Raw genomic sequence first — 144,179 nt, forward strand, 5'->3', positions numbered from 1 at the left:
GTGAAAGAGCCACAGGTTATTTGTATGCATTCGGCGTATATGAGGGCAAAGATTCCCAGATCCATCCCCCTGAGTGCCCAACCAACATTTGAACAAGTGGGAAAATTGTCTGGGACCTGGCTTATCCACTTTTCCAAAAGGACTCTCACATTTACCTGGACAATTTCTATACCAGTCGGCCCCTTTTCTGACACCTGTACCATGAGAAAACCTTGGCCTGCGGTACCTCTCAAAAAACAGGAAGGACTTCCCACAAACTCTAGTGAATACTGGGCTACAAAGGGGGAATCAGCAAGCCTAAGAAATGACAAAGTGCTGAAACTGAAGTGGAAGGATAAGGGAGATGTTTACATCCTGTCCACCATCCACTATGATTGTATGGAAATTACTACAAGACTTGGCCCCATTAAAAAGCCTGCAGCCTTCCAAAATTATAATCTGGACATGGGGGAGTGGATTTCAACGATCAGATGTTGCAGCCCTACTTAGCAACAAGAAAGTCCCATTTTTTTGGTATAAAAAGTTGCAATCGATTTTATTAATTTGGCTATTTATAATGCATGTCACCTACACCAAATACACACAAAGATCCACCACCTTCCTCAAATTTATAGAAGAAATTGTCACATCCCTTATCTCTCAGCAAGGATCCCCCCAGAAAGCATTTGCTCTGATTCTGTGAGCAGACTTCATGAGTGCCACTTCCCTGAGAGCATTCCACCTACAGAAGCAGGTCAAAGATTATTATTATTATTATTATTATACAGTATTTATAAAGCGCCAATAGTTTGCTCAGCGCTGTACATTACAAAGGGAGACAGAACATGTGACAGAACAATACCAATACAATGCAAAACATGAGGGGATCAAGGGCCCTGCTCTTTCGAGCTTACAATCTAGGAGGGAGGGGGTGGTGGCACAGGAGGAGATAGCTGTGGGGGATGGAGTGGTAGGAAGAGTGGAGGAGGTCGGCAAGTTAGCAGGGGGTGGGGTAGGCTTCACTGAAGAGATGGGTTTTCAGGGTGTGCCTAAAGGAGAGGAGAGTAGGTGATAATCTGATGGGTTGGGGCAGGGAGTTCCAGAGGATGGGTGACACCCTGGAGAAGTCCTGGAGGCGGGCATGGGAGGAGGAGACCAGGGAACTAGAGAGAAGGAGGTCTTGAGAGGAGCGGAGTGTGCGTGTTGGGCGGTACTTGGATATTAGGTCAGAGATGTAGTACGGGGCAGTATGGTGGACAGCTTTGTACGTCAGCGTTAGGATTTTGAATTTGATCCGTTGCGCAATCGGAAGCCAGTGGAGGGATTGGCAGAGGGGGGTGGCGGAGACAGAGCGGTTGGAAAGGTGAATGAGTCTGGCAGCCGTGTTCAGGATGGACTGGAGAGGGGATAGCCAGCGGCGAGGCAGGCCAGTGAGGAGGGAGTTGCAGTAGTCGAGTCGTGATATGATGAGGGAGTGGATGAGCTGTTTAGTGGTTTCTGGGGTAAGGAACGTGCGGATTTTGGCGATGTTGCGGAGGTGGAGTCTGCACGAGTTTGTTAAAGATTGGACTTGGAGCTGGAAGGATAGGTTGGAGTCCAGAATGACACCCAGTACTCTGGCCTGCAGGGCGGGTTTGATGGTAGCGTTGTTGGATGTGACGGAGAAATCAATGGGGGGTGGTGTCCGGGCTGGGGGGAAGACAAGAAACTCGGTTTTGGAGAGGTTCAATTTAAGGAAGTGGAGCGACATCCAGTCTGATATGTCGCTCAATAGGTGTGTGATTCGGGCTGAGACCAAGGGGGTGAGGTGGGGGGTTGAGAGATAGATTTGTGTGTCGTCGGCATAGAGGTGGTAGTTGAAGCCGTGAGAGTGTATGAGTTGGCCAAGGGAGGAGGTATAGATAGAGAAGAGAAGGGGCCTGAGGACAGAGCCTTGAGGGACCCCAACAGAGAGGGGGAGCGAGGGGGAGGTGGTAGCATTATAGGTAACGCTGAAGGAGCGTTGTGACAGGTAGGATGAGAGCCAGGAGAGAGCAGAATCTCTGAGGCCGAGGGAGTGTCGTTTTTTGAGGAGGAGGGGGTGGTCGACTGTGTCGAAGGCCGCAGAGAGGTCAAGGAGTAGGAGCACTGAATAGTGGCCATTAGCTTTGGCGGTTAGCAGGTCGTTGGAGAGTTTGAGTAAGGCAGTTTCGGTGGAGTGTAGGGGACGGAAGCCGGACTGTAGGGGATCGAGGAGGTTGTTGTCGTTGAGGTGAGAGCATAGGCGGGTGTAGACTAGGCGCTCGAGGAGTTTAGATGTAAATGGGAGCAGGGAGATGGGTCTGAGGTTGTTCGGGTCATTGGGGTCCAGGGAGGGCTTTTTAAGTATGGGGGTGATGTGTGCATGTTTCAGAGGGGAGGGGAAAGTGCCTGAGGAGAGGGAGAGATTGAAGATGTGGGTGAGGGAGCGTAGGATGGAGGAGGAGGAAGGTCGTAGGAGTTGTGAGGGGATAGGGTCGAGGGGGCAGGTGGTGAGGCGGGCATCAGAGAGGATCTTGGAGACTTCCTCGATGGTAGTAAGGTCAAAGGTGCGGAGTGTTGGGGGAGCTTCAGTATGAGGAATGTAGGGTGGGGTGGAAGAGGAGGTCAGAGCAGTGGTGGGGCCGTGGGAGAGGGGTGATGAGGGGGTAGCTGAGTGAGGGTGAAGGGGGTTGGAGAGAGTTTGAGCAGCGACGAAGTCCCTGCGGGTTATGTCGAGGGGGAGGGGGGATAAGGGGGTAGCTGTGTGAGAGGGGACGGGTTGAGAGGGCGTGTGAGTTGCGGCAATGTCCTTGCGAATTGTGTCAATTTTGTTTTTGAAGTGATTGGCAATCTCAAGGGCAGTGAGTGAGGTGCTGGGTGGAGGTGGGGGTGGAGAGAGTAGAGAGTTGAAGGCAGAGAAGAGTCGGCGAGGATTGGAGGAGAGGGCCTTGATGAGGGTCAAGAAGTAGGCCTGTTTGGCAGCATGGAGGGAGGAGGTGTAGGTGTGGAAGGCAGATTTGTAGCGGGTGAAGGCTTGTTTGGATTTGGTTTTGCGCCATAGTCGCTCCAGGGCACGACTTTGTCGTTTGAGGGTTTTGGTGTGATCAGTCTGCCAGGGCTGGAGCGGTCGGGGTCTGATGTTGCGTGTGGCTAAAGGCGCTAGTGAGTCAAGGGCTGTTGAGAGCGCATTGTTGTAGGCGGTCAAAGCCAAGTCGGGGCAGGACAGGAGGAGGATGCGGTCGTGGAGTTGATCAGCTGCAGAGTGGAGGGAGGCAGGGTTAAGGTTGCGGAGGTTACGGCTGGTAGTAGTGTGACATTTGGAGGGGTAGGCGTTGGAGGACGAGGAGATAGAGAAGGTGATCAGGTTGTGGTCAGAGAGAGGGAAGGGGGTGTTAGTGAGGTTGTGGGGAGCGCAGCGGTTGGAGAAGACCAGGTCCAGGATATTTCCGTCGGAGTGGGTGGTGGATTGTATGCACTGTGCAAGTGCAAAGGAGGAGGTTAGGTGGAGGAGACGGGCTGTGTCCGGGTTGTCGAGGTTGACAGGGATGTTGAAATCCCCAAGAATTATGGTGGGTAGCTCAGAGGAGAGGAAGAAGGGTAGCCAGGAGGAGAAGTCGTCCAGGAAGCGGGGTATGGATCCAGGAGGCCGGTATATCACAGCAATCTTCAGGGGGGTTGGGGAGAATAGTCGGAGGCAGTGGGCCTCGAAGGAGGAGAAGGATAGGGAGGGGGGGTTTGGGAGGACTCGGAAGGTGCTCTGCGGTGACAGGAGCAGACCAACCCCACCACCTTTACGACCGTTAGGCCTGGGTGAGTGAGTCCAGGTGAGACCTCCGTAGGAGAGTGCAGCAGGGGAGGTAGAGTCAGTGGGCTGGATCCAGGTTTCCGTGATCGCTAGGAGGTTGAGGGAGCGGGAAACAAAGAGGTCGTGGATGGCGGTAAGCTTGTTGCACACCGAACGGGCGTTCAGGAGTGCACATGAAAACGGGGGGGAGATTTTAGGGAGCAGGGGGACAGATATTAAGTTGTGGGGGTTGCAGTAGGATGTGGAGGTGGGAGGGTGTTGAGCGGGTGAGGGAGGTGGAGGGCCAGGATTCGGGGAGATGTCCCCCGCGGCTAGGAGGAGGAGAAGGATGAGAAAGGTGGCATGGGAGCGGGATGTGCAGGAGCGTGAGAAACTCCTAGTGGAGGTGTTGGGGTCAGTGGGAGAGCGGAGTAATAGGAGGAGGTGGTGGGTGCCATAGAGGGGTGAGGGAAGCAGTGAGGACACGATATAGAAATGTTTGGGAGGGGTGGAGGGATATAGTGAATGGATTTTGGGAACGGAGGAGAGGAAAATGAGAAGGAGGAGTGGAAGAGACATTTTGGGGAGGTGAAGAGAGCAGTAGTAGGGAGATGATAGCAGTGAGGGGGAGATGTACAGGTTGTGGGGTGGAGCAGAGGGGTAAAGAAATGAGATTTGGAACAGAGGATAGTAATATGAAAAGGAGAAGAGGGGTGTATTATATAAAGGTACACAGAGTGGGACTCAGGCATGTAAGAGAGGTTTCCCAGGGTGTTTGCTTGCAGTCTTCCAGCATGCAGTAGAGCTTCTTGCTGTTGTTGTGTCTTCCTGCTGCTTGAGTTCTCCTGCTTTAGTTCAACTGCTGCGTTTAACTGCTTCTAATATGCACTCGTTCGAAGCCGCACTCAATCTGAAGCAGCACCCCATCAGAGACTGTGCCCCCCATCAGAGATCTCCCCCATGAGCTGATCTAAATTTATAGGGAGATGCTCAAATGAGCATTCAACTCCACCCCAATTAGAATCTGATAAAGATCACATGAGGAGTGGGGGATGATTCTCTCAGGAAACAGGCACCAGTCGTAAAACGGGTGCAACTGAAGGTGAGAGCTTGTCAACATATACAAAAATATAAATACACCATAAAAGATGTCAGGTATGCAGCAGAGGAAGAGTTAGAAAAGACACAAGTTTTAATTTTTCCAAAAGTCCCTCCCAATCAGGCCTGTGCATCGGAGACCGCTTCCGACGTTTTCATGTCACTAAAATATTAGCCAATATTTCAAACAGCCTGCCATTTTCCTGTTTCAATATCTCTCCTGATCATTTGTCTGCTGCCTCAACCAAATATTCCACTGCTGTCTACCTTAACTGACCCCGGCCTGTTTATCAACTATGCCTCTGCCTGCCGTTTGCATTGTTTATCCACCACGTTTCTGTCTTTCACCTGATCTGACCCTGGCCTGTTAATCGACCATGTTATTTGCCTGCCGCTTGGATTGATCATTTTCCCTGCTGCTGTAGTTGTGGGATTCAAGATAACACAGGGGTCTCACATATGTGAGGGGCTGCAGAGTAGAGTTCTGAGTAGAGAAAACCAGTTTTTGATTTTCTCTGGGTATTGAAATTCCCGGAACAAGGCTGTTTGTCCAGAGGCTTCGAAGAGATTAGGTGGGACGAAGCTTCTACTCCTGTGCTCTGGTCCTACCTGACCGAGGCCCTAAGCCCGATGTTCCTGCCTGCTGCCTGGACCAATGCTTTGACTGTGCTGACCATATCTCTGCTTAATGCCTGTACTGGCCCAGGAACTTTTATGGGCCATGCTCCTGCTTGCTGCCTTGACAAAAACTATGGCTGTGCTGACCATATCTCTGCCTACTACATGTAATGACCCAGGGCATTTTATGTACCATATTCCTGCCTGCTGCCTCAACAAATAACTTGGCTGTGCTGATATATCTCTGCCTGCTGCCTGTAATAACCCAGGACATTTTATTGGCCATGCTTGGCCTTAACCATACTTTGGCTGTGCTGACCATATCTCTGCCTGCTGCCTGTACTGACCCAGGACTTTTCATGGACCTTGTTTCTGCCTGCTACCTGGATGTTAGTCTGCTGCCTGTACTGACCTGAACCAATACTCTCCTCAAACCACAGGTAATCTTTTGTTAACATTTGTTTCTGCACAATGTTGATGTTTGTGTTACACTTGTTGCAATATTAGGCACATAATCTGTACAGACATTGAAAAGGTCTTACACAAGTGGTATTCCCATAATCAGGAGGAGTAGCAGAATGTATTTTGGGGTGTAATTCTTGGTATGTCCATGCTGTTTGTTAGAAATATCTTACAGATTGACAACTTTATGTTAAAAAAAATACATTTTCATGTTCTTTCCACATTTTCTGAAAAGTTGTGGAAAAAAAAAATGCTCAAAAGACTCATTATGCCTTTTAGAAAATTTGTTGTGGTGTTTTCTTTCCAAAATGGGGTAATTTTGTGGGTGTTTCCACTATCTTGCTGTTCCGGGGCCTTCAAAAACGTGATAGGTTGTCAGGAAATTAGATGTATAATTTTTGCCCCTAGAATTCCTAAAGGGGCTACTTGGATGTTGGGCCTCTCTATGTGGCCAGGCTGTGGAAAAGTCTCACAGATGTGGTATCGCCATAATAAGGAGAGGTAGCAAAATGTATTTTGGGGTGTAATTTTTGGTATGTGCATGCTATGTGTGAGAAATGTCCTATAAATGGAAAACTTTGTGTTAAAAAAAAATTATGTTTTCATTTTCTTTCCACATTTTCCAAAAACTTGTAGAAAAAAAATGACATGTTCAAAAGACTCATTATGCCTCACATAAAATATGTTGGAGTGTTTTCTTTCCAAAATGGGGTAATTTTGTGGGTGTTTCCACTATCTTGCTGTTCCGGGGCCTTCAAAAACGTGATAGGTTGTCAGGAAATTAGATGTATAATTTTTTCCCCTAGAATTCCTAAAGGGGCTACTTGGATGTTGGGCCTCTCTATGTGGCCAGGCTGTGGAAAAGTCTCACAGATGTGGTATCGCCATAATAAGGAGAGGTAGCAAAATGTATTTTGGGGTGTAATTTTTGGTATGTGCATGCTATGTGTGAGAAATGTCCTATAAATGGAAAACTTTGTGTTAAAAAAAAATTATGTTTTCATTTTCTTTCCACATTTTTCAAAAACTTGTAGAAAAAAAATGACATGTTCAAAAGACTCATTATGCCTCACATAAAATATGTTGGAGTGTTTTCTTTCCAAAATGGGGTAATTTTGTGGGTGTTTCCACTGTCCTGCTGCTCCAGGGCCTTCAAAAACATGATAGATTGTCAAGAAATTAGATGTGTAATTTTTGCCCCTAGAAGGCCTAAAGGTGCTACTTGGATGTTGGGGCTCTATGTGGCCAGACTGTGGACAAATTCTCACACATGTGCTATCCCCATACTCAGGAGTAGCAGAATGTAGTTTGGGGTGTAGTTTTTGGTACGTACGTGCTATGTGTTGGAAATATCTTAGAAATGGAGAACATTGTGTAAAATAAATATGTTTTCATTTTCTTTCCACATTTTCCGAAAACTTGTGGGAAAAAATGACATGTTCAAAAGACTCATTATGTCTCACAGAATATACGTTGGGGTGTTCGCTTCTCAAAATGGGGTCATTTTGTGGGTAATTCCATTGTTTTTGTGCTCCAAAGCCTTCAAAACTGTAATAGGTAGTCAGGAAATTAAATGTGTAATTTATACCCCTAGGACACCTGACGGTGCTCCTTGCATGTTGGGCCTCTCTAAGTGGCTAGTGTCAGGGATCGCGGCTCCGTAATCCAGGATTGCGGCGCCGTCCCCCGCGCATGCGCATTGGAGGCAGATCACGCCGGGACACAGGCACTAGGTCCCGGCGAGCCGCGGCTGACAGGACGCCGCGCATGCGCAGTAGGAGCCGCGGGCGCGCCTCAGGCGTCCAATGACAGCCGGGGGCGCGTCCTAGCCGGCCAATGACAGTGCAGGGCGCACTATTTAAAGATGCCCTGCACTGTCACAGATTGCCGCAAGGTCTTTCTGTGATTCTGAGTTCCTGCACCCGTCTAGTGACCCTGATTGACCCTGACTAAGCTGCCTGCCCCTGTGATTGACCCGGATTGCCCTGACTACGCTGCCTGCTCCTGTGATTGACCCGGATTGTCCTGACTATTCTGCCTGCTCCTGTGTTTGACCCGGATTGCCCTGACCATTCTACGGACTGACTTACCCTGCTGATCCTGCGTGCGACCCAACTACTCTGTGCCCACCGATTCTGTACCTCGCTTACCCTCACGGGCCCACGATCCGTTACTACCCTGCTGGGGCCGCCATTCCCTTCACACCTGTCCCCGGAGGTCTCCTCAGCCACTGGTGGGCCTGCTCGGAGGTCGTGACCTGGCCCGGGACTGTTTCAAGTCCATCCCCACCATCAGGGGCCCTGGTGAAAGCACAGCCCGGGCTTAGACCCCACACTCTGAGTAGGTCTGTCAGTTGGCAGCCTGAGGCACCACCTGGCGGATCATAACAGCTAGGCTGTGAAAAAGTCTCACACATGTGGTATCCCCGTACTCAAGAGGAGTAGCAGAATGTGTTTTTGGGGTGTAGATGCAAGTATGCATATGTTGTGTGGTAGAAATAACCTGTTAATATGACAATTTTGTGGAACCAAAAAAAAAATCTTAATTTTCAAAAAATGGGTCATTTGGGGGGTATTTGTACTGTCGTGGCTTGTTAGTGTCTCAAGAAATGAGATAGGATATCGGTAATCAGGTGTTATCAATTTTCACTGATTGATACCATAGCTTGTAGACTCTATAACTTTCACACAGACCAAAAAATATAGACAGAATTACGTTTTTTTTTACCAAAGAAATGTAGCAGTGTACATTTTGGCCAAAATGTATGAAGAAAATTACTTATTTGCAAAATTTGCAAAATAGAAAAGAAGAAAAATGTGGGTTTTTTTAAGTTTTTTTTTTATTTATAGCCTCTCAAAAAAAAAAAAAAAACAGTGCTGATTAAATACCACCAAAATAAAGCTCTATTTATGTGAAAAAAAGGACAAAAATTTAATATGCATACAGTGTTGCATGACTGAGAATTGTCAAAGTATGGCAGTGCTGAAAGCTGAAAATTGGTCTGGGCAGGAAGGGGGTATAAGTTCCAGTAGGCAAGTGGTTAAAGGTGTGGAGTCAAGTTGTGGAGTATATGAAGGAATTATATTGTACAGCCAGTGTGTGATGTTATTGCATATCCTTTATATCTAGATGCTCAGGCTTTAGGAGGACTTCAGTCATTGTATATTTTGCACTCTATCTTTCATTATTTGTTGGCTTATACAATGGACTCTCTGATATAATAGAGCAGTAGGATCCTTTCTACTGTAATGATATATACTTTGTCATTTTGTGGCTCCTGCATACAGTATATTTATTTTTGTTTTATTGTAGTGTTGATACCTCTGCTATTCTGGCTTCAAATCCACCCCTTTCCAGATAAGTCATTGAAGGGGACTGGATTGTATGTGTAGCTCTACCCCCTTAGACGGGTTTATAAGCCTTGGAGGATGTTCTTGAGCCCAGTTTGCTGCTTATAATCTGTGCAGCAATTCTTTCTGGTGTGTGCATTTGGATTGGTGGTGGGACACACTGAGGATTTTTGTTGGAGAGTCTGGAAAAGACAGATACATCACTGAGGAGTGTTATTATAATATGAACTGTTCTCACTAGAGATTTTCACATTTATGGACTATTGAAATATTTATACATATTGATTTAATTAGTTTGTACATTGGCACTTGTCATAATTTTAATTTTCGAGCACTGCACTATACTGCATACGATGATTGCTTGTTCATCTGCTGATACTCTTAGATGACTTTTGTTTTAATTTCTGGTCTTTGAGTGTCAGGAGTCAGGACTTAGCATATTATAGAACAGTTATGAAAGTTATTTAGGACATTTATAGAGGTTTAAAAATTAGACCAAAAAGAGGAATAACACAGGGGGAAGAGGGACAGATGGATTTGGTTACAGGAAACACTGTCCCTCCAACAGAATCAACTTCTTGGTGTATGGAGTCACCTCCTGGCCTCATTTCTCTTGGGTATCCCAATGGTGAGATCTGCTACCACAAGGCTGACTCTGTTCCTTCCCACCATGCAGTTTAGGGTGTCTTCACTTACTCCTATAGATTGTTTGTAATATAATGGAAATTATCAATATAGCATTGTTGGTGGGAAACCCACATAATGAACGTGGCAGGTGTGCAGAGCCAGGATCTCACTATAACAGACCCTGAGTGATAGGAGAGACTGTCAAGTAATTAAATTATTGAACACCTCCAGTCCCCGAGAGATACAGTATATGTTTTGGGTGGACTGACAGTATAAAATTCATGGATGGACAGAGAAAAGTGGGCAGTCATGTTGAGGATCCCATCAAAGGCGGTAAGGGCATGACTGACATCACAACTTAACTGAGGGAGTTCTTTGCTTGCAACTGCATCTGTAGTACTTTGACTGATAGATCAGTGGACTCTGGCAGCAACTTCATGTCCTATTTTTTTTAACTTCTGTCTTTTTGGAGGTTCCTTGGATGGGAGAAATGGTACAACTCCATCCCCTACAACTAGGAAACTTCTTGATTTTCTTTGGACACTTTTATGTTTATTCAAAGAGCAGAGGCTACATGGAGTCAAGCCCAACTTGTGGAAGCCAAAGACCCAAGATGATCAGACAAGGACTGGTGGAGTCTGTTCCTGGCCTATCTATAGCCACTTGAAAGGTAGTCTTATGGAATGTTTCTTTAACCACTTACCTACTGGGCACTTTTTTCTTAGTTTCTGTTATAAAATTTTGTAAATAAGCAATTTTTCTCCTTCACTGATGTGCGCTAATGAGGCTGCAGTGATGGGCATTGATAGGCTGCACTTATGGGCACTTATAGGTGGCACTGATGAGGGGGCACTGATGGGCATTGACAGGCATTACTGATGGGCACTGGTAGGCTGCACTGATAGGCGACACTCATTGGCACTGATTGGAACTGTTAGGCGGCAAGATTGGAACTTTTAGGCAGGACTGACTGGCAATGATAGGTAGCACTGACTGGCAACACTGATTGGCAACACTGACTGGCACTGATAGGCAGCAATGAAAGGCAGCTCTGATGGGCACTGATATGTGGCATTGATGGGCACTAATAGACACTGATATGTGCCATTGATGTGCACTGATGGGCACTGGTATGCGGCATTGATGGGCACTGACAGGTGGCATCAGTGCCCTGATGACCAGTGTAGATGTCCCCCCTGATGATCAGTGTAGGTGTCCCCTCTGAGGAATGCCGATTACCGGTTCTCCTCTCCTCACAAGCTGTCAGCGGCAGGAGAGTACTGCCGATAACCGGCATTTCCTATTTACATGTGATCAGCTGTGATTGGACACAGTTGATCACATGACAGAGCCGACTTCGACTCTTTACAGTCATCGGTGATCCACTACACAGTGGACAGAATGGACCACCGATTGCAGCGCCATGTGGCCCCCAGTGCGTGCATGTGCAGTCAGAGTGGGAGGACGTCATATGACGTCCTCCAAGAACAAGGGAACCGCTGCCTGCCCATCATTACCTTATATGGCGGATGGGAGGCGGTTAAAGAGACTCACCAACAAGCACAAAGATCGGGCATTGATGGTGACCAAAGGGAGATTGCCACTAAAGACATTTATGCATGCCACAAACCTGTGCAGATACATGCACTGTCCCTTTTGTATCATCCATGAACAAAATGCTTTATGTTTCCTGGGAGTGACTCATTATGCAGGACCTGTTAGGGGCCGTGGAACCATAACTCAAAGACTTGGTACCACAAACAGCACAAGAGGACTTTGATGGTGCCTGGCGGGTGATGTGTTGCTTTAAGGACACTTTGTGGTGTACCTGAAAGCGCTTCATCCACTAGAGGGAAAGGATGTCCATTAAGGACTGTCACAGATTCCTCCACAGTCTGTTCTAAGGAGGAGGGAAATTTTGCCTTCCATAACATGCCCTTATATGTATGTGTCCTTCAATAAAGCTTTGAGCCTATGAACTCTTTTCCCCTTCCTTATCTCTCCTTCCTATCCTCCTTTACACCCATTGTTTGTTGAATTTAAAATGGTTTTTTTTAGTTTTTTTCCACATAATACACACATTAACACTTGTTAGGCACACGCTTATCCCCTTGAGTACCCTGAGATGTTAACTCCTTCCCAGCCAGTGTCATTAGTACAGTGACAGTGCATAGTATTATCACTGATCACGCCAGCTAGTCAGTTCCCACCCAGTGACAGTGTCAGATTGCCCACAGCACTATCACAGTCCCACTATAAGTTGCTGATCACTGCCATTACTAGTATTAAAAAAAAACATTAAAAAATGAAAATTCTAGCATTCCATAGTTTGTAGACAATATAATTTTCACACAAACCAATCAATATACATCTATTGGGATTTATTTTTTTTACCAAAGGCATGTAGCAGAATACATTTTGCTCTAAATGTATGAAGAAATGAGATCCCACCCCCCCAAAGCCCCCAACCATTGGACCAAGATTCACCCATCTGCCAAATGAGCACACTGAAAGTTCTGATGAATTCTGTGTCGGCCATGAATACAAACCCTATTCCTGCTCAGCATTGCAGTGTCTCTGCAGCCCAGGTGCTCCTTGGGATAACACTGCACTAGCAGTGGAGCTCCTCAGTAAGATGCATGTCCTTCCCAGTGTTTGGCATGTCTCTGCTTCCAGTTTTGCCCAATGAAACTGCTCTGTTGGTTTGCATGTCCCGCTGCTGGGATGAGTGGTGGCTGCCAATGGTACTTATGAGTGGCAATTGGGGGCATTTAGAGGTCCAGAGGATCCTGGAGTGTAGGTAATTGTTATTGGTAAAGTTCTGAATGGTTGTATGTTATTAGATAAGGAGAGTCAGGGACATGATAATAGAGCTACAGTGTGTGACATCATCGAGCATCAGGATGCAGTGACCATCTTGTTGGTTGGACACAACACTTAGAGACTGGTGACATACCAGTTTTATTATCTTTTTATGTAAGTGAATTACTTTGAATAAAAATTGTTACCTGTTTTACTACACTATGAGATGGTTTTTCTCTCCTCTGATTGACTTTTTTTTAGAGTAACCCTGCCCATCTGGTTGGATCGATCTGTAAACCAAAAAAGTGTGATTTTGGGGAGATGTTGGTGGAGAGTCTATCCTTGATGTCCCCTACAGCTTTATACAGCACTGTTTGACCGTACCTTTTCAGGGTGGTCAATATTCTTTAGTAAGAGGCATTGCAATTGGTTTGATGAAAGGTCTTCTTCCTTTATATATCATTCCTTGAGCACCATCATCTACTAACCAGCTCATCAAGACTTTTTTTGGGTGGACTATTTACACTCTTTCAGCTGACTTGCACCATTTGTTCATCTGAGAGATTTTTTAAATTTGTTTGTTATCCATATTGAAATGTTTTAAGGAGGTATCTGCTACTATTAGTGCTGCACTGTCTTTTATATGTTATATTGTAGCCTGAAATCTTGTGCTAGCTACTTTTTTAGAGTTTTGAAGAAGTTTTAGCCGGAGCTCAATTATTATAGGTGTTACAGTATGATAATAAAGGGCGGAGGATCTTAGGTAGAGCTATGGAAAAGAAGGAAGCAGTCTTTCCTGTTTGAAAGTGAAAGCAGTATAGTTACATTTTAATACCTGTGCCGCACCTAAACTTCTATATGTTTTCTGTGTTCTAAGCTGCCTGAATGTCCTACAACAAATCAGTCCCACCTGGAAGGTAAGATTAAATGTTATTCTATATAATAAAGAGACCTATACATGAGGTTAGGGGGCTAATCTAGAGGTGTGATAAGAGTAAACTGTATAGTATGGCATTCTTTAGTTACTCTGGTTACATTTGGGTCTGGGACTGCTAAACTTTGATCCAATTTCTTGATGGTGTGCTACCCCAGTGCCTCCTCTAAGCAAAGCTAATATTATTGTGATATTTATTGCTTGGTAACTTAGGTACTTATAACATATAAAGTGTCCAGTATAAGACCAGAGAAGTGGAAAAAGCTGACTCCTCTCATTCTCTAAGTCCAACTGAATTGTTTGTGAAAATTAGTACATTTCAGGTTTACCAATGAAAAAAAAAAAACATGTTTGTGATGTCTTACTACCATTTTTCTTTAGAAATCAGAGTTTTCCAATCAGCATGGAGCATGAGCTTTGCTAAATGCAGAGCTATAGGTCTGACACATCCATCACATTTATGGACTGTCAACCATTATATTTAACATTTTTGGGGGGGTTTAATTGGCTTAATTGGAAGAATTTAAAAAGACAATACAAACACATTGTTCTTCTTGTGGTGTATTTTGTTATTTTCATTGTTTTAATATGTAATGATACAGAATGGAAAGGAAAAAAGAAAACAAATTGTGTACTCTCAATAGAATACACTAAAAAGTAAAGAGGGGGTTGCATTTATTTATTTTAATCCCATCATACATGATCATGATGATTGTGTTTAAAGGAAAAAAACATAAAAACAAACTCTAAAAAAAAAAATCAATGCAAAATATCAAATTGAAACATTTCTGTGACCTTTATAATATGCTTCTTCATTTTTTTGGTATATTGTGTTATTTTAGGTATTTTACATTATCGATAAAAACAGAGTAAAAATAGCATACTGTAACACAAGGCATATACTTCTGTTTCAGTCTCAGATATGTTCAGTTTGCAATTTGGACTATGCCTAAAAACAAGGGAACATATAAATTAATGTGCTAGTGGTAAACCCCTAAAAGTAAATGAGAAAAATGTGTGCTTTGTCTTGGAATTTTGTTTCGCATATTTTGGTGTACTTTTTGTTATTTGAAGTATTTTTACAAAAAAAAAAAACTAAGCAAATACTGAGACATTTACATTTTTAACATGGAGTGACAAGCCTCAAGGTTTGCATCGGCAGCAGGGGGTTTTACAGATAATGTGGGTAAACTTCACAAGCCAACTTGTATAAACCAAAAGGTGTGAATAGTGCTATGCAAAATGAATAATAAACAATGTAAGATGCAAAAACAAATATTATCATTTGCTATCACTGTGCACCCTCACATATGCATAAAATCCACGCAATACATCCTCTCAGAAGACATATGTGCGTTCTTCAAAATAGTCCCAAAAAAACTTATAGTGTTTATTTCACTGTGCACATACTTAAACCTTTCATTTTGCTCCACCATGCAGAAAAACAATCCATGTGTGGTGCATAGTGCCCCCTTTTAAATAAACAGTCACCAGATAGTTTTGACCCTCTTCTGTAAATGGGTCAAAATGCGCTTTATTTATGTATATCAGCCACAAAGCGCCACCACTTTATCAGGTCTCCAACATTCGAGCCTTCTCTTGTATTATCAACTCAGATGTGTGGGTAAAGAAAGCTGTAAGAGAAATATCATTGTGAACCAAATTATTTTATTCATGCAAAAGTTCCCCCATACATAAATACCTTCAAAAGTGTGCACTCACATTCAACAGTGCCCTGAGTTGTGCACCTCGAACCAGTGTACGCTCCAAAGGCATCATTGGAACTGGTGCAAAAGAGCATCTTCAGGAAGCCAAAGGATGCCATGTTTCCAAATCCTGTTATACCCAGGCCAGGTTAACCCCTTGGTATCCTGTTAAACCACTGGAAATACTTCCACAATTTTCATAAAAAAATATATAAAATAAATGTAAAACATCATGCCTGCCTATATTATGGATAAAATAAATATCAGTGTGCATAACTATAAGCCAAATGCAGTATTAATTTAATCTATGTCCAACTCTTAACCTAGCGACCCATAGTGGGGAAAAAGAAAATGTACATCAAATATAAAAATATGTTAGATTTATTATACTCAAAAAACTACATGATCATATCTATAAGCTTCTTAATTGTTATTTAAAAAGTATTGTATATGGCTTTAATATAAAACAATTTCCCATTTACTATAAAAATTAAGGGGGTCATTTTTATCCTAAACACCATATATAGGGCAAGTACCGGTATTTCCCAGCATATATGATGACTTTTTATACTTAAAAACATACCCCAACAATTGGGGGTCATCTTATACGTGGGGTATAGAATGTCAGCCCGCTGGATGTGCGGTAATACTGTATGGTAGCTTCGGCTACATACAGTATACCACGCTGAGCCAATCACGGCAAGCGATGTATTCTATTAAAATACAGAGTTGTGACATCATCAGCCCACCTCTCTGATGCAGCCAATCCAAGCAGGCTCTGTATTCATTGATAGAATACATCACTTGCCGTGATTGGCTCATATGACATCCTCCCATTAACCGCGTGTGCGAGGCTCAGGGAGCGCGCGGCGATCGGCGGTGCGCTGTGTCCCTCGGACACAGCAGATCACCGATCACGGAAAGAGCCGAAGATGCCTGCTCGGTCATGTGATCAGCTGTTTCCAATCACAGCTGAACACATGTAAACAGGGAAATGCTGGTTATCGGCATTTCTCTCCTCTCGAGCTGTCACGCTGACAGAGGAGAGGAGAGCCGTTAATTGGCTTTCCGCAGAGGGGACATGTACACTGAACATCAGGTCACTGATGATCAGTGTGCCCTGATGATCAGTGTAGCCCCTGCAGTGCCACCTGTTAGTGTCCATCAGTGCCACATCAATGCCACTTATCAGTGCCCATTTGAGCTGCCTTTCAGTGTCACCCATCAGTGCCAGTCAGTGCCACCTATCAATGCCAATCAGTGCCACCTATCAGTGCTGCAAATCAGTGCCACCCATTAGTGCCAGTCAGTGCCGCCTATCAGTGCCATGTATCAGTGCTGCCTTTCAGTGCCCATCAGTGATGCCTGTCAATGCCCATCAGTGCCGCCTATCAGTGCGCAACAGTGCCACCTATCAGTGCCTGTCAGTGCCACCTATCAGTGTCCACCAGTGCAGCCCATCAGTGCTCATCACTGCAGCCTCATTAGCGCACATCAGTGAAGGAGAAAAATCACTTATTTACAAAATTTTAGAACAAAAACTAAGAAAAAAACGTTTTTTTTCAAAATTTTCAGTGGTTTTTTTAAGAAAAAATAAAAAAAACGGGGTGATTAAATAAGACCAAAATAAAGCTCTGTCACAAAAAAATTATAAAAATGTCATATGGGTACAGTGTTGCATGACCACGCAATTGTCATTCAAAGTGTGACAGCTCTGAAAGCTGAAAATTGGCCTGGGCAGGAAGTGGGTATAAGTGCCCTGTAGGCTTGTAATTAAATGGTTTTGCCTCAGAAGGCGGGTAGTCTTATACGACGAGTATAGCCCAAAACCTATGTTTTAACTGGAAAATTAGGGGGTCGTCTTATACACCCAGTCGCCTTATATGCTGGCAAATACGGTATATTAAAACCATTAAATGAATTCCTCAAGGGTTATTGTACTTAATAATTTGCTATAAAGCAAGTCAGGTTTGTGATATGGGGGATGTTTAGCTCAGTGGTAGATGAAATTTTCGTACAGTGAGTCCATGTCACAAAGACATTATAGTTAAGGGCCTGGTAGCCCACTCTTAATAAAGTGTAGAAAACAAAAGCCCTTTCAGGATTCCCACTCAGGGGTTCAACTTAATTCAGCAAATATAAAAAGAAAAATACTGAGCCACCTGGTTCTCTGGTCAGCAGTTCCTCTGCTTGTTTTGGTCTTCCAGACCACTAGCTATTCAGGCTCTCTCTCATGTAGGTGAGAGCACCTTGCTGTTCAGGCCCACGTGGCCTCTTGACAGGGTTTTCCCAGTATTTCCAGCTTGCACCCCAGAGATTTCTGGATTCTCTCCTCCCCCCTGGACTCACTGGCCTCCACAGCTTCCTCAGTCTCCCAGACTCTCAAAGCTTGACAGACTTTCCCAATCCTTGGGCCCAGAATCCCCCTCACATGGGTTGTAGTCTCCACCAGAGACTCACAGCTGTCCTGACAGGGCTCTGTCTTCAAACAGCTCCAACTTCCACCGCCTACTGTTCTAACTTTTAAGGGCTGTATGCACCTGGGTGCAAACCCTGCTGGTTGTCCACAACACTTGGACATTGGGTTGGAGATTCCATCCCAAGACTCTTAGGAATATCCAAACTACAAAGCCCCATCCGTAAATATCAAGATCTGGAGAAAGCTGCAAAAGTAGTTTTTTCCACTATGCACTGTAGCCCTGCAGTCAGCAGACATGCAAATTCTGTGTCTTTTCCCTGTCCATTTACAAGGTGACAGAGCCTCGTACGGTCACAAGGTCCAATTCTATATTTAGGCCTTTTGAGCTAAGAGTGTATAATACATGTATTCACTGTGATTCATTGTGGGAGACACCCCTTTTTAAATTAGATTCCGCAAATGTTTACGTGTTCTATCCATCCCATAAAAAGTAATACATTTCTTCAGGTTCACTTCAGGTTAGTACACAACAGAAACCCCAAACGTTCTACTTTTTATGGGAATGATAGAAGCACATGGATTTCTCATGCAACATTCAGCAACCTTACTACAAGTATTACCCAATTTAAATGAGAAAGTCGACAGAGATGAACCAACAGCTTTGTACTGAGTGTTTCAAGCAGATCAAGGGCCCTGGGATCAGGGGGAAGGGCACGGGGACTAGAGGAAAGGGCCCTGGGATCAGCAAGTCAGGGAAGGGCCCTTCATGGTTTCTTGCACCAGGGTTCAAGTTACACCTCTGACATAGTGTATAAAGATTTTGCTAAGACATTTGATACAGTACCTCTCAAATGCTTAATTAAAATCTTCTGGCACTGATAATATTCGATGTACCTGGATAATAAACTGGTTACAAGAGTGCATCCAGAGGGTGGTGACTAATGGCATATTTTCAGAATGATTTGGAGTTGTCAGTGGGGTGGCCCAGGGCTCTGTCCCAGGACCAACTCTCTTTAACTTGTTCATAAACGACATAGAGGTTGAAATAAATAGTTCAATCTCAGTGCTTGCTGATGATACAAAGCTAAGCAGAGCAATAACTTCACAAGACAGCAATTTGAAGGTGAAGGTTCACACACACTTGTAAAACAACTCCTTCAGTTCAAAATAGAAAGGCTAAACATTTATTATACACATATAAAACAACATTAAAATACATTTTGTTCCATTTTCCAATGAATGGCTGTGCGTGGTGGGGGTGTCAGTACAAGTATAATCATTGGAGGAGAGCAAGCTAAGTTCCCAACACGGCCAGAAAAATAACAACGCTGTGCTCTCATGCCTAGTGTGGTAAGTTTTTTTTGGAAAGCAGAGGGACTGGCAGGAACAACCGGGTTCACACAAAGGAAGCATACATGTACATGGTACAGCAGGCACATATCGGGAATATGCAATGTTGGGGTAACATATCCTTTAAAATAGAGGAGTGGCCAGCTATCTGGCAGATGAGGTTTAATATGGAAAATGTAAATAATTTATTAGTAAGTAATGCACTTTGGAGCTAAAAATATGCATGCACGTTACTCACTAGGGGAGAACCTTTGGGGGAATCAAGGGAGGAAAATGATAGGGGGGGGGTATTTGTAGATAACAGACTCAGCAATTGCAAGCAAGGCTAACAGACGTTTAGCATGCATTAAATTAGTATTTGCTCAAGAGATAAAACTGTAATTCTACCATTTTACACAACCACCTTTCGGCCACATCTAAAGTATGTGGTCCAGATCTGGTCACCAGTCCTCAGGAAGGATGTGTTGGAACTGGAGAGAGTCCAAAAAAGGACAACAAAACTACTAAAGGGGTTAAAGGACCTTAGATATGAGGAACGACTACAAGCATTAAACGTGTGCTTCCTGGAGAAGAGGCACGTAAGAGGGGATATGATCGTAATGGAATAAAACTCATCAATTCAAACTCATCCAAACTCAATCTCAGCCACTGCACACCATACAGCCAAGCAGGTAATAGCAGCTTCCAGTCCACCCCCTCACATGTTTTGCTTTGCCTACAGGACTTGGTGATGTAGTGGGGCAAAACCTGCTGGGGGCATGGACTAGGTGGGGTTAGGCTGAGGCTGCTATTACCTATTACACGCTGGGCTTGCATGATGTGCAGTGACTGAGATTTCTCTCAGATCGTATGGAGTCAAAGTGGACTCCTAGCCTGATCTGCACCCTCAGTGGAATATACAGAATGGGGGACATACACTATATTTCCAAAAGTACTGGGAGGCCTCTCCAAATCATTGGATTCAGGTGTTCCAATCATCTCAATGGCCACAGGTGTATAGAATCAAGCACCTAGGCATGCAGACTGCTTTTACAAACATTTGTGAAAGCTCTCAGGAGCTCAGTGAATTCAAGCATGGTACTGTGATAGGTTGCCACCTGTGCAATAAGTCCATCCATGAAATTTCCTTGCTACTAAATATTCCACAGTCAACTGTTAGTGGTATTATAACAAAGTGTAAGCAACTTGGCACATCAGCAATTTAGCCACGAAGTGGTAGGCCATGTAAAATGATAGAGCGGGGTCAGCGCATGCTTAAGTGCACAGTGCGCAGAAGTTGCCAACTGTCTGCAGAGTCAATAGCTAAAGACCTCCAAACTTCATGTGGCCTTCAGATTAGCACAACAACAGTGCGTAGAGAGCTTCATGGAATGGGTTTCCATGGCCGAGCATCTGCTTCCAAGCCTTACATAACCAAGTGCAATGCAAAGCGCCAGATGCAGTGGTGTAAAGCACGCCACCACTGGACTCTAGAGCAGTGGAGATGTGTTCTCTGGAGTGATGAATCACACTTGGTCTGGCAATCCGATGAACGTGTCTGGGTTTGGCGGTTGCCAGGAGAACGGTACTTGCCTGACTGCATTGTGGAAAGGGGGGGGGGGTAACCGGGACACTGCCAACTATGGACTATATTGAGAATACCTAGGAAAAAGGGGGGGTCAAAAGTTATGTAATAAACTAAATAGTGGCCCCCATATACATAGAGGATATGCCAACTCACATGGAAATAGCCAAGTGGTGTCCTCAGGACCCAAAAAAAACTGAGGGAAGAAGAAGGGAAAACAATGACAGAGGCACAAGATGCCTAAGTCAAGCGGGTCCAAAAGAGGTCAAACTTCAGCTTGTAATAAGAAAAATCTATACATCTTTAATTGCAGTAAAAACACAAATCAATACACATGGTAAAACAAAAACAATGATAAAAGGAGAGAGCCTCACCACTACCAAAGAGAAAAATAGAAGACAAAGTAATGGTTGTCCGGGTTGATGCCACGCCTGCTATATTCCCAGCACCAAGGAAGGGTTATTGAAAACCCAGATGAAATGGGTGTAAGATGTGGAAATAGGAAGGATAGTGCCAGAGAAAGTTGTAGAATAGAAATCTAGGTCATAAAGTGAATATAAATGTAAAACATAGTCCGCTTAATTTCTAAACAATTATCTGGATATCACATGAAAAATTGATGGATATTAAGCATGATACCATCTTGAACTTGCCGGTCCAAGAGACTGCGTATGTGCTGGAGTCACCCGGAAGTGACATTAAGCTTTTCGCCCACCAAGTCACGTGGGCTTCAAGCCATCTATACAGCCATGATTTCTTTTTGAAATCATCCATCTTGAAAATACAAATTGAATCCGGTCTCTATGGGATATATATTGCTGCACCTGGTTTTATATCTCTATCCAGGTTTATATCATCTGCAGCCTTGAGGACGTTCCAGAGAACTTATATTTTGTTTTAATACTATTTTTTGGTCATATGCTTTCTTATTATCATCATGCTTACTATCCATCAATTTTTCATGTGATATCCAGATAATTGCTTAGAAATTAGGCGGACTATGTTTTAAATTTATATTCAATTCATGACCTAGATTTCTATTCTACAGCTTTCTCTGGCACTATCCCTCCTATTCCCACATCTTACACCCATTTCATCTGGGTTTTCAATAACCCTTCCTTGGTGCTGGGACTATAGCATGCGTGGTGCCACCCCGGACAACCATTACATTCTCTTCTATTTTTCTCTTTAGTAGTGGTGAGGCGCTCTCCTTTTATCATTGTTTTTGTTTTACCATGTGTATTGATTCGTGTTTTTACTGCAATTAAAGATGTACACATTTTTCTTATTACAAGCTGAAGTTTGACCTCTTTTGGACCCGCTTGCCTCTGTCATTGTTTTCCCTTCTTCTTCCCTGACTGCATTGTGTAAAGTTTTTTGGAGGGGCGATTATGGTGTGGGGTTGTTTTTCAGGAGTTGGGCTTGGCCCCTTAGTTCCAGTGAAGGGAACGCTTAAGGCGTCAGGACATTTTGGACAATTTTCATGCTCCCAACTTTGTGGGAAGAGTTTGAGGATGGCCCCTTCCTGTTCCAACATGACTGTGCACCAGAGCACAAATCAAAGTCCATAAAGACATGAATGAGTGAGTTTGGAAGGGAGGAACTTGACTGGCCTGTACAGAGTCCTGACCTCAACCCAACTTAACACCTTTGGGATGAATTAGAGAGGAAACTGCGAGCCAGGCCTTCTCGTCCAACATCAGTGTCTGACCTCACAAATGCACTTCTGCAAGAATGGAAGAATAGTCAAATCTTCCCATAGACACACCTCTTAAACCTTGTGGACAACCTTCCCAAAAGAGTTGAAGCTGTTGTAACTGCAAAGGGTGGGCCGACTCAATATTGAACCTTACGGACTAAGACTGGGATGCCATTAAAGTTCATGTGCGTGTAAAGGCAGATGTCCCAATACATTTGGCAATATAGTGTAGATGCCTGAGTGATGACCCTGAAGTTGGTTTAGGTTCATTGTTATACTGTGACTTGAGATGCCAACATCCCAAAAATAATATTTTAAGTGTACATAGTAATATTGGGTGGAAGGGATTTTGTAGGCATAATATATTGAACAGCCCATAGATAAAACTACCACACAATAGAAAACATTGGTATTCACAAGCCATATAGTCATCGCTTACAGCAACCACATTGTGAAACTGTGTGTGATACTTATAACCGCATGTTACTGTCGTACATGACAAATACTGTATCTTACTACATAACAGATGCAATACCCAAGTGCTACATTTTTTTTCGAGACTTGCTCTTCCTCAAAGGCAGCTCAATAGACAAAATAGGAAGGTACAGTAGACGGTATGCACAGTATGTAAAAAAAATTGCCTGCGAATGTGAATGAAAAGCACACCAGTTTGTGTGTTTCTGTACCAGCCGAAAAGGAGAAGGGAGAAGTCCAACTGCAGCTGCAGAGATCCCAGAGGAACATAGTAGTCAAGGGGACCACCCAGGGCACAACCGAATGCTGCCCAACACACAGAGGAACCAGCAGAGGGATATGATCTCAATTTATACATCTTTAAAGGATAAGTTCACCTTTTGGATAGAAATAATAAATGCACATTTTTTTGCATGTAAAAAAGTGCATTTATTATTTTTGTCCAAATGAGCCTGGAAAGCATTGCACTGGTGATCACTAGATCTCTGATGCTATGCAGGTCTCCTGCAGACCTGTCAGAATATCTGCTTTCCATATGGGATGCACGGTCAAGCCGATACGTATACTGACAGGAAGCTTCAATGAACTACCATGGTGCTGTGGAGCATTAGCTGTAGTTCATTGAAAACTACAAACTGACAGCCATTAAGGCTGTCGGGACTTGTAGGCACTCATTCACAGAACTCTGTAAATTAGTGATGTGGCCGTGTTGGAGGAGAAAGTCTGACAGATAGTACGGGGAGAAGTTTCCCTGTACTATCTGTCAGAGGGTGGGGGTGGCGGGAGCAGCTGCAGCTGCAGCTATGGGAACATGTTACATGTTCTGAAGGTGAACTTATCTTTTAAATTGTGACCGTATCATTGAGAGAAAACTATTTAATCTAAGGTCTCTAAAGAAGAAACACAGCCACACAATGGAGTGGAATGGTTCAAGCTTAAACTGCATAAGGGGCTCGTTACTTTACTGGTAAAGATTTGGATTTCCCAGCCACAGTTGGTAGTGTCAGCTGGGAGTGTAGAAGTAAAAAAAAAACATTTAGCCATGTTTCTCAGAGAACACAAAATATAGGGATTTGGTCAATCACCCTGGGATCTTTCAAATCGGTTAGAAAAGACATTTTATGCCACATGCTTACGGCGGCTAGAACTGTCATAGCTCATAACTGGCGTACACCGCTTTGCCCCTTTATAGCAGAATGGGTATGAGAGACGAATGAGATTCAGTCCATGGAGAGAATGATTCATGCCAAATACAAACTCCAGAACAGCCTCCGATGGTGTGGTCACAATGGGAATAGTTCCAAAATTCAGCCAAATTCTATCAATATCTAGAAAACTTGAGCCTGTCCTCTTCATTCTTCTCCTCCAATGCCTCTAGCCCCTTTCCCACCACTGAGTCTTGGGTGCGAGTTTTGGAGATCTACTTACCCTTTCCCCCCCCCTTTTTTTTCTTGTTCTGTCTCCCTCCCCCTTTCTACATTCAATGAGCGACAGAACACCTATATGCATATGTCCACATGCCTTTCAGTTGGTCAATGGCAGCTCCTTCCTTCTTGTTGCTTTTTTTCCATTTGACTTTGTCTATGTTTGCCTACCATCACGCACACGTTATTGCTTCTGCAAGAATTACTCTTGAGTGTTCTTTTCCTCCATTTTGATGATTATTCCTTGCTAGACTGCTAATTATCGCTGATGCCAGGTGCCTTATAGGTTCACTTTCCCTATCAGGATGATGTGCTATGATCTGCTTAAGGCTAGGTTCACACTGCAGTTTGCGTTTGAGCCCTTTCTGCATTGCTGTTTGCTTTTTTACACCTGCGTTTTTGACACTTTTTTGATACGTTTTGCTGGATTATTTTATTTTCTTGTTGCTAGGCAGATTTAAAAAGGAAAACACACAAAAACGCACTACATACTTTTCTGCAGCATTTCCATTGAAGTCTATAGAACCAAAAATGCAACTTTTTGCATTAAAAAAGTCCCTGACCCTTTCCAAAAAACACACCGGGTAAAAAGGCGGAGATGTGAACGTGTCCCATAGGAAATTATGTTAAATGGACTGTAGTGCGTTTCTGAAAAGCGGAAAATGCTTAGGTGTCAACCTAGGGTAAATGCTCTTGGCTTTTGTGTGGACCTTCTGTTTTCTGATTTGTTAAATTACATGCTTTTATACCAATATATCTGTTCTACAGATATGTGCTCCAGGAGATGCGCTGAACCTTCTCTGTCTCCATCGTACATTGTTTATGGATTCTGTGTGCCTTTATATTGTTGACACTATTAATTTTCTACTTTTTTATGACTTTTGTAACAATTTGAAATTTGTAATAAACAAATTATACATAAAATATAGGAATTTGGAAATTTGTAGCGATATAAACGCACGTACAAGTTGAACTAGATGGACCAGTGTCTTTATTTATCCTTACCAACTATGTAACTATGTAAAAAAGTCAACACCTACCTTTTGTACACATTATACAGAGGTCACAGTCCATGTACAAAATTCCCCTTAATTAATGTGCTGTGAGTGACAGTCTCACACATATAGACAAAGAATTATTGAAAAAAATAAAAGCAGAATAAAGACAAAGAGCTAACACTACTGTATGTCTGAGCTTACCTTAATGTATATAAAAAATGAGCAATGACAGCCTTTTGAGATACCATAACTATAAGATATCCATTAGCAAAAAAATCTTAATTTTATTAGTTGCATTTAAAACACCACACTCTAAAAGGTGTGCTACTGCTTACAGTTTCTATATTGCCACCATCACAAATAGATATCTATCCAACACCCCTTAGCAATGTACTTATTACTAAATTTTTACCCACAATCTAAATTAGACTTAAAAACAGTTATTTAAATGACATCATTTACTGTACATAGATTCAAAACCTACAAATACATATTAACAAATCTTGGATGCATTATGTCTATCCCACCTAGCTGTGCGCTCAGTCACCATGGATTCCAAAAAGGTGGTCTATAAGAATGCCCCAGGGTTACCAAAAAAGGACCACAGGGATTCATGGCAAGTCACAGATTTATACTTAACTACAACAATACATGAGATTGTATAAAAAGATTTCTAATTATACATTGTGGGAACTCGCTTCAAATGGTAGAGCTTTTTAAATGCACTCAGCAACTCGCTTTCATTTTTAAGGCCTTTTTAGCCCACTTTTATTTAAAGAAAAAGTTCCATAAAGCTTCCCACGCAGGGGTATCCGCCATCACATACATGAAACAATATTCAGCCTCCTGGCTTGTACACAGTTGTATGTCTGTCTCCTGCAGACTCTTTCCAAAATGGCGTATTGCACACAGCTACTCTGGCTTCCACCTCTCCTTAGTGAAGCCCTCCTGACTCAAAGGCAGAGACCTCCTGTCTGCTGAGGTGGAGCCCAGAACCCTGGTCCCGACTCTAGAAGATTGCCATGCACACCTGACCAATCAGTATCCTGGCCATTCCCAAAACCTGGCCCCAGGATTGGAGATTTCATCCCTCCCAAATCGCTTTGAAATCTTCAGGCTCCAGGTCCCAAAATGTACCTTTACAAACAAATGAGGAAAGTGAAAAGGCACTTTCCTCTGTATCACTTACCCTGGAGCCCCTCAACCGGCCTTGTTGAGAATCCTGGGTGAAATAACCTTTCAACATCGTGACAGATCGCCACATTGTCACAACATCTCCAGTATCATGCTTGTGCATTCAAAAAGAGGGGAAAAAAGGAGGGGTGGGGGGAGCAACTATACTTTATATTAACACATTCAGTTATCTCTGTAGCAATTCCCATATCTTGGGACATATTTTCTTACCTCTAGTCCAGAATTAGGAGGAAAATAACAAGAATATAAATATTAATAGACAAAACTAGACTTTATACATTCAGCCTTAAAGTGATTCTAAAGGCAGAAAGCGGTGCCTGTAGCAAAAAAAATAAAAAATAGCGGAGGGCAGACATGACTAGGTGAATACGGTAGGTCAGACAGTAAAGGGTTAATTAAAGGCGTGAAGGTTGTAAAACATATAGTCTTACCTGATTGGTAGTGCGGGGTGGGTTTTTGGCACCTTTGGGAGTGGTGTAGGGTCGGACAACCCAGTACAGGAGTGGCAGCAGAAGAAGAAACTTCCCTCCCACCCTCACTTGGGGTTGTTTGGGTCTTCTGGTTCCTGCTTTGGGGCGCTTGTTTGTCTTTGGAGGCGGCAAATAATTTGAAGCTAAAATAATGGTTGGGACCCATCAGTGGTATGGTGTTCCCGGGTGCATTCCAGTTAGCAAAGGTATAACTGGAATGTGGAAGTTGTGCACTGCGGATTGTGTGTTTTGTCTCCAAGCCGATGCGTTGCGGTTGGAGGCTTAGTATTAATATTGTGGTTAAGGTTCCGCAGGGGGATAACAGTATTGTTTTGTGCCTTCTAGGACCAACAACTTTTTACTGTTATGTTTCTGTAAAAAACCTTCAGCATACAGCCCCCTGCCCCCCCCCCCTCCCCCATATACTTAACTGAGCCTGATCTCGACCCAGCGCTGTACAAGTGAACAGAGCCTCTCTTGGCTCTCTCTTTCCTCATTAGCTCAGAGACAGTCAGTGAGGAGGGATTGAGGGTGGGGAACCCGAGAAGAGGAGGATCGGGGATGCTCTGTGCAAAACCATTGCATGGAGCAGGCAAGTATTACATATTTGTTATTTTAAAAAAATTATCCTTTACAATCACTTTAAATAATGTACAGTCCAGTTGCAAATTACAGGTGGTACAGTTACTTCTCTTTTCTTGTGGAAATAATAAATTAGGTTACTTATGGCTGGTGTTTATGTACATATACAGTATTGTTCCTCTCTTATGCCTGTAAGATCAAATGCCAATAAAATGTATTAACTATTATGCATGTAGAGAAAGTTGAACATGTCATCTGTCTATTAGTCCCCCAAACATTGCCAAACACTGTAATGCTCAGTTGTTAGGAACATAAACACTTTGGTCAAGACTATGTAATACTCAACATAGCATATAGAATGCAGAGGTCAGGAGTACTTGATGTACTACAAGGCTTACAGAGTGCAGCAATCAGGCGTATGTATCATAGGGTTCCTTACATTACTGGAGCACTCTATCAAGCTGCTGTAAGTGTGTGTGGGGGATGCCCTGGAGTCACTGGTTCATGAGAAAACATTACTCCAGCATCTTTCTTAAGCTTTAAAAAATGTGTAACATCAGTGAGAGGGAACAATGTCCAGCATGTGTAACTGTCAGGTAGGAAAATATCTGGTGTTAGTCGTCAGTACAAACAAATGTCTTGCATCAGTGTCTGTTAGATCAAAAATGCCTAGATGTTGGTTGTCAGACACCATTGGAGAAAAAAAAACACTGAAGGGGAGAACTAGAGCCAGTGGGGGCTTGAGGTTTGAAATATACGTCATCAGGGAATAAGGAGGTACCATGGTAGTCAGTGGGAGCTGGAGGGGGAACTTTCATGGTAATTAGGGGAGTAGTTGCAGGAGTACAGTGGAGGTTAGTGGGAGCTGGAGGGGTATATTGATGATTAGTGGGGGCCAATGAGGTGCACTGATTTTCAGTGGGGGCTAATGGCATACATTGTTGGTCAGTGGGGGCTAGAGGAGTTCATTGGTGCTTAGTGGGCACTTACATGTCTGTGTACCACTGCTCTCTTCTTCTGTCCCCATTTCTCTATTGTCTTTTTTTAAGGATAGTGATCCTATGAAGCCATTGATCATCACATAGTTTTTTGGCTTCTATTTAAATCATAATGATAACAAAAATCATGCTGATGGAAAATTCACATTTGGAGGTTAATTTCCCAAATCTGTGGCTTTTTAAATTGCAAGTGTCTGTATATACATAGTTAGTGAGTCTGTTAGCTCTCATGTGGATGTACTGAGCAGGCTAGATGCAGAAACATGGGATGCATAAAATAACTGTCAAAAGACCTGCATAACAAGGTAATGGACCTTTATAAAGATGGAAAAGGTTATAAAAAGATACCCAAAGCCTTGAATATGCCAGTCAATGCTGTTAAATCACTTATTAAGAAGTGTAAAGTACTGTCCTTGATACCAAGCCAAGTTCAGGTAGACCAAGAAAGATTGCAGCCACAACTGCCAACAGAATTTTTTTGGGATACAAAGAAAAACCCACAGATATCCTCCAGAGAAATACCGGCTGCTCTTGAAAAAGATGACAATACTTGAACAAAAATGACCTGCATAGTCGAGTTGCCAGAAAGAAGCCTTTACTCTGCAGGTCTTTTGACAGTTCTTTTCTGTTGCCCATGGCTCAGTACCTAGCCTATTTAGTGAATCCTTGTGAGAATTAACAAACACAGACATTCATTGCAGTTTAAAAAGCCACAGATGTGGGAATTTAACATTTAATTGCCTTTGCCATTAATTGACAAGGTGTGTGTCTGTACCAAGGCCAAACATTCCACGGTATGTAAACTTTTGATCAGGGCAATTTGGGCATTTTCTGTTATGATTTAAAAGAATGCCAAACAACTATATGATAATACATGGCTTCATATGATCACTATCCTTGAATAAAAGATTTTTTTGTTATGGTCAGTCCTATTTTCAATATACAAATAAATGAGAAAGTGTCTCCTGTGCCACTAAATATACTGATACTATTCAGCAACCAGCACTAAAGGTGCCACAATCTCAACACTAACAGTATTCAGAAAATCAAAGTGTAAAGCAGTGCGGCGATCAAACCAGAAGAAAAATGTTGCATCAAATTACATTTACTTATATTTAACCCTTTCACCTTCCGTATATTATATAGCCCAGACAGCCATAACACATATAGAAAATAATAAATAATAGGCTGGTGGTATCATACACTCAAAAAACTTTCCGTGCACTATAGTGACTTAAAACACAATACAGTGAATAGTGTCCGTGTGCATAAGATATCATGCAGGTTTGAACTGCAGGTGCCAATCCTCAGATAGGTGGAGTGCCCCCTCACCTTCCTGCCCAGGCCCCTAAGGACCAATGAGCCTTTTGGTATATAATGGGTCTTTCCCCTGGAATTGGATGGATCCTTCAGATGGTGGGTCCTTCAGGTAATAATGGTGGGACTCCCCTCCTCTTGTCTCTTATCTTGGATCGTTGGTGGTATCGATAAATACCCCTCCCAAGTGGTCACCAATAAGGCAAAAGAACTTACATAGTGTAAAACAGCTTTAATAGATCAATAATAAAAACAGAGATCTACTCACATGTTCATTCATTACAAACAGCCCTTCACACCACTCAAAGGGTGTACTGCACTCAGGCAAAGGAGCACCAAGATGGCGCCCGCGCCGGGTATGACATCAGAACGTTCGGTCGTATAGGCTCCTCCCACTGACGTATCTATGCGTTATGTCACTTTGAACATGTGACTTCATCAGGATATCCTGAAGTCACTTTCCCACTATATCATGAGGATGTGAAAAGGGGTGAGCTCTGCAACGGAAACCCCTCTCTGCTCTTACTCTTCCTTTCATTCTTTTTTGTGTTTGTGCTGAGTATTGCACTTTTGGTTTTTACGTCAGAGGAACTACTGCTTCTGGTCAAGTTTCTAAATCTGCTTCCCAATGACAGACTATATTAGCAGGACGGATGGAAGTATGTCCCAAATTTCTTCCTCTTTTCCACAACAATGTTTAGACCTTCTGTGCTTGACATGGTTTGACAACTACAGAGTGCTCAGCCACTGTGCTTGGGTTAAAAAGGAAAGAAAGGGAGCTAAGATTCTATGGTGGCTCCTGAACCCCTCCAACACCTGCTAGGCCATAGGTTATTACCTAGGTCACTCTGTATAACAGGGGGAGAACACATATTGTGCCAGTAGTTCTAGGCAATATTAAAGAATGGGAAGGCATTTCTGATGGCTACCCATCAGCATACCATTCAGAGAGGAAAACAGACGTGAAATATAGAAAATGGGAAGAGGTCTGGCGAGCGCACATGCAAGCAGCTAAAGCACTAGAAAAAGGAACCACAATACCTTTCAATAGCAAGCAAAAAGATAAAGATGTAGGGCAGCGCTAAAAAACAAACAAAAAAAAGGAACTTGTAATGGGTAAATATCAATATAAATAACCTCATCAGAGGTGTGTTATATAAGAAATTAAATATACATAAAACTTAAAAACTTATAAAATATATAATCTATAAATTATAAACGTAATTTATTTATATCTTCATAACTTATAAAGCTATACGGTTTTATACATCCATTTATTAGATTCATTTAAATGTTTACAGTATATACGTTTATAATTTATAGATTATATTTTATAAGTTTTATGTATATTTAACTTTTTATATAACACACCTCTGATGAGGTTTTTTTTATATTGATATTTACCCTTTACAAGTTCCTCTGAGACGATATGAACACTTGCATATATTAATAATTTTAATTATTTGATGTGTATGATGTACTATATAGAGGAGGAATGCATAGTTCTCAATTTTGTATATTGATGTTTAATTTGACATAATGCTCCTAGTCCTATGTACATCTATCTTATTTTCTTTAATAACATTGTTCTATGTAAATTCAGTTGTTGATGTTTCCACAGACGCATTTGGGCCCACACGATATTAGTTTGTCTGGCACCAGTAAAATGGTGAACGCGATATTCGTGCATGCGTGAACCTACGTGGGCCTGTGTTGTTTAGAATCTCCAATAAAATGGCGATCTTGGCGCCCGCGCATGCACGGTGTTACACGTACCCGCTACATTTGGGATTTCCACGAGTGCGACGTCCGTGCCAGTGGCGCATATTCAGGCGGGATGCCGCACGCTCATTTGCGTGCGCGCCTGCCTATATATAGACCTATTTAGACATTAGGCGGCCATGGCATCACCCCTACTGTCAAAAGACCTGCATAACAAGGTAATGGACCTTTATAAAGATGGAAAAGGTTATAAAAAGATACCCAAAGCCTTGAATATGCCAGTCAATGCTGTTAAATCACTTATTAAGAAGTGGAAAGTACTGGGATCTCTTGATACCAAGCCAAGTTCAGGTAGACCAAGAAAGATTGCAGCCACAACTGCCAACAGAATTTTTTTGGGATACAAAGAAAAACCCACAGATAACCTCCAGAGAAATACAGGCTCCTCTTGAAAAAGATGACAATACTTGAACAAAAATGACTTGCATAATCGAGTTGCCAGAAAGAAGCCTTTACTCTGCAGGTCTTTTGACAGTTCTTTTCTGTTGCCCATGGCTCAGTACCTAGCCTATTTAGTGAATCCTTGTGAGAATTAACAAACACAGACATTCATTGCAGTTTAAAAAGCCACAGATGTGGGAATTTAACATTTAATTGCCTTTGCCATTAATTGACAAGGTGTGTGTCTGTACCAAGGCCAAACATTCCACGGTATGTAAACTTTTGATCAGGGCAATTTGGGTGTTTTCTGTTATTATTTAAAAGAATGCCAAACAACTATATGATAATACATGGCTTTATATGATCACTATCCTTGAATAAAAGATAGTTTTTTTTGTTATGGTCAGTCATATTTTCAATATAAATGCCACAATTTCATGATTTCTGCCCGGGTATGCAAACTTTTGAGCACAACTGTATATTATATTTCTTCTCCTGGATTCTCTGTTCAGTTTGGTATGATTGTGCTAACCCAATGTAGAAGGAACTGCAGAAAAAAAAACTACTAGTGATCAACAGCAGGCTGGGCTAACTTTCCCACTATATCATGAGGATGTGAAAAGGGGTGAGCTCTGCAATGGAAACCCCTCTCTGCTCTTACTCTTCCTTTCATTCTTTTTTGTGTTTGTGCTGAATATTGCACTTTTGGTTTTTACGTCAGAGGAACTACTGCTTCTGGTCAAGTTTCTAAATCTGCTCGCCAATGACAGACTATATTAGCAGGACAGATGGAAGTATGTCCCACATTTCTTCCTCTTTTCCACAACAATGTTTAGACCTTCTGTGCTTGACATGGTTTGACAACTACAGAATGCTCAGACACTGTGCTTGGGTTAAAAAGGAAAGAAAGGGAGCTAAGATTCTATGGTGGCTCCTGAACCCCTCCAACACCTGCTAGGCCATAGGTTATTACCTAGGTCACTCTGTGTAACAGGGGGAGAAAACGTATTGTGCCAGTAGTTCTAGGCAATGTTAAAGAATGGGAAGGCATTTCTGATGGCTACCCATCAGCATACCATTCAGAGAGGAAAACAGATGTGAAATATAGAAAATGGGTAGAGATCCAGCGAGCGCACATGCAAGCAGCTAAAGCACTAGAAAAAGGAACCACAGTACCTTTCAATAGCAAGCAAAAAGATAAAGATGTAGTGCAGAGCTAAAAAACAAACAAACAAAAAAACTTGTAATGGGTAACTATCAATATAAAAAACCTCATCAGAGGTGTGTTATATAAGAACTTAAATATACATAAAACTTAAAAACTTATAAAATATATAATCTATAAATTATAAACGTAATTTATATATATCGTCATAACTTATATAGCTATACGGTTTTATATATACATTTTATCCATTTATTAGATTCATTTAAACGTTTACAGTATATACGTTTATAATTTATAGATTATATTTTATACGTTTTATGTATATTTAACTTCTTATATAACACACCTCTGATGAGGTTTTTTTATGTTGATATTTACCCTTTACAAGTTCCTCTGAGACAATATGGACACTTGCATATATTAATAATTGTAATTATTTGATGTGTATGATGTACTATATAGAGGAGGAATGCATAGTTCTCAATTTTGTATATTGATGTTTAATTTGACATAATGCTCCTAGTCCTATGTACATCTAGCTTATTTTCTTTTATAACATTGTTCTATGTAAATTCAGTTGTTGATGTTTCCACAGATGCATTTGGGTCCACACAATATTAGTTTGTCTGGCACACCTATTTGCATATATACTGGTCAGTGTATTCAGCGTTACTTACTGCGCTTTTACCTACACCTTAATCATCCTGTTCTTTGACATACCTATGTATGTATACCTTTTATTCATGCTCAATAAACACTTAAACTTACTACACTATGGGTATCCATACATTTGTTGCTCGGATCTGAGCATTTAACCCCAGCCCAGGGCGACCCCAGACGTCCCATTGAGACCAGAGGAAGGAGACGTGAAATATACAAAATAGCAGAAACAGTGCAAGAGTCAGGAGTATAACATACAACATATACAGTGCAAAAATCAGGAGTATAGCTACAGCGGAGAGATCAGGAATATAGTGTATGACACATCACTGAACAATGCAGGGGTTGGGGTAAAATGTACAACATAGCATATATGGTGAAGGGGTCAGGAGTATAACATACAACAAAGTGTATACAGTGTAGGGACAGGCGTTTATTGCACAACATAGCATAGGCAGTGCATGGTTGAGGAGTATAACATACAACATATCAAAAACAGTGTGGGATGAGGAGTATATCATACAACATAGGGCATACAGTGCAAGGGTCAGGTGTATAACGTACAACATAGCATATACAGAGCAGGGGTCAGAAGGATAACATACAACATAGCAATACATTGCAGAAGTTAAGAATGTAATGTACAACATATGGTATACAGTGCAGGGTCAGGACTATAATGTTCAACATGGTGAATGTAATCTGGGGTTTAGGACTATACAAGATACAACACTGTGTACACAATGCAGTGGTCACTCATATTATGATCTTTACTGCTGGTCAGTGGGATAAAATATGCCCTAAAATTTTGCATTAGTGTAAGAAAGTGGAGTAACAGCCCCCCTCCCATCATCATCCTAAAATGGCTATGCTCAGATTTTTATGCCTTGCAAATGGCTCCAATGGCCTGGGTATCTGTGAGGGCACAGTATTGTGCACAGCATGTCATCCCTCTTTCAGTCACCAGTTCTTTTTCGTCTTTTCTCTTTTTAGCCCTACTCTGCCACTAGACCAGGATCTAGCTCACACACAAGCAAAACGTAATGCACTGAACAGGGGCGGACTGACAACTCATGGGGCCTCCGGGCAATAGAGGATCATGGGGCCCCTGTGTCCTTGGCCAAACTTAAAAAAAGTCTATGAAAAAAGGTACCGGGGGCATCTCATGGGGCCCCCTACTGACCCCGGGCCCTCGGGCAATGCCTGAGTTTCGAAATGGTCAGTTCGCCCCTGGCGCTGAATTGAATTGGCCAATAGGGAAGGGCCAAAGTGGGAAGGCAGCCAATCGGCTTGGCTGCGGAGGTAGGATTTGCATATGAATAAACTGTGGACACAATGTAATGAGGAAAGACCACTGGCCAGAGGGAGTGACAGTTGTATCTCTTTACAGTATCTTTTCTGTCATAAAAAGCCGACCTGTCAGTGTTTTTTCAAAAAAAGAACTTTACTTCTGCTTTAATAATGTTATGGGGAAAGAAGTAAAGATTGGTTATATATTTGTCCTAATAACCGTGGTGTTGGTGTTTCCAGGTGCACAGAGCGAAGGCTGTATTCCTGATGTAATTTCACTCACAACAATTAACAAGATGGAGAAGTCCCAGAAAATATTCAGCCACAAGAAAAGTTCTGAGCACCTGGCAGGAGACACCACTGATGGTAATCAAAGATCAATCAATGCTTGTTAATTTACTGTACAGTATATGATATTTTATTCTAAATATAACTAATTATATAAAGTGATAATGAATGAATGGATAAAATGAACACACTATGAAATAATGTTGAATTGTGAGATTTGAAAGGGAAACTGTTTTTTTTTTTTTAATAGTTAACCACTTCCACGCCACCCTGTAGCAGAAATACTTCTACAGGGCGGCACGGGTGCACAAAATCACTTATATATGTGATTTTGCAGTTCCAGGTAGGAGGTGCGCACTCGGCCTCGGCTGTCAATCACTGGTCCCGACTGGTGATTCCCTGCCAATTTCCGAGGATGTAAACAATACAGATCTCTCCCCTGACAGCTCCTGCACACTGCTTTGTAAGGTTCTTCATAGCAGAGCCATACAAAGCAGTGTGCTTACAGTGAAACACACACACAGCCCCCATAGTAAAACAGCACACATTTAACCCTTTGATCACCCCACATGTTAACCCCTTCATGCCCAGTGCCATTAGCGCACCATCAGTGATTTTTATTAGCACTGATCACTGTATTGGTGTCACTGGGAATGTCAGTGACACCAAGTGACACCAAGTCACACGGAGCTCTATTGTTTAAGAACTTTTCTCATACATATATGTTTTACATTTTATACTAAGGACTATTGATTTATTGAAGAACTCTTTATAGGTTTAGCGCTGCACTTATATGTGTTATTTGGAAGGTTTTATGGTTCCCTGTGCATAGTCGCTTCTTTATATTGAGCGCTCGCTGAGTTGTTTTCCCTATCTAAAGTAAAACCAGCAGCCTCTATAAAACATATGCTATATGAAAACTAGTCAAATGGCAGTGTGTAAACTAGACAGCTGATCTGCATGGCTGACCACTGAACTCATGAGCCCATATAGCAGGTCTGGAGCTGAAGCTTCTCAACAAGGTGCACAAGATTCATTGTATCCTATAACAAGGATATGACCAGACACCTAGGCACTAGCAATTTTGAGCGACTGTACTCAAGAGCTTGCTCCTGTGCCATACACTGAGGAACATATAGATGCTGGGTCTTGCTACTAAAGGTGAAGAACATTCATAAGTGTCAGCTTCCACTGCTGGTACATATAGCTCTATACCTGTGTATGCTACATTCTAGGATGGTGGGGCCTGTAGTTGGATATGAGTTACTATCTTTACACTGTGGCTTCTGGGATTTGTGGTGCTACTGTCATGAAGTTGCAGTAGCATAAAAGCATAACTAGGTGTGCAAGGAAAAGAGCATTGGTGCATACATGTGTTCCCATGCTTGCATGGGCTTGCCCACAGATCCTGGTACCCAGTGGTCTATTTAAACCCAAGGTCTGCATAGACTCAGTGATGGATTGTCTTCAGCTCTGGTTCCTGTATTCCAAGTTCCTGATTTCCTTGTTCCTGACTCGGCTACCCCCACATCTCTCTTAGATCACCCCTGTCTGTTATATCTGTTGCTCAGTTGTGTTACTTACCTCAGCTTAGACTTCTGACCACAATTCCACCTTCTGACTTTTTACCTCACTTCCAGCACATTACCAACTCCTGCCTATTCTTAACCTTGAACTTGATCCTGATCCTGACCCTGCACCTATTAGCCTGGCTGGTGCTGAACAAAGCTTGTGACCAGACTTCATGTTGCCACTGGAATGACTCTGGTGGTTCCATGCTCAGGTTCACTACTCCAGCTTCCTGGCACCTGTGCTTTTCCACTGCCCCAACAGTTTCTGTCTCCACTGCAAATGGTGTTTGGATGGGAATTGTGCAAGAGGCTACCCTCATCCACAGTCAGGTACTTGACTGTATAATACAGCCATATGTATGTGTGTGTGTGTGTGTGGGGGCTCAAACATGAAGGCACCATGCAGATTGCTGTCCTTATTCAAGTGGTTCAGGGCCTTCTATATGACTATCATCAACTGGAGCACAGAGTCTCTCTCCCCATCTACTTCAACACACCAGACATTCCACAGTAGTTATTCTGCAACCTGAGCCCTGAGTTCCTACATCTGAAAGGTTTTTGGGATACCACAAGTTCTGAGCCTTCAGGACTGCATGCCAGCTATACTTCCTGCTGCAATAATGCACCTTCTCAGTAAGGAAGAGAGCGAGAGAGTGGGGTTCATCATCTGACTACTTCAGGGGAAACTCAAACTTGGACCTATCACCTGATAGTCAATCCAGTCGTCTTCTGAATACTATGAACTAATTTTTTGATTTAAGTGCTAAGCAGTGTCCTGCAACATACAGCTGAATCTACCTTATATGCTTTCCAACAGCTTTGAAGACCAGTAGACGATTATGTGGCAGAATTAAAGCGGTGGTGTTCTTCATTACCGGTTCTGCCAGGGACTTTCAGATGCACTTAAAGATGATTTGGCCCTAGTTGGGGAACCCAGTTCCCTGGAAGCACTTATTCAGCTATCTATTCAGACCAATCATCATGTGAGAGAATAAAGATCTCAGAGGCCAAGTCGGCTCAATCCCACATGAATGTTATCAAAAGGTACCCACTACTCCAGTTACTCCTGCTGCTCCTGAAGTTCTTGAACCTGCGAAACTGGGCCTTCTTCAATCACTGCTATTGCCATAAATAAATAAATATTTGCCGCCACCAGAACAACCTCTGCATGTACTATGGAGGAGCCAAGCAGTATGCCAGCATCTGCCCCAACACGACCCATAAGTCTTATTCTCCTTCCTATGATTCATGTCCCTTTAGCATGATAAAATCCTCACACATCACTGTTCTTGTTTCGCTACAGCTTTCAGAAGGAGCACTCCGGGTTCAGGCTATACATGATTCCAGGTCTTGTTACTTCTTCATCAACCTTTGCCCAGCAACATCACATTCCTGTAAAGCCCAAACAACAGAAACCTTCTAAACAGCTGACTGAATGTTCAAGTATTAAATCAGGACAGATCACCCATGAGACTCAATCTGTGTCTGCCATCATTTTTCCAGACCACCGAGAATTACTATGCCTAGACATCATCCCCCCCTCCCATTGTTTCCAATAATCCTGGATGTGCCATTGCTACAAGCAAGCTCATAATCCCCAAATTAACTGGGCTACAGGTGTGGTTGCTTTCCAGTCTCTGTGATACTGTTCACCATTGTCTGTAGGGGGCTGTTATCAGAATCTGAAAGTCCCTTTGAGAATAAGGGGACTCCCAGCTATCCCCCTCTATGTGAATGAATCAGGGGTATCCCTTACTGCTTACCCCATATCACACCTCATTACATTTAAAAATGAAAGGAAAGGTGGGCTGATAATATCAAAATCTCTGACTCAGCCATTCAGAGAAAGCATTATATTCATTCATAGAATACAAAGCTTGATTTGAATGGCTGAGCAGTGCTCAGCCCATATAGATTTTGATCCAGGAGTGTGATTGGAAGTCCCCGTCCTGCTGTGGGAACACAGCACTGTAGTAGTGTATTGAAGGTGATAGTTAGTTTGGACTAACCTTGTCCAAACAAACTATTTAAACTTCATTAAAAGAAGATGGAGGTCAGCAATGATACATACCTCCCATGCCAGTTCCTAGCTACCCAATCAGTATGCAAATCCCCCAACAATATGAAGAAATGCTCAGCAATAATCAATAGTATTATTACATTAGTAAACTGGTGCTGGATTAGTTAGAAAAGGTAATGTAGCTAGATAATTTGCTTTTGGAAATTTTTTAGGCTTCAAATTGGACAGCTCACAAGGCTGAATAGTCTCCAAAAGGACTTCCAAAATTCTGAATAGGTTGAACTATAGAAGCCCCAAACACAATAGGTTAGAAGCCAAAATATTCAAATATTGGCCTTTTATTTGCTCAAATTTTCAAGAAAAATGTGCCAAGAGGTTTTAGGGGTTCTAAAATTACTTATTTTTATGGTGATATGGAGCTCGAATTTGCAAAAAAAACCACTGAAATGCAGGGATTTTATAAGAAGAGAGCCTAGGGGTCTCCTGTGTCATAATTGCCTCCCCCTCTCTGTCAGCAGTAATTTAATATGAACCATGAATGCACAACTCAGACCATATTTATGGTACCTGCTCTGTGCTATGCTGATGTGACTCCTGTGCACATGTTTGGAAGTGGCCAAAAAGACGGAATCCAGTATGGAGACTGGGTGAAGATGGAATCACTCGGGACCAGTGGGAGTGGTGACAATGCAGTGCTAGAGGGTTCTGTCTAATAGGTAAGTCTTTCATATTGTGCTAGTATGTGTTGCATACTAGCACATTATGGCATAAAGCTGCAAGGGGATAATTTTTAATAATTTTCTTGGCTGAGTTTAATACCACTTTAAGGTGTTAATCCATATCAACTTATGAAATATACCTCTGAAATATACAAAAAAAAAACCAGGGCCATTCCAAGAGTAATGCAAAAGTGGGCATTTTTTAATAACTTACATAGGTTGCTCAAATTTCACAACTCTTCCTCTACCAAAGGTACAATTACAAATGGGTACTATTACAAAGGTACTATTCATCATAGTCTCCATCTCAAGGGATGCATTTGTGTCATCATTGACCCCAACTCTAGAACCCTATTTGGAAATCATTTGCGCATTGTTGCACCCACTTCTTTACAGCAACTTTCACCTTGCCTGTGTCATCAAATCTTTGTCCTCAAAACATATCCTTTATTGGATCGAACAAGTTACATAATTAGTGAGGCTGAAAAAAAGACTAGTCCATCTAGTTCAACAAACAAGAAGATATTGAAAATCTCTATATACACAATCCTATACCCACAGTTGATCCAGAGGAAGGCAAAAAACCCCAATGAAGTATGATCCAATCCGCTCCATTGAGGGGACAAAAAAATTCCTTCTTGATCTCCTGGGAGGCAATCCGATATTGCCCAGATCAACTACCCCTGGTGGTATTACCTCTAAATATCAATATCCAGTTATATTATGTGCATTTAGGAATGCATCAAGGCCTTTTGGAAGTCGTAGGGTGCTAAATCTGGGCTGTACAGTTGATATGGGACCACTGACCAGCCGAAATTGCAGATCACCTGAGTTGTTGACAAAGATATGTGTGGTCGTGCATTGTCATAGTGAATGTGAATCAATTTCAGATTCTTGTTCAGTCTCTTTTGCCTAATGGATTCTCTAAGAAGTGTCTCTATGTACAGCTCACTAGTCATGATATGGCCACATTCCAGAAAATCAAGGAGAAAGATGACTGTCATCCCAAAAAACAGTCACCATGACTTTATGTGCTGATTTCTGGCTTTTGGACTTCTTAGGCTGCAGGGAAGAGGTATGACGCCATTGCATGGACTGATTCTTCATTTCCGTATCATAAAGATACACCCATGTTTCATCCCTTGTCACCAGATTGGCACTTCTTTAAACCTCTTCATTCATCTGTGCACATTGCTCTTGTCTATGGTATAATTCCATAACCATTCTGTAGCCTTCTGTGGATGTCAAACAGGCTGACCCCTCCTTCATCGAGAACTCAATGACAGCATGCTGCTTCCACTTGGAATCCATTATTTATCTGCTATAAAAAAAAGAAAAGAGTTACTATAGAGGAAGGGTTACTCTTCCAACATGTGAAATATGAACGACCTTTGTAAGTTTATAAAAAAAGTTATGCCCAATTTTACAGTACAGCCCTCGTATAGATACATACAGTATTTTAAAATATGTAAAACAATATACTAACAAACATATTGAAAATGTATTGCAAAAAGTATTTGTTTTCTTTTTCCTAGAGCGCTTCCAGAGGTTCCAACATCAGCTGTCTGCTTATAATGATCCATCACTAAGGAAGATATATGAGTATTACAAAGATGATCTGACCTACATTCTGGAGCACTTGAACCCCCGTGCCCTAATGGCAGAACTTAAGGATGTCTTAAATACAGAAGTAAGAAAAAGATTTCTTGGTTATCTACAGGAAAAATTTATAAGTAAAGGGGAAATGTGCACGAAACAAGTTTGAACTGATCTCCATGTTTTGCTTCTCTGAACACCCAGTCCAAGTGACCTCTGCGAGCAGTGGCATAACTGAAATGCATGTCCAGCCCAAACTTTTTTTCTTTAATTTTGAACAGAGTAGAAAAGTGTTAGGGTCTTTGGGCTTACAGTGTTGGGTATTTAGTGGCAATATCTGCATAGTATTTTAAAATAATAAAGTGCACAGCTGAGATGAATGCTGCAAGATATATCTACTGTCTCTCTTTTCTGTAGCTCAATTAGTGTCTTGTTTTATAAACTGCTGTTGAATGAGGATGGTGTATAGAAGTATCCAAAATTCAGGAAGAGATCAGGTATAACATCCTTACCATGAGTTTTCCTTTTCTGACTGAAGGGTCCGGACCAATTAGAAAAGTGTGTTACATTATAGGTAGAAACATATATAGAAATTAAATAATATACTACTGCGAAAGGAACAATAATCAAATATATTTTCCAGAAATACCTGCCAATGGAAAAAGATTGTGCTTCCTTCTCTCAGGAATTGTTAAAAGATATTGAGGATCTGGGAAGAAAAGCTGTAATTGGACTCTGGAAATGTCTCTATGTGCTACAGGAAAATCATCCCCATCCAAATTTATCAGCAGTTCTAGGAGAAATATATGAGACAGGTAACTTTTTGCTTTCCTTCAAAACTTCAATAAAGTGTAGAATGACACCAGATAGTTCAAGTCTATTTTCATATTTGAGTTATTAGTGAAGTTTAAATGCATTATGCTTCTCTGTGCTGTCTCTTTTTTCATTCTATTTTCCTATCTGGTAGACTTTCTTTTGTCTATAAAAAATCTCTTTTAGTTGGGAATCTGAATGCTTTATTGAATTTTTCACCTATTCTTTTTTCTATGGTATGAAAGCCACATGACCACATAATGCAACTTTTTCTAGAGCAGAGTGCCTCATCTCCTAATTGACACCAACTGTGTATGTACACTTAGTGGCTACTGATGCATTTGACAATTAGTGCTATATTACATAGAAGCAACCTTTTTTTAAATCTGTTTTAGAAAATCATAGCTGGCTGCAAACTGAAATGAAGATGTAGTTTTAATAGTCTAAAATTACAAAATGGTACATATGGTAATTATATGTCAGAGTAAATTTCACTATATTGCAACTGGATATATGTTCTGACATGTTGGCTGGGGAAAGCCAAGTATTGCACCTCTTAACCTGTGGACTGTTAACACTCTCTGGTTCTCTTCCACCAAAATACACTCACTGGCCACTTTATTGGGTACACCTTGCTAGTACCGGGTTGGATTCCCTTTTGCCTTCAGAGCTGCCTTAATTCTTCATGGCATGGATTCAACAAGGTGTTGGAAACATTCCTCAGAGATTTTGGTCCATATTGACAAGATAGCATCATGTAGTTACTGCAGATTTGTGGGCTGCATATCCATGATGTGCATCTCCCATTCTACCACATCCTAAAGGTGCTCTATTGGATTGAGATCTGGTGGCTGTGGAGGCCATTGGAGAACAGTGAGCTCATTTTCATGTTCAAGAAACCATTTTGAGATGATTTGAGCTTTGTGACATGGTGCAATATACTGCTAGAAAATATCCCCCCCACCATTACACCACCACTGCCAGCCTGAACCATTGATACAAGTCAGGATAGGTCCATGCTTTCATATTATTTACGCCAAATCCTGACCCTACCATCTAAATGTGGCAGCTGAAATTAAGACTCATCAGAAAAGGCAGCACATTTCCTATCTTCTATTGTCCAATTTTGGTGAGCGTGTGCAAATTGTAGCCTCTGTTTTCTGTTCTTAGCTGACAGGAGCGGCACCCGGTCTGGTCTTCTGGTGCTGTAGCCCATCTGCTTCAAGGTTCGACGTGTTGTACATTCAGAGATGTATTCTGCATACCTTCGTTGTAATGAGCGTTTATTTGAGTTATGTTACCTTTCTATCATCTCAAACCAATCTTTCCATTCTCCTCTGACCTCTGACATCAACAAGGCATTTTTGCCCACACAACTGCTGCTCGCTGGATATTTTTTCTTTTGCGGACCATTCTCTGCAAACCCTACAGATGGCTATGCGTTAAAATCCCAGTAGATCAAACATTTTTGAGATACTCAGATCAGCCCATTTGGTACCAACAACCATGCCACAAAGTCACTTAAATCCTTTTCTGATGCTCAACTTTAGCTAGTCCTCTTCACCATGTCTACATGCCTAAATGCATTGAGTTGCTGCCATGTTATTTTCTGATTAGCAATGTGTGTTACCAAGCAATTGAACAAGTGTATCTAATAAAGTGTCCAGTGAGTGTATACTCTATCTATCTATCTTATATAATGATTGGTGGCCACAGCCGAAAGTGAGCATGAGCATCTGAACTGGACAAAGAAGCAATGGAAGAAGGTAGCCTGGTCTGTTTAATCACATTTTTCTTTTACATCATGTAGATGGCTGGTTGTGTGTGCATCACTTACTTGGGGAAGAGATGGCACCAGGATGCAGTATGGGAATAAGGCAAGCTGGAAAAGGCAGTGTGATATTTTGGGCAATGTTCTACTGGGAAACCTTTGGTCCTGCCATTCATGTGGATGTTACTTGACACGTGCCACCTACCTAAGGACTGTTGAAGATCAAGTACAATTTTTCATGGAAGCAGTATTTAGTGATGGCAGGATAACGTGCCCTGCCACACTGCAAAAATGGTTCATGAATGGTTTGAGAAAGATAATAACTAGTTTCAATTTTGGACTTTTCTTCTAAATTCTCCATAATTCTATCCAACCGAGTATCTTGGAATGTGCTGGAAAAAAAGTCTTATCCATTGGGGCAACTCCTTTACAGGAGTTAAAGGATCTTCTACTGATGGAGTAGTGCCAGATACTACAGCATAACTTCAGAGTTCTAGTGGCATCCATACATCAACAGATCAGGGTTTTTTTGGTGGCAATAGGTGGACCTACTCAATATTAGGTGGGTGGCCATAAAGTTATGGTTGATTGGGGTATATACTGTGTGTATGTGTAGATATATACTGTGTGTATATATATATCTACACACACAGTATATTACATAGGTACATCTGTCCCTTACCTGAGCTTTCCTGTGTGCCCTGCTTTCTCATCCACTTGTAGTAGTGCCTCTTGTGGCCCATTGCTACCCCTGGAGAGAATGGAGGAGGCTGATGCCCAGCCAGAAGCACTCCAATACAGGATGGCCCTTGGCCCTGTCCAGTTGGGTAGTCAGGAACCGAGCCATAGCCCAGGATGCCTCCTGATAAAGGGTTGATGGGAGTATGTCTGCATGTGTAGGTAGTATGGCACCAGTCATCCCTGGGGCCCATAAGATATGATTCAGGGTGAGGATCCAGAAAGGTGCTGCAGACTCTAGATAAGTTCCTGATATCGCCCCCTAGTCAGGGAACTGGGAGGCAGTGGGGTAGTCCTGGAGCCCAGGGTGACCTCACATTGATCCAGGGTACATGCCACAATCCTTATCTTGGAGGAACTAACATATATGGTGGCAGTCAGTTGCCAACTAGCTGCATGCTGTACTCATGCCCTTCTTGGAGGTAACTAACGTATATGGCGGCAGCCAGTTGCCAACTAGCTGCATGCTGTACTCATGCCCTCTTTACTGTGCTCCATCGCAGTTCCAAGTCAGACACTCCTAGACATGTCACTCTATTGGCCACCACTCAGTGTACAAGGCTGTGTTAGTAAGAGCACACCATTGGCAGGTAACAGCAGTACCCCAATAAAGGTCTCTGGGGACACGCTACTTTTTATTATAACTACTTTGTTTTGTTTTGAATTTTCGCATCCCTAAGAATTTTGACCCAAAGCAACTTTTACTGCGTCCCTGCCTATGCCACACCACTGGTTATATCCTGGTGTTGAGATATATTTTTAATGTGTAGTAGTGTGTATGTGAAAAGTCAGTTTCATACTATTCATACCTGTGATCATATTTCTTACAATAGATGAGCGTCTAGTGAATCAGATTCTGCTGGATGAATTTGGACACTCCCTGAATCCGGAGCTGAAAGGTAAATAAAACATGTAGGATATCGGATGGAACACATAGCGGCTTAGTAGTTAGCACTCCTGCCTTACAGCACTAAGTTCTTCAGTTCAAATGCCAAGCAGTGCACTACCTGCATGCTATTTGCATGTTCTCCCTGTGCTTGCATGGACTTTTTCCCACACTCCAAAGACATACTGTGAGGTTACTTTAGTCCCATCTAAATAAGCCCTAGTTCTCTCTCTCTCTCTCTCTCTCACTCCCTCTCTCTTTGCCCCTCCCTCTCTTCCCTCCCTCTCTCCAAATATCTGATCACTGTCTTTTGAGATTTTCTTGTTCTTTGGAACTATCAGTATTAGTTTTTTTTAAAGAAAAAGTTCACATTTTAATAAAAAATAATAAATTCAGATTTTTTTCCAGGTAAAAACTGTGCATTTATTATTTTTTGCTTGTGGAGCCTCTAAAGCGTTTCACCAACAGATTGCTTAGTGCTATGCAGGTATTCCCCTGACCTGTCTGTATATCTGCTTGCTCGTACATCCCATATGGGCAAGCAGATACTTTCTGACAGGAAGGCTCAATGAAGGTTCCACAGCACCATAGTAGTTCATTGAAAACTACAAGCTGACAGCCACAAAGGCTGCCAGGACTTGTAGTTTTTATTCAGAGCATAATGTAGTAAAGCGGCTGGGTGGGCGAAGCCCCTCTCGGCCATGTTTTCTGTAAAATTGTGACAGCTAGCGGGGAAGAGACTGAATATGGGTGTAACATGTAACATGTTATGAAAGGTGAACTTATCCTTTAAGCTCCCTAGTAGCAAGCATTACATATGTATTAAAAGTTACAAGAAGTAAGAATATAAGTAAACGGTTTTTAAAAAATTTAAAAATAGAACCTACATCTAAAATATATATTGGGTCCAAAGTTACCACCTTGTTTGCCTATGCAACAAGACAGGAGAGGCTGGCAGTTGCATTCTTCACACAACCAGACATTTGCAGGAAGTTTTAGAACTGTGCACACCAAGGTGTAGGAGTTATGAATTATTACATTCTCCAGAATTATAGCCCTGAATTTAAATACACACATTTGTCTCAGGAACTATTATAATTCTTTACAGTTTGGTAGATATGGACCCCGAGTCTTATCTAATTTGAACCAAGCTCTACCTCTGCTGTACTGAAGTGTTAAGATATGCATTGGATCTCTCCCTCTCCTCAGGCACTTTCCCCTCCCCTCTGAAACATGCACACATCACCCCCTTACTTAAAAAGCCCTCCCTGGACCCCAATGACCCGAACAACCTCAGACCCATCTCCCTGCTCCCATTTACATCTAAACTCCTCAAGCGCCTCGTCTACACCCGCCTATGCTCTCCCCTCAACGACAACCACCTCCTCGATCCCCTACAGTCTGGCTTCCGTCCCCTACACTCCACCGCAACCTCCTTACTCAAACTCTCCAATGACCTTCTAACCGCCAAAGCTAATGGCCACTATTCAGTGCTCCTGCTCCTTGACCTCTCTGCGGCCTTCAACACAGTCGACCACCCCCTCCTCCTCAAAAAACGACACTCCCTCGGACTCAGAGATTCTGCTCTCTCCTGGCTCTCATCCTACCTGTCACAACGCTCCTTCAGCGTTACCTATAATGCTACCACCTCCCCCTCACTCCCCCTCTCTGTTGGGGTCCCTCAAGGCTCTGTCCTTGGGCCCCTTCTCTTCTCCATCTACACCTCCTCCCTTGGTCAACTCATACACTCTCACAGCTTCAACTACCACCTCTATGCCGACGACACACAAATCTATCTCTCAACCCCCCACCTCACCCCCTCGGTCTCCGCCCGAATCACACACCTACTGAGCGACATATCAGACTGGATGTCGCTCCACTTCCTTAAACTGAACCTCTCCAAAACAGAGTTTCTTGTCTTCCCCCCAGCCCGGACACCACCGCCCATTGACTTCTCCATCACATCCAACAACGCCACCATCAAACCCGCCCCGCAGGCCAGAGTACTTGGTGTCATTCTGGACTCCAACCTATCCTTCCAGCCCCAAGTCCAATCTTTAACAAACTCGTGCAGACTCCACCTCCACAACATCACCAAAATACGCACATTCCTAACCCCAGAAAACACTAAACAGCTCATCCACTCCCTCATCATATCACGACTCAACTACTGCAACTCCCTCCTCACTGGCCTGCCTCGCTGCTGGCTATCCCCGCTTCCGTCGATCCTGAATACGGCTGCCAGACTCATTCACCTTTCCCACCTCTCCGTTTCCGCCACCCCCCTCTGCCAATCCCTCCACTGGCTTCCGATTGTGCAACGGATCAAATTCAAAATCCTAACACTGACGTACAAAGCTGTCCACCATACCGCCCCAAACTACATCACTGACCTAATATCCAAGTACCGCCCAGCACGCACACTCTGCTCCTCACAAGACCTCCTTCTCTCTAGTTCCCTGGTCTCCTCCTCCCATGCCCGCCTCCAGGACTTCTCCAGGGTGTCAATCATCTTCTGGAACTCCCTGCCCCAACCCATCAGATTATCACCTACTCTCCTCTCCTTTAGGCGCACCCTGAAAACCCATCTCTTCAGGGAAGCCTACCCCACCCCCTGCTAACTTGCCGACCTCCTCCACTCTTCCTACCACTCCATCCCCCACAGCTATCTCCTCCTGTACCACTATCCCCTCCCTCCTAGATTGTAAGCTCGAAAGAGCAGGGCCCTCAATCCTCTCATGTTTTACATTGTATTGGTATTGTTCTATCACATGTTCTGTCCACCTTTGTAATGTACAGCACTGAGCGAACTATTGGCGCTTTATAAATACTGTATAATAATAATAATAGTGTATGACTTAACTCATTCATGGTTGGACCATGACAAATATTAATGTCAAGCTCCACATTTTTACCTTTTTTTTTAACCTGCCTCATAAATATTTTCCATTGTATACACAGATATTCAAGAAAAGCACAAACAACATCTGATGGAGAAGACTGAGTCTCTAGTGGAGCATAAACCCCCCGGAACTACTCTGGAGCCCCAAAGATTCCCAATCAATGAGCGTTATGTGAAACTGATTGTTGTCTCTACTAATCAGTTCAGGCAGCATTCCCAGAACGAGTTAATACAGGCTGGGGTAAAACATGAGCAATGCTCAGAGGAAACACAAACTAGACTGGAACATATTTTCCCCAACAGGCTGTTCCGATGGAACAGTCATTCACAATGTGTACCACAGGCAGTAATGGTGAGTGGAGTGCCAGGAATAGGAAAGACCACACTATTGCAGAAGTTTGTCAATGAGTGGGTGACTGGAAAACACTACCAGAGATTTGCTTTTGTTTTCTTCTTCAGTTTCCGATATCTGAATAGACTGGGAGAGGTCAGCTTGACGGAGATGATTCTTCAACAATATCCACATCTGGAGAGTCAGATTGAAAATATTTTACAAAATCCAGAGATAATTCTGTTTATATTTGATGGTTTAGATGAAAGTATTCACCATATTAATTTCAGATTAAGTAATCTGTCCAATCAAAAACAGAAAACAGATTGTGGTGAGATTGTGGTAAGTTTGGTGAGGCAGAGTCTTCTTAAGGGTTGTTCTGTACTGATGACCAGCCGCCCAATGAGACTGGCATCAGTTGATACTGGTGTTTTCCAGAGAATAGCTGAGATCATGGGATTTCTCCATGAAGACAAACGGATCTACTTTAAAAATTTCTTTGGAAATGATGAACTATCAGAAAAGGCTTTCCATTATGTGCAGGAGAATGACACGCTGTACACTTTCTGTTATATCCCATCATACTGCTGGATCATCTGTACAGTGTTATCAATGTGCTTCAGAGCTCAACCAACAAATGCTGATCAAGTGATGATATCATTGCCCAAAACAGTGACACAACTCTTTGTGACCTTTGTCTCCAACATTCTAGCCAATCACCACCAGAATAAAGATGGCGGCCCCACTGCTCGGGAACTTCTGGCATCTATTGGGTGGATGGCAGAACATGGAGTCATGAATCACATGATTGTATTTGATGAGCGACATCTGGAGTCATTCAGTGTGAGAAATGATAAACATCTCTTTTCATGTTTCATGTTAGAATCTGGTCAGCCTCCTGATGTGGATTACACCTTCTTACATCTTAAACTTCAAGAATTTTTTGCTGCTTTAGCCCATTTTATGAACTATGATCCTGACAGATTACAGGAAACACTTGATAAGGCTGAATCTTACAATGATGGTCGTGCTGAAATATTTCTCCGTTTCCTCTGTGGTCTCTCAGACTCTTCTACTAGATCCATGTTAAAGTCTCATGTGGGGGAATTGCCTACTCAGGCTTCCAGACATATCATCAACTGGATCCAGAGGAAAATAACACAGCAAAGACCAAATGAATATGCAAGAGAGAGGAGAGAACTTCTTAATGGATTCTACTATCTCCATGAAAGCAGGAATAAGAAGCTGGTGTCACAGTGTATTGGATCAAAGAAACATGACTTTTCCGTTGTCCCCCTCAGCCCCCTGGACTGTTCTATTCAGTCTTTTATCCTACAGTCCTGCAAAGAGACAGAAGAAGTAAATCTAAGTTCTTGCAATATTCAATGCGAAGGATTGAAGAAACTTATACCAGCTCTACAGAACATCAAGAGCCTAAGGTAAATAATTAACCACTTCAAAACAGGGCCAATTCTGACATTTCTCACATACATGTAAAAATCTGCATTTTGTACTAGATAATTACTTAGAACCCCCAAAGATTATATATATTTTTAAGCTGACACCCTGTAGAATAAAATATAAAAGATAGTGTTACACTGAGTAAATAGATACCTAACATGTTATGCTTTAAAACTGCATATGCCCATGGAACTGCGACAAACCACTGTACCAAAAAATATTCCTAGGCGATATTTTAAAAGCCTTTACAGATTACCAGTTTAAAGTTACACAGGAAGTCTGGCACTTGAATTATTGCTCCCACTCTGATGTTTGTGATTATTCACATGTATGGTGTGATTGCCTTTACATATTTGTGGATGACCTACAGGCATGTTCGCATTTGCACATAAGTAAAGGGGGATGGGAACACTTTAAAAAAATGTTTTTATTGTATTTCAATTCATTATTTTACATTGTATCATTACAGCATCCCTTGTGATAGCATGGGCTGTGACAGGTCCTCTTTATGGAAAGATCTGGGATATATTTGACCCCATATCTCTCCTGTGGTCTCCAAAGCATCTGACCAAACTGAAATCAGTTAGATCAGATGCTTTACAAGCTGTTAACGCCAGTAAACAAATCAAAACCAGAAGTGAAGAAATCCTTGTCGTTTCCAGTTTTCTGACATCAGAGCAATGGAAGTTCCTCTCAGTAAAGAGAAGAGAAGAAAAACATATTTGCAAAATGTCCCAAACAATTCAACGGGAACTATGGGGATAAGATACTGCACAGTGTGTTTTTAGAAAAAATGTTGGCATTCACTAAAAAATGCTACTAAAATACCACATGAGTTAGTCACGCAGTATTTCAGTTTTGAAAACATGCGGTAATATAACGAGTCATCAGCTGTCAGCAGGTTCCCCGAATGTAAAAAGAAAATTGCCAGCAATTAAAAATTAATTAAAAAAAAAAAACAGCATGGGGCACCCCAATTCATACCAAGCCCTCCGGCTCTAGTATGCATTTTGAGGGGAACCCCCACACCAATTTTTTTTTAAAAAGGCGTGGGGGCCTCACCCCAAATCCATGCCAAACCCTTATCCTGAACCATACCAGGCCACATGCCCTCAACATGGGGGAGAGTGCGGTAGGGATTTGGGACATTTACCAAAAAGAAGTTTAATGTAAAACAACAGAGATGGCAGTTTTTGACAAGTCTTTTATTAACCTCCCTGGTGGTCTGATTATGTCAGTATTTTTTAATCCAAAGCAGTACATTGTTTTGCATGGAAATTTGTTGTTTTATTGAGATGGAACCGGACCCCAACTGCACTTGGGTATTTCCGTTATACTCCAGCTTCCCTGTCTGAACACCGACCACGGACACCACCGCTGACCATACCAGACAAGACGACACCAGTCTTGAAGGAAATCAGGAAATAGACTCCTTTATTTTAACACAGATACAAGATATATACAGTACATTCAAGGGAACAATTCCCCCCTCCCTGCATAATGACACAGGGTGGGGGCAAACCACATCTAGCAACAAGAGACACATCAGCAGACACCCCCCACCAAGCCAATACACAAACACATACATCCCATAATAGTTTGCCCCCAAGCAAGACACACAATAGAACAATGGGATGCAACCACATGGCATTAAACAATCAACAAACCCCCACCCCACCATCTCCTAGACATATCTACACAATATCAGGACATATCACCCTGCACCTCTAACAGGCACAGGGTGACTTACACATAATAGGGATATGGGGAGCTGAGACAAGGGTCTCCCCACCTCTCCAAAGTAAGCTGTGTTCCATGGGCACCCCTCCCAAAGTGACTCCCGTCACATTTATATTGTAGGTTTAGGAATAACTCACTTAAATCTGTCCAAACAAGAGTGTAGTAAACATCCCAGGTATGATAAAGTTTGAAACACGAAATCATAAATTATAATATAATAATTATAAAAAATAATATTATAATAATAATAAATTTAATTCAATAATGTAATCAAACCAAAAACATTGTCATTTGTCCAAACAAGGGTGCAGTATTACTAGACACTACATAGTAGTTTAGTAAACCTCCCAGGTATGAAAAAGTTTGAAACACCGAACTGCACAAAGTCCAACGTCACAATCAGGACAATGGAACCTGGTTTCCTTTCTGATTTTCCTTCCACTGTCATCTTGCTTTGAGCAACAAACCACGCACATCCTAGTAGGTGCTGACTTTTTCTCGGTTGGCGGGATGTAGTCCATGAAATATCGACCAGTCAGGCGTTTTGGGTTGAAAATGTCAACAGCATGACCACCTCTATTCACAGCCGTTGATGGTGTTTGCTGGTTTACAAAGATACGTTTGGCAATTTTCCAAATGAAGTCCGAATGAATCAGAGGCTTGTCACTATTTTTTTTTAGCAGAATGTAGGCATTCCACAAGCATTGCTCAAGAAGATGCCTGAAGATCTTCTTGTAGTACTTTCTTTGCTGTTTCCTCATTGCTGAGTAGAATGTCATTGCTTGGTCGGCTCTGTCAACACCTCCCATGGTGTTATTGTAGTCTATCACTACTTGTGGCTTCGTGATTTCTGTCCCACCTTTTGTGCGTACCATAACAGTGGAGGTATTATGAATCGTACTCATTAGGCACACATCTTTCTTGTCACGCCATCACAGTGCCATCATGTTGCCTTTCTGCCAGGCAACTATTTTTCCAGTCTTAAGCTTCTTATTGCCAAACATTGGCGGCATGTCGCGCCGGTTAGCCCTAACAGTTCCATAGGCATCGTTTTTGTTTTGTAGAAGGAACTCATAAAGTTCAAGAGACATATAAAAGTTGTCGGTTGTTACGTAATAGCCCTGATTTAGCAATGGCTCATTTAGTGAAAGAACGGAAGATGTTGCCATTCCATAGTTGCTGTATTCTGGATTGAATTTAGTTCCTTTTCCAGTGTATATCACTGAATTCCAAATGTAGCCAGCTGACAATTCGCATAGCATGTAGGATTTAACATCAAATCATGCTCTCTTTGATGCAATGTATTGCACCCAGCTGAGCCTTCCCTTGTAGGCCATTAGACTTTCATCTATGCTGATATCTCTTTCTGGCACATAGCTCCACTGGAAATTCTTTAGAATCATTTGAGATACTTCCCAAATTTTCTTTAGTTTTGGTGCAGGATGAGTATTTTCGTCAAATTCTTCATTGTTTTCAAAGTGTAAATATTTCATGATCAGGGAAAATCTGTACTCTGATATGACCGTGCCAAAGAATGGAGTGGCAAGTAATTTATTGGTTGTCCAATACCACTTCTGCAAGGGTTTCCCCACCACTCCCTGAAGTGTTATTAGGCCGAGAAAATTCCAAATGTCATCTTTGGTCACTGCTTCCTACTTTCTGCTTCTTGAAAACCTCAGACGCAGAGTAGCCAATTGTTGCTCTTGGTACCGGTTTGTCTCAGTAACAATTTTTCAATAACCTCATCGGTCAGAAACAATTGTAAGTATACCAAGGGGTTGTCATGTTCAACGTCTACCCTCATTCATGCTCCAGAAAATGGGAATCTTGGGGGTGCTGCCTGATCCGTACCACTCTCAATAGAGCACCAAGTTCGCAGATCACTTAGCTCAGTCACAGAATTGCCACTGTCGTCACTTTCAGGGCGCAGGGCGCTCGCTCTCAGCACATATGTTATTTCTTACCTGAACGCAAATGTGCGGCTGCTCGGCGTCTAGGCCCAGACGCCGGGAGGCCTCACATTTGTGTGCGTAAAGGGGTTAATTACCGCATGCATTTAATTATTTATTTCCTCTGTGAATTGACTTTAATGTCTTTTTATTCGGCATTTACCAAACATTTTTCTACTTGAGATAAATACCGCATACTAGTAATAGTTAATTGACATTTTCAGTATTGCATGAGATATGTGGTCACGTGACTGACATAACGCATGTGATAACCTTTCGTGAATTGCCTCCAATAAGTTGAAACTTGCAATTTGTTTGCAATTAAAAATTTTGTTCCTCTAGAATTATGAAGGTAAAGGGGGGGGGGTTGTTACAAGAATAGAAAAAATGAGGAAACATAGACACATCCTATGAATAAAGCACAAACACAATGGATATGGAATAAGCAGTTTGTAAATGGAAGATAAGATTTTTTTTTTTTCACTTTCTGTTCAGCTCAGGAGAAATGAAAAAGACACTTCATTTCTGGTAAATTCAAGTATTTTTCTGTACTCCTGAAAATGTTTGTAGCCTGGAAAATAAAAATGAATACAGCTACCACATCTAAGGACTAGTAAGCTGCAATGGCGTCATTAGGGCTGGTGTCACCTGGTGTGATAAAAACATAGTGTCACCCCCAATCGTTTTTCGAGCTGGCAGTGCAAACAGGTCCATGTAAATTATGCGCTCAAGTGAATGAACTGCACTATGTGTAAAAAACAAGCAATAAAAAAAAAGGTACAAGCAGGAACACGCGTTCCCGCTAAGCGAAGTGTGAATGGGGCCATAGGGGTGGTATATAGACATAGCTGGGCAGAGATGTCTGTCAGCTGGAGGGAGAGGTGTATTCCCCAATCCCTATCTCCAGCACTGCAGTGGCAGCTAGTGTCTACTTGTAGTTCTAGGCTGGCTCCTGGCACATTCACCCCCTCTCTGAATCCTAAAACCATTTCAGCACCAATCCCCCTCCAACACTCACACTCCCTACAGCAGAAGCACTACTCCATTCAAGCCCTACAGCCAGCTTTGCAGGTTACAGTGCGCACTGAGCATGCTGTGGAGGGAGGCAGAGAAAGACTCAAGGAGGAGATAGAACAGAGAACATCTTCTTTTATCATGCTGGCAAGAGAGAATAGTGCCGACCACACGCAGGATGGGTGGGGGCTGGATAAGTTTTTCAGAACCCGGCCAAGGCAAAGGAAGAGACTCTGCAGCTGTCCACACTTGGAAGTATGTACAACTGATCCCTCTGCAGAGCAGCCAGAGGGAGAAAGCCAATAGCACTTCAGGGGGATCTACAGGAGTCACAAGGCAGTACAGCTAGCTCTCCTGCTTGAGCCAGCTGTACATCCTTATCAATGGCCCTGCCACCCCTGGTGTCACCCCTCTGGTGCCCCCATAGCAACGCCACTGGCAAGCTGCAATATACTTCATTTTTGCTCTTAGGTTTACTTGTCCTTTAAAGTGAATATCTAGATAGGGGTTGCTTGCACCCAGTAGTATATGCTGCTCACTTTGGGTAATGCTGCATCCACCTGTAGCAGAAATGGCATTGCAACCATAAGAAAGCAGCATTTTCTACTTGCAGATATGCTTATAATGCTAACAGGCAAAAATCTAAGCCTATTGCAGAAGGCCTTGCATGTGTATCAGCCAAGATGGTGCCTACAACCCAGGGTTCTGATGCCTGTGGCTGCAGTCACAAAGCAAATGTCAAAGCTTGGACAAATGAGCATTCAGTTCAGACTGAACTTTGCTTGTTTAGGCATTCTCCTAAACGCCAGACTTTTTGCTCATTTGGCAGGAACTGAACATCAAATAAAGTGGCAAGGAGAAACAAAAGACAAAACAAGGGAAGCACTCCCTAGTGTAAAAACGTAATTTTATTAAGAACAATAATATAAGGAGAAGAGAAGAGAAACATATTTTGCAAGATTTGGTTACATAGTTAGTCTGGCTGAAAAAAAGACAAAAGTCCATTCAGTTCAACCATTAAAAAAATAAAAAGTTATAATCCTATATCCACAGTTGATCCAGAGGAAGGCAAAAAAACCCAGCTAAGCATGATCAAATTTGCTCCCGCAAGGGAAAGCAATTCCGTTCTGATCCCCCGAGAGGCAATCGGATATTCCCTGGATCAACTTTACCTATAAATGTTAGTATCCAGTTATATTCTGTGTATCTAAGAAAGAATCCAGAACTTTTTTAAATCAATCCACTGAGCTGGCCAGAACCAACTCTTGAGGGAGTCTATTCCACATTTTCACAGCTCTCACTGTGAAGAATCCTTTCCGTGTTTGGAGATTACATTTCTTTTCCTTCAGACGTAAAGGGTGCCCTCTTGTCCTCTGTGATGACCTCAAGGTGAATATCTCTACACCGAGTTCACTATATGAACTACTGATGTATTTATACATGTTGATCATATCCCCCCTTAATCTCCTCTTCTCAAGAGAGAATAAATTCAGAGCCTCTAATCTTTCCTCATAGCTGAGCTCCTCCATGCCTCTTATCAGTTTGGTTGCCCTTCTCTGTACTTTCTCCAGTTCCCCAATGTTCTTTTTGTGAATTGGTGCCCAAAACTTAACTGCATATTCCAGATGAGGTCTTACTAATGATTTGTACAGGGTTAAATGATATCTCTCTCTCTGGAGTCTATACCTCTTTTAATAAGAGAGGATTTTGCTCACTTTTTATAAACCGCAGCTTGGCATTGCATGCCATTATTAGGCTTGTGATCTACCAGAACCCCCAGATCCTTCTTCACCATTGATTCCCCCAGTTGTACTCCCCTAGTATGTATGATGCATATTCTTAGCTCCCAAGTGCATAACTTTACATTTATCAACATTAAATCTCATTTGCCCAATTAAACAGTGCATTGAGGTCGGCTCGTAAGTTGGAGACATACTCTAAGGACGTTATACCACTGCACAGCTTGGTGTCATCTGCAAAGACTGAAATGTTTTTTTTAATCCCAGACACTATATTGTTTATAAATATATTTAAAAGTAAGGGTCCCAACACTGAACCTTGGGGTACACCACTGACAACCGTAGACCATTCAGAGTATGAATCATTAACCACTACTCTCTGAATACGATCTTTTAGCCAGTTTTCTATTCATTTACATATGGATTTTTCCAAGCCTGTAGACTTTACCTTACACATTAGCAGTGTGTGGGGAACTGTGTCAAATGCTTTTTCAAAATTCAAGTATACCAAGTTATGGTTCAACTTCTCCTCTCCCCACCCGCTTTCCTGACCTGCCAGGCTGCACGCTTGGTCTGGTATGGATTTTGGTGGGGACACCACATTTTATTTTGTTTTGTTTTTTTTTTGCATGGTATCCTCCTTGACATCCATACTGGGCCCTCATGTATTTTTAGTGGAAGTTAGATTTGAGTTTTAGATAAAATGTGATCCATTTGCTTGCTGGACACTTTATGATAGCATATTTAGTATCTAACTGATTGGCAGCTTCTCATACATCAGTGTAATCCTTTTTTATGATTATAACTCAAGGTATTATGGAAATTGAATAAAACCTCATTCTGTACAATTTATCGGTATGTCATTATAGGTCACTAGCTCCAGGTATATCCACCACTAGACCGTTTACAGTTATTTTTGACCAGGCATTTACTACATGACTCCATCATCTGAAAATCCACCCCAGACATAAGATTTAGGCTGGCCATTTTGTCACTGACTGCCTTGTGTTCAACATAATGTTCTAATTTTCTGTGCAGTCTTGGGCTGTCAGAACTCATTATCAACACATTATGCCTTTTAAATAGCCAATTCCAGACAGTGGTCTACTTATTGGAATATAGGTGGTCATACACATGGGAATCTCATTTTACTGCAATGAGCAACCAGAGCCTCATATGTGTTTCCTGTCCTACCCAACATGACCATGAGATTTTCAATGTCAGGGGATCTCCCCATTAACATGCATCCTCTAATCAGCATCAGTCTATTTTCTCCATTGTTGTACATTTTCTATTTAGTGTCAAAAGATTTTCCCATAACTGAACACCCCCTATTCATTGTCAGTGGAATCTCCCCACTGTTGCACATCTTCTATTCAGTGTTGTGGGATCTCCTTTTTACTGAACATCTACCATTCTGTGTTGTGGGATATCCTGTCCAAATTACTAAACATCTATTCAGTGGACTGGATCTCCCTACCACTGCGTACCTACAGTGTTGGGGGAAGTTTCCCCATTACGTAGAGTTCTTATCGAGAGTTGTGGATTGCATGCCAGAGCAAATGATCCAGCTCACACAATAGAATGAGTCTGGCCTCAGCATCCAAATGCAATTAATTATGGAACAATGTGAATACTGTGGTGTTTTGTCGCAGTCCTGTGTATGGAGATATCTAAGTCTCTGCTCATAGATGAGAATATTGGGGTGTCTGCTTCATCAGTGTTTTTTTCCTGTGAAAGAATATTTATTGGAGTTTCATAAAGTGATCCTATATACAGTATATATTAAATAATATACAGTAAATTAATTTAATACAGAGAAATTAGTTCCATTCGTGTAGAGAATAGTTACATCCTTTCATGTGTGAGAAAATATTTTTTTTCTGTTAACATTCTTCTTTTCTTCTACAGTTTGTATGATAATTGCCTGACAGACAGTTCCAGTCCCCATTTGGCATCTGGAATAAAAAATAACCAGACATTAAGAAAACTGAACTTGTCTTCTAATAATCTGGAGGGTCCTCATTTCAGTGATCTGATGGCAGCTCTGACAACAAGCCAAATAGAAGAACTAAGGTGAGTATAACAGCATTGAGTGAAGATCATATAATCAAAATGCATCTTTAGACTCCATAAATAGCCAATCACAGACAGCAATCTAATTCTTGGATCCTATCATACTCTTTTATCAGTCATGGTATAATGTTTTCCTAAAATCTTGTTAACACCCAATACTTTGCTTTGTAGCCAAAAAAAATTTTATATTTTAGGTGCTTATATACTGTATGAGGGAATCTGATCTTACTACAATGAGAAATCAGAGCCTCATACAAGCTCCCTATCAGCCATTGCTGCACGTCCATCTGCTCTTCAGTGTTGGGTCTTTCCATTACTTTATATCCACTGTTGTGTTTTAGAGGATCTCCCTATTACTGCACATTTGCTATTGAGTGGCAGTGGATCTCTCTTTTACTTCCTATGAGTATAGAACTATTGTCAATAGAGATAAAGGAAATAGCAGATAATAATCATCCTATCCAATCACTAGAAATGCTGATTCTGCCACAAAAATGTTTGGTTACAATCTGCCTGACAACACCTTGATACACCTCACAGGGGTTTTTTGTGGCATTGGTGCGGTAAAGGCTTCTTTCTGGTAACTCGACCTGCAGCTCATTTTTGTTCAAGTATTGTGCTCCTTCAAACATCCACACTGTCTTTTTCCAGTGCAGCCTGTATTTCTCCTTAGGTTACCTGTGGGTTTTCCTTTGTATCCCAAAGAATTCTACTGGCAGTTGTGGCTGCAGTCTTTCTTGGTCTACCTTACCTTGGCTTGGTATCAGATCCCCAAATTTTCCACTTCTTAATAAGTGATTGAACAGTATTGACTGGCAAATTCAAGGTTTGGATATCTTTTCATATCCTTTTCCATCTTTATAATGTTCTATTACCCTGTTACGCAGGTGTTTTGACAGTTCTTTTCTGCTCCCCATGGCTCTGTATCTATCCCGCTCAGTGCATCCACATAACAGCTAAAAACTCAGTGACTATATATTGCCATTTTAACCTGTGTGTGTCACCTTGTGTCTCTACCAAAGACAAACATTCCAGGGTATGTAAACTTTTGATCAGCACCATTTTGGGTGATTTCTGTTATCATTAAGATTTAAAAAGGAGCCAAACAACTATGTAATAGTAAATGGTAGCGATGGGCTGAACACCCCCCTGTTCAGTTCGCAGTCGAACATTAGAACCCACAGAATGCTCGATCGTAAACTTTGAACACAAAAAATTTACTGAGTGGTATAAATACTGTATGTGGTAAGATATCGCTCAGTTACTAAAATACCTCATGCGTTATAGTATTAAGTCCTGCAGTATTTTAGTAGTAAAACATTCATTCATGTTTCAGCTGTTAGTGGGGTTCCCCGCTGACAGCTGAATGTAAAAAGAATTCCCGGCATTGCCAAACAATTAAAGAAAAAAAAAACATGGGGTCCCCTCTCCCATCCATACCAAGCCCTTCGGGTCTGGTATTGGTTTTTGAGGGGAACCCCTTCACCAAAAGTTTTGTTAAAAATGGCATGGGGGTCCCCCCGAATTCCATACCAGACCCTTATCTGAGCATGCAGCCCAGCAGGTCAGGAAAGGGAGGTGGGGACGAGCAATTATCCAACCTCCTGATCCATACCAGGCCACATGCCCTCAACATGGGGGGGTGCTTTGGGGCAGGGGGCTCCCCTCCAAAGCACTTTGTCCCCATGTTTTTATATATTTTTTATTTTAGTTTAATTGAACTTTTTATTTGACCTCCATTAGAATGTCTATAGAAATTTAACGGAAGTCCTTTTTTTATATTATATCTTTTGTTAAACTTCAAAACATAACATTATTCAGATATTACAATAATACATTTCCAATATCAAAATATTTTTTACAAAAACCCTTCTCACTCTCCCTCCTTCCGACCCTCCACCCATCTCTCCTAGGTCACCCAGGTCTTCTAGTAACCTCTATCAACCATCCACCACTTCCTACCCCTCCTCTCAAGTGTATTCAATAAAGTAAATGGGAAACTTCACTTTTCCCCCTCATATTCCTTTCAATTCTGCATAACTCTTAGTAGTTTTATAGCTTATCTAACTCTCCCAGGTTTTTCTGAATTTTTTAATTTTATCCTCTTCTTAAATATGGTAAAGTTCCTCCATCCTGTATATGTATTCCACTGTGTTAATCCAATCTTTTATTTTGGGAATTTCTTTGCCCTGCCAAAACAAAATCTCGGAATCAGACCTTTGGCTGCATCTATTAAATTAAATATTACCATGTTCTTGTATTGCTTTACTATCGCTTTACTGTAAATTCCACATTATGAAATACACAGGCCCAAGGGTTGTTCAGTATTACAGTTCTCGTTATCTCCTGAATTTATTCCTTGCAAAAACTCTTGGATTTTTGGGCATTCCCACCATATATGTACCATGGTTCCCTCAATCCCGCACCCCCTCCAACATAAAGGTGAACTCTGTGGTTGTTGATTATGTGCTACACTAGGTGTGCAGTACCATCTTACTAAGCATTTATAGTTCATTTCTACTATATTCATATTTACAGCACAGTGTGTCAATCTGAATATTTTCTTTTTATCTTGCTCCTCCAATTTTGTTCTTTTTCTCATTTCTCCAGATACAGTGGCAATACAGATCATGAGATATTAGTAAACATCTTATAAATGCGAGAAGTTATATGTTTACGTGCTGTTTCTTGATTAAAAAAAGTTCTAATGGGTACATGCTCTCCAATGTCCTTAATGGCTGTAGAAGAGTCACTACCAAATGCCTCAGTTGATGATACCGCCACTCATCTAACCTACAAAATAAATCCTTCCTATTTTTTAATTTTTAATTCTGAAAAAGAACATAACTCCCGATTTTTAGCGATATCTTTCAAACATGCATTTTTGTCTTTTATACATCTCCCTGCAATACCCTCTTTCCCTGGGGGAAAAAAATCTGTTCCTTTCAACGGTATTAATAGTGAATTATACTCCCATCCCATTTGCCTATGAATTCCATCCCATTTTCTTATAAAATTCTGTGTTAAAGTGCTTATATTTTCCGAAAAATATTGGTGTTGTTGTGGAAGCCATATTATTTTATCTAACTGTGACCCACTTAATGTATTTTCCATTTTTACCCAAATTTTTACTTTTTGCATTTTGCATCCACTCCACTATTTGTGAGATCAACACAGAACCTAAAATCCGGCAAACATAAACATCCATTAACTTTATCTCTACATCATACTTTGTAACTAACCCTTGTTTTTTTATTTGCCGAATTTTACTTATCTTCCTTATAATCTTAAAAAAGGACTCCGGCAAATATATTGGAAGCAAGTGGAACCTATATAGGATCTTCGGAACTATCACCATCTTTATGATATATATACGACCCATCCATGAGAGTGACCCTATAGCTATTCTACTTAAGTCTTCTTTTAGTTCATTTATTAATGGAATAGAATTTATTTGATAGAGGTTTTTCAAGGAAGGGGTAAGCTTTACTCCTAAGTAACTTAATTCTCTCTCTTTCCAGACAAAGGGGAAGGCTTTCTGTAAGCTCTGGTTTTTCTACCTTTGAAACTGTAATATTTAATATCTCTGATTTTGAGGGAATCTTTTTCAACACCTTGTCTCCATGTTGAGGGGGACAAGGTCCTCTTCCCCAAAACCCTGGTCGGTGGCTGTGGGGGTCTGCAAGGCGGGGGGCTTATTGGAATCTGGAAGCTCCCTTTAGGCTCCCTCATATGAATGAGTATGTGGTACATGATACCACTACCCATTCACAAAAAAATTTGTAGTGTAAAAATGACAGGAGACAGTCTTTGACAAGTCCATTATTGAAAATAAAACAAAAATGTAGATCCAATGCCAGTCACGATGCCTGCCGCCACTGCCCACCCAAAAAAAGAAAAAAAGGCTCCTTTCCCAACTAATGCCCCCGCCATCTGATAGCCCCACCCCCTGACAATTCGTAAATAATTAAGGGGAGCTCTCGATGCTGTCTCCCGGTCCTCTGACAGCTGCACCGCGATGACAGTTCTTAAATACTGTCATGATGTCATCAGTGTGATATCATCCTGTGCTGTGATTGGTCAAAGCATTGCACTGGACCTGTGGTCAGGTGCATTGCTTTGACCAATCACAGTGCATTGTGGGGCGCAGTGGGTGAACAGCCCGCCAAACACTGGTATTGTTTGTGTGTTCAGCGAACACACACACAGTCAATGTTCGAGTCGAACTTAGGTTCAACTTGAACATTCGGCGCAACACTAGTAGATGGATTTATATGATTACTATCCTTAAATAAAAGACAGATCAGTCATAATCAGGCATATTTTCAATATAAATGCTAAGATTGTATGATTTCTGCCAGGGTATGCAAACGTTTGAGCACAACTGTATATTGATACCTCGACTACTAATTTAAGGTTTATCTACAACCTTTTGTCAAGAAAAGGGACAACAACACAGTTGAAATGTAAATCTCATATATTAAGGCTAGAAATGTACAGATTTTTTTACCATAAAATAGGCAACAGAACAAATAGCTTTTTGGTGCATGGGTGCTTTGTAGTGGTAGATTGAACAGGACAGTAATCGATAAGAAGGAACAGTAGAGAACCCAATATAGAGTCAGTTCAGTATAGTAGGGTAATCCTGAGTGGATGTTAGGATTAGAGATGAGCGAAGAAATGAAAAATTCGATTCGACTGATTCGGCGAATTCGTGGACAATATTCGATTCGAGTCGAATAAATTCGCTGTGAATTTAACTTAAAAAAGGGTGTTTCTAGGCTTCAGAGAGACTTAATATTAGTGCAGAACACTGTACCTTTAATTTAAATGCCCTTGGAGTCTGCTGGGGAAGAGAAATAATACTGTCACTCAGTATGACATGCAGATGAGTGCCGTCGATCTTAGAATCACCGCACACTTCACTCATTTGGCCAGTCACGGGGCCAAAACCAGTGTTTGGAGCCACAGTGTGGCGGTGGAGGCAGCAGCAATGGGAGGCCATACAGCAACCTATGACAAAATGGAAACCAGCAGGAGTGTGAGGAGACCTGAAAGTGGCACATGGCAGAGTGGGAGCAATGGGAGGCGGTACAGGGACCCAGGTCACACTGTGGGACCAGCATCAGCGTGAACAGGCGGTACGGGGGCCCATGGCCGATTTGACCTCGTTCATCCCATAGTCCTGCCGACTCACGAATAGCGTGGCCTCCTCAAAGGGCCTGAGCAAGCGCAGGTGTCACGCATGAGCTGACAATGGCTGACATCTAAGTTACACAGGGAGTACCTTTATCCGCTTTTAACATCAGGAAATCTGTGATGGCCTTTCGCTGTTCGTAAAGGCGGTCTAACATATGTAGGGTTGAATTACACCTTGTTGCAACGTCACAGCATGAGGAGTCGGTACGGGGGTCCATGGCAGATTACGTGCCTGGCAGCAGCAATGGGAGGCCCGTAATCTGCCAGCACCCTATGTCAAAAAATTGAACACACCAGCAGTGTGAGGAGACCTCAAAGTGGCACATGGCAGAGTGGGAGCAATGGGAGGCGGTACAGTGACCCAGGTCACACTGTGGGCTCAGCAGCAGCGTGACCAGGCGGTACGGGGGCCCATGGCCGATTTGGGGCCTGGTGGCACCTATGGAAGGCCTGTAATCTGCCAGCAACCTATGACAAAATGGAAAACCGCAGGAGTGTGAGGAGACCTCAAAGTGGCACATGGCAGAGTGGGAGCAATGGGAGGCGGTACAGGGACCCAGGTCACACTGTGGGCTCAGCAGCAGCGTGACCAGGCGGTACGGGGGCCCATGGCCGATTTGGGGCCTGGCGGCACCTATGGAAGGCCTGTAATCTGCCAGCAACCTATGACAAAATGGAAAACCGCAGGAGTGTGAGGAGACCTCAAAGTGGCACATGGTAGAGTGGGAGCAATGGGAGGCCGTACAGGGACCCAGGTCACACTGTGGGCCTAGCAGCAGCGTGACCAGGCGGTACGGGGGCCCATTGGCGATTTGGGGCCTGGCGGCACCTATGGGAGGCCTTTAATCTGCCAGCAACCTATGACAAAATGGAAAAAAGCAGGAGTGTGAGGAGATTTCAAAGTGGCACATGGCAGAATGGGAGCAATGGGAGGCCGTACAGGGACTCAGGTCACACTGTGGGACCAGCAGCAGCGTGACCAGGCGGTACGGGGGCCCATGGCCGATTTGGGGCCTGGCGGCACCTATGGAAGGCCTGTAATCTGCCAGCAACCTATGACAAAATGGAAAACCGCAGGAGTGTGAGGAGACCTCAAAGTGGCACATGGTAGAGTGGGAGCAATGGGAGGCCGTACAGGGACCCAGGTCACACTGTGGGCCTAGCAGCAGCGTGACCAGGTGGTACGGGGGCCCATTGGCGATTTGGGGCCTGGCGGCACCTATGGGAGGCCTTTAATCTGTCAGCAACCTATGACAAAATGGAAAAAAGCAGGAGTGTGAGGAGATTTCAAAGTGGCACATGGCAGAGTGGAAGCAATGGGAGGCCGTACAGGGACCCAGGTCACACTGTGGGCTCAGCAGCAGCGTGACCAGGCGGTACGGGGGCCCATGGCCGATATGGGGCCTGGCGGCACCTATGGAAGGCCTGTAATCTGCCAGCAACCTATGACAAAATGGAAAACCGCAGGAGTGTGAGGAGACCTCAAAGTGGCACATGATAGAGTGGGAGCAATAGGAGGCCGTACAGGGACCCAGGTCACACTGTGGGCCTAGCAGCAGCGTGACCAGGCGGTACGGGGGCCCATTGGCGATTTGGGGCCTGGCGGCACCTATGGGAGGCCTTTAATCTGCCAGAAACCTATGACAAAATGGAAAAAAGCAGGAGTGTGAGGAGATTTCAAAGTGGCACATGGCAGAGTGGAAGCAATGGGAGGCCGTACAGGGACCTAGGTCACACTGTGGGCTCAGCAGCAGCGTGACCAGGCGGTACGGGGGCCCATGGCCGATATGGGGCCTGGCGGCACCTATGGAAGGCCTGTAATCTGCCAGCAACCTATGACAAAATGGACAACCGCAGGAGTGTGAGGAGATTTCATAGTGGCACATGGCAGAGTGGAAGCAATGGGAGGCCGTACAGGGACCCAGGTCACACTGTGGGACCAGCAGCAGCGTGACCAGGCGGTACGGGGGCCCATAGCTGATTTTGGGCCTGGCGGCACCTATGGAAGGCCTGTAATCTGCCAGCAACCTATGTCAAAATGGAAAAGCACAGGAGTGTGAGGAGACCTCAAAGTGGCACATGGCAGAGTGGAAGCAATGGGAGGCCGTACAGGGACCCAGGTCACACTGTGGGCCCAGCAGCAGCGTGACCAGGCGGTACGGGGCCCATGGCCGATTTGGGGCCTGGCGGCACCTATGGGAGGCCCGTAATCTGCCAGCACCCTATGACAAAATGGAACCCTGGCTGGGGCAGGCAGAACCGCCGTATCTTTATCACGTTTTTCCCAGGCCACCGAATGGCGACGCTGCATATGCTGACGCAACGCTGTAGTCCCAACATGGGCCCCCTGGCCACGCTTGACTTTCTGGCCACATAGTCGACATACGGCTACGTTTACTTCCTCGGGCGGCTTGACGAAAACTTGCCACACCGCCGAGTAGGAAACTTTGCACCCGCTACTCCTCACTGGCTGACTGCTACTTCCTCCGTGCACACCGGCACCACTACTGGCTGTGGTGGTAGGCTGCAGTGGAGCTGCTGCTCTACTCCGTGGCCGTTTGCCTCCACTGACACAGCTGCGACCCTGCTGCCTCCTGGCAGCAGCAATGGGAGGCCGTACAGGGACCCAGGTCACACTGTGGGCCCAGCAGCAGCGTGACCAGGTGGTACGGGGGCCCATGGCCGATTTGGGGCCTAGCGGCACCTATGGGAGGCCCGTAATCTGCCAGCAACCTATGTCAAAATGGAAAACCACAGGAGTGTGAGGAGACCTCAAAGTGACACATGGCAGAGTGGAAGCAATGGGAGGCCGTACAGGGACCCAGGTCACACTGTGGGACCAGCAGCAGCGTGACCAGGCGGTACGGGGGCCCATGGCCGATTTGGGGCCTGGCGGCACCTATGGAAGGCCTATAATCTGCCAGCAACCTATGACAAAATGGACAACCGCAGGAGTGTGAGGAGATTTCAAAGTGGCACATGGCAGAGTGGAAGCAATGGGAGGCCGTACAGGGACCCAGGTCACACTGTGGGACCAGCAGCAGCGTGACCAGGCGGTACGGGGGCCCATGGCCGATTTGGGGCCTGGCGGCACCTATGGAGGGCCTGTAATCTGCCAGCAACCTATGACAAAATGGACAACCGCAGGAGTGTGAGGAGATTTCAAAGTGGCACATGGCAGAGTGGAAGCAATGGGAGGCCGTACAGGGACCCAGGTCACACTGTGGGCCCAGCAGCAGCGTGACCAGGCGGTACGGGGGCCCATGGCCGATTTGGGGCCTGGCGGCAGCTATGGGAGGCCCATAATCTGCCAGCACCCTATGACAAAATGGAACCCTGGGCTGGGGCAGGCAGAACCGCCGTATCTTTATCACGTTTTTCCCAGGCCACTGAATGGCGACGCTGCATATGCTGACGCAACGCTGTAGTCCCAACATGGGCCCCCTGGCCACGCTTGACTTTCTGGCCACATAGTCGACATACGGCTACGTTTACTTCCTCGGGCGGCTTGACGAAAACTTGCCACACCGCCGAGTAGGAAACTTTGCACCCGCTACTCCTCACTGGCTGACTGCTACTTCCTCCGTGCACACCGGCACCACTACTGGCTGTGGTGGTAGGCTGCAGTGGAGCTGCTGCTCTACTCCGTGGCCGTTTGCCTCCACTGACACAGCTGCGACCCTGCTGCCTCCTGGCAGCAGCAATGGGAGGCCGTACAGGGACCCAGGTCACACTGTGGGCCCAGCAGCAGCGTGACCAGGTGGTACGGGGGCCCATGGCCGATTTGGGGCCTAGCGGCACCTATGGGAGGCCTGTAATCTGCCAGCAACCTATGTCAAAATGGAAAACCACAGGAGTGTGAGGAGACCTCAAAGTGACACATGGCAGAGTGGAAGCAATGGGAGGCCGTACAGGGACCCAGGTCACACTGTGGGACCAGCAGCAGCGTGACCAGGCGGTACGGGGGCCCATGGCCGATTTGGGGCCTGGCGGCACCTATGGAAGGCCTATAATCTGCCAGCAACCTATGACAAAATGGACAACCGCAGGAGTGTGAGGAGATTTCAAAGTGGCACATGGCAGAGTGGAAGCAATGGGAGGCCGTACAGGGACCCAGGTCACACTGTGGGACCAGCAGCAGCGTGACCAGGCGGTACGGGGGCCCATGGCCGATTTGGGGCCTGGCGGCACCTATGGAGGGCCTGTAATCTGCCAGCAACCTATGACAAAATGGACAACCGCAGGAGTGTGAGGAGATTTCAAAGTGGCACATGGCAGAGTGGAAGCAATGGGAGGCCGTACAGGGACCCAGGTCACACTGTGGGCCCAGCAGCAGCGTGACCAGGCGGTACGGGGGCCCATGGCCGATTTGGGGCCTGGCGGCACCTATGGGAGGCCCGTAATCTGCCAGCACCCTATGACAAAATGGAACCCTGGGCTGGGGCAGGCAGAACCGCCGTATCTTTATCACGTTTTTCCCAGGCCACTGAATGGCGACGCTGCATATGCTGACGCAACGCTGTAGTCCCAACATGGGCCCCCTGGCCACGCTTGACTTTCTGGCCACATAGTCGACATACGGCTACGTTTACTTCCTCGGGCGGCTTGACGAAAAATTGCCACACCGCAGAGTAGGAAACTTTGCCTCCGCTACTCCTCACTGGCTGACTGCTACTTCCTCCGTGCACACCGGCACCACTACTGGCCGTGGTGGTAGGCTGCAGTGGAGCTGCTGCTCTACTCCGTGGCCGTTTGCCTCCACTGACACTGCTGCGACCCTGCTGCCTCCTGGCAGCAGCAATGGGAGGCCTTACAGGGACCCATGAGACACTCTGGACCTGGCAGCAGCATGAAGAGGCGGTACAGGGGCCCATGGCAGATTACGGGCCTGGCAGCAGCAATGGGAGGCCCGTAATCTGCCAGCACCCTATGTCAAAAAATTCAACACACCAGCAGTGTGAAGAGACCTGAAAGTGGCACATGGCAGAGTGTGGCGATGGAGACAGCAGCAATGGGAGGCCGTACAGGGACCCATGAGAGACTCTGGACTTGGCAGCAGCATGAGGAGGCGGTATATAGGGGCCCATGGCAGATTAGGGGCCTGGCAGCAGCTATGGGAGGCCCGTAATCTGCCAGCACCCTATGTCAAAAAATTTAAAACACAAGCAGTGTGAAGAGACCTGAATGTGGCACATGGCAGAGTGTGGCGATGGAGACAGCAGCAATGGGAGGCCGTACAGGGACCCATGAGAGACTCTGGACTTGGCAGCAGCATGAGGAGGCGGTATATAGGGGCCCATGGCAGATTAGGGGCCTGGCAGCAGCTATGGGAGGCCCGTAATCTGCCAGCACCCTATGTCAAAAAATTTAAAACACAAGCAGTGTGAAGAGACCTGAATGTGGCACATGGCAGAGTGTGGCGATGGAGACAGCAGCAATGGGAGGCCGTACAGGGACCCATGAGAGACTCTGGACTTGGCAGCAGCATGAGGAGGCGGTATATAGGGGCCCATGGCAGATTAGGGGCCTGGCAGCAGCTATGGGAGGCCCGTAATCTGCCAGCACCCTATGTCAAAAAATTTAAAACACAAGCAGTGTGAAGAGACCTGAATGTGGCACATGGCAGAGTGTGGCGATGGAGACAGCAGCAATGGGAGGCCGTACAGGGACCCATGAGAGACTCTGGACTTGGCAGCAGCATGAGGAGGCGGTATATAGGGGCCCATGGCAGATTAGGGGCCTGGCAGCAGCTATGGGAGGCCCGTAATCTGCCAGCACCCTATGTCAAAAAATTTAAAACACAAGCAGTGTGAAGAGACCTGAATGTGGCACATGGCAGAGTGTGGCGATGGAGACAGCAGCAATGGGAGGCCGTACAGGGACCCATGAGAGACTCTGGACTTGGCAGCAGCATGAGGAGGCGGTATATAGGGGCCCATGGCAGATTAGGGGCCTGGCAGCAGCTATGGGAGGCCCGTAATCTGCCAGCACCCTATGTCAAAAAATTTAAAACACAAGCAGTGTGAAGAGACCTGAATGTGGCACATGGCAGAGTGTGGCGATGGAGACAGCAGCAATGGGAGGCCGTACAGGGACCCATGAGAGACTCTGGACTTGGCAGCAGCATGAGGAGGCGGTATATAGGGGCCCATGGCAGATTAGGGGCCTGGCAGCAGCTATGGGAGGCCCGTAATCTGCCAGCACCCTATGTCAAAAAATTTAAAACACAAGCAGTGTGAAGAGACCTGAATGTGGCACATGGCAGAGTGTGGCGATGGAGACAGCAGCAATGGGAGGCCGTACAGGGACCCATGAGAGACTCTGGACTTGGCAGCAGCATGAGGAGGCGGTATATAGGGGCCCATGGCAGATTAGGGGCCTGGCAGCAGCTATGGGAGGCCCGTAATCTGCCAGCACCCTATGTCAAAAAATTCAACACACCAGCAGTGTGTGAGGAGACCTGAAAGTGGCACATGGCAGGGGCATGATTCATCGCGGATTTAGTCAGTTGTGTCAGGAACTGGTGGTTTGAAATCCAGACTAATCCACGCCTGATTCATTTTCACAAACGTCAGTCTCTCCACACTTTGGGTGGACAGTCGTGTCCTCCGCGGAGTTACAATACCTCCTGCCGCACTAAACACGCGCTCCGATGCCACGCTACTGGCCGGGCATGACAGCCTTTCAAGGGCAAATTCAGCTAGTTGGGGCCAAAGGTCAAGTTTCGTTGCCCAGTAGTCAAGGGGATTGTCTACCTCGGTTGGCAGGGTGCTGTCCAAGTAGGCCCAAGCCTGTTGTTTGAGCTCCTGCTCCAGGTCCACCTGATGCTGCTGCTGCTGCTGCGGCTGGTTAGTAGTTTCCTCACTGCGCTGGTGAAGAAAACTACTCATCATCGACTGCAGACTGAGGCAGCCGCTGCTGGTGGAGCTGCCACTGCTCCTACCACCCCACGCCTCCCCTGCTGCCATGCCAGCGGAACGCGAGCGCACAGGGCCCACAGTGTCTGAGGATGGACGTTGGCGCACAAAGGCAGAGACCAACTGACTACATAGGTGGTTTTTATAGTACGTAATTTTGGCCTCCCTCTCAGCAGGTGTGAAAAAGGCCACCATTTTGGAACGATAGCGAGGGTCCAACAAGGTGGACAGCCAAAAGTCATCCCTCTGTCTGATGGTTATTATTCGGCTGTCGCTACGCAAGCAACCGAGCATGCTATGGGCCATTTGTGACAAGGAATGCGAGGGACTCCCTGCCTCCATCTCCACAGCATACTGCCACGGTGCGTCTGGGTCCTCTGTCTCCTCCTCCTCTACCAGATGCTCCTGCTCCTGCACTCCTGTCCGCTGAGTGGAAAAACCACCCATTTCACTCAATAATTCCTGAGCACAAATGTCCTCCTCTACCTCCTCCTCTTCTTCCTGTCCTGGCCCCACAGGGGTCATGTGGCGTTGAGATCTGTGCGCCACGTCTACCGCACCCTGACCAGCCATTGTTAACAGCATTTGTTCCAGGACGTGCAACAGAGGAATGACGTCGTTCATCCCATAGTCCTGCCGACTCACGAATAGCGTGGCCTCCTCAAAGGGCCTGAGCAAGCGGCAGGTGTCACGCATGAGCTGCCAATGGCTGACATCTAAGTTACACAGGGGAGTACCTTTATCCGCTTGTAACATCAGGAAATCGGTGATGGCCTTTCGCTGCTCGTAAAGGCGGTCTAACATGTGTAGGGTTGAATTCCACCTTGTTGCAACGTTGCAGATCAGGCGATGCTGTGGAATTCCGTTCTGCCGCTGCAGCTCAAGGAGGGTGTTCTTTGCGGTGTAGGAATGGCTGAAATGCATGCACAGTTTACGTGACATTTTAAGGATGTCTTGCAGTGGGATGGTGGATTTTAGGAACCGCTTGACAACCAGATTGAACACGTGAGCCATGCATGGCGCATGGCACAACCTTCCTTGACGCAGAGCAGACACCATGTTCTTTCCGTTGTCGGTCAACATGGTTCCGATTTTAAGTTTGCGCGGAGACAGCCATCTGTCGATTTCTCTGTTCATTACACTCAGAAGTTCCTCCCCTGTGTGACTACGTTCGCCAAGGCATACCAGGTGCAGCACAGCGTGACACCGTTGCGCCCTGCACATGTGATATGCCGGTCGGGTAATGGGACTTGGCACGGGGGTGGCGGCTGAGGACACGGCGGAAAAAGAGGTGGTAGAGGCGGACATGTTTGCTGGACCAAGGACGTGCAAACGTGGAGGCAAAAGCGTCGTGACCTGTCCAAGTTGCTGGTGCGGCTGTGCCGGCACCACGTTCACCCAGTGGGCCGTAAATGACATGTACTGTCCCTGACCGTAGTTACAGCTCCACACGTCGGCGCTGCCGTGCACTTTGGCAGAGACCGACATGCTCAAAGACTGGCCCACCATCTCTTCTACATGTGAATGCAGGGCTGGCACTGCCTTTTGGGCGAAGAAATGACGGCTTGGCACTCTCCACCGCGGCGCGGCACAAGCCATCATTTCTCGGAAAGGTGCTGAGTCCACCAGTTGGAAAGGGAGGGACTGCAGCACCAGCAACTTGGACAGGAGGACGTTCAGCTTTTGCACCGTCGGGTGCGTGCTCGCAAACTGTTGTCTCTTGGAAACGGATTCCAAGAAAGACTGTTGACGGAATCCGAGAAGAGGAGTAGCAGGAGAAGGAGCATCTGAACGAGCGGAAGATGCCAACGAGCGACAACTCCCCTCAGCAGAGTTGTTGGAGCCTTGACTGGCTGATAGAGGGTGATTGACGACGTCGGGTGACGGAGCAAGTAACGGAGCGGGTGATGGAGCGGGGGCTGGGGCAGGCAGAACCGCCGTATCTTTATCACGGTTTTCCCAGGCCACCGAATGGTGACGCTGCATATGCTGACGCAACGCTGTAGTCCCAACATGGGCCCCCTGGCCACGCTTGCATTTCTGGCCACATAGTCGACATACGGCTACGTTTACTTCCTCGGGCGGCTTGACGAAAAATTGCCACACCACCGAGTAGGAAACTTTGCCCCCGCTACTCCTCACTGGCTGACTGCTACTTCCTCCATGCGCACCGGCACCACTACTGGCCGTGGTGGTAGGCTGCAGTGGAGCTGGTGCTCTACTCCGTGGACGTTTGGCTCCACTGACACTGATGCGACCCTGCTGCCTCCTGGGCAACCCACCGACTGTTTCGCTCGCTGCCAAGCTGGCACCCTCTTCTCCTGATGATGCGGAAGAAATTGCCTGATGACGACGAGGCAGCCAAGTGCGATCAACCTCCTCATCATCAAGTACGGTCTCCGCCTCACTACTAGCCCCTTCGGCTGCGTCTGGGTCAGGAGACAGACCTGTCTCTAGACCGGCTACCGAGCCACTCTCCTCGCCAGTACTTGTTCGCCTGGCTGCTGAAAAGGCGGATGTCTCCCCCCGTTCCTGACCGCCCTCTGTTAGCTCTTCCTCACTGTACAGTGGGGCTGAGCCCACAGCATGCGATACTTCGCTTGGTGAGGGAACAGCAAAGGACAGGGGCAGGTAGAGGACATGTGATTTCAGTGGGCTTGCTCCCGGGCCATGCCAACTAACGGTTGTGTCTGACGTACCCACCGACCGTTGGCTGTAGGTGTCAGAGGTGACCTGGGAAGAGGAAGACGACCGAGCCAACCAATCGATGACGGCAGGGTTGTCGGTGGAGACACGACCGCTGGATGACACCGGGAGCACTGGCCTCTGGCTGCGAATAGTGCTGCCTCGACCCCTTCCTCTGCTGCCACGTCTGCTCGCTCCTAAAACATTGCCTCCTCTGCCACTCCTCTGCATGTTGTCTGACATACTCTTTAATTCAACGATTATGTGTCCCTGAGTAACAATTCTGTGTCCCTGAGTAACAATTCTGTGTCTGTCCGAGTAACAATTCTGTGGCCCTAAGTAACAGTTCTGTGGCCCTCAGTAACAATTCTGTGTCCCTGAGTAACAATTCTGTGGCCCTAAGTAACGGTTCTGTGGCCCTCAGTAACAATTCTGTGTCCCTGATTAACGTTTATGTGGCCCTAAGTAACGGTTCTGTGGCCCTCAGTAACAATTCTGTGTCCCTGATTAACGTTTATGTGGCCCTAAGTAACGGTTCTGTGGCCCTCAGTAACAATTCTGTGTCCCTCAAGAAACAATTCTGTGTCTGTCCCTGAGTAACAATTCTGTGGCCCTAAGTAACGGTTCTGTGGCCCTCAGTAACAATTCTGTGTCCCTGATTAACGTTTCTGTGGCCCCAAGTAACGGTTCTGTGGCCCTCAGTAACAATTCTGTGTCCCTGATTAACGTTTCTGTGGCCCTGATTAACGTTTCTGTGGCCCTAAGTAACGGTTCTGTGGCCCTCAGTAACAATTCTGTGTCCCTGATTAACGTTTATGTGGCCCTAAGTAACGGTTCTGTGGCCCTAAGTAACAATTCTGTGTCCCTCAAGAAACAATTCTGTGTCTGTCCCTGAGTAACAATTCTGTGGCCCTAAGTAACGGTTCTGTGGCCCTCAGTAACAATTCTGTGTCCCTGATTAACGTTTCTGTGGCCCCAAGTAACGGTTCTGTGGCCCTCAGTAACAATTCTGTGTCCCTGATTAACGTTTATGTGGCCCTAAGTAACGGTTCTGTGGCCCTCAGTAACAATTCTGTGTCCCTGAGTAACAATTCTGTGTCTGTGCGAGTAACAATTCTGTGGCCCTAAGTAACAGTTCTGTGGCCCTCAGTAACAGTTCTGTGGCCCTGAGTAACAATTCTGTGTCTGTGCGAGTAACAATTCTGTGGCCCTAAGTAACAGTTCTGTGGCCCTCAGTAACAGTTCTGTGTCCCTGAGTAACAATTCTGTGTCTGTGCGAGTAACAATTCTGTGGCCCTAAGTAACAGTTCTGTGGCCCTCAGTAACAATTCTGTGTCCCTGAGTAACAATTCTGTGGCCCTAAGTAACGGTTCTGTGGCCCTCAGTAACAATTCTGTGTCCCTGTGTAACAATTCTGTGTCTGTGCGAGTAACAATTCTGTGGCCCTAAGTAACGATTCTGTGGCCCTCAGTAACAATTCTGTGTCCCTGAGTAACAATTCTGTGTCTGTGCGAGTAACAATTCTGTGGCCCTAAGTAACAGTTCTGTGGCCCTCAGTAACAGTTCTGTGTCCCTGAGTAACAATTCTGTGTCTGTGCGAGTAACAATTCTGTGGCCCTAAGTAACAGTTCTGTGGCCCTCAGTAACAGTTCTGTGTCCCTGAGTAACAATTCTGTGTCTGTGCGAGTAACAATTCTGTGGCCCTAAGTAACAGTTCTGTGGCCCTCAGTAACAATTCTGTGTCCCTGAGTAACAATTCTGTGGCCCTAAGTAACGGTTCTGTGGCCCTCAGTAACAATTCTGTGTCCCTGTGTAACAATTCTGTGTCTGTGCGAGTAACAATTCTGTGGCCCTAAGTAACAGTTCTGTGGCCCTCAGTAACAATTCTGTGTCCCTGAGTAACAATTCTGTGGCCCTAAGTAACAGTTCTGTGGCCCTCAGTAACAATTCTGTGTCCCTGAGTAACAATTCTGTGTCAGTGCGAGTAACAATTCTGTGGCCCTAAGTAACAGTTCTGTGGCCCTCAGTAACAATTCTGTGGCCCTAAGTAACGGTTCTGTGGCCCTCAGTAACAATTCTGTGTCCCTGTGTAACAATTCTGTGTCTGTGCGAGTAACAATTCTGTGGCCATAAGTAACAGTTCTGTGGCCCTCAGTAACAATTCTGTGTCTGTCCCTGAGTAACAATTCTGTGGCCCTAACTAAAGTTTCTGTGGCCCTAAGTAACAGTTCTGTGGCCCTCAGTAACAATTCTGTGTCTGTCCCTGAGTAACAATTCTGTGGCCCTAACTAAAGTTTCTGTGGCCCTAAGTAACAATTATCTGGCACTCAGTAACAATTCTGTCTGTCCCTGAGTAACAATTCTGTGGCCCTAATAACGTTTCTGTGGCCCTAAGTAACAGTTCTGTGGCCCTCAGTAACAATTCTGTGTCTGTCCCTGAGTAACAATTCTGTGGCCCTAACTAAAGTTTCTGTGGCCCTAAGTAACAATTCTCTGGCACTCAGTAACAATTCTGTCTGTCCCTGAGTAACAATTCTGTGGCCCTAATAACGTTTCTGTGGCCCTAAGTAACAATTCTCTGGCACTCAGTAACAATTCTGTCTGTCCCTGAGTAAGAATTCTGTGGCCCTAACTAGGGTTTCTTTGTCCCTAAGTAACGATTCTGTGGCCCTCATTAACAATTCTGTGGCCCTCATTAACAATTCTGTGTCCCTGAGTAATGGTTCTCTGTCCCTAAGTAACGTTTCTCTGTCCCCAAGTATCGTTTCTGTGGCCCTAACTCTGTCCCTAATACAGAGCGGTCTGCCTCTGTTCAATGACTGCAGGCAAATGAAGAATTCCAAAATGGCCGCTATTTATAGCTCGACCATTACACAGTGCTGGCTGGCTGGCTGCTGATTGGCTGATGCGATCACATGTCGTTGAGGAATGCATTATGGGTCAGCGCGCCTTGTCTGCGCGCCTTTCCAGACATCCCCGCTCCGTCGCCACACATGTCAGCCGCCATTTTCGGAAAAATTTTGATTCGCGCGTCCGAAGTAGGCTATTTTTCGGATTCGGCGCGAATCGAAATTTTTCCGATATTCGACTCGAATTCCACTTCGGCTACTTCGATTCGCTCATCTCTAGTTAGGATGTCAGTTTAAGATGGTTTAGATATGGTGAACATTAACCCAGAGGGATGGAGAGAGTATGGAAATGGTGACAGTTAGAAGACTCAGTTCCTGCCATAGAGTGTATAAATTATCCTCATGGATCAATGACTTGAGTTTAAACAAACCCACAAAAGGAATGCTGATGATAACTAGCAAACCCACTTGCTTTCTAAGGAGTGTGCTGGAACCAATAGGCAGCAGGTGCAGCAATGTTACTTACTTACTGCTGGCTGTGCTCCTAACAGACACCCCAGTTGGCTGGACATGTTACCCCAGAGGTCAGTACATTTCAATGTGCTGGCGGCATGTGGTTAAAGAGACAATGTAAAACTTTTCTTCAGCATTTAAAAAAATAAATAAATAAAATCAACATTTTTAAGCATGTTTATGATTTTCTGTTGGGTCACATTCATAGCTGTCTTAGGCTGCAGGTTGAACACCTCTGATTTATAACCTCCTCCAGCATGTACCACTGGCCATGAACCTCTAGTGGTTATCAGAAAGGACATAAATGCTCAACAGCTTAAGATTGTTACCGCCCCCATGACTATTGTCTGAGTGCCAGTGACACCCAGTGGCAGCAACAGGGAACAGCAGCAACCCTCAACCTAGGGTAGAAACCAAGTGATGAAAACTACAAATTGGACTGAGCAGATTACTGTACAGAAAGCTACATTTACTAGACACCTCTGACAGGGTGGCTACAAACATAAATAATTCCAATAAAGAAAAAGTAGTTCTATTGTATGTAGATAATATTTACATTCATTCTTGGGTATGCAACTCATTTTCTGCTGGTAACATTTTCTTCTTCTACAGTTTGTGGAATAATCACCTGACAGACAGTTCCTGCCCTCAGTTGGCATCTGGAATAAGAAATAATCAGACACTGAGGACACTGGACCTGACTGATAACTATCTGGAGGGTCCTAACTTTTGTGATCTGATGGCAGCTCTGACAACAAGCCACATAGAGGAATTACAGTGAGTATAACAAGACTGACAGATGTAAAACTGGCATTGCATAAAAATGTCTCAAACAACATAATATATAATATTTAAATATGATAATGTAATCAATGTACAGTATATCTTCAGATATGAATAGCCAATTCTAGACTTGATTCTAATTATTGGATTTTATCACGTGCTGTTCTCAGCCATTAAATAGTCTATATATAAATGTCATTTTAGATAGTGCTCAGTGTTGGAAGAACAGTTAAAAAACATTTAAACTTTGTAGTTGCAGCACCTTGATTTCCATGGAATAGCCACAGACTACTTTGGACTGGAGGATTTAATCAGTATCTTTTCTAATTGAAATTGGTTAATCTGATCACTGCCCCCCACCACCACTACGTTGGAGCAGTAAAAGGCTGCTAAATTTTTTGTGCCTCTGCCATATTTAGATTACCACAGAAGTGATCTGAGTGGATGTACAGCCACCTTATCACTTTTACATCTTTGATCAAGAGCTCCCACCCTCTGTGCAGCAACTCCAGCATCCCCTTATCTCTATTCTAGCTTTCCATTGGAGGCATTCAGAATGGAGATACACTTTGAGGAGTTATTTAAGTTAAAGGTCTTATGCACACTTGATGTTTTTTCAGCTGCGTCTTGGGGCATCTGGAATTATTTTTTCCTGCCTCTAAACTCCCCTGCATGTTAGCCTATGTAACCATGCACACAAAATGTTAATGGAGTTTAGAGGCATAGGCGTTTAAAGGCTGAAAAAAAAAACTGCCAGTGCGTCTAGGAACAGCAGAATTTTGACAGAAAAATGCTTGACTTCTCAAACGTGTAAACTCATCTAAATGCTTGTTCACACTAGGCGTCCTTAATGCTTGAGCATTAATTAATTTCAATGGCCAGAATCAATTATTTATTCTGGCTGATGAGCTTAATTAACAGCCAAACACTTGATCTGGCTAAATGAGTCTAAACACATTACACACTACATTACAAGTGTCAAGCATTTTTTTCTGTCAAAAAGCTGCTGCAAGGAGGAAAGGCTTTTGGGAGAGTTAGAAAATGTTTGCATGAGACCTAAATCTGCATTGATGACCTGTAGCTGTTTTAAATGAATCACCCAATTTTGGGTATCTTTGTTTTTCACCAATTTTCAAGCGTGCTGAATTTTTAACCTCTAAATGTTATCTATTAACATGGAAGAAAATAACTGAAAAAAATGTAATAATATACTTTTATACAAAATATGTTATACAATAAACAAAATAAAACTACATCTTTTTCAATTTCCCTTTGCCTAATAAAAATATATTCAGAGTATTTTAAAGACCAAACCATAAGTTCTAAAAAAAGTGTATATTTTATTTTGGTGTGTATATATATATATATATATATATATATATATTTATTTATATAAATAAAATTATTGTTACCTTCTCATCAAAACTTACCAAAAACTTCAAAACTTTGCCTGGTCACAAAGGTTTTGATTACCTCTAAGGATAACAGGATTAAAATTTGATATTCATTTTTTTTCTAGTAACCAATTAAATTGGATTAGATTATAGGTGGTAATACATGAAGGAATCTGATCTTACATTAATGAGATATCAGAGCCTCAAAAGAGCTTCATTTCACTTGAGATGACCACCTGCTATTCTGCTATTCTGTCTCTGATACTGCATGTTCGCTAGTCATTGCTGGGGGATCACCCATTTACTGCACATCTTATTCAGTATCAGGGGACCTCCCCATTACTACACATCCACTATTCAGTGTCAGGGGGATCTCCCCATTACTACACATCTACTATTCAGTGTCTGGGGATCTCCCCATTACTACACATCTACTATTCAGTGTCAGGGGGATCTCCCCATTACTACACATCTACTATTCAGTGTTGGGGGTTCTCCCCCTTACTACACATCTACTATTCAGTGTCAGGGGATCTCCCCATTACTACACATCTACTATTCAGTGTCAGGGGATCTCCCCATTACTACACATCCACTATTCAGTGTCAGGGGATCTCCCCATTACTACCCATCCACTGTTCAGTGTCAAGGGATCTCCCCATTATTACCCATCTACTAATCAGTGTTGGGGGTTCTCCCCATTACTACACATCTACTATTCATTGTCAGGGGATCTCCCCATTATTACCCATCTACTAATCAGTGTTGGGGGTTCTCCCCATTACTACACATCCACTATTCAGTGTCAAGGGATCTCCCCATTATTACCCATCTACTAATCAGTGTTGGGGGTTCTCCCCATTACTACACATCCACTATTCAGTGTCAGGGGATCTCCCCATTACTACACATCCACTATTCAGTGTCAAGGGATCTCCCAATTACTACACATCCACTATTCAGTGTCAAGGGATCTCCCCATTATTACCCATCTACTAATCAGTGTTGGGGTTTCTCCCCATTACTACACATCTACTATTCAGTGTCAGGGGGATCTCCCCATTACTACAAATCTACTATTCAGTGTCAGGCGGATCTCCCCATTACTACACATCTACTAATCAGTGTTGGGGGTTCTCCCCATTACTACACATCTACTATTCAGTGTCAGGGGATCTCCCCATTACTACACATCTACTATTCAGTGTCAAGGGATCTCCCCATTATTACCCATCTACTAATCAGTGTTGGGGGTTCTCCCCATTACTACACATCCACTATTCAGTGTCAGGGGATCTCCCCATTACTACACATCCACTATTCAGTGTCAAGGGATCTCCCAATTACTACACATCCACTATTCAGTGTCAAGGGATCTCCCCATTATTACCCATCTACTAATCAGTGTTGGGGTTTCTCCCCATTACTACACATCTACTATTAAGTGTCGGGGGATCTTCTCATTACTACACATTTGCTATTCAGTGTCGGGGGATCTTCACATTACTACACATTTGCTATTCAGTGTCAGGGGATCTCCCCTTTACTACATATCCACTATTCATTGCATAGAAACAAATAATTTTCCAGGTTTATTGTCAAAACCTTAATTGAACAAACAGAAGTTAGAAGATGATTGGTTTCCATGCACCAGATTTTGCACTCTTCAGTTTTAGTAAATCAATCCCACTGTTTACTGTGCTTTTGATAAAAAATTAGTGGGATCCCCCTAAACATTCATAAAAAAGTCATGCTTCTAGGAATGCAGCCAGGCTTCCCAGGAAAGGGGGTCAGTTAGTGTGTATTCCACAGCTGAACCATAGCAGACCACATGCCCTCAATATTGGGAGAGAACTTTGTAGGGGGAACAGTGAAACTGCTGCTTAATAACAGACTTCTTGATACATCAGCTGGAAGTGTGGGCAGGCGGGGGAACTGGTCAATAGCGGTGAACAAACTGGCATGGGTTTGATTCATAGGAGGGTCTATATTTCCAGCCTTAAATCCATGAACCCTGGACATTGCACCTGAATCGTATCTCAGTCCTTTGAAGCTGAATCTTTTAAAATGTTTTATGACCTTTTCTAAGGCCAGTTTTCAAGCTTTTGGAAAAAAGGGACATGGGTAGCTGGGCGCTGCCACAAGGGAAATGTACCAATACAGAAAAAAACAAACTAGATTCCATGAGCATCATGTCTTAATAAGGTTTACCACTTTTACTGCCACCAATGTAGAAACTCAATAGGTGGTTTTGGGGTTTTATATGCTGCAGCCACCGGGAGAATGTGACAAGCTGATTGTGCAGTCATCAGATTGCTTTCCACACATCCTGATAACTAGAGGTTCCCCTACTGCTTGCACCCCTGCCACATTTTCCAGGTTCCGCATGCCCATCTGCAGACCTGGGACCAACATGGTGGGTGATGCTATGTAGAGGGAAAGGAGATCAGCAATCCATTCACTAATCTTGCCTTCCAGTTACTGATTCAGAAACGATGTGTAAAACATAATTTCCTGGTCCCTGGGTCCACTGTCCCCAGCCAGTATAGCTGGGGAAAAATGTAATGGAGTACGATCTTTATTCTATTACATTCATTGTGGGATAGGTGAGACATCAGGGGTGTCACCAAATGTGCATCACATAGGGGACTTTGTGAAAAATGAAAGTTACATCCAAACATGTAACATCTCCCCCCACAAAATGTTTGAGTTCACACATGCACGAAAGTAAACACACAAAATAATTGAGCTACATGTTACATATTGCCATGCACACCAGAGAATCATCATTAACTCTTGGCCCATTATTTACAGTTACTCTAACTTTAGGTTGATGAGCTATAGGGCCTATTAAAGTGTTACCTATGTAAAATATAGGGTGTTGAAGTTTGTCCTCATTTCACAGGTGCATGCAATTTTAAAGGATTAGAGGCCAACTCATACTGACTTCTGCTAAAATGCATGTACATTTCCATCCTTTTTGGATGCGTTTTAATGCGGCTTATGTCCGTTGGCATACATTTTGACTTCTGTTACATGCATGTGCAGCATTATGGTGTGTATAGGACACATTGGAAATTGTTTTTCAGATTTAGTTGATTAGCATTTTACAGCTCAGCTAAAGCATATATCAACTCTCTGGTGTGAACTGGCCCTTTTGGGTACCAAAAATTGGCCAATTTATTGCATTTTTGTGCCCCAAATCTAACTTTAGTGTATTTTTTACTAACATTTTGCATTTCCTAAACCACTGTGCTAATTTTGTGTAATATAAAAATTGAACAACCACTATTTTATCCTCCAGGGTGTTTGCGTTCATAAAATTTAAAATGTTTGGGAGTTTCATGTAATTTTCATGCCTAAAATAATTTTTCAAGCACGTGTGCACAAAGTGTAAAAATGCCTCTGGCAGTAAAATAGTTATAGGGCAACATTAAAAATTACAATTTCGTTTATGCACCAATCATGGGGGAGTGTCTCAAATCTGCATGTGAAGTGGCACAAATGTAGTATGCACGTCCACAAAAAGTCACCTTTGGTTGGGGATTATTGACTCTCGTTGCAGCCTACACACTGGATGGCGGTCTTCTCGCACCCATGCAGACTTTAGCAAACCTGGTACAGAGAAGCACAAGAGATGAGGATCAGGAAAAGCAAAGAATACTGAACTCACAGAATCGGAAGGAGTATAGTGTAGAACTGGGCAGGTATATTAGTTAGAGACACTTGCAGCAGGAGTAATGGGGTCACAGTAATATAGGAGTACAGGAGTATATCCTACAAAAGTGGAATGCTGGCCTTAGAAGAACATTGGGGTAATGGTCTGTGTGAGAAAAACCAAGGTACCTAGGGGGTCCCAGAGAATGCAGGTATACAGGATACAATTGGGGTGCATGAGGTGTCTAGGACAAGTAGCATACCCAATAAACACAAGCATGTCTGACAGAAGCCGGCCAACTGTCCAACTTCTGTTGAAAGGGCATGCTGTAAAACCAGCATTCAAACGGCATCAGATCAGTGCTTGTAAGCAATGGCTGCTAGTGCTGACTGGTGTGTTCTGTTGATGGGTTGAATGACAAAAAAACAAGGTGTGTACCAGGCATTACGGTATAGCAGGTAACAGCAGAACCTTAAATGCTAAAGATGTGAAACTACATGCACCAGCATTTGGGAATTAAGTGAAAGATCAGCAGCAAAGCTATTCAGCTGTGACACAAAAATGGCATTTAAAATAGAAAAAACGTTGCTGCCAAATGACAGTTCCTGTCTACCTTTGCTTTGTTTGTAAACAAAGCAGCCAAGGAATCCCACTCAACATCTATACCAGACCTTTATTTAGGATCTGGAAGGGTACCTTAACAGATACCCCCTTGTCAAAGCACCTTGTCACTATACTTATGGGGAAACAGCATCATCCACACATCTCTGGTCTGGTGGATGTTTGGATCTGTGCAGGAACTTGAATCTGATAGCCCCCAGATCTGCCCCCTCTGTGAATGAGTATGGGTAGTGATACCGCCACTAAAGAATAACTTCTGGCTGCAGCAGCTTTGGGTCAAGGCAAGTGGTCAAACTGGCCAATTGTGGCCATTTTGTTTGCCAGTTTGGTGAACTGAGAACATATTGGGTTCTTGTTGAACTCATGGTTGACCCAACGCTCTACTCTAATGGCCATTTTGTTTTCCTGTTGGCCAAGCTGTGAACAAGCTGGATTCAAACCAAACGTAAAGCTTCACCCTACTAGTAATACTGATTCCGGCCTCACGCTATCTGCTGATACAATTTATGCTTTATATACAAGAAGATAACACAATATGGGTCATATTAGTGGTATTCTGGGATAATCCTGTTTATGTAGATATCACCATTTTCACACATGGATGACAATATTGGGGTGCTACGTCTACTTCATTATAACACTTTTCTTATAAAATTACATTTACTGGAGTTTTATAAAGTGATCTAACATAATTTATTCCAATAAAGCTCAATTCATGTAAGGAATAGCTACATTCCAGGTGGGAGGACCATCATTTTCTTCTGGTAACATTCTTCTTTTCTTCTACAGTTTGGATAGTAATCACCTGACAGACAGTTCCTGCCCCCACCTGGCATCTGGAATAAGAAATAACCAGACACTGAGGATACTGGACCTGTCTGGGAACAATCTGGAAGGTCCTCATTTCAGTGATCTGATGGCAGCTCTGACAACAAGCCAGATAGAGAAATTACTGTGAGTAAAACAGGAATGACTATGATAATATTCTGATACACCTTTACATCCAAACCAAATCAAATAATACCAACATTATTATTAATATTATTATTATAATACAGGATTTATATAGCGCCAACAGTTTGATCAGCGCTTATATTTGATATCCCTATCACTAATCCCAGATTGTTGTCTAATTCTTGAATCACACTCTGTTATTAGCCATTTATTTTTAATAACCTTGTAAAACTAGATTTTTCATTTAGTCTAGTAACTAATAAAAATATTTTGGGTGGCCATACACTGGGGGTTCTGATCTTACTGCAGTAAGCAAATCAAGACATTTTGAGCTTTTTGCCATCTGATATAACCACCAATATTAAGTGTCGGGGATCTTCCCATTACTGCACATCAACTATTCATCATTGGCAGCTCCCTATTGTCAGCTCCCTATAACTTCTTAAGAACACAGGAGAGATACATACAACTTCAGTTAAATCATCTAGAGAAATGAAACTTTCTTCTGAGAACATTATTCTTTTCTTCTGCAGTTTGTCCGACAATCACCTAACAGACAGTTCCTGCCCCCCTCTGGCATCTGGAATACGAAATAACCAGACACTGAGGACACTGAACCTGTCATACAACAATCTGGAGGGTCATCATTTCAGTGATCTGATGGCAGCTCTGACAACAAGCCGGATAGAGGAATTATAGTGAGTATAACAGGACTGACTGAGACAATAATATGCTAGGGAAACTTTATATCTAAACCATATAAATAATATATAAATGTGACAATGTAATCAAAATGTGTTTTCAGATCTCATGCACACAAAATGTGAGAGGCTTTATAACTATCCAATGCTAGACAGTCTTATTCTTGGATCTTATCATGCTCTGTTACCAGCAATTTACAATCGTTTATTAAAACCACATGAAAGTCTGATAATACATTTAGTAAAATAAATTGGATCATACATGGGGGAATCTAATCTGACTGACTATGATTTACATAGACCATCCTTAATTTATTGTTAGGGGATCTCTCTATTAAGTCACATCTGCTAGTTACCTTTTTGGACACAAATCTATTTTTTCATTTTGACCACACATAGTAAACTGTATTTTTTTTTCTGAAGGAAGAAGGCCTGTATAATAAAATGGTGGGAATTGCAATTTTCTATATCACACAATATTTTCACTACTTTTTATCAGATTTATATTTTCAGAAAAAATACACTCAAATTATTTGATGCACACAAATGCAATAAAATCCTAAATTTCTTAAGCTGAGGTTGCATTGAGTAAATAGATACCAAATATATGAAGTCTCAAAATTGTGTGTCCATGAAAGAGTGAAAAACTATGATCCCAAAATGTGCTAAAATTTTTTACAGGTAATCACTTTAGCGTTAACCATGAAAGATGCCCCCAGAGTTGTTTCTCTTGGTTCAGAATGCACTTAATTCATAATATGTGCTCATAAATTGTTTTTGTACTCATGGTGCATATACATGTGGGGTAAAATTTGTTGAGGGTGTTAGTTTATTTTATTAAATTTAACTCTTTAAACATATTTTGTTTTCTACATAACTTTATTGCTTTAACAAGAGAGATAAAAAAAACAGCATGTGTCCTAAGTAAAACAGCACAGCACACAATGTAAAACACAAACAGCACACAGCTAACCCTTTGATTGTCCCAGATGTTAACCCCTTCCTGCCCAGTGTCATTAGTACAGTGTTTTTATTAGCACTGTATTAGTGTCACTGGGGATGTCAGTGGCAGTAAGTCAGTTCCCCCCAGTGTCAGAATACCCGCTGCAGTCCTGCTATAAGTCGCTGATCGCCGGTATTACTAGTATAAAAAAAAATTCCAGTATATATACTGCCATTTGTAGACGCTATAACTTTCACATAAACCAATTAATATACAATTATTGGGATTGTTTTAGCAAAGACATGTAGCATGTAGCGCAAGAAAAAAAATGCAGAGGTGATCAAATACCACTAAAAGAAAGTTCTATTTGTGGGGAAAAAAATTCCATAAATTTAATTTATGTACAACATTGCATAACCGTGTAATTGTCAGTTAAAGTAACACAGTGCCGTATTGCAATAAATGGCCTGGCAGGAAGGGTGGTAAATCGTCTGGAGGGCAAGTGGTTAACATATATGTATTTTTGAGTCCTCTGTTTTTTCTTTCAAGCTCCTCAATGGCTTCAGCCCCTTTGACACACTAGGTTAAGTGAGCAAAGCATGCAATTTCACAAAAATCACTAAAGGCAATACCAGGTACACAATAATGATGCTGGGTCAGGAAATAGACACCAAATGAATTAGTGAAAGCAAGTCTTAATATATTATAATACTAATATGATTAGTAATGATAAAGGCATAAAAGTGGATTAGCAATAGCAGTTTTGCAACGCAACATACAGTATGATCAATAGTCAACTGTAGGAACAGGAGAACACAATGCACCAGGATCAGCATAAACAATAACAAGATCACTGTGAGTGCAGCAATGGACAGTAACATAGAAGAATTACAACTATACAGCCAAAATGCATAAATGGTTACTCGCCTAGGCTAACTGGTCAGAGGTAGCCTTTTAGTGAATAGTAGATAGGGACAAGTAGAATGACATTGCAGGGGGCAGTCCTTTATTGTGTTCTTCTGCTGGCTATAATTGGGTCCCATAAGCAGCACCAATGCACTTATCAACAGTCTTGATAAATTGCATGCAGTAGAGGTGCTGTGTAACAAGTACCCTGTGGTGCTGCTGTAGACTCCTGCTGTAGGAAAGGGAACCCTTGCATTTGTGCAGATGGCTTCAATGATTAGAAGTGATGGAGGGGAGAGTGGGAAGATGTTCCAGTCTCCCTGCAGTAAGGGTGAGATGGATGAAATTGTTGTAATCTGTGCAGAGCTGCCCCCTGTGTCACTTCTCTCAGACCTTAAGCTCCAGTCCCTGCTGGTCTCTTCTCCCATGATGAGGGCACACAGGCTGATGTGGTCACATGGACTTCCATACTGCCAAGAGGAAGCCGTCTTTTAGAGCGGTCCCGTAAAAAATATTATTCCACCACTCCCCCTCTGCATCAGTGTCCTCTAGGAACTGTATTGCCTAGGTCTATGAGTCCCATTCTATGCTTGATGTTTCATAGGCTTTCTTAGCAAAAGCTTTCCTCCTGCTGACTGCTATTCTTAGGGGAGAAATTATTTTATTCTGGTAACATTCTTCTCTTCTTCTATAGTTTGATGCATGATCACCTGACAGACAGTTCCTGTCCCCACCTGGCATCTGGAGTAAGAAATAACCAGACACTGAGGACTCTGGGACTGTCATATAACAATCTGGAGGGTCCTCATTTTGGGGATCTGATGGCAGCTCTGAAAACAAGCAAGACAGAGGAATTGTGAGTATTAAGGGACTGAATGAGACAATAATATTCTGGGACACCATCAAAAATATGTAAAAATATAAAAAATAATGTATTTGTATTAAATCTCTCCTCAGTCCATAAATTGCCAACCCTAGACCTATTTTTTATTTTTGGATCTTATCACACAATGTTATCAAACAATATCTGTCACTATTTTCCTAAAATCTTGGTAAATTCTGACATTTCATTTAGTCTGATAACTAATAAAATAGATTTCAGGTTATCATACATGGGGAAAAAGGATCTTACTGTGATGAGCAATCAAAAGCTCATATGAACCTCCTGTCATCTGATATGACCATTGTCATTCATTGTCAGTCAATCTCCCTAGTATCAGGGAAGCTCTTTTTAGCCACAATAAATTGAATTTTTAAAAATCCCAGTACAGTAGCACAATTAGAATTATGTCAATTTATTCTGTGGCATCCCTTGTACGCATATAATGCCTACATCCCTAAATATGGAGATATCACCATCATCACATGTTTATAGTAATGACCAATGAGGAGGAATATTCCTTGTTTTATTGTCTGATATCTCCCATCAGTCTCCATAGCACAAAGTTTACTCTTAGTTATGAAAGTGTCTGAAAAATGAAAAGGTGACAGGTTATTGTAATAGATGTCTAAAGGATGCTGGGAAACAGTGTGAGATCTGATGACTGTTCATATCATCTCTTCTAGGATCATAGACAACCCCATTTCAGATGATGGAAGAAAATATTTAAAACAGCTGGAAACTTATCGTCCAAGACTGAAGGTTATCATTAATGGAAAATAATCCCTGAAGAGGTTCTGCTTCAGCTGTGAATGGAGCACGGACATTGTTCTAGATGATGGGGAGAATGAGATTTCGATAAGAGCAAACATGACCCAATTAAAGAATGAGTGAACTAATAGACCCGTCCAATGCATAAATCCTGAAGCTCCACTTTAGAAGCAGAATGTTTCAATGTGTGCAGTGCATGCTGATGTAATAAGAAAGCCCAGCACTAGTGCTGCAACTTTTGCTTCTGCAGAGAGAAGATCTTAAAGTCTCATCTATACAGGGGAGGAGGTGGTGGAGTCCTTATTCAGTGTGTGTATAACTGAGACTCTATGTTCACAGCTGGGCGGTAAACCATCTATGTGAGTCCTTGGAGAACCAGACCCACACTTACCATCTGCCGGTCAGGTGGGATAAATGAGAAATACTTAAATGAAATATTTTCCTGACTAAACAAACTTTTTCGTAAATATTATATTTTTTTACCTTAATATAATAATTAAAAATATTTATTGCAAATCCACTATGTATCTTTTAATTTGTTATCTTTTGAAACAATTAAAGGAGAAAGAACTGGTTTAAATTAAAAAATGAATACCATAAAAGAACTCACCAAACATAGAACATATGAGTTCTGTATACAGTATATACCCTATATTATCTCTGGATAGAAAAAACATTTTTTGTAAACTGTTTTTGATCCTTGATTCTGGATTGCAGCATACATGACTTAAACATTTCATCTAAATTGGACAGTCTTTTCTTTTTTTCTTTTTTTTATTGTTAACTTTTTTTTTAATTAAATGTTTTAGAGAGAAAAAAACAAACACAGAATACATAGCTCTCAATTCACAATCCAGGCACACATACAGTAGATGCAAAATATAAAACAATACCAGGATTAACGTACTCAAACATGCAGAAAGCTACACCGAGATGGGACTTTCATTGCAGAGTAGATGATCTCATCTCAATAGTGAGTGTACTGACCTCAATTCAGCTGGTTGAGTGGATTCTAACAGTTTGAATACAAGGTATCCCATGATTTAAAAGAGGAAGACCGAAACAAACAGAAAGGAAAGAAAAGGGGAGAGGAGAAGGAGTGCTGAAACAGTCCAGAATTCTAACAGTGACCCAAAGACTGAGGTGTAAAAAGAGTCAGGGTAGGTCTTCTTTAAGAGGCCGTAACTCCCATATTTGGTTATGGGCCTTTAGTTTACCATAAAACCTAGCCGTCAATGCGACTGAGGATGGCGGGTTAGTTTTTTTTCCAGTTGAGTGCTCTGAGGCACTTCGCTGCGGTGAGCACATGGTGTAGCAACTTTTTATAGGGTTTAGCAAGCTTTGGAGAGGACATACCCAACAAGAATAATTTGGAGTAAATGGGATGGGTATTTCAAAAAGATGTTGTAATAAGTCTTGAACTAATTTTCAAAATGATGTTATTTTCGGGTAGCTCCAATAAATATGACATAGTGTGCTTTTATCATGTTGGCATCTCCAACAACAGTCAGTGCTAGTAGGGTAGATAGCGTGGAGGACGTCCAGTGTCAGGTACCAAAAGTGGAGTATTTTACACAAATTGTCTTTTTTATAAAGAGTACCAAGAGAGGTCTTGGCTTCTTGAGACCAGACCATCTGCCATGCCTCTAGGGAAAATTCCTCACCTAGGACCCTCTCCCATTTGAGCATATAGGAGTGTTTACCTTGAGCTTGCATAGGACAGGCATTCAATACCTTATATATGTCTGAAATTAAGCGCTTTTGAGAGGGACACTCTAAGATCATTCTCTCAAAAGGGGTCAAAGGGGAGATTTGTAACGTAGGAGTAATGGTCTATGAATGATGGTAGATCTGTAAGTATCCATAAAACACCTATCTTGGTAGATCAAATTTGTCTTTGAGCATATCAAATGATAAGAGTTTATGAGACCTGGGGTCAACCAGTTGGCCAAAGTGAAAAAGATTCCACACCAAGAGGAAGACATCAGAAACGTCAGACTGTCTGGCACTCTAGAGTTATACAAAAAAACAGTCATTAAAGAGGCTTCAGATTTAAGAACATATCATATCAAGTCATTACACATCATAAATTCTGGAGCTGAGCCATTGCCCCAAGTAAGTTACTAGAATCTACCTCTGCATTTGCATTCCAGAGAATTATTAGGATGAATAGGCACCAACCACAGCTTTTCAATTTCTGTCCACTTGGTATGGGCGTATGGTGTTGACCAAGATGCAACGGCACACAACTGGGCTGTCTGACAATACTTTAAAAGGTTTGGAAACGCAAGGTCACAGTCATTCCCCGATGCCAGGAGAACTGTGCAAGGTATTCTATGCCACTTGTAATTCCAGACAAAGTTTAGTAAATCTATTTGTAGTTTTTTAAGATGTGAGGCAGAGACAGAACTGGCAATGTTTGAAACAAATACAGCAATTTAGGGAGAATAGACATTTTTATGGATGTAATGCGACCTAGCAGGGAGATCTGGTGTTTCTTCAAATGATTTACAGTTGCCCTAATTTTGTTTTTAAATATAGGGGGAAAATTCTCTTTATCTGGTGTATCATAGGATGTGGTGACATTAACGTCAAGATATTTGAGAGTCCTAGACTTCCAAGCATATGGAAAGTAATTGGATAGATGGTGTACCTCCGAGTACAGGATGTTAATGGGAAGCGCCTCCGACTTAGTTGAATTAATTTTATATCCCGACAGGTTGCTGTTGCGTTCCAGTTCAGCATGCAAGTTAGGTGAAGCGAGCCTGCTCTGGATTGAAGTCAATATGATGTCATCTGAGATTTTAAATTCTTTGCCCCTGACTGGTATATCACGGATATCAGGATTCCCATGGATGGAAAACACCAAGGGCTCAACACAGAGAGCATAATAACAAAGGAGAGAGTGAGCAGCCCTCCTGGGTACCATTAGACACATTGAATGAGGATGAAAGTGCAAAAGACATTTTGACCTGCAAAGTAGGTTAAGTGTTTAAAGGATTTAAGGGACCATTTTTGAGGGCCATTAAAGTGTAGTGTAGTGAAAAGAAAAGGTCAGATTAGGTGGTAAAATGCCTTTTCTGTGTCAAGACAAAGTAAAAGAGAAGCTGTCCCTTGCCATATCTATCAGGTCAGTCACCTTCCTAGTGTTTTCACCTTAACGCTTAATGAAAAGCCCACTTAGCCCTTGTAGGTTAAGGATGGGAGAATGACATTCAAGCATAGGGAAGAAGCTTAGTAAATATTTTCAAATCTGAATTTAGTAAGGCAATTGGTCAAAAATTAGCACATAAGGTATGATTCCTTGCCCGATTTTGGAATTAGCGTTAGAAATTATCTCTGCATATCACTGGGAAGAGGGACATCTTGGAGAAAACCAATATAGAGCCGGCACATACTGTATGAGGTAGAAGAAGCGTTGGAAGCTTTAAAATACTCATAAGGCAACCCATCAGGGCTGGGTGTCCTATGTGTAGGTAAAAATGTAATTGTTGACTCAAACTTCTCCATTGTAGTAGGTGTGTTAAGTGAAGGTCTGAGGACTGGAGTTTGGGAATTCCACTCTGTGCGAGGTACTGATGCATGCGATCCCAAAAGGTCTTGAGGTGGAGGTTCATGCGGGATAGTGGGATCATTATATAGGCCAGAATAAAATTCCTCAAAAGTTTGAACAACCCCTTGGGGATGAGAAAGTAAGCTGCCAGAGTTGTTCTTGAGTTGATGTGGGGCTGCTAGGTGGGCTTTATCCCACAACTTTATGGCTAATAGGGAGTGAGCCTTGTTACCTTTGTCGTAATAAAGCTGTTTTAGCCAAAAAAAGGCTTTTTCCGCTTTACATAACGCTAACACGTAACTGAACTATTTTTTAAGTAAAAATAAAGACTAAGAAGTCTGCATCTGATTTCTGTACTCGGAGTTCTGTCTCAGTCTGCAGTCTAGTGGCAGAGATACTTTTTCATGGCCAAAGAGATGGCAATGCATTAGCCTTGAATGACAGCTTTATGGGCCTTCCACAATCCAGAAAGGGATACATCAGGGGTGGCAGTTTCAGCAAAATAATGTTTTAGGATCGATCCCAATTCTAACTTAGTAGGTACTATAAGTTTTGAGGAGAAAGTAATTCAGTTGACAGTAGCATGGTCTATGCTTGGGGGCAGTTAGCAACAACATGAGTAAGATAGACGCATGATCTATCTATATGAATAGTCTATATGAGAGTGAGTTAGATGAGGAGCTGATTAACATGTATATTGTCGATACACAGCGTAGAGGTACATTAAACAATGCATGTCTTCTAGAGATTTGAACATTTCTGAACTCAAGGTTGCAAAGTGTGGTCATCCACTATGTGTAGGTCGAGAATAGTAGAGTAAGGTAGATTAAAATCATCACTAATAATCATGTTTGGATTGGAACATAGTTCATAGACCTGGGAAAGGCAGCTAGGTTGATTGACATTAGGGGCCTAAAGAATACACAAGGTAACAGCTTGTGTTTGCCAATTACCTTGCAAAATGATAAAGTGGTCCTGCGGATCCAAATAAAAAGAATGGCAACACCAGCTCTTTTATGAGCATTAGAGACTTGATAGACCTGTGAAAAATATCTGAATGCAAATGCAAAGGAGCTCTGTTTGTCTAGGTGGGTCTCTAGGACAAAAATAATGTCTGCCCCTGACTGTTTAAATTCCCTGAGTGCCAGATGTCTTTTTTGATAGAGTTCAGGCCATTAACATTCAAAAACAAGATCTTAACCATGTAGAATTGCCACCTCATCCCTTTAAAATCAAACACATATTAATTACACAGGTTCTGAGGCTAATTTAATGCAGATAAGGCACTAAGTGAGTTTAATTGCCACCTTAAGCCACAGAATCTGTGTAATTAATACTGTATATGTTCAGTTTTAAAGGGATAAGGTGGCAACCCTTCAATTATGATGTTAGGTGCAAACAGGTGTTTCGCTACTTATCTGATCCAATACTAGGGTGATTGTAGCTAATGGCACGGTAGGGTACATCCGCCAATAAGGAAGCAGTAATGATGGAGAAATGGCATTGCGGCAGTCCAAAAAAAAAAAAAAAGAGAGAAAAACGTTAACAAAAAAAAAAGAACCAACATAAGTAGTGTGGAAGTAGCATGGTAGTAATAACAATGAACAGACATGTATATGTCATAGCCATCAAAGTTCCTATATGTCCTCTAAACCAGAACAGCGAGCAAAATGGCATAAGACAAAATTAAAAAAGGAACTATGAAGTACCAATAGGAGGAGGGCATAGGTGCAGTCGACCCATGGATCTCCGTAGGGTCGAGTCCACAAAAATGTAGTTGTAAAGGGGAACTATAAATTCAAAATACAACAGAGGGGGGAGCATGACTCCAACAATTAGGGTGATTAATCAAATGGTAAAACCCACCAGGGGCCAGAAAGTTATAGCAACAAGAAAAATGGTATAATATAAACATTAAATGACCACAATAACCCTAATAGGTGCATAAGTAAGACAGTATTCAATAAAGGCAGACCTATGCATATACATTATTAGTAGAGATGAGCGAAGTATTCAAAAATTCGATTCGACTGATTCGGCGAATTCGTGGAAAAAATTCGATTCGAGTCTAATATATTCGCTGTGAATTTAACTTATAAAAGGGTGTTTCTAGGCTTCAGAGAGCCTTTATATTAGTGCAGAACACTGTACCTTTAATTTAAATGCCCTTGGAGTCTGCTGGGGAAGAGAAATAATACTGTCAGTCAGTATGACATGAGTGCCGTCGATCTTAGAATCACCGCACACTTCACTCATTTGGGCAGTCACGGGGCCAAAACCAGAGTTTGGAGCCACATTGTGGCGGTGGAGGCAGCAGCAATGGGAGGCCATACAGCACCCTATGACAAAATGGAACCCAGCAGCAGTGTGAGGAGACCTGAAAGTGGCACATGGCAGAGTGTGGCGATGGAGACAGCAGCAATGGGAGGCCGTACAGGGACCCACGCTGCTGGTGGAGCTGCCACTGCTCCTACCACCCCTCCCCTGCTGCCATGGCAGCGGAACGCGAGCGCACAGGGCCCACAGTGTCTGAGGATGGACGTTGGCGCAGAAAGGCAGAGACCAACTGACTACATAGGTGGTTTTTATAGTACGTAATCTTGGCCTCCCTCTCAGCAGGTGTGAAAAAGGCCACCATTTTGGAACGGTAGCGAGGGTCCAACAAGGTGGACAGCCAAAAGTCATCCCTCTGTCTGATGGTTCTTATTCGGCTGTCGCTACGCAAGCAACCGAGCATGCTATGGGCCATTTGTGCCAAGGAATGCGAGGGACTCCCTGCCTCCATCTCCACAGCATACTGCCACGGTGCGTCTGGGTCCTCTGTCTCCTCCTCCTCCTCCTCTACCAGATGCTCCTGCTCCTCCACTCCTGTCCGCTGAGTGGAAAAACCAGCCATTTCACTCAATAATTCCTGAGCACCAATGTCCTCCTCTACCTCCTCCTCTTCTTCCTGTCCTGCCCCCACAGGGGTCATGTGGCGTTGAGATCTGTGCGCCACGTCTACCGCACCCTGACCAGCCATTGTTAACAGCATTTGTTCCAGGACGTGCAACAGAGGAATGACGTCGTTCATCCCATAGTCCTGCCGACTCACGAATAGCGTGGCCTCCTCAAAGGGCCTGAGCAAGCGGCAGGTGTCACGCATGAGCTGCCAATGGCTGACATCGAAGTTACACAGGGGAGTACCTTTATCCGCTTGTAACATCAGGAAATCGGTGATGGCCTTTCGCTGTTCGTAAAGTCGATCTAACATATGTAGGGTTGAATTCCACCTTGTTGCAACGTCACAGCGGCCCATGGCAGATTAGGGGCCTGGCCGCAGCAATGTGAGGCCCGTAATCTGCCAGCACCCTATGACAAAATGGAACCCAGCAGCAGTGTGAGGACACCTGAAAGTGGCACATGGCAGAGTGTGGCGATGGAGACAGCAGCAATGGGAGGCCGTACAGGGACCCATGAGACACTGTGGACCTGGCAGCAGCATGAGGAGGCGGTAAAGGGGCCCATGGCAGATTAGGGGCCTGGCCGCAGCAATGTGAGGCCCGTAATCTGCCAGCACCCTATGACAAAATGGAACCCAGCAGCAGTGTGAGGACACCTGAAAGTGGCACATGGCATGACACACTGTGGACCTGGCAGCAGCATGAGGAGGCGGTACAGGGGCCCATGGCAGATTAGGGGCCTGGTAGCAGCAATGGGAGACGCCCGTAATCTGCCAGCAACCTATGACAAAATGGAACCCAGAAGCAGTGTGAGGAGACCTGAAAGTGGCACATGGCAGAGTGTGACGATGGAGACAGCAGCAATGGGAGGCGGTACAGGGACCCATGACACACTGTGGACCTGGCAGCAGCGTGAGGAGGCGGTACGGGGGCCCATGGCAGATTAGGGGCCTGGCAGCAGCTATGGGAGGCCTGTAATCTGCCAGCAACCTATGACAAAATGGAACCCAGCAGGAGTGTGAGGAGACCTGAAAGTGGCACATGGCAGAGTGTGGCGATGGAGACAGCAGCAATGGGAGTCCGTACAGGGACCCATGACACACTGTGGACCTGGCAGCAGCGTGAGGAGGCGGTACGGGGGCCCATGGCAGATTAGGGGCCTGGCAGCAGCTATGGAAGGCCCGTAATCTGCCAGCATCCTATGACAAAATGGAACCCAGCAGGAGTGTGAGGAGACCTGAAAGTGGCACATGGCAGAGTGTGGCGATGGAGACAGCAGCAATGGGAGTCCGTAAAGGGACCCATGACACACTGTGGACCTGGCAGCAGCATGAGGAGGCGGTACGGGGGCCCATGGCAGATTAGGGGCCTGGCAGCAGCTATGGGAGGCCTGTAATCTGCCAGCATCCTATGACAAAATGGAACCCAGCAGGAGTGTGAGGAGACCTGAAAGTGGCACATGGCAGAGTGTGGCGATGGAGACAGCAGCAATGGGAGTCTGTACAGGGACCCATGACACACTGTGGACCTGGCAGAGGCGTGAGGAGGCGGTAAAGGGGCCCATGTCAGATTAGGGGCCTGGCCGCAGCAATGTGAGGCCCGTAATCTGCCAGCATCCTATGACAAAATGGAACCAAGCAGCAGTGTGAGGAGACCTGAAAGTGGCACATGGCAGAGTGTGGCGTTGGAGACAGCAGCAATGGGAGGCCGTACAGGGACCCATGAGACACTGTGGACTTTGCAGCAGCGTGAGGAGGCGGTACAGGGGCCCATGGCAGATTAGGGGCCTGGCCGCAGCAATGTGAGGCCCGTAATCTGCCAGCATCCTATGACAAAATGGAACCAAGCAGCAGTGTGAGGAGACCTGAAAGTGGCACATGGCAGAGTGTGGCGTTGGAGACAGCAGCAATGGGAGGCGGTACAGGGACCCATGACACACTGTGGACCTGGCAGCAGCGTGAGGAGGCGGTACGGGGGCCCATGGCAGATTAGGGGCCTGGCAGCAGCTATGGGAGACGCCCGTAATCTGCCAGCAACCTATGACAAAATGGAACCCAGCAGCAGTGTGAGGACACCTGAAAGTGGCACATGGCATGACACACTGTGGACCTGGCAGCAGCATGAGGAGGCGGTACGGGGGCCCATGGCAGATTAGAGGCCTGGCAGCAGCAATGGGAGGCCCGTAATCTGCCAGCACCCTATGACAAAATGAAACCCAGCAGCAGTGTGAGGAGACCTGAAAGTGGCACATGGCAGGGGCATGATTCATGGCGGATTTAGTCAGTTGTGTCAGGAACTGGTGGTTTGAAATCCAGACTAATCCACGCCTGATTCATTTTCACAAACGTGAGTCTCTCCACACTTTGGGTGGACAGTCGTGTCCTCCGCGGAGTTACAATACCTCCTGCCGCACTAAACACGCGCTCCGATGCCACGCTACTGGCCGGGCATGACAGCCTTTCAAGGGCAAATTCAGCTAGTTGGGGCCAAAGGTCAAGTTTCGTTGCCCAGTAGTCAAGGGAATTGTCTACCTCGGTTGGCAGGGTGCTTTCCAAGTAGGCCCAAGCCTGTTGTTTGAGGTCCTGCTCCAGGTCCACCTGATGCTGCTGCTGCAGCTGGTTAGTAGTTTCCTCACTGCGCTGGTGAAGAAAGCTACTCATCATCGACTGCAGACTGAGGCAGCCGCTGCTGGTGGAGCTGCCACTGCTCCTACCACCCCACCCCTCCCCTGCTGCCATGGCAGCGGAACGCGAGCGCACAGGGCCCACAGTGTCTGAGGATGGACGTTGGCGCAGAAAGGCAGAGACCAACTGACTACATAGGTGGTTTTTATAGTACGTAATTTTGGCCTCCCTCTCAGCAGGTGTGAAAAAGGCCACCATTTTTGAACGGTAGCGAGGGTCCAACAAGGTGGACAGCCAAAAGTCATCCCTCTGTCTGATGGTTATTATTCGGCTGTCGCTACGCAAGCAACCGAGCATGCTATGGGCCATTTGTGCCAAGGAATGCGAGGGACTCCCTGCCTCCATCTCCACAGCATACTGCCACGGTGCGTCTGGGTCCTCTGTCTCCTCCTCCTCCTCTACCAGATGCTCCTGCTCCTCCACTCCGGTCCGCTGAGTGGAAAAACCACCCATTTCACTCAATAATTCCTGAGCACAAATGTCCTCCTCTACCTCCTCCTCTTCTTCCTGTCCTGCCCCCACAGGGGTCATGTGGCGTTGAGATCTGTGCGCCACGTCTACCGCACCCTGACCAGCCATTGTTAACAGCATTTGTTCCAGGACGTGCAACAGAGGAATGACGTCGTTCATCCCATAGTCCTGCCGACTCACGAATAGCGTGGCCTCCTCAAAGGGCCTGAACAAGCGGCAGGTGTCACGCATGAGCTGCCAATGGCTGACATCGAAGTTACACAGGGGAGTACCTTTATCCGCTTGTAACATCAGGAAATCGGTGATGGCCTTTTGCTGTTCGTAAAGGCGGTCTAACATGTGTAGTGTTGAATTCCACCTTGTTGCAACGTCGCAGATCAGGCGATGCTGTGGAATTCCGTTCTGCCGCTGCAGCTCAAGGAGGGTGTGCTTTGCGGTGTAGGAATGGCTGAAATGCATGCAAAGTTTACGTGACATTTTAAGGATGTCTTGCAGTGGGATGGTGGATTTTAGGAACCGCTTGACAACCAGATTGAACACGTGAGCCATGCATGGCGCATGGCACAACCTTCCTTGACGCAGAGCAGACACCATGTTCTTTCCGTTGTCGGTCAACATGGTTCCGATTTTCAGTTTGCGCGGAGACAGCCATCTGTCGATTTCTCTGTTCATTACACTCAGAAGTTCCTCCCCTGTGTGACTACGTTCGCCAAGGCATACCAGGTGCAGCACAGAGTGACACCGTTGCGCCCTGCACATGTGATATGCCGGTCGGGTAATGGGACTTGGCACGGGGGTGGCGGCTGAGGACACGGCGGAAGAAGAGGTGGTAGAGGCGGACATGTTTGCTGGACCAAGGACGTGCAAACGTGGAGGCAAAAGCGCCGTGACCTGTCCAAGTCGCTGGTACGGCTGTGCCGGCACCACGTTCACCCAGTGTGCCGTAAATGACATGTACTGTCCCTGACCGTAGTTACAGCTCCACACATCGGCGCTGCTGTGCACTTTGGCAGAGACCGACATGCTCAAAGACTGGCCCACCATCTCTTCTACATGTGAATGCAGGGCTGGCACTGCCTTTTTGGCGAAGAAATGCCGGCTTGGCACTCTCCACCGCGGCGCGGCACAAGCCATCATTTCTCGGAAAGGTGCTGAGTCCACCACTTGGAAAGGGAGGGACTGCAGCACCAGCAACTTGGACAGGAGGACGTTCAGCTTTTGCACCATCGGGTGCGTGCTCGCAAACTGTTGTCTCTTGGAAACGGATTCCAAAAAAGACTGCTGACGGAATCCGTGAAGAGGAGTAGCAGGAGAAGGAGCATCTGAACGAGCGGAACAACTCCCCTCAGCAGAGATGTTGGAGCCTTGACTGGCTGATAGAGGGCGATTGACGTCGGGTGACGGAGCAAGTAACGGAGCGGGTGATGGAGCGGGGGCTGGGGCAGGCAGAACCGCCGTATCTTTATCACGGTTTTCCCAGGCCACCAAATGGCGACGCTGCATATGCTGACGCAACGCTGTAGTCCCAACATGGGCCCCCTGGCCACGCTTGACTTTCTGGCCACATAGTCGACATACGGCTACGTTTACTTCCTCGGGCGGCTTGACGAAAAATTGCCACACCGCCGAGTAGGAAACTTTGCCCCCGCTACTCCTCACTGGCTGACTGCTACTTCCTCCGTGCACACCGGCACCACTACTGGCCATGGTGGTAGGCTGCAGTGGAGCTGGTGCTCTACTCCGCGGCCGTTTGACTCCACTGACACTGCAGCGACCCTGCTGCCTCCTGGGCAACCCACCGACTGTTTTGCTCGCTGCCAAGCTGGCACCCTCTTCTCCTGATGATGCGGAAGAAATTGCCTGATGACGACGAGGCTGCCAAGACCGGCTACCGAGCCACTCTCCTCGCCAGTACTTCTTCGCCTGGCTGCTGAAGAGGCGGATGTCTCCCCCCGTTCCTGACCGCCCTCTGATAGCTCTTCCTCACTGTACAGTGGGGCTGAGCCCACAGCATGCGATACTTCGCTTGGTGAGGGAACAGCAAAGGACAGGGGCAGGTAGAGGACACGTGATTTCAGTGGGCTTGCTCCCGGGCCATGCCAACTAACGGTTGTGTCTGACGTACACACCGACCGTTGGCTGTAGGTGTCAGAGGTGACCTGGGAAGAGGAAGATGACCGAGCCAACCAATCGATGACGGCAGGGTTGTCGGTGGAGACACGACCGCTGGATGACACCGGGAGCACTGGCCTCTGGCTGCGACTAGTGCTGCCTCGACCCCTTCCTCTGCTCCCACGTCTGCTCGCTCCTAAAACATTGCCTCCTCTGCCACTCCTCTGCATGTTGTCTGACATACTCTTTAATTCAACGATTATGTGTCCCTGAGTAACAATTCTGTGTCCCTGAGTAACAATTCTGTGTCTGTCCCTGAGTAACAATTCTGTGTTCCTGAGTAACAATTCTGTGTCCCTCAGTAACACTTCTGTGTCCCTCAGTAACACTTCTGTGTCCCTCAGTAACAATTCTGTGTCCCTCAGTAACAATTCTGTGTCCCTCAGTAACAATTCTGTGTCCCTCAGTAACAATTCTGTGTCTGTCCCTGAGTAACAATTCTGTGTCTGTCCCTGAGTAACAATTCTGTGTCCCTGAGTAACAATTCTGTGTCCCTCAGTAACAATTCTGTGTCCCTCAGTAACAATTCTGTGTCCCTGAGTAACAATGCTGTGTCCCTCAGTAACAATTCTGTGTCTGTCCCTGAGTAACAGTTCTGTGTCCCTGAGTAACAGTTCTGTGTCCCTGAGTAACAGTTCTGTGTCCCTGAGTAACAGTTCTGTGTCCCTGAGTAACAGTTCTATGTCCCTCAGTAACAATTCTGTGTCTGTCCCTGAGTAACAGTTCTGTGTCCCTGAGTAACAGTTCTGTGTCCCTGAGTAACAGTTCTGTGTCCCTGAGTAACAGTTCTGTGTCCCTGAGTAACAGTTCTGTGTCCCTGAGTAACAGTTCTATGTCCCTCAGTAACAATTCTGTGTCTGTCCCTGAGTAACAGTTCTGTGTCTGTCCCTGAGTAACAATTCTGTGTCCCTCAGTAACAATTCTGTGTCTGTCCCTGAGTAACAGTTCTGTGTCCCTGAGTAACAGTTCTGTGTCCCTGAGTAACAGTTCTGTGTCCCTGAGTAACAGTTCTGTGTCCCTGAGTAACAGTTCTATGTCCCTGAGTAACAATTCTGTGTCTGTCCCTGAGTAACAATTCTGTGTCCCTCAGTAACAATTCTGTGTCCCTCAGTAACAATTCTGTGTCTGTCCCTGAGTAACAGTTCTGTGTCCCTGAGTAACAGTTCTGTGTCCCTGAGTAACAGTTCTGTGTCCCTGAGTAACAGTTCTGTGTCCCTCAGTAACAATTCTGTGTCCCTCAGTAACAATTCTGTCTGTCCCTGAGTAACAATTCTGTGTCTGTCCCTGAGTAACAATTCTGTGTCCCTCAGTAACAATTCTGTGTCCCTCAGTAACAATTCTGTGTCTGTCCCTGAGTAACAATTCTGTGTCTGTCCCTGAGTAACGTTTCTGTGGCCCTAAGTAACGGTTCTGTGGCCCTAAGTAACGTTTCTGTGGCCCTAAGTAACGTTTCTGTGGCCCTAAGTAATGTTTCTGTGGCCCTAAGTAACGATTCTGTGGCCCTAAGTAACGTTTCTGTGGCCCTAATTAACGTTTCTGTGGCCCTAAGTAACGATTCTGTGGCCCTAAGTAACGTTTCTGTGGCCCTAAGTAACGTTTCTGTGGCCCTAAGTAACGTTTCTGTGGCCCTAAGCAACGTTTCTGTGGCCCTAAGTAACGTTTCTGTGGCCCTAAGCAACGTTTCTCTGTCCCTAAGTAACGTTTCTGTGGCCCTAAGTAACCTTTCTCTGTCCCTAAGTAAATTTTTCTATTATTCGAAACGAATTCCACTTCGCCTACTTCGATTCGCTCATCTCTAATTATTAGGCAGTAGTTTTAAACCCTTCCAGCCCAATGAAGGCACTAATAAAAGCACCACATGGTATAGCAAAAGATAAGAGATACGACCTTATGCTTAGAACGTTTTTGGAGAGAGTCAAGTATCCAGGTGTGTTTAGCTGGGGAAACCTTTTGCCAGACAGCAGGTGGTGGAAGAGATATAGAAACAAGGTCCCATTCAGGAAGTTTTGCAATAGGGATCTCCAAGATGTCACAGAGAGCAGAAAGATTGTCTGGGTAATGTAAAACTGCCATTTTACCATGACAGTTTGCTGTGAGGCTGAAGGGAAATCCACAGATGATATCAGCTTCTTGTAGAGTGAGCAATAAAGGCTGAAGGAGTCTGCATTTTTAAAGAGTGATCCAAGGCAGGTCAGGATATAATTGCATGGGGGTCCCTTCAAATATCACTTTACAGGTGGAGCATGTATTCCTCATTATACAGTATCTTCTTTCAAGAGGTAGGAATGGATCCTACAAATGTCACCCCTTGGTTTGGATGAGGATCCTTTAGGGCGCAAAGCCCGATGTCCATTTCAATTTGGTGTGATAAGGGTTCTCCCAATAAGTCATTATACAGTGTTTGCAAGGTAGATTTTAAATCTTAAGGTCGGGCAGACTCAGGCAGGCTTCAGACTTCTTCTATATGGTGCTATATGTAACGCAGAAGATGACAGTGACCAGCACCTTGCAGCTGAGTGTGATGAACAGCCAGTTTAGTTTCCTGAAGTTCCTCCTCTGACAGGTCCACTCTCTCTCCCAGGTGTTTAATGATGAGGTGTAAGGCTTGAATCTCAGTGCAGCAAGTCGACTTGACATCTTCAATAAGCTGCTGCAAGTCTTCTTTAGTTGGAATGGCTTGGAGGTATGATTGCTAGAGGATAGCAACTTGATGTGTTGAGCTGGTGACCGAGCTCTATACCCCTCCATTCTGGAGCTGATGCAGGGCTCCGAGACTGTGCGTTGCATGGGGGAGAGTGATTCATTCAGCATGAACCCAGATATGGGAGCAGGCATGGGGGCTGAAGGTGCCATTCCACCTGGTCTGAGGGCAGATTGACCCCTTGCTGCTGTGTCACTCACCACTATTCCTTGGAGCTGTCTTCAGACTAGGAGTCCTCAAAAGCAGAGTCCGCAGCTGGAGTAGATAGGGAGAGCTGAGGTGAGGCTGGTGTGCTGGAGGAGGAGACATCCAGTGCCATCTTGTCCTCTCCACTCTGAAGCATGTCTGCCTGTGAAAAGTAAAAGCAGATGGTTGTGAAAGTAGCCAGAGGAGGCTGAGAGGTTCCGCCATGTTTAGCCGTGGTGCTCCTTGGCTTGCCCATGAGGAGATGGAATAGTCCATAAATCAGTGGGTGTGCAGCGGGCTCAGGGAGAACGGCTCCACTAAGCATCTATACAGGTCAGCTTCAGGTCACACACCTGGACAGTCTTATTTAACAGGAACACAATTTGTAGCACTGTCATGAATTAATGAACAAATCATTTTTTTTGTTTATTAATTCTTTTTATTAGGAAAATGATAACAAAAACATATCAATTAACAGAATACATAAACTTATACAAAAGTACAAAATGTACTGGTGATTGCACATTTCGTGATAACTAGAAAGGTAGGTACAAAACAGCAAGAGAAAAAAAGAAGCACAGAAAAAAAACAAGGTTCATCAACAATAATATAGCAAGCAAGCATGTACATATACATCACATACAGATCAGTCTAACAAGACATGTCGGTGCTGTTTCCAAATATCCCATTTAAGATCAAAAAGATGCATCCTATCAAGCAGGGTATACTGAATACATCCCATAAGCATTACCATATCAATTCTTTTCATCACCGAGGCCAAAGGGACCACCAAGGATTTCTAATGCAGTGCTGTAGCCCACAGGGCAGACACACAATAGTATGGATCAATCTCAGTAAACACTTGGAAACACCCGGGCCAGGCAAACCAAGTAAAAATATCCGCAACGATAGATCAACTGGGGATCCTACCAATTCAGATGTGACCTCCGAGATCTTCCTCCATAGATGGGAGAGACAAGGGCAATCCCAAAACATATGCATGAGAATACCAGCGAGGCCGCAACCCCTGAAACAGAGGGGCGAGGCCCCCGGGAACATAACATGCAATCTCGATGGGGTGTAGTACCAACGGATGAGCCCCTTAAGAGCTGTCTCATGAACAGATAGAGACCGAGAACCCAAACAAATATTATCCACCATGGTATCCTCAACCGAAAAAGTTGTATTACAGTCAATTTCGCACTTGATTCTATAGTGGGAAGGCGATGCATAACATGCAGTAAGCGAAAGATGATACAAGTCTGAAATAAGCCCTCTATCTATGGGTGAGTCATGGCAGATATGCTCAAAAAAGGTAAGTGGTGAGGAAAGCACCAGGCTATGCGTGAGAAAAAAAATTACGTATTTGCATATATCGATAATGTTTACAGAGTGGGATATCAAAAAGGGTCTGCAACTGATCAAAAGAGATAAATCTACCACCCCTCTGAAAATCCACTAGCCGAATGAGGGCCCAATCGTACCACCAGCGAAAAGCAAAAGGAAAAAAGAAGGCTGCAACAAATTTTGGATCCCCCCCAAAAAAAAGAGGATCCAGGCAGGGCAGGGGAGGCTAGACCCAATTTGAACTTATAACGAGACCACAAAATTAGTGACTGAAATACCAAGGAGTTATAGGAAGATAGCAAAGGTGGTGAAATGGTCGACCACAATAAGCCCGGCAAATAATATGGACAAACGTATCGACATAGATTCAAATCGAACCCATGGAACCTTGGAATTAATGCTAGACCACTGAGGAATTTGAGAAAACCGAGCCGACAAGAAGTATAGCCAAAAGTTAGGGAGGTCGAGGCCCCCTGTACGTTGCAATTTATACAGGACTAAAACGAGGTAAAACCTCGGTAAAAAGGTAAAAAGAGGATGTTTATCGTTCCAGATAAAGTTATTGACCAATCGTTGAAAATTACCAAGGAACGATTTTGGAACATTTATTGGAAGCGCTCTAAATAAGTAGAGGAGCTTGGGCAAAATGATCATCTTAACTGCCTTTACTCTACCCAAAAATGAAATGGGATACTTATGCCAAATTTTGAGCAAGGTATGAAGACGAGACACACATGGAGTATAATTAGCTGCAAATAGATCAGAATTCCTGGGCGTAAGATAAATACCTAAATGAGGAATTCAATCCGTGGCCCACTGGAATGGAAATGAACCACAGAGCGACTGCATTTTGATACATTGACTGTTAGACCTGAGATGGATTCAAAATTAGATAACAGTGATAACGTAAGACCCTTGGTATTGAGAATACCACACACCCTGCCCATTCTCCCCCTTCCCCCTTCCCTCCCCCCCCCCCCATCCCAGCACCCCCCCCTTTTTTTTTCTTTTCTCTCTCTCTTCTTCTCTCTCTCCTTTCTCTCTCCCCTCTTTCTCTCTTTTTCTCTCTTTTCTTTCGTTCTTGTTACACGCCCAGTTTGCTACTGGTTACCTATCTAGAGAAATTTAGGCTTGTGAATGTCATACTCTCTTTATCTACTTCAGCGACCTCCACGACGATCTAAACTAGAATACAGGCACATTCCTTTGAGTACGATCCCAGCTTAGTCTCCATCATTTGTGCCGCATATTCCCTCCCTCCCGCTGTAGCTCTGCAGCGAGAATTACGCACATAGGAGGCTCGATGCGACAGCATTCCCATCCAGACTACTACAATGCCTGAGTATTACAAACCTGTCCCTGTCGTTGATTGGTTTAATAAATGTGGCATATGTCTTTCTCACTGCAAGAGATTTTCTATTTTTTCATGGTTTGTATCGACAATTGTCATATCTGAGTATCATTTGCATTCCTTTTGTAACATTTTGCGCTTCTTCAATAAATGTTTTTTTGAAAAAAAAAAAAAAAAAACAGTGATAAGAGATTGGGCACCGATATTGAAGGGTTAGTCAAAAAAAAGCATAACATCATCAGCATAGATAGACAATTTAAATTGAGAGGCTAATAGAGGATATTCTGAAATGTCGGGGTGCACTCCTTTAGCAGAGGCCAGGGGCTCCATAATTAAAGCAAACAATAGGGGAGAAAGTGGGCACCCTTGACAGGTGCTCCTGCCCAAAGTGAAAAAATCTGAATTACAACCCGGCACCCTAATCAATGTATGAGGGGAGTTATACAAGGCCTGCACACCAGCTACAAATTTGCTCTGAAAACCCATACGCTGCAAAAGTGAAAACAGGTATGGCAAAAGAACACTATCAAAGGCTTTATTAATATCTAGGCTTAACAGTAGCACCTCCTTGAAGTGTAAATTGGCATCCTGTATCATGTCTAGCATAAGTCTAATATGGTCTGTGATAAGTCTAGTCAGGATAAATCCCGAATGGTCTGGGGAGACCAAGGAAGATATCACAGGAGCCAGTCTATCTGCCAGAACATGGCTGAAAATATCTAAATTGTTACTAATAAAAGAAATGGGCCTATAATTCTGTGGCAACAGGCGATCCTTCAGGTGTTTCAGCAACAAAGACATATTATCAAAAAGCATCTCCTCTGGAAACGTATTATCCTGTAGGACCCAGTTAAACAATTCCACTAGGTATGGTGCAAAATACTTATAATAGCTGACAGAAAAACAGACCGGACCAGGTGCAGTAGATCGTTTCAGAGTATTAATTACACAAAGAACTTCCTCCAGCATGCAAGAGACATTAAGAGAAAGAGACGGGGTCAGTGACAGGAGCGGAATAGAATCAAACCATGACCCTGCAGCTGAGGAAGGAGACAAATGGGAGAGGGCCAGCAGGGTGGAATAAAAGTTTTTACAAATATCTAAAACCTCATGAGGTAATGATGAGACATGCCCCCTCTCATTACGCAAATTACACACATGAGGGGACGTAACGACTGACCAAGCTTGCAGGCGAACATAGTGGAGGTTGAGTTACTATGCAGCAAAAAGCTAGCCTTTGACCATTGAATCGCATTTTCAGTTTTGTGGGACAGAAGTGTATTTAGCTCAAGACTTTTTTGGGCAATTCATTGTCTATTTAACAGTGACGGGTTACTGACATGACTCCTATAGTGGGATTATAATTTCTCTGTAAGTGTCTGAATCTGTCGCCAAAGCTCTGTTTTTAGTTGCCTCCATAGAGATCAGGCAGCCATGGAGGACCGCCTTGTGTGCAACCCACAACATGGCGGAAGAGGTATCAGGATTGTTATTTAGCCGAAAGTAGTCTTGAATGGACGTAGCTACCTCCTGTCGAGAGGCAAGGTCAGCGAGTAGGGAGTCATTTAACCGCCAGGAATAAAGGGTAATGACTAGGCCTATAAATGAAGTGGACAAAGATACAATGTTATGATCCGACCAGGGACACACATGAAACCTTGCATCTGTGGAGTTAGTCAAAATAATTGGGGTACAATAAAGATAATCTAATCTAGCATAGGTATCATGGGGATGGGAATAAAAAGTAAAATCTTTGGCCCAGTGTTGTGTGCCCAGCAAGAGTTCGTCAGTTGAAAAGAATACAAGCGTTTCATAAGAGACTTTGGAAATGCAGAAGGGAAAAAGTTTGCCTATCTACCAGTGGATTGGTCACAAGGTTGAAGTCCCCACCCACATACATATGGGAGGAGGAGAATTTTTCTAAAACTTAAAAAAAGTAGAGAAAAAATTGGCTTGAGCTGAGTTAGGTGCATATACATTAGCTATAGTAATTTCTCGACCTAAAATAGTACCCTTAATAATAAACCTACTCTCTGGGTCTCTGGAGACCTGTGTCATGAACAAATAATTTAAAAAGAGAAGATACTGTAGTAATTTTAAAAATCATGCTTTTTTCACTTTAATATTAGTATCTGAAACTAGAAAGATGGTCAAGTGAGTGAATGTTCATAGCTCTACAACCATGGACATAAGTGATAATTTGTTCACTACATGAGGCTCATGTCCTATGAATATGCTTTTTGTCAATTAGACTAGATTTACACTTTTTTCTTTCATTGTCACTAGAGATGAGCGAATTGTTCAAAAATTCGATTCGGCTGATTTGCCGAATTTGCGGGAGAAATTCGATTCGATGCGAATTTATTCGCCGCGAATTTAACTTATTAAAAGGGTTTCTAGGCTTCAGAGAGCCTTTATATTAGTGCAGAACACTGTACCTTTAATTTAAATGCCCTTGGAGTCTGCTGGGGAAGAGAAATAATACTGTCAGTCAGTATGACATGCAGATGAGTGCTGTCGATCTTAGAATCACCGCACACTTCACTCATTTGGGCAGTCACGGGGCACGACGAAGAAGAAGAAGAAGAAGAATGAAAAGAAGAATGAAAAGAAGAAGAAGAAGAATGAAAAGAAGAAGAAGAAGAATGAAAAGAAGAATGAAAAGAAGAAGAATGAAAAGAAGAAGAAGAAGAATGAAAAGAAGAATGAAAAGAAGAAGAAGAAGAATGAAAAGAAGAAGAAGAATGAAAAGAAGAAGAATGAAAAGAAGAATGAAAAGAAGAAGAAGAAGAACGAAAAGAAGAAGAAGAATGAAAAAAAGAAGAAGAATGAAAAGAAGAAGAAGAATGAAAAGAAGAAGAAGAAGAAGAAGAAGAAGAAGAATGAAAAGAATGAAAAGAAGAAGAAGAATGAAAAGAAGAAGAAGAATGAAAAGAAGAATGAAAAGAAGAAGAAGAAGAATGCAAAGAAGAAAAAGAAGAATGAAAAGAAGAAGAAGAATGAAAAGAAGAATGAGAAGAAGAATGAAAAGAAGAATGAAAAGAAGAATGAAAAGAAGAATGAGAAGAATGAAAAGAAGAATGAAAAGAAGAAGAAGAATGAAAAGAAGAATGAGAAGAAGAATGAAAAGAAGAATGAAAAGAAGAATGAAAAGAAGAATGAAAAGAAGAAGAAGAAGAATGAAAAGAAGAAGAAGAATGAAAAGAAGAATGAAAAGAAGAAGAAGAATGAAAAGAAGAATGAAAAGAAGAAGAAGAAGAATGAAAAGAAGAATGAAAAGAAGAAGAAGAATGAAAAGAAGAAGAAGAAGAATGAAAAGAAGAAGAAGAAGAATGAAAAGAAGAATGAAAAGAAGAAGAAGAAGAATGAAAAGAAGAATGAAAAGAAGAAGAAGAATGAAAAGAAGAAGAAGAAGAATGAAAAGAAGAATGAAAAGAAGAAGAAGAAGAATGAAAAGAAGAAGAAGAAGAATGAAAAGAAGAATGAAAAGAAGAAGAAGAAGAATGAAAAGAAGAATGAAAAGAAGAATGAAAAGAAGAAGAAGAAGAATGAAAAGAAGAAGAAGAATGAAAAGAAGAAGAAGAAGAATGAAAAGAAGAAGAATGAAAAGAAGAAGAAGAAGAATGAAAAGAAGAATGAAAAGAAGAAGAATAATGAAAAGAAGAAGAAGAAGAAGAAGAATGAAAAGAAGAAGAATTAAAGTACAGCAAAAAGTGTATCTGCAGAGAGCTCCGCTGTTTCTGACAGTTCTCTGACAGTTCCTTCACATTTACAGCGGTTGAAACATTGTATCTATTTATTTCCGAATAAAAACATCTGTATCCTAAATGGAAACAAATAGATACAATGTTTCAACCGCTGTAAATGAACTGTCAGAACTGTCATAAATAGCGGAGCTCTCTGCAGTGACACTTTTGCCGGCTGATCGGGAAAAATTCGATTTGTGCACCCGAAGTTTGCTAAAATTCGGATTCGATGCGAATCGAATTTTTCCTGATATTCGAAACGAATTCCACTTCGCCAGGTTCGATTCGCTCATCTCTAATTGTCACCTTTCCAATAAAATCAATGGAAACACATCAAAATGCATATCAACGAATTGTTGCAACAGGGATGAACGGACCTCAATCTGCAGTAGATACAGTTTAATATACGTTAGCAAGCACTATGGTGAGAGTTGTAAAGTGCATTAAAATGCACTGCAAAATGCATAACACATTGACTTGTGTTTCAAAGCATTGTTATGGATTTCAATGCTAAATGCAACAAACACCAAAACAGAAAAGTGTGAATAGATCCCCCCAAAAACTCCTGATCAATTGATAGGCTTGCATTTGGGAGCCAACAATTCAAGAAATAAAATGCAATGAATTAACTAGACCAGTGGTCTCCAAACTGTAGCCCTAGGGCCAGATGCAGACCTTTGCTTCCCTTTAATCCGGCAGTATTCCTCCCACTGACACCTACAATGGTGCATAATTCCCTCACTGACACAAACAGTGGTGCACTATATTTCCCAATGACAGCACCAATGGGGCACTCTTTCTTCCACTGACAGCACCAATGGGGCACTGTTCCTTCCACTGACACCAATGATGGAGCACTATTCCTCCCACTGACTCCTCCATCTAGTACTAAAATGCGTTGTTCATTCTGATGTCAGGACATTTCTACTGCCACTCATCAGGGTCTGGTCCCCCAAAAGTATGAAGGGCAGTAAATTGGCCCTTTGTTAAAAAAGTTAGGAGACCCCTGACCACAGAAAATTTAATTTGATTGTATGTGGGTGCAGAATGAGGTAACTGGCATGGAATTGATTTTATACCGTCACTTACCTCTGGTCTTGGAGTCACAATATACAAATAAAAGATTAATAATGGAAGTTCTTCTCCAAGATGAAACTCAATTGACATCAAAACAAGAAGTCTAATCTACTAATTAATTGTATTAATCTCAGTCTGTAGATAAGAACACCTGGTCACACCTGGAACATCTCTAGAGGTTTTCCATTATAAGTATTTGTTTTCCTTGGTTTTCCCACAAGATATAAGCATTAGTGTATATATTTGATCATAAGGGAGCATGGAGGCCATTAAAGTCTTTTAAACTGGAAAGGAGAAGATCATTACGCAGAATTCAATACTTCAAATCAAGAGTTATATTATTACACAGAAGAAAATTAATGTTAAGATCAATTATAAAGCAATTCACAACTTTGGTGGTAATTTCATACAATGATAGCCTTTAAATTAGAGTTTTCATGTAAGGAATTACACATTATGCTTGTCAAAGGTGGGTAAATATCTCCTACAATTTTATAATAATTCTAATATTATTCAATTTACAAAATTACATTTAGTGGGCAAGATTTGCTACCGTTATAAGTGTGATCTTAAAGTATTCAACTAAAATTGTGAGTACATACAAAACTAGGATTTTTAGCAGGCAGAGCTTAATGTACATAACATAGTCATAATTCTGCAAATCTGATTAAGGGGTTTACTAAACCATACATTTACCATTAATATGTGTTCATATTATTTTCATTAACTTCTCTTCCTTCTAAACTCAAAAGTCTGAAAAACAAATGTACTGGTTTCATCCAGCAAGCTGTCCTTCCAGGTGCGCTTACCTAATCAGCTGATCTCTTTGTTATTTGACATTTTTAAAAAATATTTTATCTGTATAATGACCTATTTACAGTATAGGGGAGATTTACTAAAGCTGGAGAGTGCAAAATATGGTGCAGCTCTGCATAGAAACTAATCTGTTTCCATTCTTTAGTGTTAAAGCTTAATTGAACAAGCTGCAGTTAGAAGCTGATTGGCTTCCATGAACAACTGCTCAAGATTCTAAGTGCTCCCATTTTAGTAAATCTCCCACTTTGTGTAGGTTCGAAGCATAGTACTCATACTAATTATCTACAAAGATCTTACATCAAATAACCATGTTTGCTTCAAACCAAAAACATTTTTTTTTTGCTCTCAGTGTAAAAGAATAAATTAAATGTAACAGCAGCACACTAACAGTTTGAATAAAAGACAAATAAATACTTGTATATAATGAGTGAGCTATCCCTTTAAAACCAGCTCAACAAATAGAATCAAATATATTATGTGACAAAATGCAAAGTGAAAATCATCTCATAAAAAGTGACATATTTGTAGCTCTTTAAAAGTGGAAGCAGGCAAAACACAAATTATCTTATTGGTCCTTATTAACACACAAGTGATGTGCTAATAAACAACCAGAACCCACCCAATGCGTTTCATCTGCAAAAGGATGCTGTCAGGAGACAATATCTTTTTGCTTATAAATTCCCCCCAAAAAACTCAATTACCAACATTTACAATTATATATATTGTATCCAAATTGTCTCAAGTTAACAAATATACCAATCTGTCTGTGAAAATTCCCCAAACAACAATTGTAAAAAGAAGGGACCACCTAGGACTGGCACTTTGAAGGCTTAAATAGTACCAAAAAAATTAAAAATATTTTTGGTACTATTTAAGCCTTCAAAGTCCCAGTCCTAGGGGGTCCCTCCTTTTTCCAAATGTGTCTGTGAAGTGTCCTTTTTTCTTCCACCACCTTGCTATCCCTGTGGGTCCCACTGTGGGAGTGGGGACACTCTCAACTTCATCATCACCTCCGGACCATATTAGAAAAACTTCAGATTCTCTCTAATAATGTAAAAATTATAATGCTCCACATAAAAAAACCCAAATTCATTAAAACCAAATGCAGTCACATTTCCTGGTGCAACAACTTCAACTGATATATACAGCATACATGTGTAAGGGTTGTAATCTATTTTGTGTTGTTACTGTGCCACCACAGGCATCTATCAACCCACATTCCAGTCTCCGGAACCCTCGAACAGTCGACAATAGATATCACCTTTGCTTGCCTCTGCCACTGCTCCCATGCACTGGTGATATCTACTGCCAATTGTTTGAGGGTGGCAGAAGAAAAGAGGATACTTCATGGACACATTGATTTGTTTTTTTTTTTAACAGAGACTATTTAAAATATAAACTACATAATTGTAATTGTTGGTAGTTAAGTTTTGTTTATGATATTCAGAAGCAAAAAAAAAGGTTAATTGATGATGGAAATAAAGTGGATTTTTGAAGGCAATTAATAGGAGCACTGTGATTAGAACCTACACATACTGTATATAGATCATTATTATAGGCACAATTTAGCACTTATAGGGGGCTACAGTAACTGAACACTTTACACGGCACTATTATAGATATCGCAATGGGTGTATAGATAACCACTTGCCCTCCAAAAGTTTTACCCCCTTCCTGACCAGGTCATTTTTTGTGATACGGTGCTCATTAACTGAAAATTGCACAGTCATGCAATGCTATACCCAAATGAAATGTATGCCCTTTTTTTCCCTCAAATAGAGATTTCTTTTGGTGGTATTTGATCATCTCTGCAGTTTTTACTTTTCGCACTATAAACAAAAAATTACTCACAATTTTGAAAAAAAAAAACAATATTTTTTATTTTCTGCTATAAAACATATCCAATAAAAAAAATTTAAAAATCTAATTTCTTCATAAATTGAGGCCAAAATGTATTCTGCTACAAATTTTTGGTAAAAAAAATGTGTATTGATTAGTTTGCTCAAACGTTAAAGCGTTTACAAACTATGGTACAGATAGACTGGAAATGTAAATATTTTTTAATACTAGTAATGGCGGCAATCAATGACTTATAGTAGAACTGTGATATTGCGGTGGAGATTTTTACACTAACTGACACTTTGTGGGAACCAGTGACACTTATAGAATGATCAGTGCTAAAAATATACACTAATCACTGTACTAATGACACTGGTTGGGAAGGGGTTAACATCTATGATGATCAAAGGGTTGTGTGTGTGCCTACCTATGTGCTTGGTGTACACTAGGTGGGGCTTTTACTAGGGGAAGTGATAGATCGTGTTCTCAGCTCTGCAGAGACACATGATCCATGACTCTCCCGCCACAACAGGGCTGTGCCTATGTAAATATAGACACATCTCTGTTCTTCCTCCCTGACCAGAGATACCTGCAAGGACTTGTAGATTGGTTTGTGCTGTGACATTTCACAGCAAAAGCAATCCTCCGGCATGCACGCCCCCATGTGGCAGAAATGTAAAATCACGTATACATATGTGATTTTGCACAAAAATGCCACACTCTAGTAGTAGTAAAACTGCTATAAGGCAGAGGTAAAGTGGTTAATGTATCTGTATAATGATTTATTTATCATTCTTCACCATAGATACTTCCAAAGTTTTGCATAAAGACACTTCAATGTCCTAAAGTGTTCAGTAAAATTGTTTTTGCAATATTTTAAACAGAATAATTTTTAGTTTTAAAATGAACAAAGTACAATGAAGCATGCCTGTGCATGTAAATAAGCAAATATTGCAGCACAAAGGAAAATGGACACAGGGTTATAATCTGAATCATGTAACCGAGATAGAACTGCTGACATAACAACCCATGTGACTGCTATGCAGCACAGTACTGTCTGACACAATAATGGTTTAGCCAGTCAACAACAGCATTTTCATTTATTTATGTCATCCTAATTCAAGTCTGGCAACATACGTTATCATTACTGCATGTCTAAAACCCAGTTCACGTAGAAGGAACTCACTTTTCCGCTCGCTATTTAGTGTGGGGGACTTTCATGCGGTTCTACTTGTCGCACAAGGGACAGCCCATTACCTTTTTTATTTCAATTGTCTATTTAAAATATGAATGATATAAAAACTATTGTAATATCAATAAATTATTTTTTCTTAGGAGAAATAAATCGGAACTGAGACTATTTGAAGTAGAATTGCTATCTTTTGCCCAGAACATAAACACAATGCTCAACCATAGTGTCTATGAGTTTATCATAGTGGGGTTCACCCATATAGCTCACCATCAACAACTATTTTTTACCCTGTTGCTTTTATTCTATTTCATCATCATTGCTGGTACTATTACTACACTGTTTGTAATTTTTTTTGACTCTCGTCTTCATGTCCCTATGTATTTTTTTATCTTTGCTTTATGCCTGTCTGAGCTAGGTATTGCTACAACTGTCTATCCCACACTGTTTGCCATCATTTTAAAAGGAAGAGCATATATTTCATATAATTGTTGTCTTGTGCAAATGTATGTTTTCCACTCCCTTTTAATAACTGAGAATTATCTCCTGAATGTAATTGCTTACGATCGTTATATAGCAATATGTAAGGCCCTACAATATCATACTATAATGACATTAAAATCAAGTAAGTTACTTATAGCAATATGTTGGATTCTTGGATTTATTACAGCATTCGCCTTCGTTATTTTAGTCATTCGGCTACCTTTTTGTGGCCCAAATGAAATACAGCATTTGTTTTGTGACTCTACTCCACTTGTGAGCCTAGGCTGTGCTAACGATGACCTCGCTATTACCTTGGAGTTCGCCATCAGCTCCTTTACAATTATATTGACCTCATTTTCTATCATTATTACATACACTAATATTTTGGCTACAATATTAAAGATGAAGACATCAGATGAACGGAAAAAGGCCTTCTCCACCTGTGCTTCCCACTTTTGTTTTGCTTTTGTTTTTTATGGAAGTGTTACCATAATGTATGTATGTCTTCAAATTCACTACTCATCGGAGTATGACTTAGCCACAGCAATTCATCATTCTGTTTTGACCCCACTATTAAGCACTCTTTTCTACAGTTTTCGTAACAAAGACATTAAACGTTTCCTAAAAAATCTTTTTCAGCAAAAAAGAGTATTTGTTGGAAATATGCTTGTTTCATTTGTGCCTGAACAAAAGGCAAGCCAGGGATCTTAACAGAAACAAAAAATGACGTTCAAAAGATTCATTTTGGTTTCTCTTGGATATCAATGACATTTTGCAATCTTACAAAATACTTTTCTATTTGCATTTTCCTGGGTGACTAATTGCCGGGAAAGGGGCACATTGTCATTACTCCCTCCTCCTAAACCAAAGCAGGTCACATGCCCTCAACATTAGAAGAATACCTTGCACATGGTGGGGGGGACCAAGAAAATTTTAAACAGCAGACACAAAAGTCCTTTATTAAAAATAGATAAAACGAAACATTGTCCTTTGACGTAAGTACAATGTCAATCATGTTGCCAACGATTATATATTGAATAGCAATCCTGATGAATGAAGACACAATGACCACTTGTTGCCCCTCAAAAGTTACAGAGTCACATAGTAATTTGCTAAGTTTACAATGAGAAATGATGAAAGAAATGATGTAGAAGACCATGCACATATCTTTACAGGTTGTAATTTTAATGATAACAGTAACTGATATAGAGTGCACAGTCATCTCTCTGCTATTGGAGAAGGAATAGAGAAGAGAGGAGGGAGGAAGGGATAGAGGAAAGATCAGAGTGCAATGAGAGATTAGCAGGAGGGAAGAGGCAACAGGAGGACTAGAGGAAAGAGGATTGGGGGAAGGGAAGCACCCCCCCTTTTTCTGACAAGGCTACATGTTAGGATAAGAATCTAGTATGGATTTGGGGGGGCCATGCCATTTTTTTTTTGCGTGGAGTCCCCTTAAAACTCTATTCCATATCCTTATCAATGGGTTATGGATTTTGAGGGGACCTCATTCATTATTTTTGTTCATTAAGCCACATTACACATTTTCCTAAACAATTTGTACTGTTCTTTTAAGAAAAAATGTGGTGTGAAGTCCCCCTAAAATCCATATCAGAGGCTTATCAGTATCATTTCAGGATTTCCGGATTATATCATACAAGTGTGCAACCTCATGTGCAGGCTTAAGACATCCCTCAAGCATGTTATTTAGAATAATTGTGTATTTTTAAAGTTTGTTTTTAAGCTGTATTAAACGTCTTGTTCCCAACTAGGTGTTATTTATTTATTTTCTGTATTGGTACGTCTTTAATGGAAGTGCTCTGCTACCCATGCTAGAACAAAAATAGGATTCGCCTCTTATAGACTTCAGGCACTATTGGCGTTTGCAGATTTCCTGCTGGGTTACATAGTTACTTAGGTTGGAAAAATACACAAGTCCATCTAGTTCAAACAATAGAAAAAATAAACAAATACATTAATAGAAAACCTTCATATCAACTCTATACCCACTGTTGATCCAGAGAAATGCAAAAGAAACAAACCCTAGGAGGTATGGTCCTTTTTGTTCCAATGGGAATAAAAAAACAAAAAAAAAAAGTTAACCCCTTGATCAACCCTTTCACCCAATGTCATTAGTACAGTGAAAGTGTACAGTATTATCACTGATCACTGTATTAGTGTCACTAGTGACATGAAATTCTGTCATTCAGAGTCAGTTAGTGTCAGCGCCAGTTCCTGATTACCCACCACACTATTACAGTCACACTATAAGTTGTAGATCACTGTCAATACTAGTATAGTGTCTGGATCAGTATCTTGGTCACAGTCAGAATTATGCTAGTGTTCCCAGTAATACAGTGTCTAAAAAAATGCAATGTTAGCAGGATCAGTCCCGATCACTGCCAGCACTTGCATATAGCCTCCTCCTCCTCCCACCACCAAGTGCAGTGTCAGTAATATTTTTTAATCACCAATAGGTATCTCTAACATTAATGCCCACACTAGTGAGGAGTTGTACAGGATTCTGAAATCAAAAGATAAAAATTACGCCATGAACCAACACATACAGTAGCAGCTGTCCTATCATGTGGTGAAAATTCTAATAATCCACATGAGATAAAGCCGACTCACCTAGAAAAATACATCAAGTAAATACAAGAAGGGCCAAAGGAAACCTGATGGGAAGTTACAAGGGGGACCAAGTGGCTTATTTAGAAAAACAGGCTTTATTACATTCCAAAAAATAAAAAAAAAACATAAAAGAGCAATAGATTACCTTCACACCATATAAAAAATTTAAAAAGACAACGTTGTCTGGTCAAAACATAGGGCTGTACCTCCAGCACAACATACAATCACCATACTCATCCACACATTACGCATAAACCTAGTGGTAATTAACACGGGGTACTAAAGTCCATAGACCGTAGTGCACGGTGTGCTGGCTGACACCATCGCCTCCTTCAGCTACATCGGTAATGTGGTGACATACACTCCAGTGTGTGTCACCACTTACAACCACTGAGGGCTGCACATTGACATGCTTCCCTGTGACCCTCCTAGGGGCAAGACACTCTAGTGACTGCTGCCACGTGGAGAGGAAAAGTGACGCTATGTCCTGGATGGACTGAAGGCCGCTGTGCATGCTGCAAAGTGGGATGGGTGAGCCTACTGTATGCCATGTATATTCTTAATACTAGATCTACTGGCCACCTGAACTTTTCCCATGGTGAGCTCACCATCACAGAGAAGAGCAGCTGGACCTCAGTGACATCTCTACTACCATTTTTGTTGCCCTTGTTGTTTAGGGTACAGGATTCTGAGCATGACTGATGAGAGCAATTAGGAGACCTCACTGTCAGAATCAGGCTCAGAATATGTAGAACCTGTAGAAAGCAGCAGCACCCTGATAGCTTGGACCAGGGGTCTCAAACTGGAGGCCCTTCAGCTGTTGCAAAACTACAAGTCCAATCATGCCTCTGCCTTTGGGAGTCATGCTTTTGTAACTGTCAATCTTGCAATGCCTCATGGTACTTGTAGTTTGGCAACAGCTGGAGGGCCACCAGTTTGACACCTGTGGCTTGGACAATGGCGCTAGGAACACATGAATATGCTCAGATGCAGCAAGTACTAGCACTGTTCTACTCTTTGGTGCACTGGCAAGCACCAACAGCATAGCACATCCTGGCCTTTTAGACACCAGTACTGCAGTATTTCATGGTGAAGTGACAAGTACCAGTAGTGTAGTACAAGCATTTGAGGTGCCCAACACTATAAACTCTGTGAGAGGGTCACGGTTATACATAAAGCTTTAGAATTTATGAGGGAAAAGACAGTCAAATAGAGCTCCCCCAGATGCCCAGACTACATGGGGAGCAGTGGTAAGATATTGTAAGATATTGTGGGACTTGCTGTCACCCTTGTACCATATGGAGTACCATTTGTACGTGGACAACTTTTATGCAAGTGTTCCTCTTTTTAGACATTTGTTCATTTGAAAAATGACTGCTGTGGGTCCATGTGACAGGGGCTTCCCCCAATGAATCATTAACACCCCATTTGGGGGAGAAAGCCTGCTTGCGGAATGAAGAACTACTAACAGTAAACTAGAAGGAAAAAAGTGATGTATTTATCCTTTTTTCCATTCACCCAGACACAACGGTTCAACACGGTATCTGGTGTTGTTGAAAAGCGTCTTTGTGTTCACGACTATAATCTACAGGTTAAACTCGAAAAATTAGAATATCGTGCAAAAGTTAATTTATTTCAGTAATGCAACTTAAAAGGTGAAATTAATATATAAGATAGACTCATTACATGCAAAGCAAGATAGTTCAAGCCGTGATTTGTCATAACTGTGATGATTATGGCTTACAGCTCATGAAAACCCCAAATCCACAATCTCAGAAAATTAGAATATTACATGCAATAAATAAAACAAGGATTGTACATAGAACAATATCGGACCTCTGAAAAGTATAAGCAAGCATATGTACTCAGTACTTGGTTTGGGCCCCTTTTGCAGCAATTACTGCCTCAATGTGGCGTGGCATGGAAGCTATCAGCCTGTGGCACTGCTGAGGTGTTATGGAAGACCAGGATGCTTCAATAGCGACCTTCATCTCTTCTGCATTGTTCGGTCTCATGTCTCTCATCTTTCTCTTGGCAATGCCCCATAGATTCTCTATGGGGTTCAGGTCAGGCGAGTTTGCTGGCCAATCAAGCACAGTAATCCCACGGTCATTGAACCAGGTTTTGGTGCTTTTGGCAGTGTGGGCAGGTGCCAAGTCCTGATGGAAAATGAAGTCAGCATCCCCATAAAGCTCGTCTGCGGAAGGAAGCATGAAGTGCTCCAAGATCTCCTGGTAGACGGCTGCGTTGACCCTGGACTTAATGAAGCACAGTGGACCAACACCAGCAGATGACATGGCTCCCCAAATCAACACAGACTGTGGAAAATTCACACTGGACTTCAAGCATCTTGCAGTGTGTGCCTCTCCATTCTTCCTCCATACTCTGTGTCCTTGGTTTCCAAATGAGATGCAAAAAATGCTCTCATCAGAAAAGAGGACTTTGGACCACTGAGCAACAGACCAGGTCTGTTTTTCTTTAGCCCAGGTAAGACGCTTCTGACGTTGTTTGTTGTTCAGGAGCGGCTTGACAAGAGGAATATGACATTTGAAGCCCATGTCCAGAATCCGTCTGTGTGTGGTGGCTCTTGATGCACTGACTCCAGCCTCAGTCCACTCCTTGTGAAATTCCCCAACACTTTTGAATGGTCTTTTCCTGACAATCCTCTTAAGGCTGCTGTCATCCCTGCTGCTTGTGCACCTTTTTCTTCAGCACTTTTCCCTTCCACATAACTTTCTATTAATGTGCTTTGATACAGCACTTTAGGAACATCCAACTTCTTTTGCAATTACCTTTTGAGGCTTTCCCTCCTCCTGGAGGGTGTCAATGATGGTTTTCTGCACAACTGTCAGGTCAGCAGTCTTTCCCATGATTGTGATTCCTACTGAACCAGACTGAGAGACCATTTAAAGGCTCATGAACCCTTTGCAGGTGTTATGGCATAATTAGCTGATTAGAGTGGGACACTTTGAGCCTAGAATATTGCACCTTTTCATAATATTCTAATTTTCTGAGATTGTGGATTTGGGGTTTTCATGAGCTGTAAGCCATAATCATCACAATTATGACAAATCACAGCTTGAACTATCTTGCTTTACATGTAATGAGTCTATCTCATATATTAGTTTCACCTTTTAAGTTGCATTACTGAAATAAATTAACTTTTGCACGATATTCTAATTTTTTGCGTTTCACCTGTATATATGAAAGGTGCAGACAGACTTCATCTACCAAATGATGAAGCTGTATTTTGCCTCCTTTAGAGTTAATCATTGGTACAAAAAATACTGTATTTTTCACTTCATAAGACACACCTGACCATAAGACGCACCTAGGTTTTTGAGGCGATAAACAAGAAAAAAAATATTCTGAACCAATGGACTGCAGACATAGTACAGGAGATGACCAGAGACTGCGGGCACAGTACAGGAGATGACCAGAGACTGCGGACATAGTACAGGAGATGACCAGAGACTGCGGACACAGTACTGGAGATGACCAGAGACTGCGGACAAAGTACAGGAGATGACCAGAGACTGCGGACACAGTACAGGAGATGACCAGAGACTGCGGACACAGTACAGGAGATGACTAGAGACTGCGGACACAGTCAGGAGATGACCAGAGACTGCGGGCACAGTACAGGAGATGACCAGAGACTGCGGACACAGTACAGGAGATGACAAGAGAATGCGGACAATACAGGAGATGACCAGAGACTGTGGACACAGTACAGGAGATGACAAGAGACTGCGGACACAGTACAGGAGATGAAAAGAGACTGTGGACAGTACCGGAGATGACCAGAGACTTGCGACACAGTACAGGAGATGACAAAGGACTGCGGACACTACAGGGGATGACCAGAGAATGCGGACACAGCGCAGGAAATGACCAGAGACTGCGGACAGTGCAGGGGATGACCAGAGACTGCGGACAGTGCAGGGGATGACCAGAGACTGCGGACAGTGCAGGGGATGACCAGAGACTGCGGACAGTGCAGGGGATGACCAGAGACTGCGGACAGTGCAGGGGATGACCAGAGACTGCGGACAGTGCAGGGAATGACCAGAGACTGCGGACAGTGCAGGGGATGACCAGAGACTGCGGACAGTGCAGGGGATGACTAAGAGACTGCTGACCTTTGGGGAGGGAGGGGGAGGGGGAGTGGGTACCTGAATTTGACACTTCCACGGAGCTGTCCTCCCTTTAATGTGGGCTCCCAGCTGACAGCCGGGTGCCCAGTGCGCATGCTGGGACCTGTCATGTGTCCCAGAAGACGCCGTACCATTCACAAAGCACAGCGCTTCTCGCGCATGCGCACTGAGCACCCGGCTGTCACAGCAGAGCCCACACTAAAGAAGCCAGTGAAGGAAGACTGTGCAGCGCTGGACCGAGGAACAGGTAAGGTTCTGCTGCAGAGAAGAGCTGAGCTGCCGGCCCGGTATTCTGACACGGCGGCGGTGGAAAAACCGGACCGGCCGCTCCATAAAACGCACTGACATCCCCCCCCTCTTTTTGGGGGGAAAAAGTGCATCTTATGGAGCGAAAAATAGGGTGTCTAATGTCTATATACAGTATTTATTTCAATTGGCTCTATACAATGAATTTGTTATTTACAAAGCTACTAGAACGGATCCTTCTCTGCATCAAAGACTGCTTCCATTGCTACCACAGTAGACTATTTGTTTAAGGTAAAGGGCGGCAGGGCTGCTCAAAATCACACATATACTGTGTATATATATATATATATATATATATATAGTGTATATAATGTGATTTTGTATGTCCGGGTAGGGGACACGCATGTGCTGTGCCACCATTGGTGGACTCAGCTGTCGATCACTGGGTCCCAGCCGCTGATTCCCCACCGACACCTGGCAATCACCAAGCATCACTTATTGGGGAGTGGTCTGTATGTAAACAATACAGATCTCTCTCTTGTCAGCTCCAGCACACTGATTTGTATGGCTCTTCATAGCACAGCCATACAAAGCAATGTGCTTACATAGTAAAGCACAGCACACGGTTAACCCTTTGATCGCCCCAGATGTTAACCCCTTCTTGCCCAGTGTCATTAGTACAGTGTCAGTGATTTTTATTAGCACTGATTACTGTGTTAGTGTTACTGGGGATGTCAGTGACAGTTAGCCAGTTCCCCCTCAGTGTCAGAATGCCCACTGAATTCCCACAATAAGTCGCTGATCGCCACCATTACTATTATAAAAACAAAATCACGTAAACCAATTCATTTTGACATATCGGAATTTTTTTTTTTAGCAAAGACATGTAGCAGGATACATTTTGGCCTAAATTTATGACGTAATTTGATTTTTTAATTTTTTTTACTGGACATGTTTAATAGCAAAAAGTCAAAAACATTGTTTTTTTCTCAAAATTGTCGGTCTTTTTTTGTTAATAGTGCAAAAAATAAAACATGCACAGGCAATCAAATACCACCAAAAGAAAGCTCCAGTTGTGGGAAAAAAAGACATAAATTTAATTTGGGTGCAGCGTTGCATGACCACGCAATTGTCAGTTAAAGTAACACGGCTTCATATCGCAAAAATGGCCTGGTCAGGAAGGGGGGTAAATCATCCGGAGGGCAAGTTGTTAAATCTGTTTTCCTCTGTACGTAAACAGTGCCCACATGTCCTTTGCAATGACCTTAAACAATTTACTATATAGACCACTTATGTATTTATATGTGATGATGATATCCCTACATAATTAGAGAATAATAAATTCATTTCCTCTAATCTTTCCTCGTAGCTGAACTCCTCCATGTGTTTTATCAGTACAGTTTCCTTTCTTCTGTTACCCAATATCCTTTTGTGAATTGGTGCCCAAAACTGAGCTGCATATTCCAGATGAGGTAGTACTAATGATTTGTACAGGGGTAAAATATGTCAGCCACCACTATATGTCTTATGCTTTGGTAGTGGGGGGGGGGGGGGTACACAATTTCCTAGTGGCTACAGCCACTGATAATACCCATACACTCCATTACCTGACTGTTGCCTTTCTAATGAAAGTGAGCTGGTGGATTTACAACTGCCAGATCACTTTTTTCTGTAATACGGGGAGGGCAGGTGAGGGAAGGGAAGGGGGGAGGGGAAGGGAAGGGGGGAGGGCAGGTGAGGGAAGGGAAGGGGGCAGGGCAGGAGAGGTGGCTGCACCTTGTGTGGGGGTATCAAGTGAGGTGGGGAGGGCACAGCATGGAGAGCTCCTGCGCTACAAGCTGACAGAGGTAGTGAAAGCGGCATCATTACTGGTGTCAATTTAGCGCTGGAAGATACAATCCAAATCTGGAGAGGAGGAGATGCTCAATAGGAGGTGTGGGCTGTGCTCTCTCTCCCCTCCAGTTTCTCACTCCTGCCACTGCAGTCCTCCTTAGTGAGGACTATGTAAGGTTTGTTTGCCCACCCCATCTCCTCCCAGCAAAGATTGGGTCATCAGCATTGGCGACCCTGAGGCTGCAATCCTCTAGCCCTGCAGCAGTAGGCATCTCTCCCCACCAGCTGCCTGTCAAAAAGAGTGAAAAGTCAGCTTCCCTAAGCTCATCCGCAACTCTGACATATCAAGATGAGGAGGAAGGACATCCTACATCCATCTGCTGTGCTGTATCTGAGGTCTGTTTGTTTGAGGGAAGGGAGAATTGCACTAGGGACACAAATGGAAGGGGGGGGGGGAATAAACATTTGTGCTGGGGATTAGAGAGAGAAGAGGATTAGTGCTAGGGGGAATTGGGGGGAGGACATATGTTAGGAGGGGGATTGGGGGAATTTGTGCTGGTAGAGTGGTTGGGGGGAGGGGGAAGGGGGTGGGGAGGGAATTTGTGCTAGGAGGTAGGATTGAGGTGGAGGATTTGTGCTGGGAAGTGGAATTTGAGGGAGGTGGGGGTAGGATTTGGGGAGGAGAAGACTTGTACTGGGGGAGGGAATTGGGGGAGCGTGTGCTAGGGGAGAATTTTGGCTTTCAAAGGGAATTTATGCTTAGGGGGTAAGGGTACAGATTAGTGCATTTTGTTCTTTTGTGGGGGGTGGATTGCACAATGCTCATACATCTTGGGGAGGCATAGTTTGGCATTGTCTCCCTGGGTGCTAGATGACCATGTCCCCAGCACTGTCATTGACCCCCAGAGTATACTCCCCAGCCACCCCCCCCCCCCCAATGCTTTCCACATTCCGCTGTCCAATCTGTGGGCCCGGTAATCACATATTAGATGCTGCTCGGTGGAGGGGAGGGAGACCAGTGAACATTCATTCAATGATATCTCCTAGATAGAGTTAAAAATGTGTCACTTCCAGTTTCTGGTGTCATGAGCTATTGGAGCATTATTTGCTCTCCATTAGCTTTAAATGAAGCCAGGTGAGACATCAGGTGTGTAAGGCCCCTGATGTCTTAAAAAAGTGAGCCTGTCTTAAAAATATTATATCACATAGGGGAATTTTTTGTCTTCTGTGTGATATTAAAAGTTTTAATGAAAGTAAGAAAAAAGCACTTATATCCCCCCAAACATTTTTAGCCTGCCTTTCTCATGTACAAACAAACACAAAGGTAAACGCCTGCTGGGGGCACCTTCATATAAAAATGTTGCATACATTGCAAATACGCATGCTTGCTGTTGTGGGTGTAATAATTCTATGACCTTTATTCATGGTTAACTTTTGACCTATAGAGGCTTTTAAAGCATTGCCTATGGAAAATATAGTGTGGGTGTGCATACATTTAAATCTTGACATGTTGGGTATTTGCACAACTTCATCTTTTAAATTTTTACCAGAAAATGGACATTTTAAAATGGCCTAAGTGGTTAATAATGAAAGTGAATAAAGTTTGTAATATACTATATTTCTTTTTCTGCTGTGCCCACCCATCAGCATGCTTTTCTACAGTATATCATGGAAAGGTGCCATTGTCTCTTAAAAATACCACTAGACTGATATCTGCAAAATTTTGATGGCTTGATGTCCATCTAAAAACGTAAAGTAAAAATACAATTTTAATTTGTTTGCCTTCTATTCCTCAGGCCACAGAACAGATATGACATCTAAAGAGAAGCAACCCTGGCTGGGTTTGGTTCACGTCAGGGTCAGGCTGAAGTGCTCACATCCGGAACCCTATTAAAAGTCTACAGGAGCCAAATCTTGTTATTGTACCTGTAACTATATCCAGGCATGTAGTTTGTATGGCCAGGAAAGAGAAGACAAAGAGTGTGAAACCCACCCCTTTCTGTATTAGACCAGGCTGTAATCAGGTGCAGTTAGCTAGTCTGCCACTGGCTGGCTCTGGTCCAGAATAGTGCCTGGTTACAGAGAAGAGAGTCATCAGTTGCTAGGTCCTTTTTAGCTAGAGCTCTCCTGTAATTATGTCATGGGTGAGTCTGTACCCACATACATGACAGGTTTGGGAGGAGCCCTACTGCAGTTGGGACATGGGAGCCATAAACCCCATCATCAGGCAGATGTAGCCAGCTGAAGGCCCTGAGTAGGGCTGGAGGCCAGGAAGAGGTACACCTGCACCCAGAGGACCCAGCTGTAGACTTCTTGACCCTTATGAAGGGTTGCAAAAGGCCTTAGGGGCTAGGGAGGGTTGCAAAAAGGCCTTATTGGCTAGGCCAAGCATTCTCTGGAGTGGGGATATTCCCCTGGAGGACTCGGGAGAGGTGTGCCCACAGAGGTTGACTGCAGTGATCCCATTTCAGTGAGACTTTGAGTGAGTACTAATGGCCCAGGATGGGAAGAGACTGAGTTCGGGAAGATAGCTTACTAAAAGTACTGCATGATGCTTTCACATGTGATTATTATGGAACATCCACTAACTGTGATTGAAAATGTACTGTTAGGTGTTGATGTCATGTGACTGTTTGTTTTATCTTCCAAATTCCATCAATAAAGTGCAGCAATTCTATATTTGTGTGGACTTTCCTTCCTTTGGGGATATAAAGATTAATGGCTAGGAATGTCTGGAGGAGGCCACTGGCTTAGAGTGGGCAACATATGGCAGAGGGTTCAAGCCTCAAACAGGAGGGTCACCACTGTAGCAGGAGAGGCAGTGGGGCAGGGACTTGTGCTCTTGGCATCCAGTTCTAGCCATTTGTAAATCCCCCTTACAAGGCCACATGACTTTTAACATGGGGGTACCCTACTAGCGAAAGGGGGCAGCAAAGCTTCCCAACTTGCATTGGCACCTTGTCCCAAGTCTCTCTCCCGCATCCACTGCCCTAAGAAGAATGTGGGGGTAATATGGAAATGACTTATTGTGGAATCTGGAAGCCTCGTTTAAATTTTGTGGCCCTCCAGATATCAACCCCCTTTCAGGGAAATGGGGAATGGTAAGAATTACTAATATACTCATTAGCCAAGAGTTAAATGTAAACAAACACAAAGACACTTTGGAAAAGTCCTTTAACCTCCCTGGCGGTATGATTATTTCAGATTTTTGGTGCTGAAAGCGGTACCATTTTTTTGCATGGAAATATGTATTTTTTTAATTGTAGGCCTGTAATTTTTAGGAAAAACTCACTGAAATCTGTCCGAACAAGAGTCTAGTAAACATCCCGGGTATGATAAAATTTGAAACACAAAATCGTAAATTATCATTTAATAAATAATCATAAAAATAATATAAAAATAATAAAAAATGTAATTCAATAATATAATCAAACCAAAAACACTGAAATTTGAAATATAGCGCCAAGTTCGCACATTGCTGAGCTCAGTCGCAAAATCGTTTTCAGTGTCTGATGACGAATTTCCCCCACGAATCATTATCACTCAATTCTGCAAGTGGTTCTGATTTACTATCGCTGTTCTCTAGCTGATCTAAACCGCTTTTGACCTAAAGGGACACTTTTTGGATGCCATGGACGTTTCTCAGTTTCCAGGCAGAAAGAACAAACAAAATGCAGGCAGGGCGCCGGACAAAGCACTCGGGACAAAATGTATGTGAAATTGGTTGAGACAGCAATGTTTTACTATGTAAAAAAAAAAAAAGAAATTTTTTAAAATTTTTAAATTTCCCGCCGCCGGCGGCGCCCGTACGTCCCGACGTCACAGGGACAGGACACAGAAGCCGGATGCCGGCATCGGCCGGAGGAGATGGCCGGGGACGCTGCAGGGGACACATCGTGGGAGCGCAGGGTAAGGTAAGTGAAGAACAAATGCCGGAGCAGTGCCGCATGGTATTCCCGAGTGTAGCTCGGGGTTACCGCTTTTGGTACTGAAATGTTACCCCGAGCTACACTCGGGAATACCGCTAAGGAGGTTAATTAACTGTTTCCCGCCCAACATATAGTCAAACGACGGCTGGATGGGACATTCATTGTTCAAAAGATGTCCCCCCAGACTTGGCACACAGTTTGGCGAACACAGCACATCACTGATCAGGGTAAAAAGCCAATGACAGTGGCGCTTTACCATGTGATTGCTGTGTTCAAATCCTCAGTATGATGGAGAGAGCAGCAAGGTGCTCTCACCGTCTGATTCAGATTTGGAGCCTGACCCTTTTGAAAGTAATGGATCAGTGAGCAAATCGGAAGAGGAAACAGTTCCTCCTAAAAGGATAAGATACTCTGAAGACCCGGAAACCACCAGCAGTGCTATACACCCCACTGGTGCATTAGCAAACACCAATGGCGCTAGACCCCTGGATGAAAGGCCCAATGCTAGTACTGAGGTATCACATCAGACCCCAGGAATGAATGGCCTATACATAGCTCCCAGACACACTTGTGAACACTTTATGGCTGCCTTCCAATGCAGGATCACTTACAATCCCCCCTTTTACTGCACAGCCAGGTGTTCAGGCCAACACTGAAAATTTTGCAAAGATTGTTTTTTTTGTCACTGGCAGTTTATTTCAGTTGCTTGTGGACAAAACCAAACTTTTTGCCCAGCAATATATGGCAAATTCTATGTCCATACATTTGAATAGAGATGTCTCACAGTGAAAAAGTTAAAATTATTTTTGGGCCTCACAAAAAACATGAGGCTTACAAAAAAAAAAAAATGAAGGGCATGCTTACTGGTCCACCAATACCATTCATTCAGCTGTTATACACAGGTCACGCTATGAAATGATGATGCTTTTCTTCTATTTCAGTGATAATACAAAGTGCCCTCCTCAAGATCAGCCTGGCTATGGTAAGCTCTAAAAAATTTGCCCACTAATTACTTTTTTTTCCCCCAGATATTCACTTAATTTTATATCCCTGACAAAAACATCAGTGTGGATGAGTCCCTTTCCACTTCATTGGCCGTCTGGGAATGAAGCAGTATATTCCAAATAAAAGGGCCAGATATGGAATGAAGCTCTACAAGCTCTGTGAAAGAGCCACAGGATATGTGTATGCCTTCCACGTGTACAAAGGCAAATATTCCCAGCTCCAACTCCTTGAGTTCCCAACCTACATCGGCACAAGTGGAAAAATTGTTTGGGACCTGGCATTTCCACTATTCAGAAAGGTGTATCCCATCTACCTGGATAACTTCTACACAAGCCTGCTACTTGTACCTCTAGAAAAACTTGGCCTATGGTACCATTTGAACAAACAGCAAAGGCTTTCAACAAAGTCTAGTGACCACAGGGCTACAAAGGGAGGAATCAGTGAGCTTGAGGAACGACAAAGTATTGGCTGTGAAGTGGAAGGATTAGAGAGATGTATACGTCCTGTCCACAATCCATAATGAAACTTTGGTGGAAAGTCACAGAAAATGCAATCTCCCCAAAAGCCTGAGTGCATCCATGATTATAAATCGGTTCATAGGGGGAGCTGGATTTCAATGGTCAAATGCTACAGCCTATTTATCAACTAGAAGGTCCCTCTACTGGTATAAAAAAAGTTTCAATTTACTTTTATCATTTGACAAGGTATAGTGCCCAAAATTTCTAACAGTCTGCCATTTCCCTCCGTCTAATATCTGTACTGATTATTTGCCTGCTGCCTCGCCTGATCCTGCCTTCCATCTTAACTGACGCTGGCCTGTTTATTGATGATGCCTCTGCCTGAAATCTGGATTGTTTATCAGCCAAATTTTTGCTACCTAACTGCACTGACCTCAACCTGTTAATTGACCATGTTTTTTGCCTGCCACTTGGACTGGTGTTTTGCTCTGTTACTGTAGTAGAGGGATTCAAGATAACACAGGGGTCTCACATATGTGAGGGACGTAAGCGTAGTGTTCTGAGTAGAGAAAAAACTGTTTTTGCTTTCTCTGGGATTTGTAATTCCCAGATCAGGGTCTGGAATCTGTAGGCTTTGAAGAGATTTGGGTGGGAAGATGCCTCTACCCCTTATTTACAAACTTTTATAATATAAACTAAGAAAAACACATTATTTTCAAAATGTTTGGTATTTTTGTTGCTAATATCTCAAAAAAGTAAAAAACATAGTGGTTATTAAATATCACCCATGGCCTTCTATGGTGTGGGAAGGTGATGCTTCGGCGTCGAGGGAGACGTGCTATACCCCCCTCTGTCATCCTTCCTCGATAACTTAAGTTATGTTTCGTAGCACTCATCTGTCCCCTGCCTTCCCTACTCTTCCCTCCTTCCCTACCCCTCCCTCCTCTCTCTCTCCCCCCCCCATTTTTTTCTCTCTCTCTCTTTTCCCTTTCTTTTGCTGGAATGATGCTTCCAGCATGCTAAACTGAACATTTTCATACCTGACCTAGAATCACATTATCAATTAACGTACCTCAGTGTAATTTCTCCACATCCACCATTCTCAAAAATGTTCTCTAATGTCAATGATTCTATGTTCTGGTCTATCATGAATCTACGCACGATATTGACAATGGGTTCTTATGACCATAGTTACTCAAAACCTGTTTATTTTTTGTCCTTCTAGATTCACATCCTCCTCTTAATTCTCCAAGTTGTTGTTTGGGGTCTGCCCCTCATTCTTCTGTGTTCAACTTCCGTGCCAAGTTTTTTTTTTTTCTTTTTGTCTGACTTACTCTTGTTATAAGGCTAGATGCTTCTAGCAAATGGTTGTATTGATACAACCCATGCTTTTGTCTATGTTTATGTTTTTCGATGCTCAATAAATCTTTATTGGAAAAAAATAAATAAATATCACCAAAAGAAAGCGCTCTCTGTCTAAAAAAATTATAAATATTTTGTTTGGGCACAGTTTTTCTTGACAGAGTAATTGTCATTCATAATGAAAGCTGAAAATGAACCTGGTAAGGGGATAAAACTCCCCATTAATGAAGTGGTTAAAATATAACACAAAAAATATTTTTACTAATGTTTTAATTCCACGTCAATCACCTAATCCATTGATGTATTTCACATCAATCATGATGTCCAATGATGTAAACCTTGTCAATTGCATTTTATCTCCATAATCCAATCACTAAATGACAGATCCCTGGTGCTGCAGTAATCTAACCACAGTGGGAGTGCAGAGTAAGCATGCCGTGTGGTGGGTCATCCTGACTGATGGAATTTGCTGTTGGAATTCATGATTGATGCTGGATTACATTGGGGGACAAAAGCATTTTATTTATTTTTACTGTTATATGATTAAAAGGGCTTTTTCTCAAACGTGTGTGAATATTTACACATCTACATTTGCATGCTATAAGTTAAAACCTTCCTTTTATTCCAAATGTATGAATTAAATGTAAAAGTTGCTTGCTACAAATTTAAACAATGAGAAAATGTATCATTATGTAGACATTTGTTTACAGTCCTTTACACATTGGCATCTGTTTCTAAATCATTAATTACGTTAATTAAGATATGCAAACATTGGCCACCTGATACTTTCTCAGGAGAGATATTTTTCCTGCACTTTCTTTCCCAATAGGTATGATGGATCTATTAAAAAGCTTATTAGAATGGTAGCATTAATAAGGTGGCACAATGCTATGTGTGTGCCGGGCTGCAGAATAGGAAGAGTGCATTCCAGGTAATTGCTTTGAAAATGATCAGCCCCTCTGTTGGGTAATTTTAATTTAACTTATTATTCATACTGGAATGTATTGTGTTCGGGTTTCACTTTTAAAAAGTGATGTTCACAATTCTTTAATAAAGGTACTTCTAGAACAAGGGTCCTCAACATTCCATTGATGGGTGAACTGGTAGTGAGTAATATGCAGTATGCAGAAAAGCACACAACCGATATTAATAAATGTTTTTCATTCTAATAAATGTTGCATAACACCAGTCTAATATTAATTTTAGAGATTAATTTTGTGGTCTAGAGATTTTATGAAATACAGATGCCACAATAAGTTTATATTTTAGAAGGCTAATATATTTCTGTAGTAATTTATCACCAGCCAATAGGTACAGAAGGGTCAATAACATTGAACACAACATTCTTAAGGCCCCAATCACACCAGATTGTTTTGTAGCTTGAAGCTCCAAAACACTCAACATCCAAAATCCCAGAATTTTCAATTTTGCTTCCTTACTCCCGAGTGTATTGCCTCTTGAAGCTCCAAAAAAATACACAAGTTTCTTTTGAGCTACAAGCTTTTTTGGCCCCAATAGACTTCAAAGGGAGTGCCTACAAATTCACACAAAAACTTGTATTGCAAGTTTTTTTTCCCCAAGTAGCTAGCTTTCCATTGGATAATAATTGTTTTAAAAAATCAAGTCTCAGACATCCACAAAAAAGTTCAGTACTGTCTGTAAACTGCTAAAACAAAAGCCTGTGAAATGACCAAAGATGCTCATTTCAAGCATGAGTGCAGCCTAGAGCCTGCTTCACACCTGTGCATTTTTATGTGTGTTCTGTAGCTCATAAAAACACGTGTACTGAAAATACATTGCTTTTAACAAGGCTGTTAACATCTGTGCAAAAACAGGCATTTTTGAGCATTTCGTGCACTATGATTGCCAATAGCATAAGAACCATGCAGGAAAATGCAATCACAACACATTACAAAAAAGGAAAAAAATGGACAAATGTTGACATGAACAGATGTAAATCCAGTCTAATGGTAAGCATTAGGGGAGGCAACAGAGAGTGGCAGGGTGTATGCTACACAGTACATTATTGTTGTTAACCATCCTAAAACAAGGTGCACAGGATGGTTATTATCAAAGAGTCTGAATTAAAAATTGCAAAGCAACTAATTAAGTAAAAGGGTGGAAAGAACCCCAAGTGGCTCTGTGGCAGAAGCTCTCAGCACTTGAGTGCTGCCAATGAAGGGGTAAGACCTAATTGTCCTGATATGATGGGGCTGATTTACTAAGAATAAGATGAAGCAATATAAGTTAGACACCAAACATCACCTAAATGGAAAAGCGACTTCAACTTAGAAAATGACTTTTAGTAAATGTTGAATCGGCATAGTCACGTTTACATGGTAGACAATGCTAAACTTGGTCCCTATGTTGAGGGTGTAGGCGCACAAGATTAAGCCAAGATCCTGTGTGCGTGCGTGTGCGTGTGTGTGCATAGAAATAAACAGTTGGCAGATGTGATATGTTGTTTGGCTTCTTTTGATGCTAATTCTATTAACTCTCTTCTTTTGTAGTGTTTTTTTACATGTTCTGCAAAATGCATTTTTTAATGAATGTTACAGAGTAATGCATACTATTTTCTAATGTTAGATATATATAAAAATTATATCTCTGTTATATGACAGATAATAGTTAATGTCTTATTCAAATTTTCTTAAAATAGCTACTTAGAATTATATATCTTAATTCTTGAATAATGGCACTACTATATGCACTACAGTATGGTCAGCATTTTGGCTTAATGGCTAGCACTTCTGCCTAGCAGCACTAGGGTTGCTGGATCAAACCCCACTCATGGCACTGAATGCATGGAGTTTGCATGTTCTGCCTGTGTGGGATTCTTTCCAAACTTCAAAGACATGCTGGTAGTGGTTTTGGCTTCTGTCTAAATTGTCCCTAGTATATGAATGTGAGCTAAGGACTTTAGATTGTAAGCTCCTAGAAGGCAGGGCCTGATGTGAATGTACAATATATATGTAAAGCGCTGTGTAAATTGACAGTGCTATAGAAGTACCTGAATTATTTTTGGGGAGGCTTGCTTTAACACCTCTCTTTCCTGGTCTGCAGGACTGTATGCTTAGATAAAGGGTGTGTTAGTGATTTTGAGGGGAAGCCACACTTTTTTTTTTTTTTGCCCATGGGGTTCCCCTTTAAATCCAGTTATATCTCTGATTATGTGACATACTCTTTAATGTCAAAATTTTTTTTTTTAATATCTACTTATTATATCTTCATTGTTGAACTATGGTACTACTAAATATTCTACTTAATGTTAAGGGCAGTATATTGACTTAGTGATTAGCATGTCTGCCTAGCAATACTAGGGTGATAGATTCAAATGTCAACCATGGTACCATGTGCCTGGAGTTTGCATTTTTTCTCTGTGCCTGTTTCTAACCCACACTCCAAAGACATGCTGGTAGGGTAGTTAGCACGAGTGTGTACAAATGTGAACTCAGAGAGGTGTATAAATGTCTCTTCTCTAAGCAAAACCTGTGATAGACACCATTGTCCTGCATGTTTTCCAAGTATGTACATGGTGAAAAAAAGCTGTGGCTGTTGAAGGCACTTGACTGCATGCCTCCTGTCTGCTTTGCAGGAGGCTCTTGCTAACAAAGCCAGTTCCAGTAGCAGCGCCTCCTCCTCTTCAGCCATGATTGCAAGAAGTAAGGCAAAAGTGGTCATTAGTGCAAAAAAATACACATAAAACCTGTTTGTTGTTCCTGTGTTTCCAAATTCGGTAAGTGTCACCTGTCTCCAGCTGCTGTGTTTACTTTTATCCAAGGAATGGACATTTCTTGGTCTCTGGGTGCATGTGAACGTACCGCAATTGTGGCCCGGGAGCTGGTCCTGAGACCGTTTTGTGTGTGATCATTTTTTTGTGCGCTCATGACTCCCACACATGCAAATAGATTTCCTTTTGTGTGCAATACATTTATTATGAAAACTATTTGATTTTGCTTACAAATTGGTGTTCCTCAGATTGCAAATGGTGAATTAAAAAAAAAAACCCACAATGCCCAGGTTGCAAGGTTAACCACTTCCCGACCGCCCTATAGCAGAAATACTGCTACAGGGCAGCACGGGTGTGCAAAAGCATATATATATATACGTGATTTTGCATTTCTGGGTAGGGGGCACGTGTGCATCCTACCCACGCCAACATTCGCTGCCATGGCTGTCAAATACCGTGTCCCAGCCAGCGATTACTCGCCTGTGCCTGGTGATTGCCGAGCATCTCCGATGGGGAGGAGAGCTGTTTGGAAACAAAACAGTTCTCCTTGTCACCTTGTGCACACTGCTATGCATGGCTTTAACTTACAGTGAAGCACAGGGACACAGACCCACAGCAAACCCTTTGATCGCCCTTCATGTTAACCCCTTCCTGGCCAGTGCCATTAGTACAGTGTCAGTGCTTTAGCAATGTTCACTGTATTGGTGTCACTGGGGATATCAGTGGCAGTTTGTCAGTTCCCCCCACTGTCAGAATGTCCGCCACAGTCCCAAAATAAGTTGCTGATCGCCGCCATTACTAGTTAAAAATATTTTTAAAATCCCAGTATATATACCGCCATTTGTAAACGCTATAAAACTTTCACGTAAGCCGATTCATTTACACGTATTGGGTTTTGGTTTTTTTTTAGTGAAGACATGTAGCATAATACATTTTGGCCTAAATTTATGACAAACTGATTTTTTTTTATTTTTTTAACTGGACGTGTTTAATAGCAAAAGCTAAAAAATATAGTTTCTCAAAATTGTTGTTTTTTTTATAGCATAAAAATTAAAACCGCACAGGTGATCAAATACCACCGAAAGAAAGCTCTATTAGTGGGAATAAAAGGATGTAAATTTCATTTTGGTGCAGCGTTGCATGACTGCACAATTGTCAGTTGTGTAATGCAGCACCGTAACGCAAAAAATGGTCTGGTCATGAAGGGGGGTAAATCCTCAGGCGGGCAAGTGGTTAAAGACTATACCTATCCCCCAGCTGAATTCAATAAAAACTGAACATCGGCTTTGGAGCTGTTAAGGTTTTTTTTCTTTTCCCCCCAAAGGGTGGGGGGTGGTATTTTTGTTTAACACCTTGCATGTGTGCAGAATAAAATGTTTTTGTAGATTTGTATGGATGTTAATACATTCCACTTGAGAAAAAAAAAAGGTTCACTGATCTAATACAGAAATAGTTTAATATTCTACATATTTTGACAGCGGCAACACAATTAGGTATATTAATTTACGTGTGTAAAAAAAAAGGTACATTTCTGATTATGGTAAGCAGGAAGTTACATTTCTGTGTACATGATTAGCCACTTGCCCTCCTGAGGATTTATCCCCCCTTCCTGACCAGGCCATTTTTTTGCGTTACGGCACTACACTACTTTAACTGACAATTGCACAGTCATGTAATACTGCACCTAAATTAAATGTACGTCCTTTTTTCCCCCATGAATAGATCTCTTTCAGTGGTATTTGATCACCTGTGCGTTGTTTATTTGCACTATAAAAAAAAGCCAATTTTGGAAAAAAAACAAGATTTTACTTTTTGCTATTAATCATGTCCAGTAAAAAAAATAAAAAAAATAAAATGTCATCAAATTTAGGCCAAAATGTATTCTGCTACATGTATTTGCTAAAAAAAAAAAAAAATCCTAATACGTGTAAACTGGTTTACATGAAAGTTATAGAGTTTACAAATGGCGGTATATATACTGGGTTTTCTTTCCTGTTTTTTTTTTTTTTTTTTTACTAGTAATGGCGGTGATCAGTGACTTATAGCGGGACCGCAGCAGGCATTCTGTCACAAAGGGGAGGAACTGACTTGGTGTCACTGACATTCAAAGTGACACCAATACAGTGATCAGTGTTAATAAAAAGCACTGACACTATTACTGGCATGGGGCAGGAAGGGGTTAACATGTGGAGTGATCAAAGGGTTAACTGTGCTGTGTTTTACTATGGGGGCCCTGTGTTTGTTTCAGTGAAAGCACATTGCTTTGCATGGCTATCCTATGCAAAACCATGCATAGCAGTGTGCAGGAGCTGATAGGGGAGAGAACTGTAATGTTTACAAACAATTCCCCCACTGGAGATTATCAGCAATCACCGGCCGCTGGCGAGTAATCACCAGCCTGGACACAGTGATTGACAGCCGAGGCCACGCATGGCATTGCAGGTAGGGCGCGCGCATGCCCCCCAGCCGCAACTGCGTAATTGCGTATATGTACACACACACTGGATTTTGCACACCTGTGCCGCCCTGTAGCAGTACTTCTGCTGTAGGGCAGACCGGAAGCGGTTAAGCAAACTATCAAAGTTAGGAGTTGCAGAAGTAGAACAATTTACTTTTGATAGTAGCAACAAAGGTTAGCAAATGCTCACAAACCATAAATGCATGGCCAGACTGGAAAAATACACACAAAATTTAAGCCATGCCCACAAAAACCCATTTTTGAGGGACAAACACACAAAATAAACATCAACCGTGAGGTGTTGGTCATTACACACAATATTCTCTCTCCTCCCCCTCCCAAAAAAAAGAAACCCCCCCCACCAAGGCCTGACAGCGAATAATGTGGCCTCCTCTCAGGCCAAACAAAACCCAACTACTGCAGGCCTTTATATAACATAGGTTGTATTGAGGACACGCCCATTCAATCTGAGTCTTCAGGAATGCCTCAAGTGATTGCACTTGATTAGCAGGCAAATACTCCCCCCAAATGTGTTAGCCTTTGGCTATGTGCATCAATTCACAGACTACAGGCCAAAGATCTAAGCCCCCAGTCACATCAAAGCCGATTTTGAAATTGTGCGACTTACAGTGAAGTCGCACGATTTCAAAGTCAGGTGACTTGCCGATTTCAGGTGCCATTTGCAATATATCTGACACAGATGTCTATGTAAATGGCACCAAAAGTAGTGCATGTACTACTTTTGAAATCGGTGCGGCTCCAACCAAGTTTCAATAGCACCGATATGACCGTTCTAATAGCAGACAATAGGGTGCGACTTGGCATACGATTTGCAAGCCGCATGGTATGCAAATCGCACCCTATGTGACCAGGGTGTAATTCCATTAGCATGCATAGAAAAAAAAGAAACAGTTACCTAAGCATGTACCTGTGCAGTGTAACAGAAAATGTGAAATGTCCAAGTCCCTAGGCATGCTCAGTACTAAAGAATAAAAAATGCAAGTTGTAAGTCCTTGGCCATGTGCAGGGTACACAACAGGAAATCTCACATTTGTGACGGCTACTTCACCCAATTTGCTGGCAAGCACATTCGTCATCCAAAGTCCAGTATTCCCATCTATTCCAATGGCTCTAGTTCTCCCTAGTGCAGCCCACCAAATGAGAACATGATGAATGTGTTCTGCATGGACCTCCACTGGGACCTGGCCAGGCACCTCCTAAACTCACTGACATGCATTACTGCCTGCAAATTCTGTGGGTTGTTAGGAGATGTCATCTGCTGACATAACAACCAGAGACTCATCCTCAATGACTGCAGAATGAAACCAGCATAGCCAACATGTACCAAAAAATCATGGGCCCTTCAGTTTGTCATGGATTTGAAGGGGAACCCCATGGCCAAAAAAAAGTCTTTGGGAGGAAACCCACATAGGCAGAACATGCAAATTCCATGCAGGTAGTGCCATGGCTGGGATTTGAACCAACAACCCTAGTGCTGCTAAGTAGCAGTGCTAACCACTAAGCCACTGTGCTGTCACAGGATTGTAGGTTGCAACTCTGTGGTGTGATCAGTCCTATGTCCCTGGGCATGCTCAGTGTAAAACAATATATTTCAAATGGAATACAAATGTGGCAATGTGTTACTAATTCATATGTGTGTTGGCTGTATTCCAAAACAAAGAATCATAATATTTAGAGATGAGCGAATTATTCAAAAATTCGATTCGGCTGATTCGCCGAATTCGCGGAATAAATTCGATTCGAGGCGAATATATTCGCTGCGAATTTAACTTATAAAAAGGGTGTTTCTAGGCTTCAGAGAGCCTTTATATTAGTGCAGAACACTGTACCTTTAATTTAAATGCCCTTTGAGTCTGCTGGGGAAGAGAAATAATACTGTCAGTCAGTATGACATGCAGATGAGTGCCGTCGATCTTAGAATCACCGCACACTTCACTCATTTGGGCAGTCACGGGGCCAAAACCAGAGTGTGGAGCCACAGTGTGGCGGTGGAGGCAGCAGCAATGGGAGGCCATACAGCACCCTATGACAAAATGGAACCCACCAGCAGTGTGAGGAGACCTGAAAGTGGCACATGGCAGAGTGTGGCGATGGAGACAGCAGCAATGGGAGGCCGTACAGGGACCCATGACACACTCTGGACCTGGCAGCAGCATGAGGAGTCGGTACGGGGGCCCATGGCAGATTACGGGCCTGGCAGCAGCATGAGGAGGCGGTACAGGGGCCCATGGCAGAGTGGCGGAGCGTAAGCAGCTAAAATTGAAGGCCATACAGAGGCCTATGTTAAAAAGTCCCCCCAGCAGCAGCGTGGGGAGATGACTATCAAGAGTCCAATGGCAGAGTGGCGGAGCAGAAGCAGCTTCAATTGAAGGCCATACACAGGCCTAGGTTAAAAAGTGGAAGCCGTCAGCAGCATGAGCAGACGACAGAGACACATGGCGCAGGGTGCCGGTGGATGCAGCAGTATTCGGAAGACATACACAGGACTAGTTTAAAAAGCGGAAGCCGTCAGCAGCGTGAGCAGATGACAGAAGCACATGGCGCAGGGTGGCGGTGGAGGCAGCAGTATTCGGAAGCCATACACAGGCCTAGGTTAAAAAGCGGAAGCCGTCAGCAGCGTGAGCAGACGACAGAGACACATGGCGCAGGGTGGCGGTGGATGCAGCAGTATTCGGAAGCCAAACACAGGCCTCGGTTAAAAAGCGGAAGCCGTCAGCAGCGTGAGCAGACGACAGAGGCACATGGCGCAGGGTGGCGGTGGATGCAGCAGTATTCGGAAGCCAAACACAGGCCTCGGTTAAAAAGCGTAAGCCGTCAGCAGCGTGAGCAGATGACAGAGGCACATGGCGCAGGGTGGCGGTGGAGGCAGCAGCAATGGAAGGCCATACATCACCCTATCACAAAATGGAACCCACCAACAGTGTAAGGAGACCTGAAAGTGGCACATGGCGCAGGGTGGCGGTGGAGGCAGCAGTATTCGGAAGCCAAACACAGGCCTCGGTTAAAAAGCCGAAGCCGTCAGCAGCGTGAGCAGACGACAGAGGCACATGGCGCAGGGTGGCGGTGGAGGCAGCAGCAATGGAAGGCCATACAGCACCCTATCACAAAATGGAACCCACCAACAGTGTAAGGAGACCTGAAAGTGGCACGTGGCGCAGGGTGGCGGTGGAGGCAGCAGTATTCGGAAGCCAAACACAGGCCTCGGTTAAAAAGCGGAAGCTGTCAGCAGCGTGAGCAGACGACAGAGACACATGGCGCAGGGTGGCGGTGGATGCAGCAGTATTCGGAAGCCAAACACAGGCCTCGGTTAAAAAGCGGAAGCTGTCAGCAGTGTAAGCAGACGACAGAGACACATGGCGCAGGGTGGCGGTGGATGCAGCAGTATTCGGAAGCCAAACACAGGCCTCGGTTAAAAAGCGGAAGCTGTCAGCAGCGTGAGCAGACGACAGAGACACATGGCGCAGGGTGGCGGTGGAGGCAGCAGTATTCGGAAGCCAAACACAGGCCTCGGTTAAAAAGCGGAAGCCGTCAGCAGCGTGAGCAGACGACAGAGGCACATGGCGCAGGGTGGCGGTGGATGCAGCAGTATTCGGAAGCCATACACAGGCCTAGGTTTAAAACTGGAACCCAGCAGCGTGAGCAGACGACAAAGACGCACATGGCAGAGGATGGATCTGGCAGCAGTATGAGAAGGCGGTACAGGGGCCCGTGACACAGTGTGGTGATGGGGGCTATAGCAACTGGATGCCAGAAAGTGGCCGATAGGGCTATATACTGCATGGAATTATAAAGTTGTAAAGACAGCGGCCTATTTGTCCCTAATAACATGTTTGGGGCATGATTCATGGCGGATTTAGTCAGTTGTGTCAGGAACTGGTGGTTTGAAATCCAGACTAATCCACGCCTGATTCATTTTCACAAACGTGAGTCTCTCCACACTTTGGGTGGACAGTCGTGTCCTCCGCGGAGTTACAATACCTCCTGCCGCACTAAACACGCGCTCCGATGCCACGCTACTGGCCGGGCATGACAGCCTTTCAAGGGCAAATTCAGCTAGTTGGGGCCAAAGGTCAAGTTTCGTTGCCCAGTAGTCAAGGGGATTGTCTACCTCGGTTGGCAGGGTGCTGTCCAAGTAGGCCCAAGCCTGTTGTTTGAGGTCCTGCTCCAGGTCCACCTGATGCTGCTGCTGCTGCGGCTGGTTAGTAGTTTCCTCACTGCGCTGGTGAAGAAAGCTACTCATCATCGACTGCAGACTGAGGCAGCCACTGCTGGTGGAGCTGCCACTGCTCCTACCACCCCACCCCTCCCCTGCTGCCATGGCAGCGGAACGCGAGCGCACAGGGCCCACAGTGTCTGAGGATGGACGTTGGCGCAGAAAGGCAGAGACCAACTGACTACATAGGTGGTTTTTATAGTACTTTATTTTGGCCTCCCTCTCAGCAGGTGTGAAAAAGGCCACCATTTTTGAACGGTAGCGAGGGTCCAACAAGGTGGACAGCCAAAAGTCATCCCTCTGTCTGATGGTTATTATTCGGCTGTCGCTACGCAAGCAACCGAGCATGCTATGGGCCATTTGTGCCAAGGAATGCGAGGGACTCCCTGCCTCCATCTCCACAGCATACTGCCACAGTGCGTCTGGGTCCTCTGTCTCCTCCTCCTCCTCTACCAGATGCTCCTGCTCCTCCACTCCTGTCCGCTGAGTGGAAAAACCACCCATTTCACTCAATAATTCCTGAGCACCAATGTCCTCCTCTACCTCCTCCTCTTCTTCCTGTCCTGCCCCCACAGGGGTCATGTGGCGTTGAGATCTGTGCGCTACGTCTACCGCACCCTGACCAGCCATTGTTAACAGCATTTGTTCCAGGACGTGCAACAGAGGAATGACGTCGTTCATCCCATAGTCCTGCCGACTCACGAATAGCGTGGCCTCCTCAAAGGGCCTGAGCAAGCGGCAGGTGTCACGCATGAGCTGCCAATGGCTGACATCTAAGTTACACAGGGGAGTACCTTTATCCGCTTGTAACATCAGGAAATCGGTGATGGCCTTTCGCTGTTCGTAAAGGCGGTCTAACATATGTAGGGTTGAATTCCACCTTGTTGCAACGTCGCTGATCAGGCGATGCTGTGGAATTCCGTTCTGCCGCTGCAGCTCAAGGAGGGTGTGCTTTGCGGTGTAGGAATGGCTGAAATGCATGCAAAGTTTACGTGACATTTTAAGGATGTCTTGCAGTGGGATGGTGGATTTTAGGAACCGCTTGACAACCAGATTGAACACGTGAGCCATGCATGGCGCATGGCACAACCTTCCTTGACGCAGAGCAGACACCATGTTCTTTCCGTTGTCGGTCAAAATGGTTCAGATTTTCAGTTTGCACGGAGGCAGCCATCTGTCGATTTCTCTGTTCATTACACTCAGAAGTTCCTCCCCTGTGTGACTACGTTCGCCAAGGCATACCAGGTGCAGCACAGCGTGACACCGTTGCGCCCTGCACATGTGATATGCCGGTCGGGTAATGGGACTTGGCACGGGGGTGGCGGCTGAGGACACGGCGGAAGAAGAGGTGGTAGAGGCGGACATCTTTGCTGGACCAAGGACGTGCAAACGTGGAGGCAAAAGCGGCGTGACCTGTCCAAGTTGCTGGTGCGGCTGTGCCGGCACCACGTTCACCCAGTGGGCCGTAAATGACATGTACTGTCCCTGACCGTAGTTACAGCTCCACACGTTGGCGCTGCCGTGCACTTTGGCAGAGACCGACATGCTCAAAGACTGGCCCACCATCTCTTCTACATGTGAATGCAGGGCTGGCACTGCCTTTTTGGCGAAGAAATGCCGGCTTGGCACTCTCCACCGCGGCTCGGCACAAGCCATCATTTCTCGGAAAGGTGTTGAGTCCACCACTTGGAAAGGGAGGGACTGCAGCACCAGCAACTTGGACAGGAGGACGTTCAGCTTCTGCACCGTCGGGTGCGTGCTCGCAAACTGTTGTCTTTTGGAAACGGATTCCAAGAAAGACTGCTGACGGAATCCGTGAAGAGGAGTAGCAGGAGAAGGAGCATCTGAACGAGCGGAAGATGCCAACGAGCGACAACTCCCCTCAGCAGAGGTGTTGGAGCCTTGACTGGCTGATAGAGGGCGATTGACGTCGGGTGACGGAGCAAGTAACGGAGCGGGTGATGGAGCGGGGGCTGGGGCAGGCAGAACCGCCGTATCTTTATCACGGTTTTCCCAGGCCACCGAATGGCGACGCTGCATATGCTGACACAACGCTGTAGTCCCAACATGGGCCCCCTGGCCACGCTTGACTTTCTGGCCACATAGTCGACATACGGCTACGTTTACTTCCTCGGGCGGCTTGACGAAAAATTGCCACACCGCCGAGTAGGAAACTTTGCCCCCGCTACTCCTCACTGGCTGACTGCTACTTCCTCCGTGCACACCGGCACCACTACTGGCCGTGGTGGTAGGCTGCAGTGGAGCTGGTGCTCTACTCCGTGGCCGTTTGCCTCCACTGACACTGCTGCGACCCTGCTGCCTCCTGGGCAACCCACCGACTGTTTTGCTCGCTGGCAAGCTGGCACCCTCTTCTCCTGATGATGCGGAAGCAATAGCCTGATGACAACGAGGCTGCCAAGTGCGATCAGCCTCATCATCATCAATTAGGGTCTCCGCGTCACTACTAGCCCCCTTGGCTGCGTGTGGGTCAGGAGACAGACCTGTCTCTAGACCGGCTACCGAGCCACTCTCCTCGCCAGTACTTCTTCGCCTGGCTGCTGAAGAGGCGGATGTCTCCCCCCGTTCCTGACCGCCCTCTGTTAGCTCTTCCTCACTGTACAGTGGGGCTGAGCCCACAGCATGCGATACTTCGCTTGGTGAGGGAACACCAAAGGACAGGGGCAGGTCGAGGACACGTGATTTCAGTGGGCTTGCTCCCTGGCCATGCCAACTAACGGTTGTGTCTGACGTACCCACCGACCGTTGGCTGTAGGTGTCAGAGGTGACCTGGGAAGAGGAAGACAACCAAGCCAACCAATCGATGACGGCAGGGTTGTTGGTGGAGACACGACCGCTGGATGACACCGGGAGCACTGGCCTCTGGCTGCGACTAGTGCTGCCTCGACCCCTTCCTCTGCTGCCACGTCTGCTCGCTCCTGAAACATTGCCTCCTCTGCCACTCCTCTGCGTGTTGTCTGACATACTCTTTAATTCAATAAGCACCCCAAAAATAAAACCGGATTTAACTCTTTGAACGTACAATAGTGGTTGTGAAGCAGAAAGT

General features: G+C 43.6%; 2 protein-coding genes across 2 annotated transcripts; both read left to right on the forward strand.

Annotated features, from left to right (window-relative positions):
* The first annotated feature begins 13,560 nt into the window (after nt 1-13,560).
* LOC149450085 (NACHT, LRR and PYD domains-containing protein 3-like) lies at nt 13,561-89,038 on the forward strand. The gene is made up of 12 exons (XM_089692386.1): nt 13,561-13,637; nt 35,371-35,496; nt 41,264-41,418; nt 41,968-42,139; nt 45,480-45,545; nt 48,494-50,204; nt 58,580-58,744; nt 77,520-77,684; nt 84,153-84,317; nt 84,851-85,015; nt 87,562-87,723; nt 88,434-89,038. Exons 2-12 carry the CDS (start codon nt 35,427-35,429, stop codon nt 88,528-88,530), a joined length of 3,093 nt encoding a protein of 1,030 aa, XP_089548512.1. The 5' UTR covers nt 13,561-13,637; nt 35,371-35,426; the 3' UTR covers nt 88,531-89,038.
* Nucleotides 89,039-114,970: 25,932 nt separating this feature from the next.
* On the forward strand, nt 114,971-115,786 carry LOC149450086 (olfactory receptor 6N2-like). The gene has a single exon (XM_089692380.1). The coding sequence runs from the start codon at nt 114,971-114,973 to the stop codon at nt 115,784-115,786; it is 816 nt and encodes a 271-aa protein (XP_089548506.1).
* Nucleotides 115,787-144,179: the final 28,393 nt, after the last annotated feature.

The sequence above is a fragment of the Staurois parvus genome, unplaced genomic scaffold (assembly GCF_062004578.1).
Source record: "Staurois parvus isolate SC_StPar_1 unplaced genomic scaffold, SC_StPar_1.0 ptg000583l, whole genome shotgun sequence".
In the NCBI taxonomy this organism is placed as follows: domain Eukaryota; kingdom Metazoa; phylum Chordata; class Amphibia; order Anura; family Ranidae; genus Staurois; species Staurois parvus.

Coding starts and splice junctions, on each gene's coding strand:
- LOC149450085 (XM_089692386.1), top strand. CDS start 35,427: ATGGAGAAGTCCCAGAAAATATTCAGCCACAAGAAAAGTTCTGAGCAC. Junction 42,140..45,479: donor AGGAGAAATATATGAGACAG/GTAACTTTTTGC, acceptor TTCTTACAATAG/ATGAGCGTCTAGTGAATCAG. Junction 84,318..84,850: donor AGCCAGATAGAGAAATTACT/GTGAGTAAAACA, acceptor TTTCTTCTGCAG/TTTGTCCGACAATCACCTAA.
- LOC149450086 (XM_089692380.1), top strand. CDS start 114,971: ATGTATTTTTTTATCTTTGCTTTATGCCTGTCTGAGCTAGGTATTGCT.